The 144179-nt window shown below is 38.8% G+C and overlaps 1 protein-coding gene and 1 non-coding gene across 2 annotated transcripts; one reads left to right on the top strand and one right to left on the bottom strand.

Annotated features, from left to right (window-relative positions):
• The first annotated feature begins 47227 nt into the window (after nucleotides 1–47227).
• On the top strand, nucleotides 47228–114666 carry UFL1 (UFM1 specific ligase 1). The gene is made up of 19 exons (XM_068985014.1): nucleotides 47228–47335; nucleotides 48500–48645; nucleotides 50003–50031; nucleotides 63153–63250; nucleotides 63773–63887; nucleotides 66077–66207; nucleotides 91506–91564; nucleotides 93565–93711; nucleotides 95378–95553; nucleotides 96883–97062; nucleotides 98773–98893; nucleotides 101139–101255; nucleotides 104264–104381; nucleotides 105456–105622; nucleotides 105704–105834; nucleotides 111096–111176; nucleotides 111490–111575; nucleotides 112071–112251; nucleotides 112888–114666. Exons 1-19 carry the CDS (start codon nucleotides 47259–47261, stop codon nucleotides 113104–113106), a joined length of 2379 nt encoding a protein of 792 aa, XP_068841115.1. The 5' UTR covers nucleotides 47228–47258; the 3' UTR covers nucleotides 113107–114666.
• Nucleotides 114667–136821: 22155 nt separating this feature from the next.
• On the bottom strand, nucleotides 136822–136893 carry TRNAW-CCA (transfer RNA tryptophan (anticodon CCA)). Its single transcript has one exon. It is a non-coding gene; the product is annotated as a tRNA-Trp (tRNA).
• Between the last annotated feature and the right edge of the window lie 7286 nt (nucleotides 136894–144179).

Genomic DNA, 144179 nt, shown 5'->3' with positions numbered 1-144179 from the left:
TTATGAAGGGGATTCCTCAGCACGTTTTTCCCATGGCTTTTTTCCTCCCATCCTTCAGCTTCTCTCTCCTGGAACTTGGGCCTGGCCAAAATCCTTGGTGCCTGGCTTCAGGATCTAATGAAGCTCAGGCTCTGATGTCTTATCAGAGCAAAAATTCAGTTAGAGACACAGTGATAGGTAAGAGGTGGATTTGTTTTGATTCAGAGAGAAGCACCACTCCACAGGGTATGGGCAGTCACAGCTGGGTGAATTCATATGCTAATGAGTGAGAGGATCATCCCAAATCATTGGGGAACCACCCACTCCTCTGTCTTTTGAGAGTGCCTTGGAAGTGTCCTGCCACCTCTGGATGTGTCATTTAGCTTGAAGATTGGGGATCAAGGTTTAGTTGAATTTGCCTTGTCATCTTGGACATATTTGCTTTTATTTGGTTTATGTTATGCCTTTGCACTTTGTCATTCTGTCAGAAGCTGTGCCCTGCCCCCTTCCTTCCTGTTTCATGCTCTTTTCCTGAGCCCCATCCAGGCCCACAATGTTGCCTCTACAATCTTCTGGAGGGACAACCAGGAAATAGCTGGCCCTTGGGAGGGAAATGCTGTATAATATCCAATCCCTCTAGATATTCAGGCCTTCATCTTCCATGTTTCCTACAACCTGTGCAACATCAGCATCTGTCAGTGAATCCACTAGGGCAGGAGACAGGCACCAAATGCCTGCTAGAAGTCCATGTGTTAGCATCCCTTTAAAGGCAACTGGGCTTCCAGGGATAATGTTTGCCACTTTGGGAATTAGCCCTGCAGGCCGTTTGGGCCCAAACCCTTACTACCCTTCTCCAAAAGTTACAAACATACCCCCAGATCAAATCTCCACTCTACTTTTATGGAACATCTGGTCTGTTGCCTCTTATCAATTTGTTCTTAAGTCACTTACTAACTCCTACAAACAGGACCCTGCCCCCTTGAAGGACAACATCACTCCACCCAGCCTATTATTAAAATACTCTTAATGCCACTATAGGACCAGATAACCCAGTCCTTTGTCATTACTTCTGTTCTAACCTAAAGTGAGTCTATGACAATCAAATGTTTACCATTGAAAACACCCTGAACTGCTCTTATGGAGGACTAAGGGAGGAAATCAGCAGTTACAGGATAAGGCTTAAGGCTGCTTCACCAGGTTTCCAGTCTCAGGGCCCAGGCTTGGGTTGCTTTACATCATGATATCTATTCCTATATGTGGTGAACGAACTGGCAATAAATTAAAATTACAACCCCTTAATCCTACCCAGCGCTGGTCACACTGGAGACCTTGGGGACAACCAACTCCAGCCTGGGGGTACCAGGAGGTTGACCTGCCTCGACCTGCCTAGGGATCCAGGCCACGGGAGGTTGTCACGCCTCAGCCTGCTCAGGGATCTGCCAGTCCGGGGGTCCCAGGAGGTCAACCTGCCTTGTCCTGCCTAGAGATCTGGTCCTCAAAAGGTTGTCACGCCTCAACCTTATTGGGGATCCACCACTCCAGGGTCCCAGGAGGTCGACACTCCTCACCCTGCCCAGGGACCCAATTCTTAGGGGGTCGACTTGCCTCGACCTGCTTGGGGATTCAATCTCCAGGAGGCTGTCACGCCTCAGCTTGCCTGGGGATCTGCACCCTGACCCAGGGATGCCTGGCTCTCAGGTTGCTGCAGGATTGCGTAGGATAAGTTTCAAAAAGACTCACCCCTAAGGAAGTCCACCCATGGAAATAGAAGGAAGCCTATTACTTCTGGGACTGTGCCTAGTCTCAGCAATATCTCAGGAGACCAATGAGAACCCCATTGCCTTTCTGGAAAAGCTAAAAGAGGCCCTCTAAAACTTTACAATCTGGACTTAGACTCTTATGAGGGACAGGTGATTTTAAAGGACAAATTCCTGTCCCAATATGTATCAGATATCAGGATAAATTTACAACAGCTACAGTAGCAGGACTCTGCCGTCTCTTTAGATGAGATGGTCCAGACAGCCACCAATACCTTTTATAACAGAGAATAGGAGAGGGAGGCCAAGGCCCAGGAAAAGGGAAAAAGGAAAGAGATAAGGCATGCTCAGATGCTGGCCGCCCTCCAGGGAAGCCCTATAGCAAACCCCGAGTCCTTGAAGGACAAGGCACCAGGCAAGTGCCTAATCTATAGATAGGTGGGGCATTGGGCCAAAGAGTGTCCAAGTCATGACATGTCTCCTAAAATGGCTTGCTACAAATGCCATCAATTGGGACACTGGGTGACACTCTGCCCTTGCAACCCAAGAGCCTCAAGGTCAAGTGCAAAGCCTTCCCTCATGATGGTTCAACAGGACTTAAGTGGCCCACTCCAGCCAGCCCACATGTCACAGATAACCATCACAGGGCTGGAGCCAAAAGTGCAAATGGATGTGGCAGGTAGGTCCGAGAATTTCTTGGTTGACACAGGGGTTACTTACTCTTCCTGACTTCCTACCCCACAGCCTTTCCTCCCAAACTTAAACCATTTTGGCTGGTACAGGAAAAACAATTACAAATGATTCATCCAAGCACTACTTCATTGCTGGGATGAACAAACATTTTCCCACAAGTTTCTGGTGGTCCCTGAGTATCCAACTCCCTTATTGGGAAGATATCTTACCTGCCTTTGAAATCTTACAGTTATTGCAATCCTGATAAAAGATGCCTTAAAACTCTCTCTTAGGGGCAAACTATTTTTATCAGCCACCAAGTGAAACAACTCCTGAAATGGGGGAAGCCATTTATGGATGTCTGATCAAAGAATCCTAAGATATCAAGTAGTGCTGATGGAAAATCCAGGCCTCACTATATCCCCTTGTGAGGTTCTTAACTCTGCCACCCTTCTGTCTACCCCCAAGGGCCCTCTCGCTTTTCTGGACAAAACCCTGAGAGGGATTGTCAGAAGATCCTCTGACCAATCCTCAGGAAATCTGGTACACTGATGGAAGCAGCTTTGTCTTGGATGGAAAAAGAAGAGCCAGATATGCAGTAGTCTGTAATTTTGAGACCATAGAGGCTAAACCTTTGCCACCAGGTACTTCAGCCCAGTTAGCTGAGCTCATAGCCCTGATTCAAGCTTTAGAGCTGGGAAAAGGAAAAAGAGTGGCCATTTATACTGACTCCAAATATGCCTTTCTGGTGCTACATGCACATGCTGCTATTTGGAAAGAAAGAGGCCACTTGAACACCTGAGGGTCCCTAATCAAATAAGGTGATCAAATCCTTAGGCTCTTGGAGGCAGTCCATCTGCCTGCCAATGTTTCAATCTCCCACTGTAAAGGACACCAAAAAGGGAGCACAGAAGTGGCACGAGGGAACCAAGCAGATGATTAGGCAGCTAAGAGAGCAGCATTACAGAACAATGACCTAATAGGGGTTGCCACTTTAGTTCCACAGACTAATTTGCTAGAAACTCCTTCATATGCCAAAAGTGAGACTCTTAGAGCTAAGAGTGAGGGCTTTCAAGACGATCATATGGAGTGGTTCCAAAAGGAGGGACTTCTTTTTATGCCTGGGAACTTCCAATGGATATTGGTTAACTCCTTACATGCCACCACTCATTTAGGGGAAAAGACCCTCCAAAGATGCTAGAAAGGTCTTTCAGAGGAACAGGCGTCCAAACGACTATAAGGCAACTGTTCTCCTCTTGTCCCACTTGCCAATTAAACAGCCCCCAAGGAGCTCGAAGACCCCAGCTGGCCCAGCCTGTACAATGACATGGAGAGGACAGGCAGATGGACTTCACACAGATGCCAGTTTCTCAAGGGCATAAATACCTATTAGTCATGATAGATACATTCACAGGGTGGATTGAAGGCTTTCCCACCTGGATTGAGAAGGCTGAGGAGGTGGTAAAAAAAAAAAACTGCTCTATGAAATCATTCCTAGATTTGGTCTGCCTGGGTTTTACAAAATAACAATGGGACATCATTTGTTTCTAAGGTCACCCAAAAGGGGTCTCTAAAGCATTGCACGTTACTTATTATCTCCATTGTGCCTGGAGGCCTCAATCTTCAGGAAAAGTAGAAAGAGCCAACCAATTCTTAAAATCAGCGATAAATAAGATTACCCAGGAGACCTCCCTGGAATAAAAGGAGGCTTTGCCAATAGCTCTCCTCCGCACCCATATTGCCCCTAAGCAACAGGTTGGTCTTGGTCCTTATGAGATGCTATATGGGAGACCTTTTGTTTATGTCAGTGACCTCTTCCTAGATCCAGAGGCTCAGACCCTCCGGTCTTATACCATGGCCACTGGATAATTCCAACAGGATATACACTTGTGGGGTGTCAACCAGGACCCAAAAGATTCTGAAGAGTCACCACTATATGCTCCAGGGATTCAAGTCCTAGTTAAAGTCTGGAAAGATGGGTCTCCAAGGCTCAAATCCAGCCGACATGGTAGGGCCCCTACCCTGTAATACTTTCTACCTCCATAGCAGTCAAGGTACCAGGACACAACTCCCAGATTCACTACTCACGAGTCAAGTCATGGAAGAAAACAGAAGAGAACACTCGATACACCTGTGAGCCCCTGGGAATCTCAGATACCTATTCAGAACTACCAATGAGTGCCATTCTTATGAACAACCCCAAAATTAAGTTTCTGGAGATAAGATTTCTCAGGATATCTCTAAAGAGCCAACACAGCTTGGCTGGGGTAGTACTCCAAAAAAAACAGGAGATAGATCTCCTGATCCCTGAGCAAGGAAGGACTTGAGCCATCTTGAATGAGACATGTTTTTCTGGGTAAATACCTCATGACCCAGATAATCATGATGATGTGATCACTAATCTAGAGCCAGACATCTTGGAATGTGAAGTCAAGTGGGCCTTAGAAAGCATCACTATGAACAAAGCTAGTGGAGGTGATGGAATTCCAGTTGAGCTGTTTCAAATCCTGAAAGATGATGCTGTGAAAATGGCAGCAGCTAAAAGACAAAGAAGGGAAAAGCCCACAAAAATAGAACAAAGGAAGGTCCAAGGACCTGAGTGAGGACCTCAGATAAAACAGACATCCCTCCTGGTTAGCCCAATTTCCATAGATAGGCTCACTGGGAGGAAAAAAATATAAAAAGAGGAGCCAAAATTGAGCCAGGGGCTTCTCTTCTCTTCACATTTTTTTGAGTCTGCTCACCCTCATCCCTCGAGGCTCGATTTTCCTTTACTTTCTAAATAAAACTGAGCTGTAACACGGAGCTGTAACACTGGCCCGTCCAACAATGGTCCATCTGTCACGTCAAATTTTTGTTGTGATGAGACAGAACCGAGGATATTACACACTCCCCCAACAACTGGAAAAGGTCAGTTTTCATTCCAGTACCAAAGAAAGGTAATGCCAAAAATGCTCAAACTCGCTCACAATTGTATTCATCTCACAGGCCAGTTAAGTAGTGCTCAAAATTCTCCAAGCTAGGCTTCAACAGTACATGAATCATGAACTTTCAGATGTTCAAGATGGTTTTAGAAAAGGCAGAGGAACCAAAGATCAAATTGCCAACATCCATTGGATCATTGAAAAAGCAAGAGAGCTCCAAAACAACATCTACTTCTGCTTTATTGACTATGCCAAAGCCTTTGACTTTGTGGATCACAACAAATTGTGGAAAATTCTCAAAGAGATTGGAATAGCAGACCACCTAACCTGCCTCTTGAGAAATCTGTATGGGGGTAGGAAGCAACAGTTAGAACTGGACATGGAACAGACTGGTTCCAACTCAGGAAGAGAGTATGTCAAGACTGTATACTGTCTCCCTGCTAACTGAACTTCTATGCAGAGTATATCATGAGAAACGCTGAACTGGATGAAGCACAGCTGGAATCAAGATTGCCAGGAGAAATATCAATAGCCTTAGAGGTGCAGATGCCACTACCCTTATGACAGAAAGTGAAGAAGAATTAAAGAGCTTCTTGATGAAAGTGAAATAGAAGAGTGAAAAATTTGGCTTAACGCTCAACATTCAGAAAACTAAGATCATGGCATCTGGTCCCATCAGTTCAGTTCAGTTCAGTCGATCAGTCATGTCCGACTCTGTGACCCCATGAATCACAGCACGCCAGGCCTCCCTGTCCATCACCAACTCCCGGAGTTCACTCAGATTCATGTCCATCGAGTCAGTGATGCCATCCAGCCATCTCATCCTCTGTCGTCCCCTTCTCCTCTTGGCCCCAATCCCTCCCAGCATCAAAGCCTTTTCCAATGAGTCAACTCTTTGCATGAGGTGGACAAAGTACTGGAGTTTCAGCTTTAGCATCATTCCTTCCAAAAAAAATCTCAGGGTTAATCTCCTTCAGAATGGACTGGTTGGACCTCCTTGCAGTCCAAGGGACTCTCAAGAGTCTTCTCCAACACCACAGGTCAAAAGCATCAATTCTTCAGCACTCAGCTTTCTTCACAGTCCAACTCTCACATCCATACATGACTACTGGAAAAACCGTAGCCTTGACTAGACCAACCTTAGTCGGCAAAGTCATGTCTCTGCTTTTGAATATACTATCTAGGTTGGTCAGAACTTTTCATCCACGGAGTAAGCGTCTTTTAATTTCATGGCTGCAGTCACCATCTGCAGTGATTTTGAAGCCCCCAAAAATAAAGTCTGACACTGTTTCCAATGTTTCCCCATCTACTTCCCATGAAGTGATGGGACCGGATGCCATGATCTTCATTTTCTGAACATTGAGCTTTAAGCCAACTTTTTCGCTTTCCTCTTTCACTTTCATCAAGAGGCTTTTGAGTTCCTCTTCACTTTCTGCCATAAGGGTGGTGTCATCTGCATATCTGAGGTTAGTGATATTTCTTCTGGCAATCTTGATTCCAGCTTGTGTTTCCTCCAGTCCAGTGTTTCTCATGATGTACTCTGCATAGAAGTTAAATAAGCAGGGTGACAATATACAGCCTTGACGTACTCCTTTTCCTATTTGGAACCAGTCTGTTGTTCCATGTCCAGTTCTAACTGTTGCTTCCTGACCTGCATACAGATTTCTCAAGAGGCAGGTCAGGTGGTCTGGTATTCCCATCTCTTTCAGAATTTCCCACAGTTTATTGTGATCCACACAGTCAAAGGCTTTGGCATAGTCAATAAAGCAGAAATAGATATTTTTCTGCAACTCTCCTGCTTTTTCCATGATCCAGCGCATGTTGGCAATTTGATCTCTGGTTCCTCTGCCTTTTCTAAAGCCAGCTTGAACATCAGGAAGTTCACAGTTCACATATTGCTGAAGCGTGGCTTGGAGAATTTTGAGCATTACTTTACTAGCGTGTGAGATGAGTGCAATTGTGCAGTAGTTTGAGCATTCTTTGGCATTGCCTTTCTTTGGGATTGGAAAGAAAACTGACCTTTTCCAGTCCTTGGCCACTGCTGAGTTTTGGGGAACAGTCAAACAGTGACAGACTTTATGGGGGGAGGAGACTCCAAAATCACTGAAGATGGTGACTGAAGCCATGATATTAAACGACACTTGCTCCTTGGAAGAAAAGTTATGACCAACCTAGACAGCATATTAAAAAGCAGAGACATTACTTTGCCCACAAAGGTCTGTCTAGTCAAAGCTATGATTTTTCCAGTAGTCAGGTATGGACGTGAGAGTTGGACTGTGAAGAAAGCAGAGCGCCAAAGAATTGATGCTTTTGACCTGTGGTTTTGGAGAAGACTCTTGAGAGTCCCTTGGACTGCAAGGAGATCCAACCAGTCCATCCTACAGGAAATCAATCCTGAATATTCATTGGAACTACTGATGCTGAAACTGAAACTCCAATACTTTTGCCACCTGATGCAAAGAACTCACTCATTTGAAAAGACACTGATGCTGGGAAAGATTGAAGGTTGGAGCAGAGGGACAACAGAGGATGAGATGATTGAATGGCATCACCGACTCAATGGAGATGAGTTTGAGTGGACTCCAGGAGTTGATGATGGACAAGAAAGCCTGGTGTGTTGCAGTCCATTGGGTTACAAAGAGTCAGACACAACTGATCGACTGAACTGACTGACTGACTGACTGATACAAATTTAAAAAGATGTTTCTCTTAAAATTCTGTGTTGCTGTGATGACACCTATTTCCACCTGAACTTAACTGTTCTCAAAGGTTGATCTAAACAATGCCTTTTTCTTATGGAAATGTTTTCCTTCAGTTATGTTAATTGGAATATGTATTTACTGCAGACTCTGTCTTTCTTCAAATAGGTTCTGCTTAAAGACTCAGAATTGATAAGGGCTCAACAAACCTGTATGTTTTACTTACACGTTGTTCTCCTAATCTATGTTAATGAATCTATACACTTACATGGAAACCTGCCTTTCTTGAAGATTCGTGTCAATGGTTTTATGGCCTGGTGTGACTCACCTGTTGCCAATATTATCTCAAAATGCATGTTGTGGGTGAGGGGCCTGGTGCCACTGAGTTTTGGGACATCTCCTTTTTCTAATTAATAGCTTGCTGATAGGTATATAACATGGCTAAATGTTAGCAGGGGGGCACTCTTTCTGCCCCCTTCTGATGTCTATGTCATAATTTTTCTCTATCTCTTTTATTCTTTAATAAAACTTCATTGCACAATAGTTCTGAGCATTCAAGCCTCATCACTGGCCTCAGATTGAATTCTTCTCCTCCGACAGCCAAGAATCCTGGTGTATTTCATGGCTCAGCAACAACATTTCAGTAGGACATCTCTAAAGCATTGAGAGATGCAGATGAAAGTCAACATGTGAATATTTGCATATTCATCTTTCACATTTATAGGTGGGAAGCTTTCATTTCATGGAAATTAAAATTTTATTCATGTGAAATCTCAGAACAAGAAGAGGATGGATTACAGAATAAGCCATTTTATCTCTGAATGGCTACTCTCTTACTCTCATACTCTGAATGGCTATTAAATAGTTAAGAATATTTATCTTAGAATTATCTATGGTGGTAATGGCCTGGCCAAGAACATGTCCAGATTCTAAGATGCTGGATACTTTTTGCAAGAGAATTTTCCCTGATTTCTTTTAATGTTTCTGCTAAAGCAATGTAAGAGCAGAAAGTAATTAAAAAATCATGTCTTAGAAATGACTAAACTTTGCATATAAAATTATCTTGATGCACACCATTCATTCATCTAAGGTCAGTAATTCTAACCATCTACAGTGTTTCCAAATAATATTAGGTTTGTAGAATTCTGGATAATAGTAAATGATCTCTTCATTCACCAAATTCTAGTAACCTCATGTGATTCAAAACAATATGTAAATGCTAAAAATTAAAAGAAATCAGATTTGAATGCATTCCTAGAATTTTCATTCATAACTGTATGATAAATCATATCTAGTCTACTGATTACCAAATTTTTCCATGAAATGCTCTAACATGTAGTGTGATCCTATCATCACACTGCAAAGTCCTATCTGTACTGCTCCCAGGACTTCATTTGATAGATAGAGCTTCCTTGATATACCAGGATGATATATACAAGATAGAGTAGAATTCATAGAAAATTTCATTGACTAAGATGCCCATTAGCATTATGGAAGCAGGTGATACAATATCACAAGGAAAGCTGAAAAGAATAAACTTTTCTCTAAAATTTTTTTACATTAAAATATCTTCTTAAATTCTCTTCCAGTCTGGCCTCTAACTCCACTTCCAATATTTCATAGTAAACAAATTTAGCCACTATCATAAAAGAGTTTTTGATACTTCTTTTTTAAGAGTTCCATCTGATGTGCTTATCTGGCAGGGTACCATATTGCCAATTAACACTATAAAGTTTCCAGGTTTATGCAGATGTTCTAGATATTTTGGTACCTGAATTACATAAATCTTTCACAGCAAATATGATAAAAATGTGTTCCCACTTCATCACAAAGGTGATTGAAATAAGCCTGAAGTCAAAATGAAATACAGAATGAAAGTCTCTATGGAGGCATTAATAATTTATATTTATTTTTTAAAAAAGATTGTTTTTATGGATAGCTTCTATCTCCCATGAACAAAGGAGAGTTAATGAAGATGCACCAATGAAGACTTTAAAATTCCAAGCCCTTTCTCCTAGGGACCCAGTGCAGTTCATCCTAAAGGAGTTCTCGGCTGTTAGAGGATACAACTATATGATTACTAGTAGATCATAACTGAGGTCACATACGTTTTCTCAACCAAAAATTAACAGATACTCAACAATGTGTAATATTCTCATTGAAACAGTTCCACAATTAATATTAGCATTCCCTTATTGGCTTATCAAAGGTAGAGTATTGGTCGGGAAGGTCCCCTGGAGAAGGACATGGCAACCCCACTCCAGTATTCCTGCCTGGAGAATCCCATGGACGGAGGAGCCTGGTGGGCTATATATATAGTCCATGGGGTCACAGAGAGTCGGTCGTGACTGAGTGACTTCAATATATTCCAATAATATATCGTAAGTGTATTTACTCTTTTCCACAGACAACTTTGCTTTATTCAACTCCTCCTCTGAGTATACTGAGGGCAAAATAAAAGGAATCTTCTCCCCTCCTGTCCTTGGAACTCTTCACACTCAGATTAATCTGTTTTCATGAATTATGCCTGCCATGTGTCTTTTCCCCTCAAACATAACCACTGGCTTCCTGGTGGAAGCTGAAGCAACCTATCCCACCTTCTGTGCCTCTTATAGGTTTTGTCCAGCCTGCATTTCCTGCCTTAGAGCCTGGTGCGTGGCCACTCAAAGTCTCTCTTATAGTTGGGCTTGTCTGGCCTTTCAAGCACAACATGTGAGTCACTGTGCACAGTATTGTTCCCCAATTTTCTTCACTTGGAATCAGTTATCATCCTTTTCCCTACCATCTGAACCTTACCCATGATTCTGGGTTCAAAAGTCACATGTTCTCTCTGAAGTTCTTCCTTATTAGCCCATTTCACAGTCCCTATACTTATTAGTGATTTGTACTGTGTTTATTATCTTTGCAAGCCAATTAATATCTATCCTATTCCTTGTATTTTTAATTAACTACTTGAATATTTATATACCTTTCTTCACATAAATTTGATCTTAATAAGAATAGAGACACTCTTTTAACATTGCTTTTGACTAATTGTCCTTCCCCAGTGTATAGTGCATAGCAGGTGTTCAACAAATTCTTAATTCATTAAAAATAAACTCAAAGAGCAGCAAGAAGGATTCATGCTACGTATAAAGCATCCCTTTGCACAGACACCTGCTAAACATTGCTCTAAGTTTCCAAGAGGAATATTATCCCCTGGGTGTCATTAAAAATAGATACATGCTATTTTGTGCTGGATGATATAAAGGAAAGTAATAACTCAGGAAAGAAATAACCAGGGGTGCATTGGCCCCAGTTCTCCTGTTTCATTATTCTTTAGCTATTTCAATGCTTTCCAGGCTGTAAACATCCCAAAGAAAGATAATTTAGTACCTGGATATGTGCTTTCATTTCCAGTGTGCACAGAATGAAGTAAACCAGCAACAATAGGGAGTTCTACTTGTAAAGTTAAGTCTGACAAATCAGTCAAAGCTCTAACATATACAATACAGCAATATCACATTGCATCAGATAATCTTTATGCTATACAACTTCTCCTGAACAACAATAGCAAGCACCTACTACCAGTGCCTTTCTCCGTTTCATCCTTTTAATTCCATCTTTACTGTCATCAACTTTGCCTTTCGATTGGCCCAGTAAACCATTTCAATTTAATGCAATTAAATTAAATGATAAACAAATAAATAATGGATCTTCTATTCAGGATAGTGTGGGTGCTGTGTGTGTGCGAGCATGTGAGTGTGCATTCATGCCTTAACTTGGATTACTGCTCAACTTTAGTTCTTGACCTAGTCTGCACTGTCATCTAGATTGTATTCACATCTCAGTCTGAACTTCATCCTGGCAGAAACAAAGTTGCCAGAACAACAGTTAGAGAATGCATTCCTCCAGCAGAGGAATCAGGGTGACCCTGAGCCTTCTTTGGACTTTATTTGAACTAGGCCTGGAAAGCAAAAGTAGACTGTCCCAAGGAAAGACACCAACAAGGAAGAGGAAGGAGCCAAGTGCTAGCATGTCTTTGGCCTCTGTGAATCTGTGCACACTGCACATCATTCATGATAGCTTATCTACAACTTGACTCAGTTGGAGTTCTGCTGATAGTGGCAATATTGACATTTTTTGGTCAGAATTTAGGGAGATGTAAGACTTTCAATTAATGTCTTATTTACTTCTTTATGTTGATTAGCCTTTGAGACATGTGCTGAATCAGAAACCTAAATAAAGATAATTTTTTTAATGAAAAGAAGATTAATAAAATTATTGATATGGTTGATTGTAATTATACCACTTTACTACTTGGTTTCTATTTGCTCTGGTTTGTTTCTGTGTATTGTTTTTTGATTCTCTGCTCCTTCTTTCTTGCCTTTCTTGGGAGGAAAGAGGGGTTAATCAAATAATTTTTATCATTTTATTTTAACTTATGTATTGACTTCTTAGAACTACCGTTTGTATTATTTGGTTGTGGTTATCCTAGGGATTAATTATCACACTATACTTATACTTAATAGTGTATTAATTAATATAAAATTAGGAATCTTATAAGTGTAAAATTCCATTTAACTATCTCCTCTTTTGTACTATTTTTATTATTTTTTACTTGTATTATAAATGTTTCACAAACCTTAGTCAGTTGTATTATAAAGGAAATGAAAGAAGAAAGAAATTGTCTTTTATATTTATGTATATATTTCCCATTTCTTGTTCTCTTCTCCCCTGCAGTAGATTCAATTTTCATCAGGTGTTATTTCCCTCTGGCCTGAAGGACGTTCTTTAGTATTTCTTGAAAGAACAGACCTGATGATAACTAATTCTGTCAGCTTTCATTTATCTGAAAACATCTATATTTTGCTTTTATTTTAGAAGAATATTTTCACTGGATATAGAACCATAGATGGTAGAGGTATACATATACTATTTCACTACTTTAAAAATGGCATTCTACTGTCCTCAGTCCTCCAATGTTTCCGGTGAGAAAACAGCCACCATTCACATCATTATTCCTGTGTAATGTGTCTTGTTTCTCTGACCACTTCCAAAATTTAAACTTATGTTGGCTTTTCCAAAACCTTGACTATGATGTACCTAATGTTTAGTTCTCTTTGATTTATCCTGTGTAGAGTGTTCTGAGCTTCCTATCTATAAATTTATATTTTTCACTCAATTTGGGTCATTAGTTTTTCAAACATTTCTTCCCCTTCTATATCTTTTTTTGGAATTCATACTAGACATATATTGGATCACTCAGTATTATCCCAGAGGCCACTGAAGATATGATATTTTTCCCAATCTTTGCTTTCCTTCTCATCTTCAGATTGGATCATTTTTATTGACTTGTCTTCTCATTACTGACTTTATTCCGTATCATCCAATATGTTGTTAAGCCAATTTGGTGATTTTTTTTTCATTTCAGAAACTGTACTTTTAAAATCTAAAATTTCTTTTTTGAATAGATTTTCTTTCTTTACTGAGATTTCTCATGTTCACTCTTTATAACCATTGTTTCCTTTGGGTCATTAAACATGTTTATAAAATCAAGTTTAAAGTCGTCATATGCTAATTTGTACACCTGATTTATGTTGGGGGCTTTCCCACTTGATTAAAAGTCACATTCTTCTGCTTTGCATATTTATAGCTTTTATCTCACATCACGTATTATGTTCCATTGTAAAATACTGTAATCTATTTTCGTCACTGGAAGATTGTTGATTTTTGTTCTAGAAGTGAGTTAAATTATTGGATGATCACCTAGAACTTGTGGATGCTTGTTGTAATGATTTTCTAGGGTAGGTAGTTGAAAAACCCTGGGAGTTTATCAAAATCTTAGTTTGAAAGAACTCAGACTCGAAACTCTTTTCTGCTTTGAGAAGCATCTAATATCTCTACTCACTTTTTCATCCTTTCAGCTATTATTTTCTAAGTGGGTTTCTTGGAGTCTCCCTCATACTTACATAGTCCAGAAGTCAGCCAAGTATTTGAATAGAGTTCATCTTCATATTATTGTGTCTCCTTGTCTAGGAATTCCTCTTATAGTGTGTCCTCCCAAATTTTCAGCCACTCTGGGGTCCTTGAACACCAACTTTTAATTTCTCAAGCCAGTGGTATTCTGACTTTCTGCTTAAGTCTAGATGTTCTATATTGCACAGACAGCAGAGAGACTTGTGTAAAAAAAAGGGGGGGGGTCATATAAATGTGAATATCTCCTGCGCATATGAGTGTCTTCTTTTAAGGGTTAAATCCTAAGTCTCTTTGCTTCTAGTTACTATTCAATGCCTTCAAATTATATACACACAGACATACACACACATGTGTTCCAGTTGTTACTATGAAAAGGTCAGTCCAATTGTCTGCAACAACTGAGATTACTCTTCTAACACCCTTGTATGGCTCTCATTACACCTAGAATTGTAACCAGAATTCTAGATATGGCCTTCAATATCCTGCATAATCTGCCCCTGTCTATTTCTTCCACTCCACCTTATCTGCTGTTTTATTTCAGATATTGTATTCCACTGTAAAATAAAACCAGCTCCTCTGTGTTGAATTAAATCAATAAGTAGATTATTAGTTTCATTAAAAGATTCTTGGTAGAGATAAGATTTAGGTCATATGCATTGTACTTTAGAGTTAAGTTTGGTAAGGGCTGTGTTTCAAATATTTAAAACACATTAAAAGTCTGGCTTGAAAAGAAAAGTGAAAATGTTAGTCTCAAATCTGTCCAACCCTTTCTGACCCCATAGACCATAGCTGACCAGGCTCCTCTGTCCATGGGATTCTCCAGCAAGAATACTGGAGTGGGTAGCCATTCCCTTCTCCACGGGATCTTCCTGACTCAGGGATGAAACCCGGGTCTCTTGCGATGCACACAGATACCTGACCATCTGAGCCATGAGGCAAGCCCAAAGTCTGGCTTAAGAAGCTAATAAAAGGATATTGGTTTTCTATTGGAGTTCACTATTTTGATTATGGTTGAGTTGTTTTCAATCTACGTAGTTGTGAATATTCTGTTATACATTTCACAGTTTAAGTCATTCAAGACAGAGCTGACAGACTTCAGGGAAAAAATGGTGAAATATTTTCCATTCCAATTACCTCTAAAAAGTAACACAGTTAGCATCACAGCTGAGACTTTTTTCAAGTCTCTCAGGATATATCACACATCTGGTTCAATGAAAAAAATCTAGATTTCCTGATAACTCTAATTAATTTCCATTCATTTATTCATTCAACAAATATTTTTCATGTTGCTGCTGTATGGTAGGCATATACTAGGCATTGGAAATCCAAAAACTGAATGAGATCAATACAGCCTCTATCCTCATGGAGCTTGATAGCAGATTTCTCAAGTTATCTAGATTTACATATTCTGTATACCATTTGTAAGTTGAAAAAGTAGATAATCAGGCACGTAGGAGTGTTACACAAAATGCACAAAATAGCTCTGGATGAGGACCTGAGGGGATTTCCTGTAAAATAAACCCTATGGGCTTTATGATGTGATGTTTAAACACCCTGATTCTTATTTTTCTCTCACTTCAGATGCTCTGTTTTTATGGTACATCACCACCATTTTGTAAGAAGCAGTTTGTCACATTCATGAACAAAAACTTTACTTCCTTTAAGCATGTTTTCAATGAGTATGCTTCTGTTGATTTTCAGTTACCCCCCACTAGGTGCTTCCTTCTCCTAAGGCAGAAGCTGAAGCAGAGTGCAGAGGAACCGAAGCAGCATGCTGTCCAGGGATTAAACAACTGAGTGATTTGGAAATAGTAGCTTCCTTGAGCTTCCTTGAGTCAAAATAATGAGTCCAAGAGATTTGGGGTAAAAAGTTTCTTGGCCCTGATAATATTTTAGTCAGACTTAAAATATACCTCATTCTAATTAATTCTCACTGTCCTTCAAAATTAACATCACAATGGTATCAAATAACAAAAAGAAAATGTTGGCAACCAACTGGACGTAGCAACTAAGTTAAACAAGGCTCTAGATTACTTGATGTTCTGCATAAACTCCCCCTGAATGGCCCTAAGCAGTTAGCAGCCTCCAGAGGAGGCACACTTGCCAAAGAGCTGTGTGAGATGCCAAGAACACTGGAATCAGATCAAATCGCTGCTTTCTTAGACTCTGGGCACTTCCCAAATTGAACTTTCTCTCCAAACCATTATTGGAGATACTCTTTCTTCTTATAATCTCTGGATTTCACGATTGTTTAATACCGTCAGACCTTGTTTACTTTTTCAGCTTATTTTTTCTCTTATCGTTTAACATCCTTCTAATTTCTCCTTATTTTCTCTTTTGCTTTAGGATCTCCTGAACCAAAGTTTTGTGAGTATGTGTGTGCGTGTGTGTTTCTCTCATGTGGCCTGCTGGGAATGAAATCAGCAAGGATCTCTCATCCATACTTAATTTTCTTCACAGCAGGTGCTGTAGTGCAGCAGGGATTCTGGACAGAAATACAGTAGGGCTTTTGTTGAAGCTGCCATGCTAGTTGCCGGAAGATCAATAAATGATTAGAACACCTAACACAGTGGATGATTCCAGTGGAGCTGAAATGAAGATATTGGAAACCACTTAAAATTCATACACACATTCTATGGCTATCAAGATTTCAAACTTAACATACATAGCACCTAGCCACTTTCTGAATATATTGTTTGAAAGAGATTTAAGATTGATTTTTTTTCTTTATGTTGTGCTAAATACATATTGAGAAAGAGAAAAAAAAATTTTTTAATTGATTTTGGCAATCAATTTAATCAGGTAAAAAGTAAAGAAATTCAGTAAGAGTTCATTTGTCCAGTATTTGTAGATGTAAGGAAATTTTCATGATAGTTTACTTTTTCTAGCATAAAACTTTTAAATTTATAATAATTTATAATATTATATTTATAATATAATATATATAATTATATTTATAATGTAATAATCTTCAACCAAAGACTTCAAAATTCCTATAATAATTTCTTTCTTTCTTAAAATCTAAACACTAAATAGAACTTCATCTTTTTCTTGATACAAGAATCCTAGTTACTCATTTGACTTTGCTCTAAATGTGCCTTTAATTATAATTGTGGTTTACAGCTTCTCCACATTTCCATGGTTGATATGTCACAACATCACGAAATGAGTACATTTCAAATTTCCATGTCCATACTCAGGTTGCACACACTGATCAGCAGCCCTTCTCTTTTCCTTGTTCATCTCTCTCTCTTTCATGCATAATCTGAACTTTTACCTAGTTCCACAGGCTTCCAGTTCCACTACTCACTCTCACCTTCTTTGTCTTCCTATTACTTGAGAAAATTGAACCATGAATCTGTCAAGCACTTGTCCATTTCTAACTCAACATGTCAGCATCAGCTTCCCTTCCTTGGGGGATGAATGGGCCCTCTCCCTTCAACCTCTGCTCTCCATCTCTCTTCCAGTGTACTGGCAGAATTTCTATCAATTATTTCCCCTGACTCTCCCATCTAAAATCTGTTTCTCCTCTTGACCTACAAATAGACTTAAGTCTATTCCACCTTAAAAAAAAAAAAAAAGGCAAAAGAAAAATTCCCATTGATGCTGTACCACATTTCAAACTCCATTGTTGTTCATATTGATTCCTATTTGTGATGATTTACTTCTTGAGTGTTTTATGATTTTGAATTTTAAGCTCAGTTAATTTAAACCTATAATGTGGGGATCTGAGTTAAGTGTGGATCTTTCTAGAGAATAACTTTATTTGTTTCTGCCAGATACCTATGGCCACATTATTTTAGTTTCCAGGATTTAGATTATATAAATCCAACTACAGATTCCACATGAAGTTGTGGTTATATTTAGAAATTGTTAAGAAGCACATTCTTTTTGCCTTACCTAGAATAAGAGCCAAGGACAAACAATTGACCTTGTCACATATCTTTGCTGGTAAGAAGATGTTATTTTCCTACCCTGTCTTTTCACTGAGCACATATCCCTTTGAAGGAATTGACTGTAGGGATCACTTTGCATAAGTGAAAAGTATTGAATCATAAAAACACAAGTCTCCTTGAATCAGGAAATACCTGCTTACAGTCACAAATCTAATATAGACTTACCATGCCAGATTGCTGCTTTTTCTTTTTTGTAAACAATGAGAAGTGTCCTTGTGAACTTTAAAATGTTGTTGCATTATATCCAGTGCATTTGTAGTAGGTGATCTAGCCCTCGATATTGCTGGAAGCAAAAATCCCAAAGTTTCTCTAGCAGTAAAAATGTGAGTTCTGTCTGTCAAGGTAATGTCAAACTGAATCACTGAGATTATGAGGAGCTCCAAAATACCAAGTTTTATTTATCTACAAAATGAAATATTTGTATTAAAACTTATTTTCTGGTAAAAAGCAAAACAATCATCCATGATTCCTCACTATTATATTAATAGATAAATATAAAAATCTACATTGCAACAGCTAACTATGTAAGTTATGTTCAACATTGTTTCCATTTCAAAAGGTGGAGAAAATCAAGCCTTAAAAATTTAAGCAGACTGAAGTCTAACAATTAAGGGATCAATCTAGTATGTAAATCTAGAAAAGCGAAAGTCACTTAGTCGTGTCTGACTCTTTGTGATCACATGGACTGTATAGTCCATGGAATTCTCCAGGCCAGAATACTGGAGTGGGTAGTCTTTCCCTTTTCCTGGGGACATTCCCGACCAAGGGATAGAACCGAAGTCTCCAGCATTGGAGGCAGATTCTTTACCAGCTGAGCCACAAGAGAAGCTCAAGAATACTAGAGTGGGTAGCCTATCGCTTCTCCAGCAGATCCTCCCAACCCAGGAATCAAACCAGGGTCTCCTGCATTGCAGGTGGATTCTTTACTAACTGAGCTATTAGGGAAGCCCATGTAAATCTAGAACTCCCTTACACACACACACACACACACACACACACACACACACACACACACACACACAAACAATAAACAACAGGATTATATCTTCTAGTCATGTCTGACTCTTTGTGACCAGGCTCCTCTGTCCATGGAATTCTCCAAGGCAAGAATACTGGAGTGGGTTGCTATTACCTTCTTCAGAGGATCTTTCCCACACAAGATCAAACCTGGGTCTCCTGCAGTGTAGGCAGATTCCTTACTGTTTGAGCCACCAGGGAAACTCTTTATACCTTCCAAGGACCGCTAATAATGTAATTATTGAGTAGGGACTACAAAATAACTATCTTTAGAATAAAAATAGAAGATGTATAAAAGGAATCTAAAACATACCAGAAGAAGGAGACTCTGTACAAAAATGTTTTAAAAGTAAACGGAACTTATAATAATTCATTTTCAGTAATTCTTAGCAAAGTAAATCAGATCTGCCTTCAAGCTAAGAACTATTAAACTGGCAAAAAAAATTTATTAAATCTGCTGGATTCCATTTGAGAATAAAAGAGGCAGGGATTAATTAAAAGAGCAAGCTCTAGGGGATGAAATAAAAAAGAAGAGTTATGAATTTGAGACCACTTTGATATACATATTTACATCATAAAGACCATCTGAGAGAATCAGGAACTTAGCAGGATTTTGAACAGATCATTGTGCCAAGGGAACAAATATTGGAGTTCACTGCCTGCATAAGACAGGGGTAATGATAAATACCTTGGACACTGGTTTGGAACCACAAAGAAATATAGCCTACAAATATGGTTCTATCATTAAAAGCCAGGCTTTTACGAGAACTGAAGCCCAGATAAGAATCATCTCAAACTTTCATTAAATGAAGATGATCTGAAATTTCTAGCTAACTACCAGAAAAAATATAAGTCCCCTCTGGTGGAAGATGACATTAATATACCCCTAAATTATTTCTGGTCCCATCACTTCATGGGAAATAGATGGGAAACAGTAGAAACAGTGTCAGACTTTATTTTGGGGGGCTCCAAAATCACTGCAGATGATGACTGCAGCCATGAAATTCAAAGACGCTTACTCCTTGGAAGAAAAGTTATGACCAACCTAGATAGTATATTCAAAAGCAGAGACATTACTTTGCCGACTAGGGTCCATCTAGTCAAGGCTATGGGTTTTCCTGTGGTCATGTATGGATGTGAGAGTTGGACTCTGAAGAAAGCTGAGCTCCAAAGAATTGATGCTTTTGAACTGTGGTGTTGGAGAAGACTCTTGAGAGTCCCTTGGACTGCAAGGAGATCCAACCAGTCCATTCTGAAGGAGATCAACCCTGGGATTTCTTTGGAAGGAATGATGCTAAAGCTGAAGCTCCAGTACTTTGGACCCTCATGCGAAGAGTTGACTCATTGGAAAAGACTCTGATGCTGGGAGGGATTGGGGGCAGGAGGAGAAGGGGACGACCCAGGATGGGATGGCAGCATGGCATCACGGACTCGATGGACGTGAGTCTGGGTGAACTCTGGGAGATGGTGATGGACAGGGAGGCCTGGTGTGCTGCGATTCATGGGGTTGCAAAGAGTCGGAATGACTGAGCGACTGAACAGACTGAAGTTATTTCTATTACTTTGCATTAAATGTGTTGCTTACATTAAAAAATAAACAAGATACAGGGAGACAAGGTAGCTTGATCACAACTAAGAGAAAAACGGACGATAGAAACAAACAAAAAATTCAAATAATATATTTTTAGAAAGAGATTTGAATATTTTCAAGGCAATAAAAGACAAGACTTAAAACATGGCAGATAACTAAAAGTTGCATTAAAAAGAATCAAATAAAAATTCTAGAGCTGAAAAAAATTATGACCAAATACTAAGAAATCAATATATAGGGTCATAGTAAATTAGTTACAGATGTAAAAGAATAAGTCACCTGGGAAATATGTCAGAAAATAATGTACAGAATAAATTACATAGAAACAAAAGGAAGGGAAAAAAGAGAAAATTACATAGGAGATTGATAATGAATACCATGAAAAATTTGAAAAGATGTGTAATTGGCAGTTCAGAAGAAGCGGAGAGAAAAATGAGGCTGAAAAATCATTGAAAAGATTATGACTATGAAATTTTCAAAGCTGGCAAAAGAGATCAAGCCACAGATCCAGGTAGCATTAGGAAACCTAGAAGAGATAAACATCAAGAAAGCTATTGAGGAGCTATTAGAAAATTACTAGCATAAACTGTAGTCAAAGATTCAGTACCAAAGTCTCAGTAACTCTCCCGGATTTACTTTGTGGACTCAGTGGCTCCTAAAATTCTTGCTATCATATTTCATGTTATAGGTATTAAAATGTAGGAAGAGGCAAGAGAAACCTCTTCTTCCCAGATTTATCAACTTCAAAGAGCTTTCCCCCAAAGGCAACTATGACATCTCCTTGACCCCTTCATTTGCAATAAATGTGAGGAACTGAAATTTTTTCATCTAGTTACTTTGTTACTCTACTGTAGTTAAGATATAACTTTTAACAAAAGAAGAGAGAATGGATCTTTGGGAAATAATTAGCAATATTTAAATATAGAAGCAGGACAGTCCATTGGTGAACTCTTTCCATCACCCATTTGGAGAGGACCAGGGTGACGGTGGTGCCGGTGGTTGTGAAAAGTGGTTGGATTTCTGCAGATATTTTGAGGATCTGATGGGATTTACTAATGAATAGTTAAAGGCTGTAATAGTTTTACTACTAATAGGTCTTTGAAGAGAGCATTAATGGATCTACTTGATAATGAAGTGATTTGAACCAAGAAAGGAATAGATGAAAGGTGAATCTCAGAGGAAGGAAAATGTTAAACCCCTGAATAATTTAAAGAATAAAAACAGTAGAATAGAGTTTAAAGATCACATAAGGGAAAAATTAAAGTTTTCTAAGGTCTGTTGACTTAAAAAAATAATCACAACCTAGAAGTTGAGAGTTATATTTTACTTGGTAGGAATTTTTAGAACTCCAAGCCCAGGAGATAGAATCTCAAGTGACCCTGGGGGAACTGTTCCAAGGAGGGAAGAACTAGGGGGTGGGGAGAAGTCAGAAGTTTTCGACACAGCAGTCTGAATATAAGAAAATTATTCCTATTTAAGGAAAACCAGATATCTCAAGTTAAGGGATTTAACACTTTTCTATGTATGGGAAGATACTGAAATCATTCCTTTCACATGCATCTCAGCTGTCTGGGGCCAACATTCTGAGATTTGATTTTTCACATCCTTAGTTCCTCTCTCATCACAGGGAGTGGCATTGATTCTTGGCACTGCCAGATCACAGGTATTATTCTCCTTCCTGGTTGCTCTGGAGGACTGGAATTGCTGATGTCTATGATATCCTTGCGGAGAAGGCAATGGCACCCCACTCCAGTACTCTTGCCTGGCAAATCCCATGGATGGGGGAGCCTGGTAGGCTGCAGTCCATGGGGTCGCTAAGAGTTGGACATGACTGAGCGACTTCACTTTCACTTTTCACTTTCATGCATTGGAGAAGGAAATGGCAACCCACTCCAGTGTTCTTGCCTGGAGAATCCCAGGGATGGAGGAGCCTGGTGGGCTGCCATCTCTGGGGTCGCACAGAGTCGGACACGAATGAAGTGACTTAGCAGCAGCATGACATCCTTGAGCAGACACACTGAAACCATAATGATGGTAAACTAGTCAATTTGATCACATGGCCCACAGCCTTGTCTAACTCAATGAAACTAAGGTATGCTGTGTGGGGCCACTCATGATGGGCGGGTCATGGTGGAGAGGTCTGACAGAATGTGGTCCACTGGAGAAGGCAATGGCAAACCACTTCAGCATTCTTGCCTTGAGAACCCTATGAACAGTATGAAAAGGCAAAATGATAGGATACTGAAAGGGGAACTCCCCAGATCGGTAGGTACCCAATATGCTACTGGAGATCAGTGGAGAAATAACTTCAGAAAGAATGAAAGGATGGGGCCAAAGCAAAAACAATACCCAGCTGTGGATGTGTCTGGTGATAGAAGCAGGGTCTGGTGCTGTAAAGAGCAATATTGCATAGGAACCTGGAATGTTAGGTCCATGAATCAAGGCAAATTGGAAGTGGTCAAACAGGAGATGGCAAGAGTGAACGTCGACATTCTAGGAGTCAGCAAACTAAAATGGACTGGAACGGGTGAATTTAACTCAGATGACCATTATATCTACTACTGTGGGCAGGAATCCCTCAGAAGAAATGGAGTAGCCATCATGATCAACAAAAGAGTCCGAAATGCAGTACTTGGATGCAATCCCCAAAACAACAGAATGATCTCTGTTCGTTTCCAAGGCAAACGATTCAATATCACAGTAATCCAAGTCTATGCCCCAACCAGTAATGCTGAAGAAGCTGAAGTTGAACAGTTCTATGAAGACCTCCAAGACCTTTTAGAACTAACACCCAAAAAAGATATCCTTTTCATTATAGGGGGCGGGAATGCAGAAGTAGGAAGTCAAGAAACACCTGGGGTAACAGGTAAATTTGGCCTTGGAGTATGGAATGAAGCAGGGCAATTGCTAATAGAGTTTTGCCAAGAGAACGCTCTGGTCACAGTAAACACCCTCTTCTGATAACACAAGAGAGGACGCTACACATGGACAACACGAGATGGTCAACACCGAAATCAGATTGATTATATTCTTTGCAGACAAAGTTGGAGAAGCTCTATACAGTCAGCAAAAACAAGACCAGGAGCTGACTGTGGCTCAGATCATGAACTCCTTATTGCCAAATTCAGACTTAAATTGAAGAAAGTAGGGGAAACTACTAGACCATTCAGGTATGACCTAAATCAAATCCCTTATGATTATACAGTGGGAGTGAGAAAAAGATGTAAAGGACTAGATCTGATAGACAGAGTGCCTGATGAACTATGGATGGAGCTTCGTGACATTGTATAGGAGACAGGGATCAAGACCATGGCCATGGAAAAGAAATGTAAAAAGCAAATGACTGTCTGGGGAGGCATTACAAATAGCTGTGAAAAGAAGAGAAATGAAAAGCAAAGGAGAAAAGGAAAGATATAAGCATCTGAATGCAGAGTTCCAAAGAATAGCAAGGAGAGATAAGAGCCTTCTTCAGTGATCAGTGCAAAGAAATAGAGGAAAACAACAGAATGGAAAAGACTAGAGAGCTCTTCAAGAAAATTAGAGATACCAAGGGAACATTTCATGCAAAGATGGGCCCGATAAAGGACAGAAATGGTCTGGACCTAACAGAAGCAGAAGATAGTAAGAAGAGGTGGCATGAATACACAGAACTGTACAAAAATCCTGGAATGTGAAGTCAAGTGGGTCTTAGAAAGCATCACTACAAACAAAGCTAGTGGAGGTGATGGAATTCCAGTGGAGCTATTTCAAATCCTGGAAGATGATGTTGTGAAAGTGCTGCCCTCAATATGCCAGCAAATTTGGAAAACTCAACAGTGGCCACAGGACTGGAAAAGGTCAGTTTTCATTCCAGTTTCAAAGAAAGGCAATGCCAAAGAATGCTCAAACTACCGCTCAATTGCATTCATCTCACACGCTAGTAAAGTAATGCTCAAAATTCTCCAAGCCAGGCTTCAGCAATACGTGAACAATGAACTTCCAGATATTCAAGCTGGTTTTAGAAAAGGCAGAGGAACCAGAGATCAAATTGCCAACATGCGCTGGATCATCGAAAAAGCAAGAGAGTTCCAGAAAAACATCGATTTCTCCTTTATTGACTATGCCAAAGCCTTTGACTGTGTGGATCACAATAAACTGTGGGAAATTCTGAAAGAGATGGGAATACCAGACCACCTGACCTGCCTCTTGAGAAATCTGTATGCAGGTCAGGAAGCAACAGTTAGAACTGGACATGGAACAACAGACTGGTTCCAAATAGGAAAAGGAGTACGTCAAGGCTGTATATTGTCACCCTGCTTATTTAACTTATATGTAGAGTACATCGTGAGAAACGCTGGACTGGAGGAAACACAAGCTGGAATCAAGGTTGCCAGGAGAAATATCAATAACCTCAGATATGCAGATGACACCACCCTTATGGCAGAAAGTGAAGAGGAACTAAAAAGCCTCTTGATGAAAGTGAAAGCGGAGAGTGAAACAGTTGGCTTAAAGCTCAACATTCAGAAAACGAAGACATGGCATCTGGTCCCATCACTTCATGGCAAATAGATGAGGAAACAGTGGAAACAGTGTCAGACTTTATTTTTGTGGGCTCCAAAATCACTGCAGATGGTAATTGCAGCCATGAAATTAAAAGATACTTACTCCTTGGAAGGAAAGTTATGACCAACCTAGATAGCATATTGAAAAGCAGAGACATTACTTTGCCAAGAAAGTCCGTCGAGTAAAGGTTATTGTTTTTCCAGTGGTCATGTATGGATGTGAGAGTTGGACTGTGAAGAAAGCTGAGCTCCGAAGAATTGATGCTTTTGAACTGTGGTGTTGGAGAAGACTCTTGAGAGTCCCTTGGACTGCAAGGTGATCCAACCAGTCCATCCTAAAGGAGATGCTAAAGTACTGATGCTGAAGCTGAAACTCCAGTACTTTGGCCACCTCATGGGAAGAGTTGACTCATTGGAAAAGACTTTGATGCTCGGAGGGATTGGAGGCAGGGGGAGAAGGGGAGGACAGAGGATGAGATGGCTGGATGGCATCACCGACTCGACGGACATGGGTTTGAATAAGTTCTGGGAGTTGGTGACGGACTGGGAGGCCTGGCGTGCTGCAGTTCATGGTCACAAAGGGTCGGACACGACTGAGCGACTGAACTGACTGATGACTGAACTGACTGTTGACGGAACTGACTTATGGCATCCTTGTTTATTGATATGGCAGGAAATACTCCATTTCACGGGTCTTTGTAATATTTAAGAGTAGAGCAGATAAAGGTTGATAGAGAAAAAATGAGAGAGAAACCTACTTTGCCAGGATGAACAAGAGTGGGAAGGCTATTTCAGAATGATAAACTGTTTTGTGTAAATCTGTAGAGTCTTCCAGGAATCCTGCAGGTAGTAAGAGAGTGATAATGTGGCACAAGCCTGGATCCCAGCCTGCCTTCCGCTGCAGCTGGGGCTATTATTTGGGAATAGGTGTGTAGGTTTATTTCAGGAGACTTTTAGGAATCTATTTCTTTGACAATGAAGAACCATCTAATGTTTTTAAAGGCACAAGTGGTATGACTTAAGCTATATTTTAATACAATTATGTTTTAAATACAGATATGTTATACAAATGCAAACTGAGATTAATAAAACACCCTGTAGAAGAAAAGGGCAACCCACTCCAGCATCTTGCCTGGGAAATCTCATGGACAGAGGAACCTGGTGGGCTACAGTGCAAGGGTTGCAAAGAGTCAAACACAACTTAGCACACAACTTAGCAACTAAACAACAACAATAAAACATACAAAAACAAACAAAAACATGAATACATATATCCCTCATTGTACAAAAAATGGAATCAACAAAACAGTTCATAACTGTTTTTATAAATATATAAAAATACCTGTAATTATAAAATAATTATATATTTAAACTATACATAAAATATATATATATATAAATCAAGTTGTTGCTCAGCTGCTAAAAATCAAATAAGGTGGATTGCTGGGAGAAATATCAGCAACCTCTGATATGCAAATGATACCACTCTAAATGAAGAGGAACTAAAGATCCTGTTGATGAGGATAAAAGAGGAGAGTGAAAAAGCTGGCTGAAAACTCTATACTCAAAAAACTAAGATCATGGATTCTGGTTCCATCACTTAAAAAATAGATGGGGGAGAAAATGGAAACAGTTTCAGATTTATTTTCTTGGGCTCCAGAATCACTTCAGACAGTGACTGCAGCCATGAAATTCAGACACTTGCTCCTTGGAAGGAAAGCTATGACCAACCTAGACAGTACAGTAAAAAGCAGAGATATCACTTTGCTCACAAAAGTCCATCTAGTCAAAGCTATGGTTTTCCCATTAGTCACATACGGATGTGAAAATTGGAACATGAACATGAAGGCTGAGTGCCGAAAATTGATGGTTTTGAACTGTGGTCTTGGTGAAGACTCTTGAGAGTCCCTCGGACAGCAAGGGGATCAAACCAGTCAATCCTAAAGGAAATTCCTGAATATTCATTGGAAGAACTGCTGCTGAAGCTCCAATATTTGGGTCATCTGCTGTGAAGAGCCAACTTATTGGAAAAGACCCTAATGCTGGGAAAGACTGAGCACAGGAGAAGGGGATGACAAAGGATAAGATGGTTGGATGACATCACCAACTCAATGGACATGAATTTAAGCAACCTTTGGGAGACAGCAAGGGACAGGGAAACCTGGCGTGCTGCAATTCATGGGGTCACAAAGAGTCAGACATGACTGAGCAACTGAAGAACAACAAGGCACCGTGCTGTCTACACTTGTTGAGTGCAAAAATGAATGACTTTGCTCCTAGACTTGGGTAATTGATGAGATAGGTTGCTGGTGGTTGTTAGAATTGGAAAGAAGTGAAGGATGTCAGAGATAAGAGACAACGAATCTTTGGGGTTCGAGAAGTACCAAAGGATGTTTCCTGTGGTTGCTTTTCCTGTACCTCCTATTCCCCTCTCTAACACCCAGGCACATACAGTGTCCTTTTCCATTTTTTGGCTTGTATGTTGTTGAACAAATATTATTAGGAAAAGAAAACATTTTTGAATTTAGAATATTATTTCATACTGTATATTAAAATTAGAGCATGTCTTCTTCACTTAAGATGGCAATATATCAAATTTCTGAAAGCCCATAAATAATTAGTAATACTTTGTGGACTTCTAAACATGTTTCTTTTTCATACTGTTTTTCTCTACCAAATTACCCAAAAGAAAGCTATCATAAACAGAATTGAAATGTGTGAAACCTCCATATGATTATTGTGGTTTTTCATGGTATAGCTATAGAGTTGAATCTCAATTCTGCTGCTAGTGTTAGAATCAGTTTCAAGTAGAACTACTGAATATTTTTCCCTCTGTATCCTAATCTATTCTAGCATGTATCGTTTGCTTGATAGATGAATGTCTCATATTGCAAGGAGCACAGATGTGTCTTTTTCTCAGCTATAATGATGAAAAACTCCAGTAAGCAATTATTTTGTGAATGGATTTTACAGAATGCCAACTCATGCTGCAGAACTAATTCATCCTTCTGTTAACAACAAGCATTCACCCAAATGTTCCCCCACCTGCCACAATAACTGTGATAACAAATAGAAGATTTTAGAAAAACCTTGTATTTACCAAATTCTGAAGCAGAGTTCAATCATAGTAATATTATGGATTTTTATGAAGAAAAATCACTAGATTTTAACATATTGCAGTATATCATAATCTAGAACATTGTAATGTTAACAGTATTTCAAGGAAGCAATCTTGTTAATGAAATTTGCTCCAACCTCAGGGAAAGCAATTGAAAATTTCTAACAACTTTTGAAAAATACACACCTTGAGGAGTTGGATATTTTCTTACCGACCCTTTGTTTACCCTCTAATGTTTTATTTATAACTAAAGACTTAAAGAAGCAAATTAAGAAGCTTTACTGTTGGTATTAAAAGTTTTTTTTTTTTAATTTAAAGAAAACTCAATGTTTTCTATTATATTTGGAGTCCAGTCTAAACTCTGGGTTTTCTACCTAGTTAAAAAATCAGAAAAGTTCTTGAGGTTCATTATTTACAAAATGGAGAGTCTCCAATTACTTTACTGTATCACCACCACCTCCAAGATAATCATTGTATAACCATACTTACTTTTGTACTTCAGGTCTAGAAGGAAAAAATGTTGCCCCTGATATCCAAGCTTAGTCCTCTTTGGTTTTCTGTGGTTACTGTAACAAATTACTGCAAACTTAAATAACAGAAGTTTCCTAGCCTCTTCCAGCTTTGGGCAGCTCCAGATGTTCTTTGACTGGAGGCTCCACTTTATCTTCTGCTCTTCTGGTGTCTGTCTTGAAATTCTTGCTACCTATCTCTTACAAGGATATATGTGATTGCATCTAGGGCCTATTCAGATAATCCAGGTGGGTTTCCCTGGTGACTCAGTGGTACATAATTCACCTGCATTGCAGGAGACAGGTTTGATCCCTGGGTCAGAAAGATTCCCCTGGAGAAGAAAATGTCAACCCACTTCTGTATTCTTGCCTGGGAAATCCCATGGACAGAGGAACCAGGTGGACTATAGTCCATGAGGTCTTAAAAGAGTTGGACATGACTTAGCAACTAAACAACAACAGATAATCCAAAATAAAACTTTCAAGAGCCTTAACTTTACCATTTCTTTTATCATATATTATTAACAGATTTTAGGGAATTAACAGGAATATCTTTTTCAACCTACTATACCATCTATCTGTGTTTTCATCCCACACTTTCCTACCTGTGCTGAGATTTTCTCCCTCTGATTCCCACCCCGCCTCTTGCCTCTTCCTCCCTTCCCCTCATACCTTTGACTCCTCCTTGTCAATGATTTCCTTCCCTCATCATATATTCACAGTCTGTTAGGGCTACCATAATGAAGTATCACAGTTAGGGTGGTTTAAACAACAGAAATTTATTTTCTCACAATTCTGGCAGCTGAAAGTCTGAGATCAAGGGGTTGTTAGGATTGATTTCCTTTGAGACCTGTCTCGTTGGCTTAAAGGCAGCCTCTTCTCTCTCTCCTCATATGGTCTTCACTCTGTAAATTTGTCTCCTAATTTCATCTCCTTAGAAGGACGTCAATCATATTGGATTAAGGACCACTCTAATGACTTCATTTTAGTGTGATAACCTCTTTAAAGACCCTATCTCCAAATACAGTCACATTCTGGTGTGGAGGGGAAGGAGGATTAGGACTTCCACCTATAAATCTGGGGCAAGCACAATTCAGGGCATAACACAAACCATTCTTTCCCACTCTGAAAACAACAGTAGCAACAAAAACTTCCCTTCAAAAGAACTACTCCCTCAAAGTTCCTTCTGTATAAGACATTTACTTCCCATCAAATATCCTGCGCTCCTCTACATTTCCTGCCCCTCTTGCTATAAGCTAGAGCCTTGGGACTAATTTTCAATAGGCAGTATGCAGTTCTAATGGACCAGTAGGGGCTTGTAGTATGAAAATGTGAATATAAAAAAGAAAAGCAATTTCATTTTAGAGTCATGGTCTCATAAGACTGGCAACAAATGGATTATAATGTTCATTTCATAAAAAGTGGTTTCTGTGATAGCCTCAGCTGCATTGTGTTCTCATGCCATCAGCTTTCACCAATGCAGGCTTTAAGAAATAGCTTTATGAAATCCATTCTGACATTTCTGTAGGAAATGTCCAAAAATCATCTCCAAAACATCTCCAAAAATCTCTGCTTCCCCAGAGAGGTCCTTTTTACTTTTGTCAATTATTATCTTGTGTTTGACATATTTGTTTGTTTGATTTGGGTTTTGGTTTTTTGTTTCATTCTTATATTGCTTGAAGTCATATTTAGGATTCAAGTGATACAACTAGAAGATAAGCTCAATAAAGGTAACAATTGGGACTGTCTTAGTCACATTCATGTATCCCTTATGCCTGATCAGTTCAGTTCAGTTCAGTCGCTCAGTTGTGTCTGACTCTTTGCAATCCCATGGACTGCAGCACACCAGGCCTCCCTGTCCATCACCAACTCCTGGAGTTTACCCAAACTCATGTCCATTGAGTCAGTGATGCCATCCAACCATCTCATCCTCTGTTGTCCCCTTCTCCTCCCACCTTCGATCTTTCCCATCATCAGGGTCTTCAAATGAGTCAGCTCTTTGCATCAGGTGGCCAAAGTATTGGAGTTTCAGCTTCAACATCAGTCCTTCCAATGAACACTCAGGACTGATCTCCTTTAGGATAGACTGGTTGGATCTCCTTGCAGTCCAAGGAACTCTCAAAAGTCTTCTCCACTTGAACCACAGTTCAAAAGCATTAATTACTCAGCAGGGTGCTCAATAAACATTTATTAAATAAATGGATGAGCAACTTTACAAGGTTACATGGCCTGAATATCTACATTGTCGTTTTAAATTTTTATTGATTGATTGATTTACCTATTGGCTGTGCTGGGTCTTCATAGCTGCATGGACTTTCTCTAGTTGCAGTGAGCAGAGGCTATTCTCCTGTTGCCATACTCAGGCTTCTCTTTGCTGTGCCTTTTCTTTTTGAAGAGCATGGGCTCTAGGGTGCACAGGCTTCATTAGTCGTGGCTCATAGGTTCAGTAGCTGCAGCTCCCAGACTCTAGAGCACAGGCTCAATAGTCGTAGTGCACAGGCTTAGTAGCTCCACCACACATGGGATCTTCCCAGACCAGGAATTGAACCTGGGTCTCCTGCATGGGCAGGCAGATTCTTCACCACTGAGCCACCAGGGAAACCCTACACTATCATTTTCTCTCCAGATCTCAACTTTCCAGTTTTTCTGGTGTTTCTCTATACCACACTGTTTTTTATTTGAGTGACTGCTAAGTCGTGTCTGACTCTTTGCAACCCTAGGAGCCCATGAGGCTCCTGAGTCCATGGAATTTTCCAGGCAAGAATGCTAAAGTGGCTGGCCATTTCCTACTCCAAGGGATCTTCCTAACCCAGGTATCATACCTGTGTCTCTTGCATCTCCTGCTTTGGCAGGAGGATTCTTTACCACTGAGCCACCTGGAAAGCCCGTTTTTTATTTATCAGTTCAGTTCAGTCGTTCAAGTCATGTCCGACTCTTTGAGACCCTATGGACACTGTGGAAGCACTCCAGGCTTCCTGTACATCATCAACTCCCAGAGCTTGCTCAAACTCATATCCATTCAGTTGGTGATGTCATTCAACCATCTCATCCTCTGTCGTCCCCATCTCCTCCTTCCTTCAGTCATTCTCAGCATTGGCGTCTTATACAGTGAGTCAGTTCTTCACATCAGGTGGCCAAAGTAATGGAGTTTCAGCTTCAGCGTCAGTCCTTCCAATGAACATTCAGGACTGATTTCCTTTAGGATGGACTGGTTGGATCACCTTGCAGTCCAAGGGACTCTCAAGAGTCATCTCCAACACCACAGTTCAGAAGCATCAGCTCTTTGGCACTCAGCTTTCTTTATAGTCCAACTCTCACATCCATACATGACTACCAGAAAAACCATAGCTTTGACTAGACAGAACTTTGTCAGCTAAGTAATGTTTATCTCTGAATCAATAATTTTGAAAATATCTTCAATAAACATTTAATTGAATAAATTTCCTCAATCAACATATATTGTTTCCACAGGCTTGATACTTTTTGCATGGTAAAAAATGACAGAGACAGTCCTACCAAGAGACTTTCAGCATTCATTTTACAACAAGTCAGAAGTCTTCCCAGAATGGGTTAAGGAGTCAGGTCTGAGAACATCAGTCATGAACCTCTGCTGTCCCCAGAATTTTTCAAGGGGGTCTCTGCAAGGTCAAAACTATTTTCAAAATAGTACTAAGACATTATTTGTTTTTTTCACATTTATTTTATCAAGAGTATATAGTGAGGTTTTCCAGAGACTGCATGATGTGTGAATAGCTTAACAAATTGAATTAAGAAACTAGCTACTTTCTATTAACCTTTTAAAAAGACACTAAAAGGGAGGGCACAGTTTGAATAGACCTCTAGGCTAAATGTTTATAGTCTTGTAACCAAAATTTAAACCTGCCTCAATTTCCCTATAATGCTGACTCTGACCTTAAAGGAAACGTTAGCTTTCCTCTTATCAGCATCAACTTACAGCTGCCTAGCCAATCAAGTGAACATATATGCAAACAATTCAAATAATAAATTGCTATTACCCTTAAAAGATTGTAAAGTTCTACTTACCAATCACAATAAGAATCACTGTACTTCCTCATTCATGCTTTGTAAACCTGAGCTATAACTTTGAAAGTCAATCTTTTACCACTCTTAGTTTTGAAGTCTCCTTGTTCTTGTTATTTGTTTCTTAATTAATAAAATATTTGTATCAAGTAAAGTTCTCTGAATTTTCTTTTGACAAACCCAAATGTTATAACAATTAACAAAAATGTGAAACCATACATTCTTCTCAGTATTTCTTTTTGTTCTAGAGACTGATAATTTTACCACAAATATATATGTTAACAGGCATTTGCTGAAGACACTTTCAATGATTATTTTATTTCTTTTTTAATTTTTAACATGATAAATGTTGTTAGATATAACCCATATACAAAAGCTTAAATTATTAAGAACATGAAATATTCCTGAGAGTAAAAAATGAGAATCACTAAGCTAAAAAGGACAATAAAAAATGAAGTTCAGTTCAGTCGCTCAGTCATGTCTGACTCTCTGTGACCCTATGGACTGTAGCACGCCGGGTTTTCCTGTCCATCACCAACTCCTGGAGCTTACTCAAACTCAGGTCCATTGAGTTGATGATGCCATCCAGCCATCTTATCCTCTGTTGTCTCCTTCTCCTCCTACCTTCAATCTTTCCCAGCATCAGGGTCTTTTCAAATGAATCAGTTCTTCGCATCAGGTGGCCAAAGTATTGGAGTTTCAGCTTCAATATCAGTCCTTCCAATGAATATTCAGGACTAATTTCCTTTAGGATGGACTGGTTGGATCCCCTTTAGTCCAAGGAACTCTCAAGAGTCTTCTCCAACACCACAGTTCAAAAGCATCAATTCTTCTGTGCTCAGCTTTCTTTATAGTCCAACTCTCATATCCATACATGACTACTAGAAAAACCAAAGCTTTGACTAGATGGATCTTTGTTGTCTCTGCTTTTTAACATGCATCTAGGTTGGTCATAACTTTTCTTCCAAGGAGCAAACATCTTTTAATTTCATGGCTACAGTCACCATCCACAGTGATTTTGGAGCCCCCAAAAAGAAAGTCTCTCACTGTTTCCATTGTTTCCCCATCTGTTTGCCATGAAGCAATGGGACCAGATGCTATGATCTTCGTTTTCTGAATGTTGAGTTTTAAACCAACTTTTTGACTCTCCTCTTTCACTTTCAAGAGGCTCTTTAGTTCTTAGCTTTCTGCCATAAGGGTGGAATTATCTGCATATCTGAGGTTGTTTCTCCCAGCAATCTTGATTCCAGCTTGTGCTTCATCCAGTCCAGTGTTTCTCATGATGTACTCTGCATAGAAGTTAAATAAGCAGGGTGGCAATATACAGACTTGATGTACTCCTTTCCCAATTTGGAACCTGTCTGTTATTCCATGTCCAGTTCTAACTGTTGCTTCCTGACCTGCATACAGGTTTCTCAGGAATTTCAGGTCAGGTGGTCTAGTATTCTCCTCTCTTTAAGAATTATCCACAGTTTGTTGTGATAAAGAAGGCAGAGCATCAAAGAATAGATGCTTTCAAACTGTGGTGCTGGAGAAGACTCTTGAGAGTCCCTTGAACATCAAGGAGATCAAACCAGTCAATCTTAGAGTAAATCAACCCTGAATACTCTTTGGAAGGGACTTCTCAGGTGGCTCAGTTGTAAAGCATTTGCCTGCAAAGTAGGAGAGTCAGGTTCGGTCCCTTGGTCAGGAAGATCCCCTGAAGAAGGAAATGGCAACCCACTCCAGTATTCTTGCTGAGAAAATCCTATGGACAGAGGAGCCTGGTGGGCTGTATACAGTCCATCGGGTAGCAAAGAGTGGGATATGACTTAGCGACTCAACAGCAACAATTCTTTTGAAGTGCTGATGCTGAAACTGAAGCTCTGATACTTTGGCCACCTGATACAAAGAGCTGACTCACTGGAAAAGACCCTGACGCTGGGAAAGACTGAGGGCAGGAGGAGAAGAGGGAAACAGAGAATGAGATGTTTGGAATGGCATCACCAATTCACTGGACATGAACTTGGGCAAGCTCTGAGGGATGATGAGGCACAGAGAAGCTGGTGTGCTGCAGTCCGTGGGGTTGCAGAGTCGGACATGACTTGACAACTGAGCAACAGCAAAGGTTAAAAACAAAAAAAGGAGCTCCTTCCTCTATGTAGTAGGAACACAAAAACAAAAATAAATGTTTTTTCTTTCCTCCTTTGCACTGCTAGTCCCAGGGAACACCTATGATGTCATGATTGGGCAACATCTTGGAACACACACACACACACACAGAATGCTCAATAGAGTGAGAGGAATATGAGTGATGGCTACACGGATAGACAATATACAGATCTAGAGGTACAGCCCCAGAGTTCATTTTCTCTTTTCACTTCCATCTGACGTTTACTCCAAATCAGAACTGCTGCTACTGCTAAGTCACTTCAGTCGTGTCCGACTCTGTGTGACCCCATAGACGGCAGCCCACCAGGCTACCCCATCCCTGGGATTCTCCAGGCAAGAACACTGGAGTGGGTTGCCATTTCCTTCTCCAATGCATGAAAGTGAAAAGTGTACCTTTCATCAATTCCTGGCTCCTGAGAAATTAGGATTTCTATCTGATTTTCCTGGCAAAATTCCCCAATCAGAGAGATTTCTGACATCCTTGATCAGTGACTGTTACGTTTCTGATACCACTGCCCACAGATCATTTTACATGAGGTTATTTCTCAGAGATATGGCCTAGCTCTGGAATGGCAAATATATTTCATAGCAAGTGCCAACTCTGATATATTGTTAGCGGTTGGCTGGAACATTGCAAAGAAATCTGAGGTATTTCCAGGCTTAGCAAGACAAATGCCATCATTGATTAGTGGTCTGCCCTGAGTCCTAGATGTGTTAGCTTGTATATGTGTGTTTGCTGACCCTATAAAATCTATTAGAATTGCTGTGGACATGACTGAGTAACTTCACTTTCACTTTTCACTTTCATGCATTGAGAAGGAAATGGCAACCCATTCCAGTGTTTTTGCCTGGAGAATCCCAGGGACGGGGGAGCGTGGTGGCTACCATCTATGGGGTCACACAGAGTTGGACATGACTGAAGCGACTTAGCAGCAGCAGCAGCAGTGATCAAACAGCTACAGAGCAAGACAATAAATGTTTAGTACATGAAAAAATTACCCAAAAATATAGATACTATGTTGGATAATAACAGATATCAGTGACAATATCTCCCTCATAAGCACACTCAATTCATTTAAAATATAAGCATATTTTTTAAGATTCAGAATAACAAATTCATTTTAAAAAGCATAAGATTTGCCTTAAAGGGTGTAATTGCATAGCCTGTATATCTATATATCGGACGACATTTTTACCTTTCACATGAACTAGGAAAGATGCCAACTACTCTTGATTATGGCATTTTAGGAACTTGGCCAAACTTACTTTTGGAAGCTATCTCCTCAGAATGAAATTTAGTAAGGTGAATTTTAAAGATGCCAGGTGTGGCTCTTGACAATTCCCAGATGTTGTCACTGCTGCTGCTATAGAGTGGCATCTGCTGCAAGTCCTATTCCTTTACAACATGTCATCTTGTTGGGGTAATTAATAAATAATACATAGAGGAAGAAGGAGGAAACTGAAAGAGGAAGAAGAACAAGAGCGAAAGAAGAAAGAAATCAAGCAATGAAAAATACTGAATGATATCACTTATATGTTGAATCTTAAAAAAAAAATTTTTTTTTAACTCATAGATACAAATACCAGACTAGTAGTTACCAGAGGTAAAGGATTAGGAGTGGATGAAAAAGGTGAATGTTGTCCAAAGATACAAAAAAAGAAGTGAAAGGAGAAGAAAGATGATAATGCTGATGGTGATGACAAGGAGAAGAACAGGGGGAGGAAAAGAAAAAGAAAGACACAAGTTGCTCCTGGAGATCTGGGCCAGCCTAACTTTTCCCTTGCTTGGCAGGAAACACAGATATTAAGTATTTCTTTAGAATGTGTTCCTGTGTCTATTAACTCTACACACGACTGCCTTAGCACTGATACAAGCTGGCGATATATTCTTTTAAATCATATTTTGTTGGTGAAATAGAAGAATTTTCAGCTCCTTGGAGAGCAAAGCTCAAGCACTGACAAGAGCACTAACTTGTTCCTTTACGAATTTGCCTTATTGTCATTTTGCCTGGGAGTTACGCTGTGGAGAAGTGTATACAGGAAAGCAAGTGTTGCCTGGAGCTAAGAAGTCTGGCTCTAAATACAGTATTGTGAAGGAATTGGGAGAAAAGTGAAACCAGAAAAGACTAATATAGAATTTGTTCCCTTGGAAACAAAAGAATGCTTAGTGCTTTTGGAATAAATAGTAGCAGAAAAGGTGTGGCTGTAAAATGAAATTCTGACAATATAATCACAAATAACACTGCTGCCGCTGCTAAGTCACTTCAGTCGTGTTCGACTCTGTGTTACCCCATAGACGGCAGCCCACCAGGCTCCCCCGTCCCTGGGATTCTCCAGGCAAGAACACTGGATTGGGCTGCCATTTCCTTCTCCAATGCAGGAAAGTGAAAAGTGAAAGTGAAGTCGCTCAGTCGTGCCGGACTCTTCACGACCCCGTGGACTGTAGCCTACCAGGCTCCTCCGCCCATGGGATTTTCCAGGCAAGAGTACTGGAGTGGGTTGCCATTGCCTTAGTGAGATATAAATAGGGAGGATAAACATAAAATTGTATAGTTAACAAGGTATTTACATGCATTTGACTCCATAGGTCAAGACTACGATTATATACCAAAGATAAATTGACGGAAACCAGAAGCGATGCTGGTTATTGCTTTACTGATGAGGAAGAAGACATTACTTGGCCGACTAAGGTCCGTCTAGTCAAGGCTATGGTTTTTCCTGTGGTCATGTATGGATGTGAGTTGAGAGTTGGACTGTGAAGAAGGCTGAGCGCGGAAGAATTGATGCTTTTGAACTGTGGTGTTGGAGAAGACTCTTGAGAGCCCCTTGGACTGCAAGGAGATCCAACCAGTCCATTCTGAAGGAGATCAGCCCTGGATTTCTTTGGAAGGAATGATGCTAAAGCTGAAACTCCAGTACTTTGGCCACCTTGTACGAAGAGTTGACTCATTGGAAAAGACTCTGATGCTGGGAGGGATTGGGGGCAGGAGGAGAAGGGGACGACAGAGGATGAGATGGCTGGATGGCATCACGGACTCGATGGACGTGAGTCTGAGTGAACTCCGGGAGTTGGTGATGACAGGGAGGCCTGGCGAGCTGTGATTCATGGGGTTGCAAAGAGTCGGACACGACTGAGCGACTGAAATGAACTGAACTGAACTGAACTGATGAGGATGAAAGGTCACAATGAGCAGAAATTTGCTCCCTTACCTCCCAACAAAACTGACAGATATCAAAAGTGAATTTTAAGCCTTATTTTGGAGCAAGAAGAAAAAGAACAATATGCAAAATAGGACATATTCTAAGAGAAATCATTAAGTAAATGACTTCGTAAGGTTTACATCTTTAAAATGGTGGTTAGTAGAAAATAGTGTGAATTTCTTAAGAGTAAATCTTAAAAAACTTACTCCTCCTCAGATTAATAAATTTGAATTATGAAATTCTATAAACCAGGTGATATTCCATGATCTTCCCCTTAAACAAAAGGACTAGCATGATGTGGTGCTAGTGGTAAAGAATCTACCTGCCAATGCAGATTTAAGAGATGTGAGTTCAATTCCTGGGTCAGGAAGTTTCCCTGGAGGAGAGCATGGCAACCCACTCCAGTATGCTTGCCTGGAGAATCTCAGGACAGAGGAGCCTGGCAAGCTATAGTGCATGGGGTCAAAAAGAGTCAGACATGACTAAAGTAACTTAGAACAGACACATGTGTGGTGTTTAAGACAACTATTGCCATGTTATAGTTATGCTAACTCTCTTTTTAAAAAATATATGAATCACACTATTAGATTTTCCTAAATTTCTTCTGGCTCTAAAATTTTTTAAATCTAAGATCCTATTGTATGAGTGTCACCAGTCATCACAGGTATATATCCTTGATTCGCTCTTAATCAATTTTGTTGTTAAGTTGAAAACTTAATCACTATAGAAGGCAGGTGATGGCAGAAATAACAATGTTGAATGACACAGTTCATTTTTGAACTAATCTCAGCTAATTAGTTGAGCTTAATAATAGTTTGTTCTTCTTGGTATCCCCAGGGTATACCATAAAGTCTGGCATATAGTAGACCTCAAACACTATTTGTTGAAAGAATAAATGAATGAATGGCTCAAAAATAACAAGGTGAAAGTTATAAAATAAAATTAATTTGTTCAGGTACAGAATAGACTGAACTTGGTTTGATAGCAATTTAGATAAATACCAGTCAGATACAGTTCATTACCAGCTCAATTTAAGCCAAGAGTCCAATTAACAGAAGTATAATATCTAGGGAAATTAATCTCACTGTCACTGCTCTAGTCAGACTATGTGTAAAATACTAAATTCCTTCTGGGCATCACTTTCTAAAGCTGACATTGCCAAGCTAGAGTTTAACAAGAGAGGGTAGTCAAGATATTTAGAAATCTGGAGATCTTGTCAGGAGATATAATTGAAGTATCTGAGATGTTTAACTTGGAAAAAGAAAGCAAGAGACACATGCTTTGAATATCTAAAGAGTTGTCATGGGAAAGATATATTAGAGTCATCCTCTGAGCCACCCAAGGAAAGAATATTGAAGTGACAGGGAAACAGATCTTGCTTTAGTATAAAGAAGGAATTTCTAACACTTAGATTTGTCCCAAACAGGATTAATCTGCCCTGCAAAGAAGGGAACACTTCATCATTTTAAGTGTTCAAGCAAAAAGTACATAATCTGCCATGAGCTTATAAAGAAATTATTGCTGTGGATGGGTATTAGCATGGATGATCTGAAGAGCCTTTCCTGCCCTGATACTCTGATTCTATAAGCCCTGAGTGATTCACTGCCTACCTCTTCAACATCATCATAATCTCTATTTTCATTGTCTTTTCTTTTTATTTAATACCCAATTAGTTCTCTTTGTTCTTTTTCCCATTACTCTCATTTGCTCGTGAGATAGTCCTACAATCAAACATTCATTGAAACCTCAGAAGGAAAAAATAAATTGCCTCTTAATAGTCACAACCAGGAATTTCCCCGGCAGGCCTGTGTTTAAGACTCCACTCTTCCAATGCAAGGAGCATGAGTTCTATACCTGGTTGGGGAGCTAAGATCCCACATGGCACACAGCAACCAAAAGAAAAAAAAAATTTTAACCTCTCTGCCCTAAAAGCAAATGGACTTCTTCCACTCGTGACTCATACTAGTTTCCTGAGACATTGATGCTTTCTATGTATAGGATTAAAGTGCCATTTTTGATGGTGGGATTAAGGTAACTCTTAAATCCCAAAGGGATATAAGATAATGTTAGCTATGTAATTAACAATATCTTTGTAATTTCTGTACAGTTCAGTTCAGTTCAGTTCAGTTGCTCAGTTGTGTCCGACTCTTTGCAACCCCATGAATCACAACACGCTAGGCCTCCCTGTCCATTACCATCTCATGGAGTTCACTCAGACTCACGTCCATCAAGTCCATGATGCCATCCAGCCATCTCATCCCCTGTCGTCCCCTTCTCCTCCTGCCCCCAATCCCTGCCAGCATCAGAGTCTTTTCAAATGAGTCAACTCTTCACATGAGGTGGCCAAAGTACTGGAGTTTCAGCTTTAGCATCATTCCTTCCAAAGAAATCCCAGGGTTTATCTCCTTCAGAATGGACTGGTTGGATCTCCTTGCAGTCCAAGGGGCTCTCAAGAGTCTTCTCTAACACCACAGTTCAAAAGCATCAATTCTTCGGTGCTCAGCCTTCTTCATAGTCCAACTCTCACATCCATACATGACCACAGGAAAAACCATAGCCTTGACCAGACGGATCTTAGTCAGCAAAGTAATGTCTCTGCTTTTGAATATACTATCTAGATTGGTTATAACTTTTCTTCCAAGGAGTAAGCGTCTTTTAATCTCATGGCTGCAGACACCATCTGCAGTGATTTTGGAGCCCACAAAAATAAAGTCTCACACTGTTTCCACTGTTTCCCCATCTATTTCCCATGAAGTGAGGGGACCAGATGCCATGATCTTCGTTTTCTGAATGTTGAGCTTTAAGCCAACTTTTTCACTCTCCGCTTTCACTTTCATCAAGAGGCTTTTTAGCTCCTCTTCACTTTCTACCATAAGGGTGGTGTCATCTACATGTCTGAGGTTATTGATATTTCTCCAGGAAATCTTGATTCCAGCTTGTGTTTCTTCCAGTCCAGCATTTCTCATGATGTACTCTGCATAGAAGTTAAATAAGCAGGATGACAATATACAGCCTTGACGTACTCCTTTTCCTATTTGGAACCAGTCTGTTGTTCCATGTCCAGTTCTAACTGTTGCTTCCTGACCTGCATACAGATTTCTCAAGAGGCAGGTCAGGTGGTCTGGTATTCCCATCTCTTTTAGAATTTCCCACAGTTTATTGTGATCCTCACAGTCAAAGGCTTTGGCATAGTCAATAAAGCAGAAATCGATGTTTTTCTGGAACTCTCTTGCTTTTTCCATGATCCAGCGCATGTTGGCAATTTGATCTCTGGTTCCTCTGCCTTTTCTAAAACCAGCTTGAACATCAGGGAGTTCACAGTTCACGTATTGCTGAAGCCTGGCTTGGAGAATTTTGAGCATTACTTTACTAGCATGTGAGATGAGTGCAATTGTGCGGTAGTTTGAGCATTCTTTGGCATTGCCTTTCTTTGGGATTGGAATGAAAACTGACCTTTTCCAGTCCTGTGGCCACTGCTGAGTTTTCCAAATTTGCTGGCATATTGAGTGCAGCACTTTTACAGCATCATCTTTCAGGATTTGAAATAGCTCAACTGGAATTCCATCACCTCCACTAGCTTTGTTCGTAGTGATGCTTTCTAAGGCCCACTTGACTTCACTTTCCAAGATGTCTGGCTCTAGATTAGTGATCACATCATCATGATTATCTGGGTCATGAAGATCTTTTTTGTACAGTTCTTCCATGTATTCCTGCCACCTCTTCTTAATATCTTCTGCTTCTGTTAGGTCCAGACCATTTCTGTCCTTTATCGAGCCCATCTTTGCATGAAATGTTCCCTTGGTATCTCTAATTTTCTTGAAGAGATCTCTAGTCTTTCCCATTCTGTTGTTTTCCTCTATTTCTTTGCATTGATCATTGAGGAAGGCTTTCTTATCTCTTCTTGCTATTCTTTGGAACTCTGCATTCAGATGCTTATATCTTTCCTTTTTTCCTTTGCTCTTCACCTCTCTTCTTTTCACAGTTATTTGTAAGGCCTCCCCAGACAGCCATTTTGCTTTTTTGCATTTCTTTTCCATGGGGATGGTCTTGATCCCTGTCTCCTGTACAATGTCACGAACCTCATTCCATAGTTCATCAGGCACTCTATCTATCAGATCTAGACCCTTAAATCTATTTCTCACTTCCACTGTATAATCATAAGGGATTTGATTTAGGTCATACCTGAATGGTCTAGTGGTTTTCCCTACTTTCTTCAATTTAAGTCTGAATTTGGTAATAAGGAGCCACAGTCAGCTCCTGGTCTTGTTTTTGTTGACTGTATAGAGCTTCTCCCTCTTTGGCTGCAAAGAATATAATCAATGTGATTTTGGTGTTGACCATCTGGTGATGTCCATGTGTAGAGTCTTCTCTTGTTTGTTGGAAGAGGGTGTTTTTTATGGCCAGTGCATTTTCTTGGCAAAACTCTATTAGTCTTTGCCCTGCTTCATTCCCCATTCCAAGGCCAAATTTGCCTGTTACTCCAGGTGTTTCTTGACCTCCTACTTTTGCATTCCAGTCCCCTATAATGAAAAGGGGGACTGTACAGTAACAAATTGTAAATACTGACTTGCCTGAAAATACCCATTTTGCCATTGTTTTGTTTCATTTTCCTAGTTGAGTTGGAGAAAGTTTATCTTGGAGGAACTTTACAGGATCACATCCCCTGCCATCTCAGTGAAGCCAACAACCCACATTACAAATGTTAGAATATCTACTTAACCTTAGATGAATCTAAGGATGGTGCCACAACCACATACTAGTGTAGTTGAAAAGGCCTTGAGTCCTTTACACATAATGAACATGTCATAATCTGACTTAGGTTTGTAGACACAAACTGTTAGAAAATATTCTAGAGAATTGAAATGCTGTTTTTCAAATCTACACAAGCTTGTTCTTAAAAGGAATCTCTCATCTCTTATTCAGTAGCCGACTTGTGCTATTTGCCATTATCCTATCAGGGAATCTATCAGATGTTGGCCAACACTGAACTGTTTACCATTCAAATTTTTATCCTTCATTCAAAATGACTGAAATTATAGTTATGATATGTGGCTGCTAACTGGAGGTGGTTGCTTTGAATCTCATGATCTCGGAGTCTGAACAAATGTGTGCCCTTATCGATGGTCTAAACCAGAGCCATCCAATAGAACTTTTGGTGAGGGTAAAATTGGTTTTCTGTACTGTCCCATAAGATACCCATGAGCCACATGTGGCTATTGAGCAGTTGAAAGGTATCTATTGTGACTAAACAACTAATATTAAATGATACATGTATTTTTAAAGACTACTTTTAGAGCAGTTTTAACTTCACAGCAAAACTGTGAGGAAGATGCAGAGACTTCCCATATACCCCATTCCCCACACATACATAACCTCTCCATTATCAATATCCCCCACCAGTGTGGTACATTTGCTATTAATACAATCGATATCCTTACATTTATTTACACATCAAAACTACCCAAAAGCCCATAGTTACATAATGGCTCATTCTTGATGTTGCACATTCAATTTATGTGAACAAATGTGTAATGACAAGTGTCTCTCATTATAGTATCATATAGAGTACTTTCATTGTCTTAAAAAAGCCTCTCTGTTCCACCTGTTCATCCCTCTCCCCTTCCCAAATGCTGCCAACCATTGATTTTTTACAATCTCCATAGTTTTGCTTTTTCCATAATGTCATGAAGTTGGAATTATACAGTATGTAGGCTTTTCAGATTGGCTTCCTTTACTTAGTAATATGCATTTAAGTTTTCAGCATGTCTTTTCATGACTTCATAGCTCATTTCATTTTAGCATTGAATAATATTCCATTGTCTGTATGTACCACAGTTCATTTATCCATTCACTCTTTGAAAGAAATATTAGTTGTTTCCAAGTTTGGGCAATTACAAACAAAGATGCTATAAACATCTGTGTGCAGGTTTTATGTAGACATAATTTTTCAATTCCTTTGAGTGAAATCCAAGGAGTGTGATTGCTAAATCATATGTTAAGAGCATGTTTAGCTTTGTAAGAAAGTGCCAAACTGTCTCCAAGACAGCCGCACTATTTTGCATTATCATCCATGAATGAGGATTCTGTTTCTCCACATCCTATCCAGCATATGGTGTTGTCAGCATTCCAGATTTTAACCATTCTGATAGGTGTGCAGTGGCATCTCATTGGTTAAATTTGTATTTCTTTGATGACATATGATACAGAGCATCTTTTCATATGCTGCTTTGTCATCTGTATATCTACTTTGGTGAGTTATCTGTTAAAGTTTTTGGTTCATTTTTCTTTTTTTTTTTTATTGTTGAATGTCACGACTTTTTTATATCTTTTGAAAAACAGTTCTTTATCAGATGTGTCTTTTGCAAATATCTACTACCATGCTGTGGCTTGTCTTCTGTTCTCTTGACATGGACTTTTGCAGACCAATTTTTAATTTTAATGAAGTCCAGCTTATCAATGATTTATTTTATCTGTTGTGCCTTTGTTGTTGTATCTAAAAGTTACTGACATTCTAGAAGTCATCTAAATTTCCTCCCATTATTTCCTAGGTGTTCCATAGCTGCATTCTTCATTTAGGTCTGTGATCTATTTTCAGTTAACTTATATGATGAGTGTAAGGTCTATGTCTAGATTATTCTTTTCTTTCTTGCATGTGAAAGTCTAGTTGTTTCTGTACCATTTATTTAAAACACTATCTTTGCTCCATTGTGTTGATTTTGTTCCTTTGTCAAAGATTATTTGACTATATTTATGTGGGTTTATTTTTGGACTCTCTATTCTGTTTCATTGATATATTCGTCTATTCTTTCACCAATACCACACTGTCTTGATTACTGTAGCATTATAATTAGTCTTAAATTCAGGCAGGGTTGGTCCTTCAACTTTGTTCTTCTTCAACACCATGTTGGCAATTCTGGGTCTTTTGATTCTCCATATAAACTTTAGAAAGAGCTTGTTGATATCCACAAAATAAATTACCCAGATTTTCATTGGGATTGTACTCAATCTACAGATCAAGTCTGGAAGAATTTGCATCTTGATAATATTGACTGTTCCTACCCATGAATATTGACTCTCTCTCCCCCTTTACTTAGTTTTTATCTGATTTCATTCATTAGATTTTATAGTTTTACTCATGTAGATCTTATACATATTTTGTTAGATTTATACCTAAGTATTTCATTTGGGGGGTTGTTACTGAAAACATTATGTTTTCAATCTCAACTTGTTTGTTTCTGATATAATCTTCAGTTCAGTTCAGTTCAGTCACTCAGTCATGTCCGACTCTTTGTGACCTCATGAATCGCAGCACACCAGGCCTCCCTGTCATCACCAACTCCCGGAGTTCACTCAGACTCACATCCATCGAGTCAGTGATGCCATCCAACCATCTCATCCTCTGTCCTCCCCTTCTCCTCCTGCCCCCAATCCATCCCAGCATCAAGCATTTTCCAATGAGTCAACTCTTCGCATGAGGTGGACAAAGTACTGGAGCTTCAGCTTTAGCATCATTCCTTCCAAAGAAATCCCAGGGCTGATCTCCTTCAGAATGGACTGGTTGGATCTCCTTGCAGTCAGTCCAAGGGACTCTCAAGAGTCTTCTCCAACACCACAGTTCAAAAGCATCAATTCTTCGGTGCTCAGCTTTCTTCACAGTCCAACTCTCACATCCATACATGACCACAGGAAAAACCATAGCCTTGACTAGACGGACTCTTGTTGGCAAAGTAATGTCTCTGCTTTTCAACATGCTACCTAGGTTGGTCATAACTTTTCTTCCAAGGAGTAAGCATCTTTTAATTTCATGGCTGCAATCACCATCTGCAGTGATTTTGGAGCCCCAAAAAATAAAGTCTGACACTGTTTCCACTGTTTCCCCATCTATTTCCCATGACGTGATGGGACCAGATGCCATGATCTTCGTTTTCTGAATGTTGAGCTTTAAGCCAACTTTTTCACCCTCCACTTTCACTTTCATCAAGAGGCTTTTTAGTTCCTCTTCACTTTCTGCCATAAGGGTGGTGTCATCTGCATATCTGAGGTTATTGATATTTTTCCTGGCAATCTTGATTTCAGCTTGTGCTTCTTCCAGCCCAATTTTAATTAAATAGCTTCTATCTATTAAATATCTATTAAATATCTACCTAGTGACTATCCTTTTAGGCAGCACAAGCTGTCCCTACAAATTACAGTTTTGAATTGAGCACCGAATAATTGATTGTTTGAACTGTGGTGTTGGAGAAGACTCTTGAGAGTTTTTGAGAGTCCCCTTGAGAGGATTGCAAGGAGATCAAATCAGTCAATTCTAAAGGAAATCTGTCCTGAATATTCATCGGAATGACTGATGCTGAAGTTGAAGCTCCAATACTTTGGCCAACTTATGTAAAGAACTGACTCATTGGAAAAGACCCTGATGCTGGGAAAGATTGAAGGCAAGAGGAGAATGGGACAGCAGAGGATGAGATGGTTGGATGGCATCACCGACTGGATGGACATGAGTTTCAGTAAGCTCTGGGAGCTGGGAAGGATAGGGAAGTCTGGCATTCTGCAGTCCGTGGAGTCATAGAGTCAGACACGGCTGAGCTACTGACCTAAAAATATTATTGGGTTAGTCAAAACCTTCTTTCAGGTTTTCCCGTAAGATGTTAAGGGAAAATCCAAAGGAACTCTGTGACCCATAGCATGATTCCCTACGCAAATCGAACTGCCCTACGTTAACAGAGAAGAGATAATGATAACTGCAGGTTGGGGCACAACCCTCAAATAAATCAAATAGAGGGCAGGGAAGGAAAAAAAACAAGAGTGGTTAACTTGATTATCACCGCGCCAAAATATTAGGAATAATGCAAACAAAGACTTGAAGTAACACTTTATCAACTTGGCTTTCTGGCAGACGAGTACAGAGACGAGGCCTGGCTCTCCGCAGCCGCGCAAGGATCTCACAGCCCAGGACAAACCTCCGACGCGGGGAGGGCGGGGCTGCGGCTTTTCTGGCCCCGCCCCCTCCGGCGCAAGTCGCGCACGTCCCGTAGCTGCGTCGCGGAGAGTCTGTTGTCCCTCCGCGCGGCCCGTTCCGCCTCGGCTCCAGCGGCCTTTGGGCTGACGTGTCTGTGGTTCGTCGGCGGCTGGGCGAATAGGGCCGAGATGGCGGACGCCTGGGAAGAGATTAGGCGTTTGGCGGCAGACTTTCAGCGGGCGCAGTTCGCAGAGGCCACGCAAAGGTGCCTGACCCTCCCTCTCCGTTTGTGGAGTCCTAAATAGCCTCGGGTGGCCACTCCGGGATCAGAGGCTGCAAACCCCAGGCCCTGAACCCCGGACCTTCCCATCCCCTATCAGCGTTCCCGCCCCCTCCCTTCCTGCCAGAGGCTGGAGTGCGGTTTCCGAAATAGTTCTCGATGGGGAAGACCTAGAACATTCCTTCCCACTCCCTTCAAGCCCCAGCCAGGTGCAGGCGAGGCCACCCCACCTCGACGGCTGGGGCGGGTGACACTCCTAAGACTATCCCTCTGATCCTTGCTTAACTGTTATCAAGTCCTTGAAGCTTCATTGCCTATTATACACTTCCTGACTTAGAGCTTGAAAGGAGAGGCTAACCCCAAGGTACAGTATTTTGCAAATACTATGTTGACTCCGTAAACATTTTGCCTTCTTGTTCACCAGTGTAGGTATGGTAGGCCAGAGCCTTACTTCCATCTGTCATTTTTAGGGACTCCAGTCACTTGACGTTTTGGGGGGTGTGTCCTGAAAAAGCCCCCTAAATTGGCTTTACACCTTTATGGAACACATATAATGCTAATAGAACCCTTTTTTATCTGTTGGCTGCTTCTTGCCTTGTTCCTTCTGGAGCTAAAGACTTTAATCCTCTGATGCTGTGTTTTGTATCACTGCTAGCAAACGAGGACACTTAAGTGTTTGTGTAACTATCAGTTGCAAATTATGGTTGCCATGGCCTAGCCAGGTGTCCTGCTTACAAAGCTTATAGATAGGAGTGAGACAACTGTGCATTTAATAAAATAAATTTTTTTTTAACTGAAGCGAAAGTGAAAATTGAACCAAAAGTAGGACGTGTTTTTTCTTCTACTTGAATTACATGTCCTTACTTTTCTATTCAGATTTGAAGATTAGAAGCATGCGTGAAAGAGCAAACTCGAAATCTACAGTAGATTTGTAACAATGAACTACATAATTTAAGTTAATGTAAACCTATTTATGCCCTAGAATTTTAAAAAATGTATTGAATTAGTATTACACGAAAAAAGATACAGATGCTGTAATATAGAACCTAATGACTGTCCAAACCTTTTCAAAACCCATTGTCATACATCTCCATAAACATATTGAGCACTGGATGTAACATTCATTTTTAAAACTTTTGTTTCCCTCAGATTGTCAGAGCGAAACTGCATTGAGATTGTGAATAAATTGATTGCTCAGAAACAGCTAGAAGTAGTTCACACACTTGATGGAAAGGAATATATTACTCCAGCCCAAATTAGTAAAGAAATGAGAGATGAGCTACATGTTCGAGGTGGTAAGTAATTCCTTAGTTTTTTCTTCTTGTTCTTCGGAAAGGGGCCTGGGCATCACCTTTCAAATGATAAATCATAAATGATTTGGAGGTTATAGGATACCCTTCTCAATTGTTAATATGATAATCAGCCTTAATACTTTAAAACAGATTTTGGTGAACATTATATAATTTAAATGAAGTCAAATATTGTCACTTTACAAAATCGCATTTTTTATTTTGAGTTATGTGTTCTGTTTGTGAATTAGCTGTTTCTTTTCACAGTTCTTGAATTTATTGGGTGACTCGGGTGGACTTAGCTGTCTGTTATCAGGTGATAATTATGAAAAGGGAACAGAGCTTTTAAATTACAGATCATTGAAAAGCAAGACTGCAGTACCATGTCTTTTTTAAATTTTGTTTGCAAATTACAAAATAATTTAGTATGGTGTTATATCAGATTGTAGGAAAAGCTACTACAAACACAAAGTTTTTGTTTCCATTGCCTTTTTGAAATATGAAGAAATTACTGAGCAAATTTAAATACTGTTTGATTAAAATAGATGCATCTGTGAAAACAACTTGTTAGATGTTATTAGATATACCCTAGGTGTTTGTTTTTTATCTTAGTGCATAGTCCTAATAAAATACTAGTTATAATTTGAAATGCTTAACAGATATTCTTTAGCTAATAAATGATAACCTACCAGTTTCAAATAATTGAAAATAATTTATCTGAATTTTGTTGTTAATAATGTCTTTGGTCACAGTAGATAAATTGTGAAGGGATGAAAATAACCCTCATTGGTCTGCCCAACTCAGTATCAGCTGATGCTGGTTATTGGTTTGATAGGACAAATGGAACTTTGAAAACAAGCTCTCCTCTATATTTTAGCCATGGATATTTATTATGCTAATAATTTATCTTTGAAGACGTTAATTACTGTGGCCCTGTTGGTAAAGAATCCACCTGCAATGCAGGACACCCTGGTTTGATCCCTGGGTCAGGAAGATCCGCTGGAGAAGGGAACAGTTTCCCACTCCAGTATTCTTGGGCTTCCCTGGTAGCTCAGATGGTAAAGAATCCGCCTGCAATGCAGAAGACCTGGGTTCAAGCCCTCCCTTGGGAGAAACAGCTACCCACTCCAGTATTCTGGCCTGGAGAGTTCCATGGACAGAGAAGTCTGGTAGGCTACAGTCTGGCGGGTCACAAAGAGTCGGTCACAACTGAGCGACTCTCACTTTTCACTTTCATTGTGTGCATTGCAGAAAGATTTATGTTTTGGATCTTGAAATGTCCAAAACATGAATCTGTTGGAATTTGCAGTTTGGGGCTGGTATGTACTTACTGATAACTTAAATGAATGTCTTTTCTTTAAAGGTCGAGTAAACATCGTTGATCTGCAACAGGTAAATTTCAGCTTTATAACAGTTTTTACTTTGATTTCTCAACTTTTTATGTTACTAATTTTTTCAATGCCTTAAGTAGCCACTTGATATTGGTATCATATTGTGTTTGTGAAGAAATAATTATATGACAATCACTGATACATTTAATCAGTTTAACAAGTTTTTCTTTCTCAGTTGACTTGCTTACACTTTATTCTTTACAAAATAAACTCATAGTCACCATTTTATGTAATTATAGAGTTTATGTAATTTTGAGAGAAAAATCACTAGTTTCATGGTGACTTGTTTTTAGTATGTGGAAGTTAAACCTAGAAGATATTTTTAGAAAATACAAGTGTATGTGTCATCAGTAAGGGTTTTGTTGTTGTTCAGTGTCCAACCTCTGAACAATTCTTTGCTACCTTGTGGACTGCAGCATGACAGGCCTCCCTGTCCCTTACCATCTCCTGAAGTTCACCCAAGTTCATGTCCGTTGAATCGATGATGCCATCCAACTGTCTCATACTCTTCTGCCCTTTCTCCTTTTGCCTCAGTCTCTCTCATCATCAGGGTCTTTTCTAATGAGTCAGCTCTTCGCATCACGTGGCCAAAGTATTGGAGGTTTAGCTTCAGCATCAGTCCTTCCAAAGAATTTTCAGGGTTGATTTCCCTTAGGCTTAACTGGTTGGATCTCCTTGCTGTCCAAGGGACTCTCAGGAGTCTTCTCCAACACCACAATTCAAAAGCATCAGTGCTTCGGCATTCAGCCTTCTTTTCCAACTCTTAACATCTGTACATGACTACTGAAAAGACCATAGCTTTGAGTATGCAGACCTTTGTCACTGTATAGGTTTGTCATAGCCTTCCTTCCAAGAAGCAAACATCTTCTAATTTCATGGCTGCAGTCACCATCTGCAGTGATTTTGGAGCCCAGGAAGAAAAAAATCTGTCACTGCTTCTACTTTTTCTCCTTCTATTTGCCAGGAAGGAATGGGACCGGATGTTATGACCTTAGTTTTCTTTAATGTTGAGTTTTAAGTCAGCTTTTTCACTCTCCTCCTTCACCCTCATCAAGAGGCTCTTTAGTTCCTCTTTACTTTCTGCCATTAGAGTAATATTATCTGCATATCTGAGGTTGTTGATAATTTCTCCTGGGAGTCTTGATTCCATTTTGTAACTCATCCTGCTCAGCATTTCGCTGATGTACTTTGCATACAGTTAAATAAACAGGCTGACATATACAGCCTTGTTATACTCCTTTCCCAGTTTTGAACCAGTCAGTTGTTCCATACAAGATTCTAACTGTTGACTTTGGCCACATACAGGTTTCTCAGGAGACAGGTAAGATGGTCTAGTAGTCCTATCTCTTTAAGAATTTTCCACAGTTCGTTGTGATCCACACAGTCAAAGGCTTCTGTGTAGTCAATGAAACAGGTAGATGTTTTTCTGGAATTCCCTTGCTTTCTCTATGATTCAGTGAATGTTGGCAATTTGATCTCTGGTTCCTCTGCCTTTTCTAAACTCATCTTGGACATCTGGAAGTTCTTGATTCAAATACGGCTGAAGCGTACCTTGAAGGATTTTGAGCGTAACCTTACTAGCTCAAGGAAGTAAGCGCAATTGTCTGATAGTTTGAACATTCTTTAGCACTGCCTTTCTTTGGAATTTGAATGAAAACTGACCTTTTCCAGTCTTATGGCCACTGCTGGGTTTTCCAAATTGCTGACATATTGAGTGCAGCACTTTAACACCATCATCTTTTAGTATTTTAAATAGCTTATCTGAAATTCTGTCACTTCCACTATTTTTTTTGGTAGTAATGTTTGCTAAGGCCTACTTGACTTCACACTCTAGGATGTCTGACTCTAGGTGAGTGACCACACCATAGTGATTATCTGTGTCATCAAGACCTTTTTTGTACAGTTCTTCTGTGTATGCTTGCCACTAATCTCTTCTGCTTCTGTTAATTCTTTATCGTTTCTGCCCTTTATCATGCCCATCCTTGCATGAAATACTCCTTTGATGTCTGCAATTATCTTGGAGATATCTAATCCTTCCTATTCTGTTGTTTTCTTCTGTTTCTTTGCATTGTTCATTGAAGGCCTTCTTATCTCTCTTTGCTATTCTCTGGAACTCTGCATTCAGTTGGATATATCTTTCCCTTTCTCCACTGCTTTTCACATCTCTTTCCTCAGTTACTTGTAATGTTTCCTCAGACAGCCACTTTGCCTTCTTGCATTTCTTTTTCTTTCAGATAGTTTTGGTCATTACCTCCTGTACAGTGTTATAAAGCTCTGTCCATAGTTCTTCAGGCATTCTGTCTACCAAATATAAGCCCTAGAATCTATTCATCACCTTTACTGAATAATCATAGGGGATTTGATTAAGGTCGTACCTGAATGGCCTAGTGGTTTCCCCTACTTTCTTTTAGTTCAAACCTGAATTTTGCTGTAAGAAGCTGATGATCTGAGCCTCAGTCAGCTTCAGGTCTTGTTTTTGCAGACTATATAGAGCTTCTCCATCTTTGGCTACAAAGAATGTAATCAGTCTGATTTTGGTATTGATCATATAGTAATGTCCACGTGTAGAGTTGTCTCTTGTGTTGGTGAAAACGGGTGTTTGCTATGACCAGTGAATTCTCTTAGCAAAGCTCTGCTAGTGTTTTCCCTCCTTCATTTTGTATTCCAAGGCCAAATTTGCCTGTTATTCCACGTATTTCTTGACTTCCTACTTTTGCATTCCAGTCCCGTATAATGAAAAGTACATCTTTTTTTGGTGTTAGTTCTAGAAGGTCTTGTAGGTCTTCATAGAATGATTCCACTTCAGCTTCTTTGGCATTACTCGTTGGGGCATAGACTTTGATTACTGTGATATTGGAAACAAACTGAGATCATTCTGTTGTTTTGGAGATTGCACACAAGTACTGCATTTTAGACTCTTGTTGATTATGAGGGCTTTTCCATTTCTTTAGAATTCTTGCCCACAGTGGTGGATATAATGGTCATCTGAATTAAATTTGCCCGTTCCCATCCATGTTAGTTCACTAATTACAAAGATGTTGATGTTCACTCTTGCCATTTCTTGGTTGACCACATATAATTTACCTTCATTCATGGACCTACTTGCCAGGTTCCTATGCAATATTATTCTTTACAGCACTGGACTTTACTTTCACCACCAGACACATCCACAGCTGAGCATTGTTTCTGCTTTGGCCCAGCTGCTTCATTCATTCTGGAGCTATCAGTCTGGGGTAATTGCCCTCTGGTCTACCCCAGTAACATATTGGACACCTTCCAACCTTGGGGACTCATCTTCTGATATTGTATCTTTTTGCCTTTTTCTATTGTTCATGGGGTTCTCACGGCGAGAATACTGGAGTGGTTTGCCACTTCCTCCTCCAGTGGACCACATTTTGTCAGAACTCTCCAACATAACCCATCTGTCTTGGGTGGCCCTGCAGGGCATAGCTCGTAGGTTGATTGAGTTTGACAAGCCCCTTCACCTTGACAAAGCTGTGATCCATTAGGGTGCATCAGTAAGGTACACTACACTATATGCAGGAAACTGGCCATTTTTGAGTAAAAATAGGTTTAATTTCTTATTTTTTCAAAAATTTTTATTTTTTTTCAGGGTATAGTTGATTTATAATTCTTTTTTAGACTCCTTTCCCACATGGGTTATTATTACAGAACACTGGATACTATTCCCTGTGCTATATGGTAGGTCCTTGTTAATTATTTTCTACATAGTAGTGTGTATCAGTTCAGTTCACTCGCTCAGTCATGTCCAGCTCTTTGTGATCCTGTGGACTGCAGCACACCAGGCCTCCCTATCCATCACCAACTCCTGGAGTTTACTAAAACTCATGTCCATTGAGTCAGTGATGCCAACCAACTAAACTATCTCATCCTCTGTCATCCCCTTCTCTTCCTGCCTTCAATCTTTTCCAGTATCAGGGTCTTTTCAAATGAGTCAGCTCTTCTATCAGGGGGCCAAACTATTGGAGTTTCAGCTTCAACATCAGTCCCTCCAGTGAATATTAAGGACTAATTTCCTTTAGGATGGATTAGTTAGATCTCCTTGCAGTCCAAGGGACTCTCAAGAGTCTTCTCCAACACCACAGTTCAACAGCATCAGTTCTTCAGCACTCAGCATTCTTTATACTCCAACTCTCACATGCATACATGACTACTGGAAAAAGCGTAGCCTTGACTAGACAGACCTTTGTTGGCAAAATAATGTCTCTGCTTTTTAATATGCTGTCTAGGTTGGTCATAGCTTTTCTTCCAAGGAGCAAGCGTTTTTTAATTTCATGGCTGCAATCACCATCTGCAGTGATTTTGGAGCCCCTCAAATATAAAGTCTGCTACTGTTTCCACTGTTTCCCCATTTATTTGCCATGAAGTGATGGGACCGGATGCCATGATCTTCGTTTTCTGAATGTTCAGCTTTAAACCAACTTTCTCACTCTCCTCTTTCACTTTCATCAAGAGGCTTTTTAGTTCTTCTTTGCTTTCTGCCATAAAGGTGGTGTCATCTCTATGTCTGAGGTTGTTGATATTTCTCCTGGCAGTTTGATTCCAGCTTGTACTTCATCCAGCCCAGCATTTCTCATGATGTACTCTGCATATAAGTTAAATAAGCAGGGTGACAGTGTACAGCCTTGATGTCCTTTTCCTGTTTGGAGCTGGTCTGTTCTACCATGTCCAGTTCTAACTGTTGCTTCCTGACCTGCATACAGATTTCTCAAGAGGCAGGGCAGGTATTCAGGTATTCCCATCTCTTTCAGAATTTTCCAGTTTATTGTGATCCACACAGTCAAAGGGTTTGGCATAATCAGTAAAGCAGAAATAAATGTTTTTCTAGAACTCCCTTGCTTCTTTGATGATCCAGCAGATGTTGGCAACTTGATTTCTGGTTCCTCAGCATTTTCTAAAACCAGCTTGAACATCTGGAAGTTCACGGTTCATGTATTGTTGAAGCCTGGCTTGGAGAATTTTGAACATTACTTTACTAGCATGTGAGATGAGTGCAATTGTGCGGTAGTTTGAGCATTCTTTAGCATTGCCTTTTTTTGGATTGGGGTGAAAACTGACCTTTTGCAGTCCTGTGGCCACTGCTGAGTTTTCCAAATTTGCTCGCATATAAGCGCAGCACTCTCACAGCATCATCTTTTAGGATTTGAAATAGCTCAACTGGAATTCCATCATCTCCACTAGCTTTATGCATAGTGATGCTTTCTCAGGCCCACTTGACTTCACATTCCAGGATGTCTGGCTCTAGGTTGGTGATCACACCATCGTGATTACCTGGGTCGTGAAGATCGTTTTTGTACGGTTCTTCTGTGTATTCTTGCCACCTCTTCTTATTATCTTATGCTTCTGTTAGGTTCATCCCTGCTGTCCTTTATTGAGCCCATCATTTTCTTGAAGATATCTCTAGTCTTTTCGATTGTATTGTTTTCCTCTCCTTCTTTGCACTGAGCACTGTGGAAAGCTTTCTTATCTCTCCTTGCTATTCTTTGGAACTCTGCATTCAAATGGGTATATCTTTCCTTTTCTCCTTTACTTTTCGCTTCTCTTCTATTTCACTCTCTTTTAATGGCTGAGTAATATTCAACTCTATATATGTACCACATCTTGTATATTTATTCCTTTGTGAGTGGACATTTAGGTTATTTCCATGTCTTACTTGTTGTAAATAGTGCCGCAGTGAACATTGGGGTGAATGTATCTTTTCAAAATACGCTTTCCTCCAGATGTATGCCCAGGAGTGAGATTACTGGACCATGTGGTAATTATATTTTTAGTTTTTTAAGAAACTTCGTACTGTTCACTGTAATGGTTATACCAGTTTTACATTCCCACCAACAGTGTTAGGAGGGTTCCCTTTTCTCCACACGCTGTCCAGTATGTATTGTTTGGAGACCTTCAGATGATGGCTTTTCTGATTGGTGTGAGGTTATAACTGATTGTAGTTTTGATTTGCATTTCTCTAATAATTAGTGATGTTGAGCATATTTTCATGTTTTTTGACCATCTGCATTGTCTAATTCAATGAAACCATGAACCATGCCATGTAGGGCCACCCAAAATGGATGGGTCGTGGTGGAGAGTTCTGACAAAACGTGGTCCACTGGAGAAGGGAATGGCAAACCACTTCAGTATCTTTGCCTTGAGAACCCCATGAACAGTATGAAAAGGCAAAAAGATAGGACACTGAAAGATGAACTCCTCAGGTTGGTAGGTGCCGAATATACTACTGGAAAACAATGGAGAAATAACTGCAGAAAGAATGAAGAGATGGAGCCAAAGCTAAAATAGCACCCAGTTGTGGATGTGACTGGTGCTGGAAGTAAAGACCGATGCTGTAAAGAACAATATTGCATAGGAACCTGGAATGTTAGGTCCATGAATCAAGGTAAATTGAAAGTGGTCAAACAGGAGATGGCAAGCGTGAACATAGACATCTTAGGAATCAGAATGCTCTCTGTTCGTTTCCAAGGCAAACCATTCAATATCATAGTAATCCAAGTCTATGCCCCAACTAGAAATGCTAAATAAGCTGAAGTGGAACGGTTCTGTGAAGACCTACATGACCTTCTAGAACTGACACCAAAAAAGATGTCCTTTTCATTATAGGGGACTGGAATGCAAGAATAGGAAGTCAAGAGATACCTGGAGTAACAGGCAAATTTGGCCTTGGAATACAAAATGAAGCAGGGCAGAGGCTAACAGAGTTTTGCCTAGAGAACGCACTGGTCATATCAAACATCCTCTTCCAGCGACACGAAAGAAGCCTCTACCATGGACATTACCAGATGGTCAATACCAAACTTAGGTTGATTATATTCTTTGCAGCCAAAGATGGAGAAGCTCTATACAGTCAGCAAGAACAAGACTGGGAGCTGACTGTGGCACAGATCATGAATTCTTTATTGCCAAATTCAGACTGAAATGGAAGAAAGTAGGGAAAACGAATAGACCACTCAGGTATGACATAAACCAAATTGCTTAATGATTATACAGTGGAAGTGACAAATAGATTCCAGGGATTAGATCTGATAGAGTGCCTGAAGAACTATGGACAGAGATTCATGACATGGTACAGGAGACAGGGAGCAAGACCATCTCCAAAAAAAGAAATGCAAAAAGGCAAAATGGCTGTGTGACGAGGCCTTTCAAATAGTTGAGAAAAGAAGAGAAGCTAAAGGCAAAGGAGGAAAAAAAAATGATATACCCATTTGAATTCAGAGTTCCAAAGAATAGCAAGGAGTGATAAGAAAGCCTTCCTCAGTGATCAGTGCAAAGAAATAGAGGAAAACAACAGAATGGGAAAGACTAGAGAGCTCTTCAAGAAAATTAGAAATACCAGGGAAACATTTCATGCAAAGATGGCCTCAATAAAGGACAGAAATGGTGTGGACCTAATAGAAGCAGAAGATAGTAAGAAGAGGTGGCAAGAATGCACAGAAGAACTATACGAAAACGATCTTTGTAACCCAGGTAACTATGATGGTGTGATCACTCACTAGAGCCAGACTTCCTGGAATGTGAAGTCAAGTGGGCCTTAGAAAGCATAACTGCAAACAAAGCCAGTGGAGGTGATGGAATTCCAGTTGAACTATTTCAAATCCTAAACAGTGATGCTGTGAAAGTCCTGCACTCAGTGTGTCAGTAATTTTGGAAAACTCAGCAGTGGCCACAGGACTGGAAAAGGTCAGTTTTCATCCCAGTCCCAAAGAAAGCCTATGCTAAAGAATTCAATATACCACACAGTTGCACTCATCTCACACTCTAGGAAGTTACTGCTCAAAATCCTCAAAGCTAGGCTTCAACAGTATGTGAACTGTGAACTTCCAGACGTTCAAGCTGGATTTAGAAAATGCAGAGGAACCAGAAATCAAATTGCCAACATCCACTGGATCATCAGAAAAGCAAGAGAGTTCTTGAAAAACATCTACTTCTGCTTTATTGACTATGCCAAAGCTTTTGACTCTGTGGATCACAACAAACTGGAATATTCTGAAAGATGGGAATACCAGACCACCTGACCTGCCTCCTGAGAAATCTGTATGCAGGTCAAGAAGCAACATTTAGAACTACACATGGTTCCAAATCAGGAAAGGAGTACGTCAAGGCTTTATATTGTCACCCTGCTTATTTAACTTATATGCAGAGAACATCATATGAAATGCTGGGCTGGATGAAGCACAAGCTGGAATCAAGATTGCTGGGAGAAATATCAATAACCTCAGATAAGCAAATGACACCACCCTTATGGCAGAAAGTGAAGAAGAACTAAAGAACTGCTTGATGAAAGTGAAAGAGGAGAGGGAAAAAGTCAGCTTAAAGCTGAACATTCAGAAAACTAAAGTCATGGCATGCAGTCCCAACACTTCATGGCAAATAGATGGGGAAACAGTGGCTGATTTTATTTTAGGGGGCTCCAGAATCACTGCAGATTGTGACTAAGCCATGAAATTAAAAGACTTGGAAGAAAAGGTGTGAGCAACCTAGACATATTAAAAAGTAGAGACATTACTTTGCCAACAAAGGTCCATCTAGTCAAGGCTAACTGTTGCTTCGTGACCTGCATGCAGATTTCTCAAGAGGCAGGTCAGGTGGACTGGTATTCCCATCTGTTAAGAATTTTCCACAGTTTGTTGTGATCCACACAGTCAAAGGCTTTGAAATAGTCAATAAAGCAGAAATAGATGTTTTTCTGGAACTCTCTTGTTTTTTTGATGACCCAACGGATGTGGCAATTTGACCTCTTTCCTATGGGCTCTATGGTAACATTAATGGTGAACTACAAGGGAGACCTTCCCAACCTGATGTGCTGCCAGGGCCCTGGTCCCTGTGGTGAGCCCCTGCCAACCCATGCCTCCACAGGAGACCAACCCTAGCAGGTAATTTTGGTTCAGTCACCTGCTGGGTCACTGCTGCTTTCCTCTGGGTATTGGTGCCTGCAAGATTTTGTTTGTGCCCTTCAAGATTAGAGTCTCTGTTTCCCTCAGTCCTGTGGAAGTCATGCAAACAAATTCCCACTGGCCTTCAAGGCCAGATTTCCTGGGGGTTCCCGTTCCTTTTGTCAGATCCCCAGGCTGGGAAGCCTGGTGTGGGGTTCAGAAGCTTCACAACAATGAGAATACTTCTTTGATATTATTGTTCTCCAGTTTGTGGGTCACCCACCCCACAGAAATGGAATTTTATTTTACAGTGATTGTGCCCCCTCCTACCATCTTGCTGTGGCTTCTTCTTTGTCTTTGGACATGGCGTATCTTATTTGGTGGGTTCTAGCATTCTCCTGTCAATGGTTGATCAACAGCTAGTTGCAGTTCTTGTGGTGTTGCAGGAGGAGATGAGTACACATCCTGCTACTCCGCCATCTTGAACTGAACAGCACTGATCTTAGTTTTTTGAATGTTGAGTTTTAAGCCAGGTTTTTCACTCTCCTCTTTCACTTTCATCAGGAGGCTCTTTAGTACCTCTTCACTTTCTGCCATTAGGGTGATATCATCTGCATATCTGTGGGTGTTGATATTTCCCCCAGAAACATTGATTCCTACTTGTGATTCATCTAGCTCAGCATTTCACATGGTGTGTTCTGCATATAAGTTAAATAAGCAGGATCACTGTATACAACCTTGATGTACTCCTTTCCCAATTTTGAACCAGTCACTTGCTCCATGTAAGGTTCTAACTGTTGACCTGCACACAGGTTTCTCAGGAGGCAGGTAAGGTGGTCTGGTATTCACATCTCTTTCAAGAATTCTCCACAATTTGTTATGATCCACACAGATTAACTTCAGCAATATTATCCAAAGACAAAGACACGTACTGGAGACATACATAAATCCAGACTAACAGAGATCTCACAGTTTCTGCTCAAGGTTTAAAATGCCTCTTTGCATTTTTTTTTTTTAACCTTTGCTTGAAGTTCTACTAATTAATCCAAGGGCAAAGTCCCAGGAAAAGTGGGCTGTGTTTGTATCTCAAGGACATAGTAAGAGTTAACTTCAGGCTTTCTTCTAGGCGTGTTTTCTCTCAAAGTCAGAATTCCAAAGGAAAAAAAGTATTTTAACAAGCTTACTTTCTCTAATTGCCTATACAAAAGAACCAGTTTTGTTGAGAAGTGTCTGTTTTAAGTCTTCCACCTACTTTTTGATTGGCTTGTTTATTTTTCTTAAGTAAGCTGCATGAGTTGCTTTTATATTTTGGAACTTTAACCCTAAGAAAACCATAATTCAAAAAGATACATGTACCCCAGTGTTTATTACAGCACTGTTTACAGTAGCTAGGACATGGAAGCAACCTAGATGTCCATCGACAGATGAACGGATAAAGAAGTTTTGGTACATATTAACAATGAAATGTTACTCAGCCATGAAAAGGAATGCATTTGAGTCAGTTATAGTGAGGTGGATATACCTGTAGCCTGTTATACAGAGTGAAGTACATTATTAATGCATATATGTGGAATCTAGAAAAGTGATACTGATGAACCTGTTTGGAGGGCAGGAATAGAGATGCAGACATAGAGAAAATACTTGTGGACAGAGTTGGGGAAGGAGAGGTGGGACAGATTGAGAGAGAAGCATGAAACATTTTTATGCATTACCATGTGTAAAATAGATAGCTAACAGGAAGTTGCTGTGTAACACAGGGAACCCAAAGTGGTACTCTATGACAGCCTAGAGGGATGGGATGGAGTTGGAGGAGGTTCAAGAGGGAGGGGAACATATGTATGCTTATGACTGATTCATATTGTTGTATGGCAGAAGCCAACACAATATTGTAAAGCAATTATCCTCCAATTAAAAACAAATTTAAGAAAGAACCAATTTTGCAATGTCAAAAGAGTTTTAACCAGTTTTCTCTGGAATCTAAAGAATATTGTGGTTTCACAGTGTCAAAAATTATCTTTTTTTGTATTCATAGTTATATAGCTAAAATTTAGACCAAATCGTGCTTAAACTGACACTAATAAGAGGGGCAGACTGGCTGATAAAATGTTGTCCCAGGGGTACCATCAGTGGTGTTTATAACTGAAAGTGGACAGAAAGAACAAAAAAACTTAGTGTCCTAGGAGCGTTTTCAAGGGGTGTTTCTTTGGGTTTAGGAGATCCTCCCATGTTGTATAACCTGCAACCGAGAACAGCGCTCCTAGAAATGAAGTCCAGCATCCTGGAAACATTACTAGGAGGCACCTGTAAGGGATTCATAACATCCTTTGAATTACCTTTGATCTTTATGCTGATGGGCTTTGGAGCATCCTCTACTCCCTCACTGGTTTCTAACCAGACATCTCTGGTCAGCTTTGGTTCCTTTCAAGGTGCTCTCCCTCCCTGCCTATGGTGGACATTTGAACCAGTGCAAAGCAGTTGCCAAGTTTTCCCTTAAGCCTTTATAGACAACATATCTCCCCTGTGTCCTATAACAAGATTTCCTGTATACTCCTCAGGATTGAGTATTTATAAAATTTATGTTGTGATCTACTGAGAATTGGCCAGACTCACTAGGCTGTCCATAGCAGTGTATGGGTTGCCAAAGCCTGGGGTCAGGGTGAGGGGAGCAGCTGAGAAGTAAAAGGAAAAACTCTTGGAGGAATTGGAGTTGAGAAGCATAATTATTTCAGATGTGTGTAACAAAGATAAGACCTCAGGGAACCTGAGCATTCAGCCTGATGAAGACAGCACTGGCAGTTTAGAAATAAAAAGCAAAAGATCTTTTCCCAGGAGGATGTTGAACATATGTAGTGAAAAACAGGCCCTTCTGTGCAAGATAAGTAGGAAAAAAAGGCACAATCCAAAGGAGAAGCAAGGAAGATAGTGCACGCAGAGATCTCTTGCCATAGTTGAGCGAGACCTGCAAATTACCTTGGCAGCAATCTGAATCATGGCACCAGATGATGTTGCCAAGTGAGAGGACCTTGGTTCTTTTTCTTCTTCAGAGAAAGAATTCCACAAAGAGACATTTTAAAGCAGACACAGAATTTATTGGAAGCACAGTACATGCAAAGAGAACAAAGAAGCAGTCTATTTAAAACAAAGCAGAAATACACACACAGGAAAGAGTGTGGGTGTCCACCCTAATAAGGAGCATCCCAGAGAGGTGATTTAAATCACTTATATGGAAGCAGTTTTTCCTGGGTTTTTTATTTCCTCTGGCCAGTCATCTTTCTTCATTTCCCACCTCAGACTTGACCCGAGATTCTTCCTGATATACTTATGCATCTTTTTGCCAAGATGGATTCTAGCATGGAAGCCTATAGGAGATTGACAGCACCTATTATGGGATAGTGCCCCTCCCTTTTTGACCCCCAAGTCTTTCTACACGTGCAGTCCTAGAGATCCTGACCTCAGGAGTGATAGATGCAGTCATCTTATTTCTTGACTCCAGCAGAGCTCAGCTTCTGCTATTAACTTTATCCTTGAAATGTCTAGGGGAAGCAAAGGTCCAGTTTACTCCACTTGACAATCTCCAGCTGTTCAGCTCAGGGACCCATCTACCTCCTACCTCAGAACCATGAGCCAGGATCTGCTGAGAAACCTCATTCATGACGCTGACAGTGGGTTTGGCTGACTTCTTTGCAAGCCCATGGATCACACCATGGGCTGAGATGTATCAGCAGTCTTGACCCCCTGAGTGCTGGCCTGCAGGGCCTCTCTTGAGTGAGAGAATCAGGGCTGGAATGGTCCTTGGACCAGGAGGCTCCCTATGGGGCATCAGTCCAGCGATTGCTCAGAGGCAGTGGGCAGTTTGGGTCATAGACTCACAGACTCACTGCATGATGTCAGCAGGTCAGGACCTGCTTGTTGCACTGCTTCAGGCGCTCCCTCTTACTCCTGTCTGCCTCCTTGGGGACTAGGTAGGACTCTGGAGGCGAAAAGACCTTTGAAGTTGTGTGATTTTTGTAGTGCAGGTTTTCTTAGCGAGTAAAAGTGTACAGGTTCAGAATTGAAAGTGAATAAGCAATAAGCCCCTAATTGTTTGAGATTTTTTATAATATTTCAAATCAATTTGAAATTCATCTAAGGGGAAGAAAAATTTTTTTTTCAAAGTTCTAAAATATATAATTTCAAATTTAAAAACAATATGAACTTACTACTAATAGAATGTGTACTTGTTTTCCAGGTAATTAATGTGGATCTGACTCATATTGAAAATAGAATTGGTGACATTGTTAAATCAGAAAAACATGTTCAACTAGTATTGGGACAACTGATAGATGAGTAAGTACAATAATTAAGAATACCTTTTTGTGTTTCTTTTTTTGTAAATTTATACTTAAATTTAGAATAACTGTGGCACTACGGCAGTTTTTAGTACTCTTCTAGTACTGATTTTCGTTATTGTACTTAAAAAGTAAGTGCTTACTTGTGTGGAACACTTGGAAATAATATAAACTTTTAATTTTTTCTGTTGTTTTAAAGTAACACAAAACGTAATTTTTATCATTTTTCTTATGTGAGCTTAACTCTGAAAGCAGAATTGTTAAAAAGTCCTAATGAAAATGACTGTAAAATTTTAATTGTTGAAAACAATTTAGCATTTATTTGATTAACCTTCCATTTATTACATTGATAAGAAAAATTTCAAAATATGATTAATGAATGGTGTTTACCTAAACATACCATATTAATTACTTTTGGGGAATGCCTTATTGCAGCAGAAATTAAACATAAAAAGATAGAGGAAAATTATTATTCCTAATTGAGTTTTTCCTTTTTTTTTTTTTTTTAATTTAAACTAAGGAACTATTTGGATCGTTTAGCAGAAGAAGTAAATGATAAATTACAGGAAAGTGGTCAAGTAACCATAGCAGAACTGTGTAAAACCTATGATCTTCCTGGAAACTTTCTGACACAGGTATTTTTTTTCCTTATTGGTATAATTTGTCTTTTCAAGTAAATGCCAAGTTTGAAAGGGTGGGGAAAAACTAGACTTACTATTATTTGTTTTTTTGCAAGCATTTTGACTATTTTCTAGTTTTGACTGTTCTAGCAATATATTTGGGGGATACTTAAACATTGATGGCTCTGATAAGATTGTTTAGAAGTGATTTTAATCTTCCTGAACCCAGAGATACCCTAAACTTAGTAGACTTAAGGTCTTGGTCTGCTTGGATGCAGTAGCAAGTATACCAGAAGTGTACATCTTTATTGAATGCTTCTTTAGCAAGGATATCTTCAGTTCTGATTGCTAGTTATAATTTAAGAAACAGCTGATGAAGATTATAATTTATAAGAGGTGCTACTGGCATCTTGTGTAGTAAAGGTCACAGATGCTGCTGAACATCCTGCAGTGCACAGAGCATCCCTTCCAAATAGAAAATTTTCTTCCGCAAATGTCAATAGTACCAACTTCTTTTGATGTCACTTTTTTTCGTCTAAACTGAGAGCATGATAGGGAGAGGAATTGAAGAATGGTTTATAGTCTCTTAATTTTTGGTACTTGTGTCAATACTCAAATCAGATTATAAGTTAAATTACAATGGTGCCTGAAAATAGAGGCTATTTCCTTGTTTGTTATTTCAGTTTCCTTAAAGTTGTTTAACGTTTTAGAAGTCTGTTTGGAACAGTGGAGGTTAAACAGACCATGATTTGAATTCTGTCTATGACACTGCTTAGTTACTTAGGGTCAGAAAAATTATTTTTATGCCTGTTTGTGCTTCAAGTTACATATCTGAAAATGGGAATAATTGTCTCTCATAGATGTCAGTGAGGTCTCATATACATGGTATATCTGGTGAAATGGCTGGCCTAGAGGAAGTACTCAATAAATGATGGTTTTGTTTATATATTTACTGGAACAAATAAGGGAAAAGCCAAATCATTTTAGGTATACTTTAAGAAAATCCATCTTACAGAAATTACCAAACCATAATTGCATGAGATTAATTTATGATGAAACAGATTTACTCACTCATTTTAAGTGGGTGATTTCTCCTCATTGCATGTAAAATACCATTGAGCATATAGATCTGTTTTACAAAGCATTTCAGGAGACTAAGCTCCTGAGCAAGTATATGTAAATTACAGAAGATAAAATGAGCAAATACATGTAAATCACAGAAGGCAAAAAAAAAAGATATTTTTAGTCAGTTTTACATTAAAATATCAGAACAGATCAAGTGGTTTCTTATTGTGCTGCTGATACATTTTAGAAATATATATGGTTTCTTTTTTCAGTTTTAATTTTTCTCAGTATCATAGGCAGTATTGTAAAAGCTCACTAAGAAGTTGTTTGGGGGACTTCCCTGACAGTCCAGTGGATAAGACTCTGAGCTTCCAATGCTGTGGGCACGGGTTTAATCCTGGCTCACGGAACTAAGATCCTGCATGCCTCATGGGACGGCAAAAAAATAGATCCTTAAAAAAAGTTGTTTGAAAAGCATTTTTCTGTACCATAGAAGTATCAGCCAGGCTGACTCGAGTAGATTTAACTTGTCCTGGAAAGGGAAATACGTCCAAGCTTATTTCATAAACCTGATCCCAGTCATAGTGTAGCTGTGGAGAAATGCCCTCCTCAGGTTACCAAGAAATCAGGTTGTCTGTCAGTATAGATTTATGGACAGAGTTTGTTAATATTTGCATCACAGAGTATAACTTTTCAGGTCTTATATATCTCTAGGTTACAGAATCTTGGGATAATATTTATTTCTCTGTTAGTATTAACAGTTCCATATCGGATCCTCTCCAGGATCCTTGTAAATGTCTTGGTTGTCTGTGTTTCAGGCTGCCTATATCTGGAAAACTGGTTAATCTCTTTTATTTTACCCTATAAATAGGCCTTATTAGCAGGTAGCTGAGTTTTTTAACATATCAGTTATTAGACTCATTCAATTCTTGTTTTCACCATAAGATTATGAAGTTTCCTAGATCCTAAGTCTTCATTTTACTTTATATATCTTGTTAATTCATGCTTGCTGAAATATTTCAATCATAGAATTAATACATCATCAGCATGCAGCATGACTTTAGTAAACTTGTGCAAATGTAAATCTGTAATTTTGTTCTATCATTTTAATAAGAATTTTCATCCATCTTTACCCTCAGGCACTAACTCAGCGATTAGGTAGAATTATTAATGGACACATTGATCTTGATAACAGAGGAGTAATATTTACTGAAGCTTTTGTGTCTAGACATAAAGCACGCATCCGTGGACTGTTCAGTGCTATTACCCGGTAAGCAAGTTTTAAAGTATGTGTGTTTTTACATTTCTTTGATCATTGTTTGCCTTTCTTTTTTTTTTTTTTTCCTTAAATCTTATTCAGGACCCTAGATTATTAAACAGAAGGGGAACTTCCATGAAATAGGAATGGGGATTCCAGACTCTAGAGTGTCCACATTCTCTCCAACCCACATCTCTTTCCTCTACCTTCACCACCCTTAAGATCCCAAATGCACTTCTGCAGAATACTCAGATCGTATATAGTCACTCTGGGATCGTGGAAAGAGCTTGCAGTCAGAAACCCCTGGGTCATAGCTCTATCATATAGTAACCATGTGACCCTGAAGAGGTAAGTTAGTTACCTAACTTCTTTGAGCCTCAGATGGTGCTGGATGACTTTAGAACTCTTTATTAAATAAAATTCTAGTAGTCTAATGAATAACCATTGTACTTTCGAAATCACTTTAACTGAATGTTTGGGGCCTCTGTGACAAACTCCAGCGTGGAATTAAGAAAACCTGCATTCTCAGTTTTCTCTTTTCTCCTGTGTCATTAAATTTATCTCAGTGGTTTTTTTGGTCCCCCAGCATATAAATGTCCAGATTTCTCCATTTTAAAACAATCAAACCTCTCTTAACCCTGGATTCCATTCCATCTACCATCTTGTTTATTCCTTTCCTTAAAGCGAACCATCTCAAATTGATGTCTACAGTTATTGTCTCAGTTTTCTTACCTTCTGTCACTTCTCAGCTTACCCATCTGGCTTCTTCCACTTACACAGCAATGATGTCAGTCTCGTTAAATCTAATGGGTATTTCCTGTCCTTGTTTTACTTGACTTTGTAGCACCATTTAACTCCAATTATATCTTCTTGAAATGTTCTCCTCTCTCTTTTTTTTTTTTTAACACCACACTTTCCTTTCTGCTTAACCTCTTTTGGCTGTGCCTTACAAGTCAGCTTTTCCGGCTCTTCCTCCATTCACTAGTCTTGAAAGTTTTCTTTCAGACCATCTTCTCTTCTCAGTCCTGCACTACCCGCATAGGTGCTTTTACTTTTAAGTTCCAGACACGTACAACTTGTACAGTATCTCCATTAAAGTGTTTTACAAGTGCCTCAAATTCAACGTATTTAAACTAACTCACTGTCTTGAGCTGTCCCACTCCTCATGTCTTCTGAATTCTTCCACTTGTGTTTCCATTATCAGTAAACGCCATCATCAGGTTGGTTTTGCCAGAAACCTGGGAGTCATCCTTTATGCCACCTTTCTCTCACCTCCGTTTCCATAACACATCTTTTGAAGTCATAGTCTGAATATTTATGTAATCTTTACTTCTCTGACATCACTGTTCTCACCAGTTCAGGCCATTTTTTACTGGGACTGTTTTAGTAGCTTTCTAACAAGTCCCTCCTCTTCTGTTCTTACTATGGTTTAGGATGCTCTTTTGCATGAAAGCCACAGTGATTTCCTTTTGTCATTCAGTAAATCAGACACGCTGATTGAATACCTGATACATGCAGGGCCCTAGTAGAACAAAACACTAGAAGGTTAGAAGAGATAGCTCGCAATCTAATGCAATAGTATTCTTTCTCTCTTTTTTTTTAATCTCACACTTATATTAATAGAAAAATTGAGAGAGAACCTTTTTTTCAAATTCTGTTCCATTTGAAAGAAAGTAGCTGACATTATGTCCCATAACCAAAAATACTTTAGTCTGTTTCCTACAAACAAGGGCAGTGTCCTATAAAACTATAATACAAACATCAAAATCAGAAAATTGACCTTGATCCATTACTACCATCCAATCTTTGGATCCCATTTGTGATTTACCAGTTGAATCCTAATAGTATTGTATATAGAAAAATAATCACATATTGCAGTTCAGAATCACATATTGCATGTACTTTTCAAGTCTCCTTGGTCACTTTCAATCTCGAATACCTACCTTACTTTCATGAGAATATTCATTCTTTCCTTTCTGCTACATTTTTCTACTGATAATTCAGGTTATTCATCATTGGCAGGAATATCACAGAAGTGATTATATGTCTTTGTCATTGAACCCTATCAGGTGGCATGCAATTTAGATTTTTCCAATCACTGATGCTACTGTGTTGTGCTCAGTCATGTCCGACTCTTTGCAACCCCATGGTCTGTAGCCTGCCAGGCTTCTCTGTTCATGGGATTCTCCAGGAAGAATACTGGAGTGGGTTGCCATTTCCTTCTCCAGGAATTACTGATGAGGTGCATTGTAACTTCTTAATAAGAATATATATAGATTTCTCATTAAGGTTTTTTGTTTCCCTTTATAATTATTTGTGGGGAGGGCAATTTGAGATCTTGTGAGTTACCCTGTTTGTCATCACATTTTCAATTTATTCATTTATTAAATCACTACAGACTTAAGGCTTTCTATATTATTCTTTGGCTTATAATCCATTGTTATCATTATTTAGATTTTCAAGTTGGCTCTGATTTAGGTTAGTGGAATGCCCTTCAGTCTGGCTTCTTTGTTCTTTTGACATTTCTCAATCTTTCCAACACTTCTTTTCTTTCTGATATGCAAAGAAGTTCCAGGCTCAGGTTATCCTTTGCCTGTTCGACCTTAGAATCAGCCGTTTTAGTAGAGTATTTAGAAACCAAGATCTGAACACTAGATTGTTTATTGCCGTTTGGGTTGTTCCTGCTCCCAAGCCCTCAGCAGACAAGCTAAATGATACACATGGGAAGACAGGGAGGCCTGGTGTCCATGGGATCACAAAGAGCTGGACACAACTGAGTCGCACAACGACAACATACATGTATACCCCTATATATATATTTTCTTTTTTGCATTTTTATTTTTGTGTATCAAAACCATGAGTTCACACTGAGGTAATTAGTTAGAAGAATGAGATATGTAGGTAAACTACATTGCAATTCCAAGTTGAAATAAAAATCCAGCAGCTAAGTTTCATTTGTACTGAAAAAGCTAGAAATTTTGTGCAGTCCAATTAAACTTTTATTGAACATCCACAATAATTTATGCACCCAGTAGTTTTAAGATAAAGTTCTTCAAGGAGCCCTTTGCATGTTTGTAGGAATACATTCAGGTAGAAAGGAACAGAAAATAAAAAACATGAGAAGCTTGTAATAAGATAAACAGAGGAGAGCAAAATTCACAGAGCATGTAATTGGACCTAATTGGTTTGTTGTTGTTGTACAGTTGCCAGGTCGTGTCCAACTCTGCAACCCATGGACTGAAGCACACCAGGCTTCCCTGCCCTTCACCATTTCTTGGAGTTTGCCCAGGTTCATGTCCATCGAATTGGTGATGCCATCCAACTATCTCATCTTCTGTCACCCTCTGCTTCTGCCTTCAGTCTTTCCTAGCATCAGGGTCTTTTCCAATGAGTCAGCAGTTCACATCAGGTTAGCCAGAGTACTGGAGCTTCAGCTTCCACATCAGTCCTTCCAATGAGTATTCAGGGTTGATTTCTTTTAGGGTTGACTAGTTTGATCTCCTTGCTGTCCAAGGGACTCTCAAGAGTCTTCTCTAGCACCACAGTTCAAAAGCATCAATTATTTGGTGCTCAGCTTTCTTTATGGTCCAGCTCTCACATCTATACATGACTACTGGAAAGACAATAGCCTTAACTATACAGACCTTTGTCAGCAAAGGGGTGTCTTTGCTTCTTAATACACTGTCTAGGTTTGTCATAACTTTCCTGCCAAGAAGCATTCCTTTCTTAATTGCATGGCTGCAGTCAACATCCACAGTGATTTTAGAGCCGAGGAAGAGGAAATCTGTAACTACTTCCACCTTTTCCCTTTCTGTTTGCTATGAAGGGATGGAGCCAGATGCCATGATCTTAGTTTTTTTTTAATATTGAATTTTAAGCTGGCTTTTTTGCGGTCTTCTTTAATTCTCATCAAGTGGCTTTTTGCTTCCTCTTTGCTTTCTGCCATTAAAGTGGTATCATCTGCATATCTGAGGTTGTTGATATTTCTCCCAGCAATCTTGTTTCCAGCTTGTAACTCATCCAGCCCAGCATTTCGCATGATGTGGTCTGCATAAAAGTTAAAGAAACAGGGTGATAATAAACAGCCTTGTTGTATGCCTTTCTCAGTTTTGAACTAGGTCAGTTCTAACTATTGCTTCTTGACCCGCCTACAGGTTTCTCAGGAAATAGATAATACGGTCTGGTATTCCCATCTCTTTAAGCATTTTCCAGTTTGTTATGATCCACCAGTCAAAGTCTTTAATGTAGTCAATCAAATAGAGGTAGACATTTTTCTGGAAGTCCCTTGCTTTCTCTGTGATCCAGCAAATGTTGGCAGTTTGATCTCTGGTTCTTCTGCCTTTTCTAAACCCAGTTTGAACATCTATAAGTTCTCAGTTCACATACCACTGAAGGCTAGCTTGAAGGATTTTGAGTATAACCTTACTAACATGGGAGATGAATATAATTGTCCAGTAGTTTGGACATCTTGTAGTATTACCCTTGGGATTTGGGATGAAGATTGAAGTTTTCTAGCCCTGAGGCCGCTGCTGGATATTCCAAATTTGCTGACATACTGAGTGCAGCACTTTAATAGCATCATCGTTTAGGATTTTAAATAGCTCTGCTGGGATTCCGTCATCTCCACTGGCTTTACTGACAGCAGTGCTTCCTAAGGCCTGGTTGACTGCACACTTCCAGAATGTCTGGCTCTGGATGAGTGATGACACCAACGTGGTTATCTGGGTCATTAAGATCTTCTTTGTACAGTTCTTCTGTGTATTCTTGCCACCTCTTCTATATCACTTCTGCTTCTGTTAGGTCCATACAGTTTGTGTCCCTTATTGTGCTCCTCTTTGGATGAAATGTTCCTTTGATATATCCAGTTTTCTAGACGAGCTCTCTAGCCTTTCTATTCTGTTGTTATCCTCTGTTTCTTTGCAGTGTTCATTGAAGAAGGCTTTCTCCTCTGACCTTGCATTCTCTCAAGCTCTGCATTCAGTTGAGTATACCTTTCCCTTTCTCCCTTGCTTTCAATTCTCTTCTTTCCTCAGACAGTCCCTGTGTAAAGCCTGCTCAGACACTTTGCCTTCTTGCATTTCTTTTTCTTTGGGATGGTTTTGCTCACTGCCTGCTGTACAATATTACAAACCTCTTTCCATAGTTCTTCAGGCACTTTATTTACTAGATCTAATCCCTTGAATCTATTCGTCACCTCCACTGTCTAATCATAAGGGATTTGATTTAGGTCGTACCTGATTGGCCTCGTGGTTTTCCCCACTTTCTTTAGTTTAAGCGTGAATTTTGCTATAAGGAGCTGATGACCTGAGGCACAGTCAACTCCAGGTTTTGTTTTTGCTGACTGTACATAGTTTGTCCATCTTTGGCTACAAAGAATGTAATCAGTCTGATTTTGATATTGACCATCTAGTGATGTCCATGTGTAAAGTCGTCTCTTGCTTTGTTGAAAAAGGGTGTTTGCTTTGACCAGTGTTTTCTCTTGGCAGAATTCTGTTAGCCTTTGCCCTGCTTCATTTTGTACACCAAGGCCAAACTTGCCTGTTACTCCAGGTATCTTGACTTCCTACTTTTTGCATTCCAGTCCCCTCTGTTAAATAGGACATATTCTTTTGGTGTTAATTCTAGGAGGTCTTGTAGGTCTTCGTATAACTGATCAACTTGAGCTTCTTCCACATCCGTTGGGGCATAGACTTGGATTACTCTGATGTTGAATGGCTTGTCTTGGAAATGAACCAAGATCATTCTGTCACTTTTGAGATTGCACCCAAGTATATTGCATTTTAGACTCTTCTGTTGATTTTGAGGACTGCTTCATTTCTTCTATGGAATTCTTGCCCACAGTAGTAGATATATGGTCATCTTAATTCATACATTCCCATCCATTTTAGTTCACTGATTCCTAAGATGTCAGTGTTTTCTCTTGCCATCTCCTGCTTGACCACATCCAATATACCTTGATTTGTGGACCTAACATTCCAGGTCCCTATGTAATTCTTTTCTTAATAGTATTGGATTTTACTTTCATCACCAGATACATCCACAACCAAGCATCACTGCTGCTTTGGACCAGCCACATCATTGTTTCTGGAGCTATTATTAGTAGTTGTCCTCTGCTCTTCTCTGGTAGCTTTTGGAACACCATCCAACCTGTGGGCCTCGTCTTTCGGTGTCATATCTTTTTGCCTTTTTATACAGTTCATTGGGTTCTCATGGCAAGAATCCTGGAGTAGTTTGCCATTCCTTCCTCCAGTGTACCATGTTTTGTTAGAACTCTCCACTTTACCCATCTGTGTTTGTGGCCCTACATGGCATGGCTCATAGCTTCCCTGAGTCTGACATGCCCCTTCACCACCACAAGTGATCCATGAAGGGGCTAATTGGTTTCAGGAACTGTAGATAATTTAGCTGAATATTTTAGGTAAAATAATAAAACCAAATTGGCCTATATAGCAATTTGGTAAAAATAATAATTTAATCAAAAATCCCCATACAGAGGTTTTAAATATTAAGTCATATTTTGATTTAATATTTTCTGCTCTCCTAGGTCTGTTATATGGAAAAATTATAACGTCTTGAATAGTCAACAAGAGAAGGTCAAGTAGTTTGAATAACTTAAAAGTCTTTTAGTCATATTTTTGTTGTTCAGTTGCTCAGTCATGTCCCACTCTTTGTGACCCCATGGTCTGCAGCATGCTAGGCTTCCCTGTCCTTCATATTTCCCAGAGTTTGTTCAAACCCATGTCCATTTAATTGGTGATGCCACCCAACCATCTCATCCTTCTTCTCCTGTCCTCAATCTTTCCCACCGTCAGGGCCTTTTCCAATGAGTCAGCTGTTTGCAAAGTGTTGGAACTTCAGCATCAGTCCTTCCAATGAATAGTTAGGGTAGAATTCTTTCAGGATTGACTGGTTTGATCTCCTTGCTGTCCAAGGGACTCTGAAGAGTCTTCTCTAGCACAATTCAAAAGCATCAGTTCTTCAGCACTCAGTCATCTTGATGGTCAGACTTCCATATCCATACATGACTTCTAGAAAAACCATAGATTTGACTAGATGGACCTTTTTTGGGAAAGTGATATCTCTGCTTTATAATATACTGTTTAGATTTGTCATAGCTTTTCTTCCAAGAAGCAAGCGTCTTTTAATTTCATGGCTGCAGTCACTGTCCACAGTGATTTTAGAACCCAAAAATATAATATCTGCCATTGTTTCCATTTTTTCCCCATGATGTGATGGGACCAGACACCATGATCTTAGTATTTTTAATGTTGAGTTTTAAGCCAGCTTCCTTGCTCTCCTCTTTCACCCTCATCAAGAAACTTTTTAGTTCCTCTTTGTTGTCTGCCTTTAGAGTAGTGTCATCTGCATATCTGAAGTTATTGATATTTCTCCCAGCAATGTTGATTCCAGCTTGTGCTTCATTTAGCCCAGCATTTTGCATGATGTACTCTGCATATAATTTAAATAAGCAGGGGACAGTTTACAGCCTTGATGTGCTCCTTTCCCAATTTTGAACCAGTCCATTTTTCCATGTTCAGTTCTGTTACTTCTTGACCTGCATACAGGTTTCTCAGGAGGCAGGTAAGATGGTCTGATATTCCCATCTCTTTAAAATTTTCCATTTTGTTGTGATCTACATAGTCAAGATTTTAGCGTTGTCAGTGAAGCAGATGTTGATGTTTTTCTGGATTCCCTTCACTTTTCTATAGTCCAGTGGTGGTTTGCAATTTGACCTCTGGTTCCTCTGCCTTTTCTAAATCCAGCTTGAACATCTGGAAGTTCTTGGTTCACATACTGTTGAAGCCTCACTTGAAGGATTTTGAGCATTACCTTGATAGCATGTGAAAGTGCAATTGTGTGGTAGTTTGAACATTCTTTGGCATTACCTTTCTTTGGGATTGGAATGAAAACTGACCTTTTCCAGTCCTGTGGCCACTGCTGAGTTTTCCAAATTTGCTGGCATATTGAGTGCAGCACTTTCACAGCATCATCTTTTAGGATTTGAAATAGCTCAACTGGAATTCCATCACCTCCACTAGCTTTGCTCATAGTGATGCTTCGTAAGGACAACTTAACTTCACAATCCAGGATGTCTGGCTCTAGGTGAGTGATCACACCATCATAGTTATCTGGGTCATGAAGATCTTTTTTCTATCTTCTGTGTATTCTTGCCACCTCTTCTTAATATCTTCTGCTTCTGTTAGGTCCATATCATTTCTGTCCTTTATTGAGCCCATCTTTGCATGAAATGTTCCCTTGGTATCTCTGATTTTCTTGAAGAGATCTCTAGTCTTTCCCATTCTATTATTTTCCTCTATTTCTTTGCACTGATCACTGAGGAAGGCTTTCTTATCTCTCCATGCTATTCTTTGGAACTCTGCATTCAGATGGATATATCTTTCATTTCTCCTATGTCTTTTGCTTCTCTTCTTTTCTTAGCTATTTGTAAGGCCTCCTCAAACAACCATTTTGCCTTTTGCATTTCTTCTTCTTGGGGATGGTTTTGTCACCATCTCTTGTACAGTGTTATGAACCTCTGTCTACACTGTTTCAGGCACTCTATCAGATCTAATCCCTTGAATCTGTTATCTCTACTGTACAATCCTAGGGAATTTGGTTTAAGTCATACCTGAGGGCCTAATGGTTTTCCCTACTTTTTTCTATTTAAGTCTGAATTTTGCAATAAGGAGTTCAGGATCTGAGTCACGGTCAGCTCCTGGTCTTGCTTTTGTTGAGAGTATACAGATTCTCCATCTGCAGCTGCAAAGAATATTATTAACCTGATTTCAGTATGTGACATCTGATGATCCATGTGTAGAGTCATCTCTTGTGTTGTTGGAAGAGGGTGTTTGCTATGACCAGTGCATTCTTTTGGCAAAACTGTTAGCATTTGCCATGCTTCATTTTGTACTCCCAAGGCCAAACTTGCCTGTTACTCCAGGTTATCCCTTGACTTCCTACTTTTGCATTCTAATACCCCGTTACGAAAAGGACATCTATTTTTGATGTTAGTTCTAGAAGGTCTTGTAGGTCTTCACAGAACCATTCTTCATCTTCTTCAGCATTAGTGGTTGGGGCATAGACTTGAATTACTATGATGTTGAATGGTTTGCCTTGGAAACAAACGGAGATCATGCTGTCGTATTTGTGATTGCACCCTTGTACTGTATTTCAGACTTTTGTTGACTATGAGGCCTACTCTATTTCTTCCAAGGATTCTTGCCCACAGTAATAAATATAATGGTAATCTGAATTAAATTCTCCCATTTCCGTCCATTTTAGTTCACTGATTCCTAAAATGTCGATGTTCACTCTTGCCATCTCCTGTTTGACCACTTCCAATTTACCCTGATTCATGGACCTAACATTCTAGGTTCCTACACAATAAGTACTGTTCCTTACAGCTTTGGACTTTATTTCACCACCAAATACAACCACAACTGGGCATCATTTCCACGTTAACTCAGCTTCTTCATTCTTTCTGGAGCATTTCCCCGCTCTTCTCCAGTAGCATATTGAGCTGGGTAGTTCATCTTTCAGTGTCATATCGGTTTGCCTTTTCATGCTGTTCATGGGGTTCTCGAGGCCAAAATGCTGAAGTAGTTTGCCAGTCCCTCCTCTAGTGGACTGCGTTTTGTCAGGACTCTCCACCATGACCCGTCCATTTTGGGTGGCCCTACATGGCATGACTCACAGTTTTATTGAGTTACACAGGCCTGTGATCTGTGTGATCATATGGTTAGCTTTCTGTAATTGTGGTTTTCATTCTCTCTGCCCACTCATGGGTGAGAATAAGAGGCTAGTGCAAGCTTCCTGTTGGGAGAAACTGGCTGTGGGGAAAACTCCGTTTCACTTTGGTGGGCAGGGCCATGCTCAGTAAATGTTTAATCCAATTATCTGCTAATGGTTGAGACTGTGTTCCCTCCCTGTAGTTTGGCCTGAGGTGGCCCAGTCCTGGAGTCTTGTGGTCTCTGTGGAAGGGGTATAGTCTCTGTTAGGCCTAATGACAACCTCCTCCAAGAGGATTTACGCCAACAAGCTGCACCTCCTAGGACTGCTGGCAACAGTGTCCCTGTCCCCGTGGCAGGTCACTGCTGACCCATGCCTCTCCAGTAAATCCTCAAACACTGAGGCAGGTCTGGCTCAGTCTCATGTGGTGGTTACTGCTCCTTTCTTTCCCTGGATCCCAGTGAGCACAGGGTTTTGTTTGTGCCCTGCAAGAGTCTCTAGCTAGTGCATAAGAACAAAAATACAGACTAAACCTAAACCAGAGAACTGGTATAATTGGCTTAAAATAAATAGGGAAGAAAAGAATTGGAGTCAGAAAAAAATCTGGATTTATTTTTTAATGATTTACTTAAATTATAATTATTGTAAAAGAAAAGCATTCACAAGAATCTATCCAAAAGAAATTAAAGCATATCTCTACACAAAGACATGAAAGCAAATCTTCATAGCAGCATTAGTCATAATAGCCCCAAACTGGAAATAATCCAAGTGTCCATCAACTGATAATGGATACAAACAACAAAATGTGGTATATCCATATACCAAAATACTCTTTAGCAATAAAAAGGAATGAATGCTGATCTCTGCTTTATTATTCATGAACCTCAACAACATGCTAAGTAAGGAAGCCAGGTGGCTCAGAGGTTAAAGCATCTGTCCCCAGTACAGGAGACCCAGGTTCGATCCCTGGGTCGGGAAGATCCCCTGGAGAAGGAAATGGTAACCCACTCCAGTATTCTTGCCTGGAGAATCCCATGGATGGAGAAGCCTGGTAGGCTACAGTCCATGGGGTCGCAAAGAGTCAGACATGACTGAGCGACTTCACTCACTCACTCGAAGCCAGACGCATGAGACACATATTGACTCCATTTATGAGAAATCTCTAAAAAGGCACATTTGTAGAGGCAGAAATCCAATCTGTAGTTCTCTGGGTTACAAGTGGTAACAGGAATTAACTGCAGACATCTAGGAAGAAACTTTTGGGGTGAGGGAAACCTTCTAAAACTGGATTGTGGTGTTGGTTGCTCAGCTCTATTAATTTATTGAGGTCATTGAATTCTATATTTAGAATTGGTCAGATTTATATTTAAGTTTTATATATCTCATTCAAGCTGCTTTTAAAAATACATGCAGTCGTTACAGAAAATATTGATAAACAAAAGAGATTAATTAAAGTGGATCTCTCCCAGGCAAATTCCTTAACTGGAATACAGCATTCCAGTTTCCTTTCAGTTTGTGTTTGATCTCATTTTTCTTCAAAAATACAATCATATAAGATTCAGTGACTTCCCAGGTGAGGACAGTCTCTCAGACAGAATAAAATAAACAAAAATATATTAATATATAATAAGGGGCAAGGCAGATAGTCAAGATCGCTAAGTTCAGTAGCTCAGTCATGTCCAACTCTTTGTGACCCCATGAACCACAGCACGCCAGGCCTCTCTCTCCGTCACCAACTGCCAGAGTCTACCTAAACCCATGTCCATTGAGTCAGTGATGCCATCCAACCAGCTCATCTTCTGTTGTCCTCTTCTCCTCCTGCCCTTAATCTTTCCCAGCATCAGGGTCTTTTCAAATGAGTCAGCTCTTCGCATCAGGTGGCCAAAGTATTGGAGTTTCAGCTTCAGCATCAGTCCTTCTAATGAACACCCAGGATCAAAATCACTAAATCTGAAGTTAAATTTTGGTTGGAAAGGAAACTGATCCTGGAATTGGAAGACAGATCAATTACCTGGTATTTCAGTAGCATAATTCTGCTTAAGGATATAAAGTTTGGTGCAGTTTCTTTTTTTAAGTTAATTTACAGTATTTTGTTCATTTTTCATGTAAAGCAAGTAATTCAGGTGTACATATATATGTATATATTTTTCATGTTCTTTTCCATTATAGTTTACTACAGGGTATTGAATATAGTTCCCTATGCTATACAGTAGAACCGTATTTATCCATTGTAATTAGTGTCCCCTAATCGAGAACTCCTAATTTATCCCTCTCCTACCCCTTTTCTCCTTTGTAACCATCAGTTTGTTTTCTGTGTCTGAGTCTGTTTCTGTTTTTTAAATAAGAGCATTTGTATCGTATTTTAGATTTCACATCCAAATGATACTATATGATATCTGTCTTTCTGTGTTAGACTTAACTTCACTTAGTATGATAATCTTTAGGTCTATCCATATTGCTGCAAATGGCATTATTTTATCCTTTTTTTTTTGGCTGGGTAGTAATCCATTGTATATATGTAAAAGCAGAGACGTTACTTTGCTGACTAAGGTCTGTCTAGTCAAGGCTATGATTTTTCCTGTGGTCCTGTATGGATGTGAGAGTTGGACTGTGAAGAAGGCTGAGCACCGAAGAATTGATGCTTTTGAACTGTGGTGTTGGAGAAGACTCTTGAGAGCCCCTTGGACTACAAGGAGATCCAACCACTCCATTCTGAAGGAGATCAGCCCTGGGATTTCTTTGGAGGGAATGATGCTAAAGCTGAAACTCCAGTACTTTGGCCACCTGATGTGAAGAGTTGACTCATTGGAAAAGACTGTGATGCTGGGAGGGATTGGGGGCAGGAGGAGAAGGGGATGACAGAGGATGAGATGGCTGGATGGCATCACTGACTCAATGGACATGAATCTGAGTGAACTCTGGGAGTTGATGATGGACAGGGAGGCCTGGTATGCTGCGATTCATGGGGTTGCAAAGAGTCGAACACGACTGAGCGACTGAACTGATAAGTACCACATCTTTATCCATTCCTCTGTTTATGGACGCTTAGGTTGCTTCATGTCTTACCTGTTGTAAATAGTGCTGCTTTGATCATTGGGTGCATACATCTTTTTGAATCATAGTTTTGACCGGTTTATATACCCAGAAGCAGGATTGCTGGATCATATGGCAACTTTAGTTTCTTAAGGAGCCTCCATACTGTTTTCCATAGTGGCTTTACCAATTTACATTCCCATCAACAGTGTAGGAGGGTTCCCTTTTCTCCATATCCTCTCCAGTATTTATTATTTGATGATGGCTATTCTGACCCATATGAGGGTGATACCTTATTGAAGTTTTAATTTGCGTTTCTCTAGTTACATTGAGTATCTTTTCATGTGCTTGTTGGCCGTCTGTATGTCTTTTTTGGAGAAATGTCTATTTGGGTCTTCTGCACATTTTTTGATTGGGTTTTTGGTTTTTTTAATTGAGATATGTAAGCTGTTTGTATATTTTGGAAATTAATCCCTTGTTGGTCACATTGTTTGCAGATATTTTCTCCCAATATGTAGGCTGTCCTTTCATTTTGTTTATGGTTTTCTTTGCTGTGTAAAAACTTATAAGTTTGAATAGGTCCCATTTGTTTATTTTTGCTTTTATTTCTGTTGCCTTAGGAGGCTGACCTAAGAAAACATTGCTGCAGTTTATGTCAGGTAATATTTTGCCTGGCTTGTCTTCTAGACATTTTATGGTGTCATGTCCTACGTTTAAGTCTTTAAGCCATTTTGAGTTTTTTTGTGTGTGTATGGTGTGAGGGACTGTTCTGATTTCATAGATTTATATACGGCTCTCCAGCTTTCCAAATACCACTTCCTGAAGAGACTCTTCTCTGTGTATATTCTGGCCTCATTTGTCAAAGATAAATTGACCATGGGTGGTGGGTTTATTCTAAGCTCTCTCTGTATTTTGTTTTGGGGGGCTTTTTTTTGCCATATGGCCTGCAGGATATTAATTCCCCAGTCAGGGATTGAACCTGTGCCATCAGCAGTGGAAATTGAGAGTCCTAACCACTGGACGACCATGGAATTCCTTGGTCTCTCTTTTCTGTTCCATTGTTCTAGATGTCTGTTTTTTTGCCAATATCATACTGTTTTGATTACTATAGCTTTAAAATATTATCTGAAGTCTGGGAGGGTTGAGCTTCCTGCTTTTGTTCTTTTTCCTCAGGATTGCTTTGGCAATTCTGGGTCTTTTATGGTTTCATGTACATTTTAGGATTTTTCTGGTCCTGTGAAAAATGTCATGAGTAATTTGATACAGATCACATTAAATCTGTAGATTTCTTTGGATACTGTGGACATTTTAGCAATATGAATTCTTCCAGTCCAAAAGCATGAGATATCTTTCCATTTGTTTGCATCATCTTCAGTTTCCTTTGTTAATGTTTTGTACTTCTGAGCATGTAAGTCTTTCACCTCTTTGATGAGGTTTATTCCTGAGTATTTTTTGATGCAATTTTAAAAAGGATTGCTTTTTCACTTTCTGTTTCTGACACCTTTCATTATTAGTATAAAGAAATGCAACAGATTTCTATATGTTAATCTTTTATCATGCTACCTTGCTTAATTCATTTATCAGTTTTAGTAGTTTTTGTGTAGACTCTTTTGTTGTTGTTCAGTCACTAAGTCATGTCTGACTGTTTGTAGCCAGACATGGAGTGCTGCATGCCAGGTTCCCCTGTCCTTCAGTATCTCCTGGAATTTGCCCAAATTCATGTCCATTGAGTTGGTGATGCTATCCAATCATCTCATCCTCTGCTGCCCCTACCTCCTTTTGCCGTCATTCTTTGCCAGCATCAAGATCTTTTCCATGAGTGGCCTCTTTGCATCAGGAGGCCAAAGTATTAGAGGTTTAGCTTCAGCAACAGTCCTTCCAATTAATATTCAGAGTTTCTTACCCTTAGGATTGATTGGTTTGATCTCCTTGCTGTCCAAGGGATTTGCAAGAGTCTGCTGCATTCAATATGCCAGCAAATTTAGAAAACTCAGCAGTGGCCACAAGATTGGAAAAGGTCAGTTTTCATTCCAATCCCAAAGGCAATGCCAAAGAATGCTCAAACTACCGCACAGTTGAACTCATCTCACACGCTAGTAAAGTAATGCTCAAAATTCTCCAAGCCAGGCTTCAGCAATATGTGAACCGTGAACTTCCAGATGTTCAAGCTGGTTTTAGAAAAAGCAAAGGAACCAGAGACCAAATTGCCAACATCCGCTGGATCATCGAAAAAGCAAGAGAGTTCAAGAAAAACAGCTATTTCTGCTTTATTGACTGTGCCAAAGCCTTTGACTGTGTGGATCACAATAAACTGTGGAAAATTCTGAAAGAGATGGGAATACCAGACCACCTGACCGGCCTCTTGAGAATCCTATATGCAGGTCAGGAAGCAATAGTTAGAACTGGACATGGAACAACAGACTGGTTCCAAATAGGAAAAGGAGTATGTCAAGGCTATATATTGTCACCCTGCTTATTTAACTTCTATGCAGAGTACATCATGAGAAACGCTGGGCTGGAAGAAGCACAAGCTGAAATCAAGATTGCCAGGAAAAATATCAATAACCTCAGATATGCAGATGACACCACCCTTATGGCAGAAAGGGAAGAGGAACTAAAAAGCCTGTTGATGAAAGTGAAAGAGGAGAGTGAAGAAGTTGGCTTAAAGCTCAACATTCAGAAAACGAAGATCATGGCATCTCGTCCCATCACTTCATGGCAAATAGATGGGGAAACAGTGTCAGACTTTATTTTTGGGGGTTCCAAAATCACTGCAGATGGTGACGGCAGCCATGAAATTAAAAGACGCTTACTCCTTGGAAGAAAAGTTATGACCAACCTAGGTAGCATATTGAAAAGCAGAGATATCACTTTGCCAACAAAGATCCATCTAGTCAAGGCTATGGTTTTTCCAGTAGTCATGTATGGATGTGAGAGTTGGACTATGAAGAAAGCTGAGCACCAAAGAATTGATGCTTTTGAACCATGATGTTGGAGAAGACTCTTGAGAGTCCCTTGGACTGCAAGGAGATCCAACCAGTCCATTCTGAAGGAGATCAACCCTGGGATTTCTTTGGAGGGAATGATGCTGAAGCTGAAACTCTAGTACTTTGGCCACCTGACGCGAAGCGTTGACTCATTGGAAAAGACTCTGATGCTGGGAGGGATTGGGGGCAGGAGGAGAAGGGGACGACAGAGGATGAGATGGCTGGATGGCATCACTGACTTGATGGACATGAGTCTGAGTGAACTCCGGGAGTTGGTGATGGACAGGGAGGCCTGGCGTGCTGCTGTTCATGGGGTCGCAAAGAGTCGGACACGACTGAGCGACTGAACTGAACTGACTATCCAGCAGCATAATTAATAAGCATCAGTTCTTCAGTGCTCAGCCTTCTTTATGATCCAACTCTCAAGTCCACGTATGATTACTGGAAATAATAGCTTTGACTATACAGACCTTTGTCGGCAAAGAGATGTCTCTACTTTTTAATATGCTTTCTAGGTTTGTCATAACTTTCCTTCCAAGGAGCAAGCATCTTTGAATTTCATGGCTGCAGTGCTTGTCTGCAGTGATTTTGGAGCCCAAGAAAAGAAAATCTGTCACCATTTCGACTCTTCTAGCTTCTATTTGCCATGAAATGATGGGGCCAGATGCCATGATCTTAATTTCTGAATGTTGAGTGTTAAGCCAGCTTTTTCACTCTCTTCTTTCACCCTCAGCAAGAAGGTCTTTAGTTCCTCTTCACTTTCTGCCATTAAAGTGGTGTCATCTACATATCTGAGGTTGTTGATATTTCTCCCAGCAGTCTGGATTCCAGCTTGTAATTCATTCAGTCCACCATTTCACATGATATACTCAGCATAGATATTAAATAAGCAGGGTGACAATATACAGTCTTGTCATACTCCTTTCCCAATTTGGAACCAGTCCATTATTCCATGTCCAGTTCTAACTATTGCTTCTTGACCTGCATACAGGTTTCTCAGGAGACAATGAAAGTGGTCTTGTGTTTCCATCTTTTTAAGAGTTTTCCATAGTTTGTTGGATCCACACACTCAAAAGTCTTTAGTGTAGTCAGTGAAGCAGAAGTATATGTCTTTGTGGAATTCTCCTGCTTTTTCTATAATCCAACGAATGTTGGCGAGAGATCTCTGGTTCCTTTACGTATTCTGAAACCAGCTTGTACATCTGGAAATTCTTGGTTCACGTAACTGCTAAAGCCTAGCATGCAGCATAAGCTTGCACAATTGTACAGTACTTTGAACAGTCTCTGTCATTGCCCCTCTTTGGAATTGGAATGAAAACTGACCTTTTCCAGTCCTGTGACCACTGCTGAGTTTTCCAATTTTGCTGACATACGGAGTGCAGTATTTAACAACATCATCTTTTAGGAATTTTAAATAGATCAGCTGGAATTCCATCACCTCCACTAGCTTTGTTCATAGTAGTGCTTGCTAAGGCCCACTTGACTTCACACTCCAGAATATCTTGCTCTAAGTGAGTGACCACACCATTGTGGTTATCCATGTCATTGAGACTTTTCTGTATAATTCTTCTGTGTATTCTTGCTATCTTTTCTTAATCTTTTCTGCTTCTCTTAGGTCCTTACCATTTCTGTCCTTTATCATGCCCATCTTTGCATGAAATGGTCCCTTAATATGTCCAGTTTTCTTGAAGAGATCTCTAGTCTTTCCCGTTCTGTTGTTTTCCTCTGTTTCTTTTCATTATTCACTTAAGGCCGTCTTGTCTCTCCGTGCTCTTCTCTGAAACTCCACATTCAGTTGGGTATATCTTTCCCTTTCTCCCTTGCCTTTAGCTTCTTTCCTCAGATTTTGTAAAGCCTACTCAAAACCATTCTGCCTTCTTGCATTTCTTTTTCTTTGGGATGGTTTTGGTCACCGCTTCCTGTAAAATGTTATGAGCCTCCATCTGTAGTTCTTTTGGCACTCTGTCTATCAGATGTAATCCCTTGAAACTATTCACCTCCACTGTATAATCATAAGGTATATGATTTAGGTCATACCTGGCGTAGTGGTTTTCCCTACTTTCTTCAGTGTAAGCCTGAATTTTTCAATAAGGAGCTCATGATCTGAGCTACAGTCAGCTCCCAGTCTTGTTTTTACTGTCTGTATGGAGTTTCTCCCATCTTTGGCTGCAAAGAATATTGACCATCTGGTGATGTCCATGCATAGAATGATCTCTTGGAATCTTTTGAGTTTTTTATGTATGGTATCATGTCATCTGCTTATAATGAAAATTTTACCTCTTCCCTTCTATTTTGGATACCCTTTATTGCTTTTTCATGTCTGATTCCTGCAGCTAGGACTTCTGATACTCTGTTGAACGGAAGTGGTCAGAGTGGGCATGCTTGTCTTGTTCCAAAATTTTATTAGAAAGGTTTTCAGCTTTTCACCATTGAGTATTAACTTACCTGTGGATTTCTCATACATAGCTTTTATTATTTTCAGATATGTTCTTCTTACTCACTTTGTAAGAATTTTTTTCATGAATGGTTGTTGATATATGGTATCATGTCATCTGCTTATAATGAAAGTTTGTCAGATGCTTTTCTGCATCTGTTGAGATCATGTGGTTTTGTCTATTCTTTTCTTTATATGGGTTATCACATTCATTTGCATATGTTGAACCATTCTTGTGAACTTGGGATAGATTCCACTTGGTCATGGTGAATGGTCTTTTTTTCTGTGTTGTTTGATGCAGTTTGCTAATATGTTGTTGATATTTTTTCCATCTATATTCATCAAACATACTGACCTGTAAATTTCTTTTTTTTGATGGTGTGTTTAGTTTTAGTATCAGGATGATTGTGGCTTTATAGAATGTCTTTGGGAATGTTTCCTCCCCTTCAGTCTTTTGGAAGATTTTGAGGAGGATCAGTATAATTCTTTGTATGGTTGGTAGAATTTGCCTGTGAAGCCATCAAGTTCTAGACTTTTGTTGTAGAAAGCTTTTAAATTAAAGATTCTACTTTACTTCTAGGGATAGGTCTGGTCAAATTATGTAGTTCTTCTTGATTCAGTTTTGGTGGGCTGTATATTTCTAGAAACTTGTCCATTTTTTCTGGATTGTCTAACTTGATGGCATGTAATTGCTCATAGTATTCTCTTATAACAGATATTGTATATTTCTATGATATTGGTTGTTATTTCATCTCTTTCATTTCTTATTTTATTTGGTTCTCTCTTTTTCTTGTTGGTGAGCCTGGCTAGAGGTCTGCTAATTTTGTTTACCCTTTCAAAGAACCAACTCTTGGTTTTATTGATTTTCTTTTTCTATTTTTTTTAAATTGCAGTATAGTTAATTTACAGTGTTGTGTTTCAGGTGTACGACAAAGTGATTCAGTTATATATGTATATGTGTGTGTATATATTCCTTTTCAGATTCTTTTCCCTTATAGATTATTACAAAATATTGAGTACAACTCCCTATGCTATACAGTGGTTCAGTTCAGTACAGTCACTCAGGCGTGTCTGACTCTTTGCAAACCCATGAACCACAGCATGCCAGGCCTCCCTGTCCATCACCAACTCCTGGAGGTTACCCAAACTCATCTCCATTGAATTGGTGATGCCATCCAAACATCTCATCCTCTGTTGTCCCCTTCTTCTCCCACCCTCAATCTTTCCCAGCATCAGGGTCTTTTCAAATGAGACAGTTCTTCACATCAGGTGGCCAAAATATTGGAGTTTCAGCTTTAACATCAGTCCTTCCAGTGAACACCCGGGACCGATCTTTAGGATGGACCGGTTGGATCTCCTTGCAGTCTAAGGCACTCTCAAGAGTCTTCTCCAACACCACAGTTCAAAAGCATCAATTCTTCAGCACTCAGCTTTCTTTATAGTCCAGTTCTCACATCCATATATGACTACTAGAAAAACCATAACCTTTACTAGACAGACCTTTGTTGGTAAAGTAATATCTCTGCTTTATAATATGCTGTCTAGGTTAGTCATCTTTTTTCTTCCAAGGAGTAAGCATCTTTTCATGGCTGCCAGTCACCATCTGCAGTGATTTTGGAGCCCAAGAAATAAAAGTCTGACACTATTTCTACGTTTCCCCATCTGTTTGCCATGAAGTAATGGGACCAGATGCCATGGTCTTCATTATCTGAATGTTGAGCTTTAAGCCAACTTTTTCACTCTCCACTTTCACTTTCGTCTAGAGGCTCTTTAGTTTTTCTTCACTTTCTGCCATAAGGGTGGTGTTATCTGCATATCTGAGGTTATTGATATTTCTCCTGCCAGTCTTGATTCCAGCTTGTACTTCCCCCAGTCCAGCGTTTCTCTTGATGTACTCTTCATATAAGTTAAATAAGCAGGGTGACAATATACAGCCTTGATATAGTCTTTTTCCTATTTGGAACCAGTCTGTTGTTCCATGTCCAGTTCTAACTGTTGCTTCCTGACCTGGATACGGGTTTCTTCTGGAACTCTGGAAGTTCTTCTGGTTCACCCAGAAGTATTCCCATCTCTTTCAGAATTTTCCACACAGTCAAAGGCTTTGGCATAGTCAATAAAGCAGAAATACATGTTTTTCTGGAACTTTCATGCTTTTTCAGTGATCCAGCACATGTTGGCAATTTGATCTCTGGTTCCTCTGCCTTTTCTAATACCAGCTTAAACATCTGGAAGTTTATGGTTCACAAGCCCAGCCTGGGTGGCGGTTTAATCACTGAGTTGTATCCAACTCTTGTGACACCATGGACTGTAGGCCGCCAGGTTCCTCTGTCCATGGGATTTTCCACTAGAGTGGGTTGCCATTTCCATCTCCAGGGGATCTTCCCCACCCAGGAATTGAACCAAGGTCTCCCAGATTGCAGGCAGATTTTTTACCAACTGAACTACCAGGTAAGCCCTATATATAGTAGTATATATGTATTAATCCCAAGATTTTCATTTATCCCTCCCCTGTTTCTCCCCCCATTTTCCCTTTGGGTAACTAAATTTATTTTCTATGCCTGTGGGTCTGTTTCTGTTTTGTAAGTAAGTTTATTCATATCATTTTCTAAAATTTCACATATAAGCAATATCGTATGCTATTTGGCTTACTTCTGTTAGTATGATAGTCTCTACCTCCATTCATGTTTCTGCAGAAAACAGCATTTTCCTTATGGCTGAGTAATACCTCACTGTGTGTGGGGGGAGGTGTATCACATCTTTTTTATCCAGTCATCTGTCACTAAACATTTAGGTTGCTAAATGGACATTAGGTTGCTGTGCTGCAATGAATATTGGGATGCATGTTTTTTTCAAATTATAGTTTTGTCTAGCTGGATGCTCAGGAGTGCAGTTACAGGATCACATGGTAGCTCTGTTTTTAGTTTTTTAAGGAACCTCCGTATTGTTCTCCATAGTCCCTGTACAGATTCACATTCTTACCAACAGTGTAGGAGGGGTCCTTCTTCTCTACACCTTCTCCAGCATTTATTTGTAGACTTCGATGATGGTCATTCTGACTGATATTAGGTGATACCTCATTGTAATTTTGATTTGCAGTTCTGTAATAATTAACAATGTTGAACATTATTTCATGTGCCTATTGGCCATCTGTATGTCTTTTATGGAATGTATGTCTTAAGTATTCTGCCCATTTTTTCATTGGATTATTTCTGGTTTTTTTTAACTATTTTATTTATCTTTCTCTGAGCTTCATTATTTCCTTCCTTCTGTTCGTTGTAGGTTTTATTTTTCCTTCTTTTTCTAGTTTTTTTTAGGTGTTAGGTTGTTTAATTCAGATTTTTCTTGTTTTTGGAGGACAACCTGTATCATTATTGCTTTTGCTGCATCCCAGAGATTGTGTATGGTTGTGCTTTCATTGTCAGTTATCCCGAGGTATTTTCAGCATTCCTCTTTGATTTTATCATGACCCATTATTTTTTTAGTAGCATATTGTATAGTCTCCACTAATAGTTATTTTTCCTCTTGTTTCTGTTTCTGTGGTCGATTTCTAGTTTCATACTGTTGTGGTCAAAAAAGATACTTGAAATAATTTCTGCCCTCTTCAATTTGTTGAGGTTTGTTTTATAGCCTCATCTGTGTTCACTCCTTGAGAATGTTCCATGTGCACTCGGAAGCTATGTGTATTCTTGGATCTTTTTAATGTAGTGTCCTGAAAATATCAATTAAATCTGTTTTAGTGTGTCATTGATTTTCTGTCTGGAAGATCTCTCCATTGATGTGAATATGGTGCTAAAAAGTTTCCTACTATTATTGTATTCCCATCAATTTCTCCCTTTATGTCTGTTAGTATTTGTTTTATGTATTCAGATGCTCCTATGTTGGGTGTATATGTTAACAAGTGTAATATCCTCTTGTACTGATCCTTTCATCATTATATAGTGTCCTAGTTTATCTTTTTTTATGGTCTCTATTTCAAAGTTTATTTTTCCTCAAATGAGTATTGCTAGCCTCTCTTTCTTGCCACTGCTATTTGCATGATATACTTTTATCCATCCCCTCACTTTAATCCCTATGTGTCATTTGCCCCCTAAAATGGATCTTTTGTAGGCAGCATATTGTAGGCCCTTTTTTTTTTTTTTTCCATCCAATCTGCCACTCTTTGACTCTGGATTGGAGCATTTAGTCTATTGACCTTTAAGGTAATTATTGGTATATATTTCCATTTTAAACCTTGTTTTCCAGTTGTTTTGTATTTCTTAATGGTTCCTTTTTCTTTTTGTCTTTCCTTTTGTGGTTTGATGGTTTTCGTTTATATTATGCTTTTGTTCTCTTTTGGGTTTTGTGAATCTATTGTGTGTTTTTGATTTATGATTACCCTATTTTTCAGATGTTTTAATACATTCCAAACCGTTGCTTCAAACTGGTAATCATATAGGCTCAAACATATTCTTAAAAAATCTATATTTTACTACTCTTTTCCCCCATATTTTATGATTTTGATGTCCTCTTTCACACATGTTATCCTGTTGCTGGTCATTGTAGTTATTGTCACTTTCTTTCACAATATTTTTTTAATCTATGTAGTGGCCTATGTAAGTGATTTACTTTCCAGCTGTGATTTTTTTTCCCCCTACAGATTCTTCCTTCTTTTCTATTTAGAGAAGACCTTTCAATATTTCTGTTAGGATAGGTTTAGTATTGCTGTATGTTTTTTAAGTTTTTGCTTGTCTGAGAAATTCTTTATCTCTCCTATTTTAAATGACAGTATTGCTGGTAGAGTTTGCTAAGTTGTAGGTTTCCCTTTCAAGACATCAAATGTCACTTTCTTCCGGCATGAAACCTTTTTGTAGAGAAATCAGTTGATAGGCTTAAGTGGGTTCCCTTTGTAACTCTGTTTTTACTTTTGCTGCCTAGAAACCTTTCTCTAACTTTGCTATTTTAATTATAATATGTCTTATTGTGGGTTTGTTTAGGTTCATCTTTTTTGGGAGGGAGCTTCTGTGCTTCCTTTACCTGGATATCTGTTTCCTTAGATTTGGGAGATTTTCAGCCATAATTTCTTCCAGTGTTTTCAATCCCCTTTTCTCTTCTCCTGAGATCCTGTTATGCACAGATTGGCACACTTTATATTATCCCATAGGTCTCATATATTGCTTTCATTTTTTTTCATTTTGTGTTTTTGTCTGCTGCTCTTATTGGGTGATTTTCATTATTCTACCTTCCAGATCATTTATTCATTTTCTGTATCATTCAGTTTGCTATTTATTGCCTTTAACTTGGCTTTAATTTCAGCAAATGAGTTTTCTAGTTTTTCTTGATTCCTCTTTATAGTTACTTGTTACAGAGATCTGCATTTCTGTTGATAACCTTTCTTAATTCTTCAGTAGTTTTATTACCTCCTTTTTGAACTCAGGGTCTAGTAGACTGGAGAAGTTTGTTTCTTTATTTTTTTTCTTACAGGGGAATTGTCCTGATCTTTTAATTTTACTTACGTTTTTCTGACTCTGTTAATTTAGGAGAAATAGCTATCTACTGTTGTCTTACAGAACTGATTTTATGTAGGAGCATCCCTGGGTAGCCTGCATGAATCTAATATTTGATGCGAGGGCTCTTTTTAGTACAGGTGCTTGTCAAGTCTTTTCTCAGTATGTGCTGGCCATTATCCCCTTGATGGGGGTGTGACTGGTATTGTGACCAGAGCTTCCAGTGGATATTGAGCCAGGGCCTCTTCTTTGCTCTGTGGTTCTCAGAGCCCTGTTAGGAATAGAGCTGCTCCCCAGTTGTTGGAGTAGAAGTCCCCAAATCCATTCCAAAGCTGTAGTATGAGAAGGACAGGACTGCAGTGTTCCCACAGTGGGAGAAAGCACTGAGTAATTCCTCCACTGAAGTTGTCCACTGGGAGTGCATTCTGTGGTGTTGCCTCTCCGTCATCATGTGGGCTCATAAAGTGCCTTTAACCCCTTCTCAACCATGAGAATGCAGGACATTGGCCTGGGTTACCCTCAAGCACTGTGCTCACAAAACCACTAGCACAGATCTCCAGGCTCAGGTCCCCTGCAGTTAGGCACCTAAGCTGTCATGGTCACACACCTGGCCCTGCCAGGAGAGCTACAGACCCCAGTCCCACCTATATATATGCATGCCCCCAAAGCTTGCAACTGTTCATGCCAGACCTGCCCCAGCCACAGGAGCACCAGTAATCTGCTTGTATGTCCAACAGGTACTGAGCTTGCAAAACCACCAGCATGGCGTAAATCTGTAGATTGATCAGCTGCTGAGACAGCTCAGATTTCAGCCCCACCTCCAAATGTGGGCATCACTCCAGCTCTTGCATCCTCCCAGAGTTCATAAAGGAAGAGCCACACTACTGTGAGCACACTACTGTGGGGCCCTGCCCTTCCCTTCTCTCGAGGGTTACTGTATTAACAATGGGGCTTCTACAGCAGATTCAGGGTCAATCCTGTGTACACCTCCGAAGCACACTCCACCTCCTTCAGGCTGTTTCTGCACACCCAACCCCTGTCCTCTCCCCAGGTCTGTCCCCTGGACCCCAAGTTTCAGCACCCAGCCCACGATGTCCACTAGCAGACGTGTGTCCTTGGCTGGGGATTGCAGCGAGGTGGACAGGACCATTAGTGCCAATCTCTCTCTGTTCTGCCTGTGGCAGACCAGTTATTGCACACTCCTCTGAGTCTCTGAAGCTCTCTTTCCGTCCTGGTTGACATTTCAGCCAGTGAAAGGGGTTCCCAGGGTGAAGGAACCTTTGCTCTTTCACAGGTCCTTTCTGAGGACATAGATCCTGTCCCAACTCCTTTTTCTCTTCCTACCCAGTTTTTTGGTGATCTTTCTTGCAACTTCCATTGAATGAGGTCTGTCAGCTTTCAAAAGGTATTCTATGAGAATTACTCCACATGTAGATGCATTTTTGATGTATTTATGGGAGGAGATGAACTCCACATCTTTCTTTTCCACCGTCTTGATCTCTGATACAATTTTTGCCTTCATTTTTTTTCTTCTAAATTAATTTATGTTTTTCATAAGCTAATCATCCTAGTTTATTTAATTCCTAACTCTGTGCAACTCTATAATCAGTAAAAAAGTTTTTGTTTTGTTTCCTCTACATAAAGGCCTACAGCAGTGAATTCTTTGATTTCAAGATATGGATTTCAGGAGCAGCTTCTTTACTGTGAGTTTGATTTAAATTGCATTTCACTTAATTAGCTTTTGAATAGACTAAATATAAAACTTAACTAATTATTTTTACCTCTTTTAATCATAAAACTTATTAAAATATTTCTAGTTGCTAAGTTTCTCTATACTATTTTTCATGTATGAGTCTTATCTGTTATATCCACCATTTAGTATTAGGTACCTCAAGAGGAATGGAATTTTTAAAGAAATTGTGTATATGTATAAAATACTCTGTTGTGTGTATACATATATAGAGAGATTTAAAATTTTAGGATTAAGAATAATTTTCACTTTGTTTCTTATCAATTTTTACTACATTTTTTTATGAAAATAAGTGTGTGGGGGCTTCCTTGGTGCCTCAGATGGTAAAGAATCTGCCTGTAATACAGGAGACCTGGGTTTGATCCTTGGATCAGGAGGATCCTCTGGAGTAGGAAATAGCAACCCACTCCAGTATTCTTGCCTGGAAAATGCCATGGACAGAGGAGCTGGTGGGCTATCATCCATGGGGTGTTTGGCTAAAAGAATTATACAAAATGCTTATAGCATTAAAAGTATACTCTTAGCATTTAAAAAATACAGTGATTCTCTAAAATAATATTGGTCCATTGCCTATTTTGTGTGTGAAACTTTTTTTTTCCAAACTTTAAACTTTTTATTTTGTATTGGTGTATAGCTGATTAACAGTATGGTAGTTTATATGTGTATATATATGGCTGAGTTCTTTCGCTATTCATTTGTGAAACTCTTAAGAGGTTTTGAAGGGTGTTTTTTTTTTTTTCCTAAGCTTGGCTGGAATAATTTTTTAAAGCAGTGGCCTAATTTTTCAACTCAGGTATCTATGCAAATATAAGAATTAAAATAAGTAATAGAAAAGAAATTCAAATTCAGAACCAAAAGTTTTAATTTTTATTCACTACCAAAAGTTTAATTTTTATTCAGTATGTTTTTCAGAATGTGGAGATAAATTTTTTAAGACAAATTTAAAATTAAAAATATGATGTATTTTGGAATCTGCTTAATTGGGTTTGGTGGAATTTCATTATAATATAAACTTCTTTAAGTAATAACTGATAACTTGATAATTTTGGTCTGAATTTAGCTTGGATTTGTGTTGTACAGTCACACAAAATTTTAAATTATATGTTTGAAATCTAGACCTTTCTGATGTATTCTGATTTACTCAGTAATGAAATTCTGAAATTCATTTTTAAACTAATTTTTATTTCTGTTATAGGCTAAATTCCTGAATCATTTTGTCCCAGACATCTTTTGAATGCTCTTGTTAGTACACTTAGAAATAACTCCTTCCTATCTGCTTTATCTTTTTTTTAGGGGATTGATATTTAAAACAACAAAGTATGTAGTTAAATGTTACAGTTTAAATAAAAAGCATAAATTTGGTGTCAATGGCAGCACCAGTAGGTGGCAGAGTTGAAGTTTACGCTCTCTGGGTCCACACCCATCCTCTTAACCATGCATTATACTTCTGTTATAGGTAGGGTTTAAATGTGTTGCTTCAGTTTAAACAGTGGAAGTATAATAATTTATAAAGATTTTCATGGCTTCATTTTACACTGTTGATCCTAATAGGATCCAGGTGTCTTGATTTTCTAAATATGAGAATATTGAACTTGGTTATACCAGTGATTGTGTATTATCTATTCTGAAAGTGTATAGTCGTCTACTTTTAATCATGAGATAGATAATGGAATGTTTTTCCAAAATAACTCAGACTAAACAGTTCAACATTAATGTTAATTAGTTTGAATTACAGTTCAGCATCTTTATCTAGTTGGCACATTTTCCTGAATTTATGACATGAGTATTCTCATAAATGGCAGGAAAGTTTTGTCTAAAATATAATGTCTTAATTTAGTGTGCAACTTGAATTTTAAATTGCTTTTTTTAAGGATAATAAATAAATAGTGAAATTGTAAAGTGTTTTTGAGATTTTTATCTGCTCTGTTTCTACTTGTTTGTTTTTCTTTTAAGCTGTTCTTGAAGAACTTGTTAATAATGGACGCTTACGAGGCACTGTGGTTGGTGGGAGACAGGATAAGGCAGTGTTTATCCCTGACATTTACTCCAGAACACAGAGTACTTGGGTGGATTCTTTTCTCAGGCAGAATGGCTATCTGGGTAATTTTTTTTTTTTCTTTAAACAAAAAATCATTTCTAATGTTAAACACATTCTTAGAAAGACTGCATTAATCCTGGTAGTGAGTACACATGTACTTTACTGTTGGCCAGCAGACTAGAGTGGTTCTCTTTGAATATGAAAGTAGTCACATTGAAGGTTTTTGTGTCATGCAACTGAGTTTAATTCAATAGTCACTGAACAGTTGTAATGTAGAAAGGCCAAAGCTGGTATTGATTGTTACCAGCCTTCCAGTAATGTGATACTATATATCAGATACTTCCAGTTCTTTTTAATTCATAAAAAGTAATTGTTTTTATAACTTAATGAAGTTGCCTGGCTTACATAATCTTAGAAATAGTTTATTGGCTATCAGTTTTATCATTTTTATTAGTTACCCAGTATTTCAGAAACATTGAAGTTATGCTCAATTCTCTTTCTGAGGTTCCATCATTTGGATGAAATACATTGATTGAATTTAATCATTAAAACAAGTAGTGCTGTGTGTGTGAATTAGACATTCAGTCATGTCTGACTCTTTGCTACCCCATGCACTGTAGACGACCAGGCTTCTCCTGGTCCATGGAATTCTCCAGGCAAGAATACTGGAGTGGGTTGCCATTCCCTTCTCCAGGGGAATCTTCCCGACCCAGAGATCAAATCCAGGTCTCCTGCATGGCAGGCAGATTCTTAACTGCCTGAGCCACTAGAGAAACCCAAGAGATAAGTTACCTAAAAATAAGTAAACCTATAAGTCATTAGCGTTCAGTTTAAATGTATGCTAGAATGTGTACTGGTTTGACTTACATTTTCTTGACTTTCTATAATGTGCCTTTGCAGCCAAGAACTTGAATTAAAATTTTGTTGTAATTAATTTTCTTAAATATTATTACTTGTGGACAAAGAGAGGTTGGTAGCTATCTCCAGTAATGTTAATGGCTGCAAATTTAAGTTTTAAATATTTTACTTTTTATATACTAGTTCTTTTACTAGTATAAATTAGACTACAGACTTGCTATCATCAGTTGTCTGATAAAACATTTGAAAAATAAATTCCATTCCTTTAGCTAACTGTGATAAGCAAAATTTCAATTTTTGTTTCTCTGATCATTACGTTCCTTTTCCTCAGTTCTAATTTTATTGCCCTTTTTTCTTTTGTCCTCATGCTTCCCTTCGACTCCTCAGTTGGAGAGTAAAAGACAAAGCAGGATTAATGAAATACTTGAACCAATTTATCTACAAATATGTTCAGTAATAAAAATTTGGGAGTGTAACATAGGGCCCCAGTGGCTCAGCAGTAAAGAATCTGCCTGCAGTGCAGGAGATGCAGCAGGAGCCAAGGGTTTGATCCCTGGGTTGGGAAGATGCCCTGGAGAACGAAATGGCAACCCTCTCCAGTATTCTTGCTTGAAAAATTCCATGGACAGAGAAGCCTGATGGGCACACTACAGTCCATGGGGTCTCAAAGAGTCAGACACAACTGAGCACGCGTGCAAACATGGCACAAGGTAACATAACCAGGAAGGAGGCTGTGATATGTTTTATTCTTGAAAAATTCTATTAAAATACAGTGCATTCCCAAAGAATAGATTTTGATAGAACTTAACATTTACTAAGAATTCTAAGAGTGATTAACAATTCTATTCCAATCTTGTAATGCATTTCTAGAATTTGATGCTTTGTCCAGACTTGGAATCCCAGATGCTATGAGCTACATAAGGAAAAGATATAAGACTACACAACTCTTGTTTTTGAAAGCAGCTTGTGTTGGCCAAGGACTTGTGGATCAGGTGGAAGCATCAGTAGAGGAAGCCATCAGCTCTGGAACATGGGTTGATATTGCAGTACGTTTTATCTTTTTCTTGTTAATTTTCCTTTAAGCCCAGAACAGCTGGTATTTCACTAGTATATGACCATTTTAAGAATTAGGATACAGCTCTCAAAAGAGGAATACTTTCATGGTTGAGGGAGGGAGAGGGATATTAATGAAAATGATAATTTCAGGTAGTAGAAAGAGCTAAGAAGAAATGTATTTTGGAGGCAAGGATATCAAGAATTGAAGTTACATTGTGAGTTTATGAGAGGAACGAGGCGTGACTTGTAGATTTAGGGCCTGATCAATGAAATGAAAAGTGGGTCCATGGTTAAGATGGGGGAACAGTGGGGAAGAGAAGATGGGAGCTGGGTTCTGGACACACCTGGAGGCACAAACCAAGTTGTTTTGAACAGGACATGTTTTCAGGTATGAGTTGAGGTAGGTTAGGGAAGCAGTAGGATATGTGATTTCAGAGTTCAGAGTGGTGATAAAATTAGAAATATAATTTGAGAGGTTGTTCAGCATATCAGTTCAGTTCAGTCGCTCAGTCGTGTCCGACTCTTTGTGACCCCATGAATTGCAGCACGCCAGGTCTCCCTGTCCATCACCAACTCCCGGAGTTCACTCAGACTCACGTCCATCGAGTCAGTGATGCCATCCAGCCATCTCATCCTCTGTCGTCCCCTTCTCCTCCTGCCCCCAATCCCTCCCAGCATCAGAGTCTTTTCCAATGAGTCAGCTCTTCGCATGAGGTGGCCAAAGTACTGGAGTTTCAGCTTTGGCATCATTCCTTACAAAGAAATCCCAGGGCTGATCTCCTTCAGAATGGGCTGGTTGGATCTCCTTGCAATCCTAGGGACTCTCAAGAGTCTTCTCCAACACCACAGTTCAAAAGCATCAATTCTTCAGCGCTCAGCCTTCTTCACAGTCCAACTCTCACATCCATATATGACCACAGGAAAAACCATAGCCTTGACTAGATGGACCTTTGTTGGCAAAGTAATGTCTCTTTTTTTAATATGCTATCTAGGTTGATCATAACTTTCCTTCCAAGGAGTATGCGTCTTAATTTCATGGCTGCAGTCACCATCTGCAGTGATTTTGGAGCCCAAAAAAATAAAGTCTGACACTGTTTCCACTGTTTCCCCATCTATTTCCCATGAAGTGATGGGACCAGATGCCATGATCTTCGTTTTCTGAATGTTGAGCTTTAAGCCAACTTTTTCACTCTCCTCTATAGATGGTTCCAAAACCACTGAACTTAATGAGATCACTTAGGGAGGGCATATATATAACAAATGGTTGATCTGTATTATATTGCATTTATACTTTGTTTTCATTTTGTTTGTAATTCTAGCCTCTGCTACCCAGTTCCTTATCAGTTGAAGATGCTGCAATATTGCTTCAACATGTAATGAGAGCACTCAGCAAACAGGTTTCAGCTGTAGTCTTTAGCGATACTATTGTAGTCAGTGAAAAATTTATAAATGATTGTACAGATCTGTTCAGTGAACTGATGCACCAGAAAGCTGAAAAGGTATGCCAGATTTCCTTTCACCTACTGATTTAACAGTATTTTCACATTATAGTCATCTGATGACTTTTGAAAATAAGGTAAGCAGTATACCCCAAACTGAACACTGTTTCATACATTATTTTCCTTCAGTGTATCATTCCTTTTTATTTCCTCTCCCTGATTTGTTTTTCTCCTCCTTCATTCCCATCAGAATATAGAAGTTAGAACATAGGAAGCTGATTTTATAAATCAAAATCTTATCAATGAAATTATACACTTATCACCTGAGAGTATTTGTCCAACATTAAAATCTGTAACAATGATACCGGTGGATTATATGCATAATATAGAGTATATCTATTTATCAATACACATTATATTTACTGTGTCTAGCAGAACCTCATAATTTTACCTATTTAGTAGTTACCAGCCAGATAACTTACTGAGGAAAGAAATTGTTAGTATCCAAATTGATTAGTTCCTCAGAGCAACTACTGTGGAAGTGTTTAGAAGCAGAGGTCATACCGTGTCTGCTTTAATGACTGCTGAATTCATGTTTCTGGTTAACAGCACCCCCATAATAAAGCCTGCTCACAAATAGGTAGAAAAAGCCCATTTATTATCTCAGACTGTTAATTCATGAGGGCCTATTAAGTATATAATTTGTGTTTATCTATATTGCTTTTAAGCTCCTTAATAGTCTTAAAAATGACACAACTTTTCTCTATTTGGCCTGCAAACCAGCAGAGAGGAGTATAAAGTACACTGGACTGATATCTGTAAACCTGAGTTCTAATTTCAGCTTGTTTACCCTGTAGGTGTTTGACTAATAGACCTCTAGTTCCCCCATCTTCAAAGAAAAGGATGATGCCTATTCTTATAAGGATAAATGTGAATTAAGGAATGATGTAAATAAAATGTCTGATACATGTTAGCTACCAGTTAGTAAATGACTACATTATTATTTTCATTGTGACCTTTTACTAAACTGCAGTTTAACACTATCTTTTTTCTTGTTTTCCTCCCTCCAACCACAAAAATAAATTTAGGGGGAAAAAAAATTCCTTTGTTTGAACTGTCATTTCAAATAAAATGACCCTCAAACAAAGTGATATAACATTTCATTGAAAAACTGAAAAGGAAATATTTTCAACAAGAAAATGTTTTTCATTACAGATTTAGAACCATTTTCTGAACTTTGAAATAGTTCATTGTTTCTAACATAAATTTATAAAAAAGCAGAGATCAAGAATGAGTCCAGAGTGGGGAAAAGTTTACATGACTAAGTATGCAACTCATATGTGATCATTATTGTGGGAGTGGAGATTCCATTATCTTTCTAGTCATCTCGGATATCCAAGTGGTACTGGACCATGGGAATCTTGAAAAGAGAGGGAGAAAGGGTCACCTGTTAGGCAGTGGCAAAATTAGCCAATAACATTTAAAGAGGATTACATCCAGTACTGTGTGGCCAGTTAGTTGTTACGTGATCAGGCATAGGATTTCTCATTACCTGGTGATAAATACAAAAAGTCAAGGACAACAAGGAAGGAGATTGATTTGGGGCAAGGACTAACAATCTGAGTGGCAGCTGAGACAAAGCTCTATAATTCTTAGCAGTGAAACCAAACAAAAAACAATTAGGATATGAGTGTATAAACAAGTTTTATTTTATGCATTTTGTAATATTTTGTATTTTTGCCTACAAAAAATAAGTATATTTTATTTCAGGAAATGAAAAACAATCCTGTTCATTTAATCACTGAAGAAGATCTGAAACAAATCTCCATTTTAGAAAGCATTAATACAAGTAAAAAGGATAAAAAAGATGAACGAAGGAGGAAAGCAATAGGTAACAAATTATTAATAACATGGAAGATTCAAGATGAGTTTTTTATTCATTGCAGTGAACTTTGTATTGATCAGACCTTTAGGAAGGCCTTTTGTTTAATTCACCTGCTGATATTAACCACATCTTTTGCTAATGAATTGATAACAAAAATGAAAATATTGATGGTTACTCTTTCATTTTGTGAGAATTAAGCTAATTTCATGATCTCCTGTTCCCGTTGCTCTTTAATGTTCCAGCCCTAGTAGCTTTCTTTTTTCTTTCTTGATTCTCAGACTTTGCAAGTTCATGTTCACTTCTACCTGGAATGGTCTCATGAATTCAAGTAACTGTTTCCTTCTTATCAAGAGCTCCCCTTGAAATGTCAGTTCCTTACAGAGGCCTCCCCAACCACTACCAAGAATAGTAGACAACACTGTCAGTCTCCATATATTATTCTCCTAGTTTTTTACATCACTTTGATCACTGTGATGTCTTTTATCATTTTGGAATCTTCTCCATCTCATTTATTGTTGTTTCCCTAATACTTAGAGCACTCCTTGGCATATTTTAAGTGCTCCATAAGTATTTATTGAGTGAATGAATTTCCTGAGGGCCTGTTTTTATGTATTCTTTTAATTTAGAATCACTGGAAATTATCCTAGGTATCACTGGTATACTAGTAACTTGCATTGGGAAATTAACATGCATTTTCCATACTTTTTGTAGTATGAAAAATTTTATTTGTGCTATATCAAGGTTAAAGAAATTAGATATTCAATGTATTTAATCAATAAATACAGCTATACTGAACATGCATTATAAAAACTTTATTTGCTGTGGAAGTTCACTACTTCAAGATTATTTTTCTCTTCAAAATCTTTTTATACAGAATCAGTAATGGTATTTTGAAATTTCTCTATTCTAGGAAAACTATATGGTAAATTACTGTAATCACAATTTTCATAGCAATGCATATTTTGTTAATTGAAGATTTAAATCCACTTAATCAGTTGGTTGTACTTATATCAGTATAACTAGTCTGTTTTATATCCTTAAAAATTCAGGGTCATCTGGTGTTTTGTTCTGATACTGCTGTTATAATAGTTTAATTACAGTTCATGGAATAATGTCAAACATATTTACCATAAGAAACTTATTACCAAATGTAAAAAACACATTCACTTTAAACTTTTATTTTGAAAGTTGTGTTTTTCTATCATAAAAGCAATAGAACTTATAGAGTATGATGAAATCTAGGTGGCTCAGCTGATAAAGAATCTTCTTGCAATGTGGGAGACATGGGTTCGATCCCTGGGTTGGGAAGATCCCCTGGAGAAGGAAACGGCTACCCACTCCAGTATTCTGGCCTGGAGAATTCCATGGACTGTATAGTCCATGGGGCTGCAAAGAATCTGACACGACTGTGTGACTTTCAGTTCACTTTAAGGGAATTCTACTTAGAGTTTAGAAAAAAAATCTTTGTTTATATATATATATCATTCTATTTTAAAAATGAATCTTTTATGAAGAAATATGTTTTCAATATTTTTCAATGTTATAATCCCATTATTATTTTATTTTGTTGAATAGATATTTTAAATGTAGATATATAATAGAGAAATAACTCTAATTTATTGATAGTGTCTTAGTCTGTTTCTTGGTTTGTATTTTTTTAGTCTTTATTTAGCCAGTAGGTGATTGATATTTTTCCACTTAACCAATTTATGGTCAGTATTTATTGAGCACCTGTTATCTGTCCAGCATTGCCTTAACCCCGAGGATGAGAACATTAGTGAGAGAGGCTCCCTACTGTCAAGAAGTTCATTCTTTTTTAGGATGGTGGGAGAGTCAGCATGTCTCCTGCAAACCTGGGGAATAATCTTTCAGTCAAGAAGACAAAACCAGATTTGTGAGGTACTGGAATAGGGGCTGTTAGTGAGGCTGTGGTAACAGAGATAAGCAACTTAGCGTACTTTTGAGGAAGATAGAAGGAAGGTAAAGGGATAGGTTTGGCCAGGAAAAAGTCAAAGCTTCAGAAAATAGATGTTATTAGAGAGAGACTGCATTTAGAGTAGATAGGCTATCTAAGTGAGTTGCTTAATTAAAATATTTCCTTATTATTTATTAATTTTTATTGTTTGAATTTTAAAAATATTTTAATAAACCACAACATTAAAAAGTGGCTAAAAGTTAAGTTTATTTGGCAATATAGTGTCATTATTTCTAAAAACAGTATTAGGTAATACTAATGTCATTTTCCCACCAGAGGGCAGTGGAAGTGTGAGAGGAGGAGGTGGCAGCAATGCCAGAGAGTACAAAATTAAAAAAACCAAGAAGAAAGGAAGAAAAGATGATGATAGTGACGATGAGTCATCTCACACAGGTGTGTAGCTCATTTCACTTCTCCTTTGTATGTGTGTGATTTTTTTTTTTAACTTACTTTCTTAAGATGCATACAGTGAGGTGTCTGTGATTATGCAGGAAGTCCTTGCTTTGCAGAGTTTCAGTGGGCACAATTTCACAATTAAATAACACCAGTACCCCAACAATGCAGCTCATATTTCAGTTACCAGGCTAGTGTACTAACTGAGTGATTGCATAAGGTACAGACTTTGCTGCCGGCTCCTTAGTCCACAGACCACATAAATAACAGATGTGCATCGTGATCCGTGACAGTCACATCGCTTATTTCCAGGTTTGTCAGAGACTGGTCACTGTGTGTCTCTTACCTTGCTTTATGCACTGAAAACACAGCATGTAGTTGTGTTACCTCCTTGTCCCCCAGCAATAAATCCATGTGACATTTTACAAAAATGGATAATCAAAAGAGGAAATTGGCCAACAAAGATGAATGTGTGGCAAAGGAAAGTGATAACACTGGAAATATGAATCAAGAATAAGTGGAGTTGTACAAGAAATACCTGACTGTGGGAATGTTGAAGTTGCCTCTGTTCAAGAAACTTTAACTGTGCAGAGGAGCTTGGTAAAGGCACACTTGACGTAAATAAGCGAAATGATTATGACAAAAAGGATAAAGATGTCTTCAAGGCGTGAAGGAAATGGCAACCCACTCTGGTGTTCTTGCCTGGAGAATCCCAGGGATGGGGGAGCCTGGTGGGCTGCCGTCTCTGGAGTCGCACAGAGTTGGACACGACTGAAGCAACTTAGCAGCAGCAGCAGCAGCAGCAGGGCGTGAAATTGACAAAAAAGCTTCACCTTAAAGGAATTCTCATAAGTGTTTCACAGTGTTGAGAGGGCAAAGAATAAAATGTTGGAAGCTGATTGAGAGTTATAAAGGGAATATGACAGCTTGCTCAGGCCTAGAAAAGATGCTTGCTCTGTAATTTAAGTTACAGGATGAAAAGAAGGTAAGCAGTGTTCAAATTATTATTGATTAGCTTTTTACAAAGAAAACATTTTCATTCTCAGTGTTTCTGATGCACTAAATTACAGTGTACTAAATTAGAATTATTAGTCTTATTTTCCATTTCCATATACATTCATAACCAGCAATAAAAACTTTGAATGTTTTCACAAACATTTTTAAAAGGTTACAGAACAATCATAAAATTTCCCATTGTTTATTAGAAACATTTTACAGTTACAGCTTGCATAGATTTTTATGGTCTCCCAGCTTCCATGCAAAGCAAATTAGAACATTTTATGAAAAGTGACTCTGCAAATTTAAGTTAAAAATAATTTTATTCATGTTTAATTTTTATGGTAATACCTAATTGGTTGGTTGCTTCTATCTAAGCAGGGGAACTAGATATATGCATCTTTCTTTATCTAGACTTTAGTTAGTATTTGGTATGGTTAAGTTAGCAAGACATACCTTACTTTGCTTTTCTAAATGTATGATTTTTTTATGTTTGTTTTAAAAATTAATGAAACTATGATACCTCCCCTTCTCCTTTTCCCCAGCACAAAGAGAAACTTGAAATGGTGATTTGAGATTTTTTTTTGTACCTCTTCCACAGAATTTATTGGCTTGGGAAATATAAATATCAAGTGACAAGACTTCAGATGTTAATACACCACTACTTATAATAGAACAATTGCTTAAGATCCATCTAAAGTATTCTAAAATAAGTCAGAATAGGTACTGTTCTCAACATACATAAAGCAGTATTAATTAACAGAAAATTATCTTAGAAACTGTGAACTCAACCCTTATTTTTCATTAGCATTCAAACTATTCTGTGTGAGTTCCTCAGAGGTTAAACAAGGAGTTAGTGAAGGGGCATTTAAGAAAATACTTCTCTAAAATCTATAGTCTTAAGTAACTGAGGCATTGTGATACTCCTTTTGTGTATAGTTTAGTAGGAGGGGAGCTATAAAAGAATTTTTTTTAAAAAAAGGCAGTTTCGGTGCTTTTGAAAAATTGTTTTGCTGTAATCTCAGAAATGGGGGATGCAGTTTGATTCTCAACTAAAATACATGCTCAACTCTAAAAGATTACTGGAAGGAAACAATACAGTTTAATAACTAGTCAAATACCTACAGGAAGCAGACAGAAGTCACATACTATTTGATGTCAGAGAGCAGGAATGAATAGCAGAACTCGGGGGAAAAAAAAGGATAGTACTTTCCTATCATCTATTCTAAAGCTACAAGTAGTAGCTGTACTTAGATCTTGATGCATACTGAAAATTGATTTTTGAGCTATTCTGTTATCTCTAAGGTTTTATTTTAGAGGCAGTAACCTAATTTAGCTGGCAATAATCACTTTTTTATACTTTAACAATTAATTATGGAAATATTGTTAGCTTTCTTTGCAACCCATACTTTTCCAAGTAAGTGAGTAGGCATGACATTTCCTCAGTTAACAATTATTTCCATTACATACAAATTTTCCTTGGCATAGAATTATTTTCGTGAGAGCAAAAATAATTATGGCTGTAAAAGTGTAGGTTTTTTCATCCATGCCTGTTCAAAAAGACAGTTTTTAGCTTCATTCTACTAGAATTGTGGTTCACTTGATTATAAGGATGACTTGATTTTTAGTAAATATCTATAAAGAAGGACAGTCTGCTCCATATCCATTGTTCAACAAAAAATTATCCTAAGATTTTAACAATCCACTTGATTGTTTTGATTTCCAGATATTTGCATCATCCAAATTAGATTAGGGGAAGAATCATCGTTACTATTTTTGATTGACATGTAGAAAACAAATTAAAATGTTATTACTTGAAATGCCACTATATTTTCTATTTTAACAGTGTTTTCATTGCTTATTTCTATTTGACATGGGCAATTTTGGTGACAAAAGTTAACATTAGAGACTTTATGATCAGCAATGAATAAATTACTATCTTATTAAATACATTATTTGCTTGTAGGTTGCTTATTTTTGTTGTTTTTTCCTGTGGCTCATTTTTATTACAGGAAAGAAGAAACCAGAGATTACTTTTATGTTCCAGGATGAGATTGAGGATTTTTTAAGAAAACACTTACAAGATGCCCCTGAGGAGTTTATTTCTGAGCTTGCAGAGTATTTAATAAAGCAAGTATATGTTTTTGGTTTTATGGTAGAAATTTAGTGAGTTATTAAAATTTTCACAGCCTCTTTGAAAACATATAATATTGGTGTTTTCAAAACTTCAAATTTAACAGTCACTGAATTCCAGATTTTGTTTGCTTATAGAAGTAGTTCAACAAATATTTAAGTGTGCTGGGCAAGGCAGTGCCAAAAATACAGGGCAGGAATGTGTAGGCAGTCTCTTCTCCTCTCTTCCAGTCCTAGTTGGAAGAAAAACAACATTGCATGAAAAGTAACATCTACAATGAAAAGATTATTCTCTGTCAAACAGAAGATAAACAGTGCACTTTTAGAGAGAAAATAAAGTAACAAACTGCCCTCAGAGAGAATAAATTTAGACAGCACTACCTTGTAAATGAGCCAGGCTAAATTTATTTTTATACAGAAATAAATTATATATAATGACTATCCCTAACTACCATGAAGTTTTCCCACAAGTTAGTCTGTGTGTATAAGCTTCTCTAAATGCAATCCAGGAGCCCAGTGTATCTAACTTTTTGAATATAGAAATAGAGCTTTTGTAGTCAATTCTTAAAAATTTTAAATGAATGCTCTTGTGCATAAATGTTACATTGTTATATTTTTCATATATGAAAAGTTGAAATAGTTACTATTAACTATTTGCCACTACATTTTAAAAGTCTGTTCTGTGTTTAGCATAAGGATTTTTTAAAATATGGATCTTTTTATAGTACTTTAGAAATTGAGAGTTTAAGTTATAACTTATTATTCCTGAGGATGGGAAACATTTATAATCTGCTGTATTTATAGTCTGCTCTGAACTGAATTTGAACTGAAGCTTTTGTTAAAACCATTTTTCTTGTTGTCTTTAGTGCAATAAATTTGATTATAACTTCAAATTAATTATTCCCAATTTTAATTTCTGGAATTAGAGGAAAAATTCTTGAACCATTCTCCAAATCTTATTTTTTTTAAGATAGAGATCTTTTTAAAGCCTTATTTCCATAGAAGCAAAATTTCTTATCTACATAAACCCAGTGCATTTTAATGAACTAAATATATTTATCTTATTCATAGACCTTTAAATAAAACTTACCTCGAGGTGGTACATTCAGTTTACATGTCTTCAACTTCTTCGGCCTCTGGAACTGGTAGAAAGCGCACGATCAAGGACTTGCAAGAAGAGGTTTCAAACCTTTACAATAATATTCGATTATTTGAAAAAGGGATGAAGTTCTTTACAGGTATTGTACTTAATAGTGTGTTTTCATTGATTCTCAGTTGTTCTCGGACATTTGTTTTAATAAAGCATCTTTATTTTCCAGATGATACCCAGGGTGCTCTTACCAAACACTTGCTGAAAACAGTGTGTACTGATATCACTAATCTCATTTTCAACTTCTTAGCTTCGGACTTAATGATGGCAGTAGATGATCCTGCAACCATTACCAGTGAAGTAAGTTAGTGTTTTTCTTGCCACTCTTGATGTGTTTTGCTTTGAAGTCCAGGCACATTTTTTCTCACATCCTAAAAGGAAAATGAAATTCAGGAAGGAGTTTTTAGAAATCTGTCAGATTTTTAGTTCAGGTTTAGTACACTGTATATACAGTTGCTACCAGGACTGGAAATATAACCAGTCTATTAACAGTAATAATAAAAGGAAATACTAGTCATTGCAAAGGAAATACTAGTCATTGTGTCTGAAAATGCCTGTAATAAATATGATAACATGCGTGCTTGGCCGTCTACTTCCTGTTAGCGTATAGAAAGTAACAGAATATTACCTCTTTTAAAAAAGATAAATATGCTATTGGGCTTCCCAGGTGGCACAGTAGCAAAGACTCCATCCAGGATACACAGGTTCAATCCCATGGACAGAGAAGCATGGTGGTCTACATGCAGTCCAGTTCAATTCAGTTCAGTCACTTCCAACTCTTTGTGAACCCATAAATCGCAGCATACCAGGCCTTCCTGTCCATCACCAACTCCCAGAATTTACTCAAACTCATGTCCATCAAGTCAGTGATGCCATCCAACCATCTCATCCTCTGTCATCTCCTTCTCCTCCTGCCCTCAATCCCTCCCAGCATCAGGGTCTTTTCCAGTGAGTCAACTCTTTGCATGAGGTGGCCAAAATATTGGAGTTTCAGCATCAGTCCTTCCAATGAACACCCAGGGCTGATCTCCTTTAAAATGGACTGGTTGGATCTCCTTGCAGTCCAAGGGACTCTCAAGAGTCTTCTCAAACACCACAGTTCAAAAGCATCAATTCTTCAGAGCTCAGCTTTCTTCGCAGTCCAACTCTCACATCCATACATGACTACTGAAAAAACCATAGCCTTGACTAGACGGACCTTTGTCAGCAAAGTAATGTCTCTGCTTTTCAATATGCTGTCTAGGTTGGTCATAACTTTCCTTCCAAGGAGTAAGCGTCTTTTAATTTCATGGCTGCAGTCACCATCTGCAGTGATTTTGGAGCCCCCAAAAATAAAGTCTTGACACTGTTTCCCCATCTATTTCCCATGAAGTGAAGGGACCAGATGCCATGATCTTCGTTTTCTAAATGTTGAGCTTTAAGCCAACTTTTTCACTCTCCTCTCACTTTAATCAAGAGGCTTTTTAGTTCCTCTTCACTTTCTGCCATAAGGGTGGTGTTATCTGCATATCTGAGGTTATTGATATTTCTCCCAGCAATCTTGATTCCAGCTTGTGCTTCATCCAGCCCAGCATTTCTCATGATGTACTCTGCATATAAGTTAAATAAGCAGGGTGACAATATACAGCCTTGACGTACTCCTTTTCCTATTTGGAACCAGACTGTTGTTCCATGTCCAGTTCTAACAGTTGCTTCCTGACCTGCATATAGGTTTCTCAAGAGGCAGGTCAGGTGGTCTGGTATTCCCATCTCTTTCAGAATTTTCCACAGTTTCTTGTGATCCACAGAGTCAAGGCTTTGGCATAGTCAATAAAGCAGAAATAGATGTTTTTCTCTTGCTTTTTCAATGACCCAGTGGATGTCGGCAATTTGATCTCTAGTCCCTCTGCATATTCTAAAAACCAGCTTGAACATCTGGAAGTTCACAGTTCATGTATTGCTGAAGCCTGGCTTGGAGAATTTTGAGCATTCCTTTACTAGCATGTGAGATGAGTGCAATTGTGTGGTAGTCTGAGCATTCTTTGGCATTGCCTTTCTTTGGGATTGGAATGAAAACTGACCTTTTCCAGTCCTGTGGCCACTGCTGAGTTTTCCAAATTTGCTGGCATATTGAGTGAGTGCAGCACTTCCACAGCATCGTCTTTCAGGATTTGAAATAGCTTGACTGGAATTCCATCACCTCCACTAGCTATGTTCATAGTGATGCTTTCTAAGACACACTTGACTTCACATTCCAGGATGTCTGGCTCTAGGTGAGTGATCACACCATCATGATTATCTGAGTCGTGAAGATCTTTTTTGTACAGTTCTTCTGTGTATTCTTGCCACATCCTCTTAATATCTTCTGCTTCTGTTTGTTAGGTCCATACCATTTCTGTCCTTTATCGAGCCCATCTTTGCATGAAATGTTCCCTTGGTATCTCTAATATTCTTGAAGAGCTCTCTAGTCTTTCCCATTCTGTTGTTTTCCTCTATTTCTTTGCATTGATCACTGAGGAAGGCTTTCTTAGCTCTCCATGTAATCCTTTGGAACTCTGCATTCAGATGTTTATATCTTTCCTTTTCTCCTTTGCTTTTCGCTTCTCTTCTTTTCACAGGTATTTGTAAGGCCTCCTCAGACAGCCATTTTGCTTTTTTGCATTTCTTTTTCTTGGGGATGGTCTTGATCCTTATCTCCTGTTCAATGTCACGAACCTCCGTCCGTAGTTCATCAGCCACTCTGTCTATCAGATCTAGTCCCTTAAATCTATTTCTCACTTCTACTGTATAATCATAAGTGATTTGATTTAGGTCATACCTGAATGGTCTAGTGGTTTTTTCTACTTTCTTCAATTTAAGTCTGAATTTGGCCCATGCAGTCCAGGGGGCCACAAAGAGCTGTACTTGACTAAGCATGCATACACAAATAAGCTCTGTAGTGTACAAAATCTTCTTTTAAGCTCATCAGATGACCTAGATTGGATTTAATTTCACCAGATAACCTTTCAGAGAATGAAGGTGACTATCCAAAGAGGTAGAATAGATAGGGAGAAGAGGTGTCTGTCACAGACTAGAAGTAAAGCAGCTGAAATTTTAACAAGTCCTTAGAGGTCTAGGCTAGCACAACACTTTAGAATCCCATGAGACAGCCAGAACAAGGTGGGGAGAGGGTGAAGAGTAATGGTGTTTAGTTATTTTGAAATCAGGTTTTATTTCCTCCTAATTGTTGCTGTGTCAGACCCCTCTTTCCTGTTGAGTTGCACATCCCTTATCAGAGTTCTGACCAGATTCTACAACTTTGCAGTTATTTTCATTTCATGACACTGTATCATTTATTTAGACTGACTCCAGTTCATTTTCTTAAGTTCTAATCTCAAATTCAAAGCTCCTCTCTTCCCTTTTTGCAGTGTAAGGTGGAGCTATGGCTCCCATTTGCCTAGAGGAAGAAAAGTATGTTCTGCCCCATCCTCCTCTCCTTCCACACTCTGAAGTGAAGTGAAGTCGCTCAGTCATGTCCGACTCTTTGTGACCCTATGGACTGTAGCCTACCAGGCTCCTCCCTCCATGGGATTCTCCATGTGAGAGTACTGGAGTGGGTTGCCATTTCCTTCTCCAGGGTATCTTCCCAACCCAGAGATCGAACCCGGGTCTCCTGCATTCCAGGCAGACGCTTTAACCTCTGAGCCACCCTAGATCCACTTAAAGTTGGAGATTAGAAAGAATGAAAGAGACAAAAGTGCCTTTATGAGACTGACTGCATATCACTGGCATCGATCCAGTTCAAACTAAATCAGCCTCATGCCTGTGGCCTCTCCTGATGTGACATTTGTCACGTAAGTGAGATAGGCAGTTTGGGGGAAATGTTATCATCATGCAACTCCTCCTCATATCAAGGACTCTCCCTAAACCTCCAAACAGAGCTCCATTTATCTCTTCCTCCTACCCTAGAAAGGCACTGTGTCCCTTCCATTCTTCAGCTCGAATAGTGAGTGCCAGCTATGTGGACTGTTTCATGTACCTGCCTGCATGCCAACCTCCACTGTGGGAAACACATGGGTTCTGTCCCATGCCCTTCAAGGGCCACAGGAAGATTGGTATAACATGGAGGGCAGGAGTCAGTAGGTTGTCCAGTCTTCCAAGACACTGTAATTCTAGAGCCTGCTGCCCACACCATTCCAGTAAGACCTCCTCTAGAACTTTTGCACTAGGAGGAGCCATAAGACTGTCCACAAATGCCACCAAACTTTACGAAGCACATCTGGGGCAGAGTGCAGTAAAGTTCCACACACAAGACAGTGTAGCATCCATCTATCCATGGCTCAAGTCCCCTCACTTATAGATACGCTTAATCTTTATGAGTGGGGCTCCCTCATCTGGCCTTAGGGAAGAATACTCTTCCCACCACAATAGAAAAGATAAGGAGCAGCCTCTTACCCCAAATTCTCTTTTTCTTGCAAGATGAACGGTGGTATGTGCTCATTCACTCACAAGCTCTCTGATCCTCCTCTTTTACTGCAGGAGCAAATGGGATGAATGCGGGCTGCATCTAGCCTCTTTGGCTGGCTGTTGACTAGTGTTCTGATGTTAAAGTATTTTAGTGTATTTTATCCCAGGTTTGCAGTCTGAAATTTAAGAACAAGAATAACACACATATATTAACTGAACTTATATTCAGTTCAGTTCAGTCACTCAGTCGTGTCTGACTTTGTGACCCCATGGACTGCAGCACACCAGGCCTCCCTGTCCATCACCAACTCCCAGAGTTTGCTCAAACTCATGTCCATCAAGTCAGTGATGCCATGCAACCATCTCATCCTCTGTCATCCACTTCTCCTCCTGCCTTCAGTCTTTCCCAGCATCAGGGTCTTTTCAAATGAGTCAACTCTTCGCATCAGGTGGCCAGAGTACTGGAGTTTCATCTTCAACATCAGTCCTTCCAATGAACATTCAGGACTGATTTCCTTTAGGATGGACTGGTTGGATCTCCTTGCAGTCCAAGGGACTCAAGAGTCTTCTCCAACACCACAATTCAAAAGCATCAATTCTTCAGAGCTCAGCTTTCTTCACAGTCCAACTCTCACATCCATACATGACCAGTGGAAAAACCATAGCCTTGACTAGACGGACCTTTGTTGGCAAAGTAATGTCTCTGCTTTTTAATATGCTGTCTAGGTTGGTTATAACTTTTCTTCCAAGGAGTAAGCGTCTTTTTATTTCATGGCTGTAGTCACCATCTGCAGTGACTTTGGAGCCCCACAAAATAAAGTCTGACACTGTTTCCACTGTTTCCCCATCTATTTCCCATGAAGTGATGGGACCAAATGCCATAATCTTTATTTTCTGAATGTTGAGCCTTAAGCCAACTTTTTCACTCTTTCACTTTCATCAAGAGGCTTTTTAGTTCTTCTTTGCTTTCTGCCATAAGGGTGGTGTCATCTGCATATCTGAAGTTATTGATATTTCTCCCAGCAATCTTGATTCCAGCTTGTGCTTCATCCAGCCCAGCGTTTCTCATGATATACTCTGTAGCTTTGACATGTAGTGCATATACAATCTCAAAGGATTTTTTTTTTTCCCTATAGGTAAGAAAAAAAATTCTAAGTAAATTATCAGAAGAAACAAAAGTGCCTCTCACAAAACTCCACAACTCTCTGAATGAAAAGGTAAATAAAGCTTTACTGTATTTAGATATTTGAGCTAGAATTTGTGATCTTTGAATAGATTTTTATCAAAATAACTGAAAACTAAATTTTAAACTATTAATTTACACTCAGGACATCCCTTTTGAGGGTGAAGAGAGAAACGAAGCTGGGGACACTTTACTGTCTAGTCCTAAATCACAGTTTCAAACTTAATGACAAAATGACCTTTTTAAAAATTGTATTTGGGGCATAAAATTATAAAACAGTATTAAATGACTGCTTTTCTTTAGGCGACTGTTTATAAAAGTAAATAATGGTTTAAACACCTTTCCAGAGCATAGAAGACTTTCTTGCTTGTCTGGATTCTGCAGCAGAAGCTTGTGATATTATGTTGAAGAAGGGAGACAAAAAAAGAGAAAGGTAACACTGAATTAATGTCTGAAATTGGAGTCTGTCTGAATCCTGCAAAGAGAACTGTTGTATCTAAATGGCTGTAGACCTTCAAACATAGTCAGTCTTCATATCCTTAAGTGTCCCTCTCTGACCCAATGGAATAAGGTATCAGAGTTCTTAATCCCATAGCTGATGAAGCCTAGGAATTAATAATTCTTATTAGCCTTAAGACCTTCTTTATAGGAAGCCTTATTTAAACCAGTGCACTTCTGTTTGATACCCAACAATTCAAAATAAAAAGCATACTTTGAGAATCTCTGATGTATAGTTTTTCTATCTATATAGTTTTTCTATCATTTTTTAGCATATTAATTTATCAGTGCTGTTCAGAACTGTGTCTGTTGCATAAACGGTCCCTTAAATTGTTTGAAACCTAAAAATGAATACAGAAGGCAAGAACTGAAATTGGTGAGAACTTGTTAGAATATGATAACATGCTTGTGTTACTTTCTTTTTGTTTAGGCAGGTACTGTTTCAGCATCGACAAGCACTGGTTGAACAGCTAAAAGTCACAGAAGACCCTGCTCTTATCCTGCATCTCACGTCGGTTCTGTTGTTTCAATTCTCAACCCATAGCATGCTCCATGCACCTGGAAGATGTGTCCCCCAGATCATTGCTTTTCTGAATAGTAAAATTCCAGAGGTATTATATTTTCAGTGTACTTGAAACTTTTAGATTCTGAATATTTTGAGTGTATTAACATCATGTTTCTGCTTCCTAGAGTGGGAACAGTGAAGGAGGAGATTGATTTTTAAAACTCAGTCTAAAAAAAAAAAAAAAAAAAATAGTCTAGTTCAAGAATGTTTCAGGATCCTTTAAGATCTACAGTAAAGAATATTCTGAATTTAGAAATTAAGCTTTTGGAAGTGATACAATAATGCTCAGTCTTCCATTTCAGTTTATGCAGGTTTAACCTGTCCTTCAAGGATCAGCTCAAAAAGTCCTACCCAACACACATTCTTCTGAGGGACTTCTCAGCTAGAAGTAAACTGGCTTCTTTGAATTTTTATGTCACTTTATCTTTGGTGATAGAACCCAGCTCAGTAAATTTACATTAAAATTATCTGTATTCATGTTTTATCTCCCCCAAACTAACCTCCTTGAGAGCAAGGAACCTCCTTGAGAGCAAGGACCTTGCTAGATTCAGCCTTCTACTTCTGTGACCAGTAATTTGTAAAGATGAAGACCTGCAGTGTATAATGGTTGAATAAATCTTACTTTGTCCCACAGAAAATTAAATCATGTTCGTTAACTTTCCTCTCCTTTCTCTTTTCACAGGATCAACATACTCTTTTAGTAAAGTATCAAGGTTTGGTTGTAAAGCATTTAGTCAGTCAAAATAAGAAGACTGGGCAGGGAGAAGATCCCTTGAGTGATGAATTAGACAAAGAACAAGAGGATATCATCAATACAACTCGTAAAGAACTTCAGGAGCTTTCCTCGTCCATTAAAGACCTTGTTCTCAAATCGAGGAAGTCATCAGTGACAGAAGAGTGATGATTTTAATTTACTTAATGTTGTCATACAGTAAATATTTTTCCCCCAAAGTTAAAGGTGAGTGGTTACCAAAAAAAAACCTCATTTCACAGTCCAGAATCCCCTCAATAGCACCTCCCACACCCACAGTTCAGTTAAAACAGTAGCATTGTATTCATTGTAAGTTTTAAAAAAATGTAAGTTTTTGTAAATTGGGCTCTCCATGGAAGGTTTCTTTTTCACATTATTCTAAAAACTATACATTTCAAGTTTATTTTCTTCATATAAGCTGAATGAAAAATAAATTTTCTGATATCTTTTATCTCTAGGAAAGGACTCATTTGTTGTGTTACTAGATTTCAGGTGACATATGTAAATATAATTTACATAGAAACTCAAAATGTGGTCAGTGTTTTTTAAAGAAAGGAAAAACCTTTGGTATCAAAATGAAAACAGTGTATTTTTCTTTAAAATTAATAGAGAATGCTTCAAACCTAAAATACAGAAGTTTGCCAGCTATTGTTTTTGTTTTATTACTAAGTCCTTGCTCTTATTCCTGGCAGATAGAGGGCCTCTCATTTCCCCCACAAGAGTGAACTTCTCTGTGTCTGGGGGCTTCAGGGATGTGTTTACAGATATAGAAGAATACCTGAGAGCCTCATGCATTTCTGTGCTCTATTGTAAAATAAGATGCTAACAAGAGTGAGAGGAAAAGTGTAATTTACTACTTACAGGTGTTAAATCACATTTACTAAAAATGTACTACAAATAGTTTTCTGTAACCCAGTTTGCATTTCTGAATTTCATTTTTCATATCAGTAGACACTGTCACCTAATACTTTGTTGTAGGGGATCTATAATGCATTTAAATCATTGGAACTTTTTTCAAAAATAGAAACTTAAGAAATAGGTATTCTTAATTTGTAAAGATTAGCAATTAAAAGACAAATAATTCCTTGGAGTAATAATTTTAATCAAATGAGTTTTAAGCAACAACTTACTGTATATAAAAAAGGAATTTAACTATTTAAAATAGTAAATTAAATCTCAAATATTTAAAAAAATACTATTTTATATTATTCCTTATATGGCATTTAAGATGATGTTTGAATACAAAGATTAGTCTACCTCTACCCTAAATCTAGACAAAGTATTTAACACTGATTGAAAGAAGTTAATATAATTTGCTAAGCAATGTCAAAGTTGATAGGAATATTACAAATTTTAAAGTATTTTCCATTGGTAATTTTCTATTAATGTATTTTCATAAGGGCAAAGGAAGAAAATGACAAATTTTCTGTGACCACAAACTCCACTTAGTCATGTTCATTCAGCTTCCAGAACATACCCAACCTAATTTTTTATTCAGTGCTTGTTTAAGGATCTTATTACTTAGGTTTCAAGAGATACCAAAGTAATCCACATTTAAGTCAAAGTATCAGACAATGAAACAAAAAGCCATTCTTACTTTGTTGCATTACACATTCATTAAATTATTTTCTTTTATCAAAATGGTTATTTTTCCACAGTAAATAAGTTTTTATTATTTTTGTAAATAAAATTACTTAGCTGATTTTATATGTAAAAATCTAATTTCATTAATAAAAAATGTTTACTGTGCTCTTAATGGGCAGATTTAAGAATGTTATTTAGAATAAAGTTCTCTTTCTATTAAATTTTATGTACTTTGAATCTATTAATTACTAGGATTGATGTATATGTGTATTTACATTTTAAAATTATTATTCTGAATATTTTTAGAGGATTTTATTATGTTTGTACACAAAAATAGTTCCATAGTCCTCTGTGTCTTTCATTCCTTGCAAGTTTGCCATTCATGAACCATTTCACCTTAATAAATCATTTTCAGTTACCTGGATTTCAGCAAATGTATAGCTAAACTTTTATCTGCTGTTAGTACTTCTTACTGTTGCACATAATGGCAGGGATATTTGAATAATATGCTCAAGTATTTATATATGTTCTATCTCCAGACCATTTGTTTTTGAATAGTCAAAGGAAACTCATTTCTGACCATCAAAAAGAGTCAGTGAACAGTGGCATATCTTAACCAAAAATCAGTGTATTTCCCAAAAAGACCTTAACACAAAATTAGAAAAATAAATGTAGAAGTGGCTTAGCCTGAATGTAGACCCATCTTGAACTTTTTGGAGAATGTACTTTACTTTAAGTCAGACCATGAAGCACCAAGGGTGAAGTCAAAGTGCAGCTGTAATTTGAAGTAGTGTGTCTGTAGAGTGAAAAGAAACAGTTCATTCCTTCCTCAGAAATGCCACTTGACCCACAGCCAAATGGGATTTTTTTTCTATCAAGAACTAACTTCTGTGAGTTAAGTAGGGGTGGGGACAATGGAAGTTTCACTGTCTTTGACTAATACCAATGAAGCTTTGACCCCAGTGTACACAGTATATAAGGAAAATGAAAGAAACAGATTTATAAATTCTGGCATGTAGATTTTCCACAAAATCTGAGACCACTATTAAAGTTATGGCTATTAAAACAGCCTACAGATTCACTCAAGTTGTTCCCCTCTGAAGGCCACACTACACAAACAGGAGAATAAATAGAACCCAGGACTCCACAGCATTGGAAGAAAAAGAAATAAAAGGAGTTCAAACTGGAAAAGAAGTAAAACTGTGCCTATTTGCAGATGACATGATACTATACATCGAAAATCCTGAGGATACTACCAGAAAACTACTAGGGCTCACCAATGAATTCAGTCAAGTTGCAGGATACAAAATAAATATACAGACATCCATTACATTTCTATACACTAACAGTGAAATTTTAGAAATAAGGAAACCCATATAAAGAAGAATAGGATACCTAGAAATAAACTTAACTGCAAAAGACCTGTACACAGAAAACTCAGATGCTGATTAAAAAAAAACTGAAGCCCACACAAACAGATGGAAAGACATTACCATGTGCTTGGATTAAAAGAATCAATATTGTTAAACTAACCATACTACTCAAGGCATTTTACAGATTCAGTGTAATCCCTATCAGATTACCAATTGTATTTTTCACAGAACTGGAACAAAAAAATTGTTAATTGTATGTCAACACAAAAGACTTCAAATAGCCAAAACAGTTTTGAGAAAGAGCTGGAAGAATCCTGCTCCCTGACTTAAGAATATGATACTGACACAAAAACAGACACACAGATCAGTGAAACAGAATCGAATCTAGAAATAAGCCCATGTGTTTAAGGTCAATTATCTACAGAAAAAGAAGGAAAAAATATACAGTGGAAAAAAGACAGTCTCCTCCATAAGTGGACAGCTGCATGTAAAAGAATGAAATTACAATGTTCTCTAACACCATATTTAAAAAGTGACTCAATAGAGTTAAAGACCTAAATGTAAGACTGGATACTATAAAATTTAGAGAGGAAAACATACAGAAAACTCCTTTACATAAATGGTAACTTTTTTGATCTATCTCCTAGAGTAATGTAAAGAAAAACAGAAGTTTTAAAATGGGACCTAGTTAAACCTAAGAGCATTGCACAGCAAGAGAAACCACAAAGAAAATGGAAAGACAACCCTCAAAAGGTAGAATGTTTTTACAAATGATGTGACTGATAAGGAATTCATTTCCAAAATATACAAAGAGCTCATACAACTCAATAACAAAAAGGCAATTAAAAAAATGGGCAATACATCTAAATAGACATTTCTCCAAAGAAAACATAGTCAATGGGTATTTGAAAAGATGCTCAATATCATAATTATTAGAAAAATGCAAATCAAAACTACAATGAGGTGTATCACCATACACTGGTCAGAATGGCCAACAAAAAGTTTATAAACAATGCTCAAGAGGGTATGGAGAAAAAGAAAACCACCTACACTGTGGGGATATAAATTGGTGCAGCCACTATTGAGCACAGTATGGAGGTTTCTTAAATACTAAAGATGGAGTTGCCATATGATCTAGCAATCCACTCCTGGGCACATACCCTGAAGAGACAAAAACTCTAATGTGAAAGGATACATGCACCCCAGCGTTCACAACAGCACTACTTAACAGTAGCCAGGACATAAAAGAAGCCTGTAAGTGTCCATCAAAAGATAACACGGAAAGAGACGATGGGGCATATATATTATACATAAAGAGATATATAGTATATTGGGCTTCCCTTGTGGCTCAGCTGGTAAAGAATCCACCTGCAATGCGGGAGACCTGGGTTCGATCCCTGGGTCGGGAAGATCCCCTGGAGAAAGGAAAGGCTACCCACTCCAATATTCTGGCCTGGAGAATTCCATGGCCTGTGTAGTCCATGGGGTTGCAAAGAGTCAGACACGACTGAGCAACTTTCACTTTTCCTATAGTGTATTACTCAGCCATTAAAAAAGAGTGAAATAATGCCATTTGCAACAACACGGATGGACCTAGAGTTTCATACTAATTGAATCAAGTCAGACAGACACGGTATCACATAGAATCTAGAAAATGCATGTGTACTATGTCATGTCAGTCATGTCTGACTCTGTGAACCTATGGACTGTAGCCCTCTAGGCTCCCCTGTCCATGGGATACTCCAGGCATGAATACTGAAATGTGTTGCCATTTCCTCCAGGGGATCTTCCCAACCCAGGGATCAAACCCGAGTCTCATGTCTCCTGAATTGGCAGTTGGGTTCTTTACCACTAGCACCACCCGGGAAGCCCATATAAGTGAACTTATTTACAAAACAGAAATAGACTCACAGACATAGAAAACAAACTCATGGTTACCAGAGGGGATAGCAGTGGGTAGAGGGGAGATAAGTTAGGAATTTCAGATAAAATAGAAATAAGGACCTACTGTATAGCACAGGAAACTATTCAATATCTGATAATAACCAACAATGGGGGGAAATCTGAAAAATATATATGTATATATTTGTGTGTGCATGTGTTTTAGTGTTAGTCGCTCAGTTGTGTCCAACTATTTGTGACCCCATGGACTGTCAGGCTTCTCTGCCCATGAGATTTTCCAGGCAAGGATACTGGAGTGGGTTGCCTTTTCCTTCTCCAGGGGATCTTCCTGACCCAGGGATCGAACCCGGGTTTCTTGCATTGTAGGCAGATTCTGTACCATCTGAGCCACCAGGGAAATATCTGTGTGTGTATGTGTACACACATAATATGTATGTGTGTATATATATACATATATATAGCATTAAAAAGTCACTGCTATATATCTGAAACATGGTAAATCAACTATAAATAAATTTTTTTTTAAAAAAATCGAACCCAGGTCAGACTCTTTCCAAATCGTTAAGAAAGCAAGCCTGACTTTTGGATCTTCAAAAACTGTTTAATCCATTTACATCACACACAAAAGGAAGGAACGACTACATTAAACAGGTATTAAATTTTTTAAAGTTCCCAATGTTGTGTTTTATCTGTGTTACCAGGCTTGTCTCTATTTGCACCTCTGTTCCTCTTCAACAATTAGTAGTAAGACTTAACCTGGATGTATGTTTGAAGAGCAGGAAGGAAGGGATTATACTGGGGTGTGATGGAGGAAAGGGAGGACATGGTGAGTTTCAATCCTTGGCTCAATAATCTCCTGGATCCTGTAAGACAACGAAGTACAAAGAATAATAATACAAATCTTAAAAATGTGTCTTGCTTTCAAGGTGATGGCAAGAATCAACAGTTACAGTTCAATACAGTGTTTGGAGAGCAGCAAGCAGAGGATGTAATGGGAGAAGAAAGTCAAACTGTATTGCACTGCAGGGAGGGGAACTGAACCAGCTGGAGGTGACTCTTGAGAAAAGTAGGACTAGCCTGGTAAGGGCATTTCTGGGCAGAGAAAAGGGGATTCCAGACTACTAAGATAATATGAAGCAAGAAATTTTGGAATTCCTAAAGTATGAGAAATATGAAAAATGATTTGGGAAGTAGTGTAAGATGAAGCTGGAGAGACTAGAGGAGGAGGAATCACAAAATGGCTTACATGCTAAGCTGAGAAGTTAGCCATTCTCCTAAAAGCAAGAGGTTGCCTTTAAAGATGAACCAGGGAAGTGAGGTGATTGTCTTTTAAAAGGATCATGCATTCTGAAAGGCAGTTTGACAGTTTGCCAAAATCCTTTAAAATGTATGTATTATTTGTGAGATCAATGTCTCCTGAGAAGTAAAATGTGAACTTAAAAACGTGTACAAATCTTTTCCCCCCGGCCTCTGATAGAAGAGAAATGTGGATGATACATCTCTCAAGGAAAGGAGGCAGTCTTCCACCAAAGAAAAGTCCTTTCTCTGACTAGTCAAGCTAAGACAAAATCCCCACAGGTTTTCTCCTTTGTCTATTATTCATTATAAAGAAGAAAAAACCATTTTAGCAAATTGTTTTCCTACTAAACTGTCTTACTAGTAAAGTGCAGCCTTAATTAAATGTTTAAGTTTAAATTAATGAACTTAGAGTGTTCTATTTTTTTTCTTCTCTCTTTCCCACCAGAATCTAAGTCTTGTGAGTCATAAATTATAAATGCTGAGGCAAAGTTTTGATGTTGAAGAAAACAGATCATAGAGAAACAAAGAGGAAGTGTTATTCCATCACATACTTCATTATGTTGCAGCCATTATTTGCAGCCACTTCAAAAATATTTGATTTGGAAAATCACAGTATATTAAGTAAAAAAGATAAATGCAGTGTGGTTTTGGTTTTCTTATTAAACATATTTAACTATAGCTGTGTAAGTATTTGCATGAAAATTCATAAACATTTCCTTGTATAGCTACATGTATGCATACAGAATATTTCAAAGATATTTGAGTGATGAATTATGACTGTCTCTTGGATTGCAAGTCATTTTAAACAATGTTTTTCATTATTTCAGACTTTCTGCAAGAAGCGTGTATTTTATAATTCAATAAACATATCTTTAAATATTGTTTTATAGTGATACAAAGAAATTATAGAAGGGGACTAGACTGAGGCAGACGCCAAATGTTTTATGACTGATAACAACAATCCAAGTGAGAAATGTGAGGGCCAGAATGCAGGGATAATGACAAATCTAGGAAATATTTAACAAAGTAGAACCACCAGAAGTTGAGGATGGGGATGGTGGAGACTAACTGAGGAAAGTGAGAAGTCCAAGGTACGATGGGTTAGGTGACGGTGCCATGTCCTGAGACAGGAAATGCGGCAGACCTCATCTGTACAGTGGGAGGTGGGGAACAGATAAAGGTGTTTGTTTGGGATGCCTATGGACCTCTGTGCAAAGACAGTGAAGAGACCACAGGATACAGGCCTAGAACCTTAGAGAGCAATACCAGCTGAGAATACAGGTTTAGCAGTCATAATATATTGCTAATTGTTTTCATGAGAAAATCCATGGAGAGGGTAGAGAAGCATTCTGAACTGAGAATGAAATTCTAGGGAAGAGTGAGGTGAATAAAGGGAAAGGAGGTTGAAGATGCTAAGCCCAAGGAGAAAATTAGGAGAGAATGACTTAGTGAAACCAAGGAAAGAGAGTTTCAAAAAGAAATGGACATGGCAGAGATGAGAAATTTCAGGTAAGATCAAAGACAGTTACTCTTTAGAGTGTTAACTAAGATATTTTATGAGCTTAATGGAGCTATGTGGAGTAGTTTGAGAATGGAGCAGGAGGATCTTAGGTTGGATGCGTGAATGAAGATTACCCTCTCAGGAAAACACGGGGGCAATAAAGAGGGTTCCATAACTACATGGGGACATAGGCGACTTTATAACTCCTGGACTCTACTTCCTCACCTTTAAAAGGAGAAAATTAATGCCGGTCTATCCGTGGCATCATGAGAATTAAAAGCTATTACTAATAATAGATTTTATGTTAGATTGAATTTTTATAATAGTTTGAATGTTCTTTTTTCCTTTCACTGAATCAATTTGTTGCTGCTCATCACAATGTTTTCATTTTTATAATAACTTTATCATCAAAGTCAGGTGAATAACAAGGCACTGAGTTGATTGCTTTTATATATTTCCCTAGCTCAGGTTTTTTGATTGTATGTAACTGAGTTTGACCTCAGAAAACACTAACATATTTCTTTGGCACCTGGAACAAGGACAGGTCAAGTTTGGTCTGGGAATAGATGGAGTTAAAGCAGAACATTTCCTTCCTCACCCACCTTTACAAACAGAGAGATTAAAAGTAAATGTCACCTGCTTTATAGATAAATAGACCCACTGAGAATTCCTGTTGTAGATTAGTTCAGTATTCAAACATTTCTTTAGATCCATCTCCTGAAACATCTGGCCACTTTTTAAGTTTTGACTTCAGATTTCAAAAGGCGGAGTCTGTGCTTAAGTGAAGTCATACAGCCATGGGCGTGACGTAACAATTGTTGCCAGCTCAAAGGGGAAGAGGCAGCAGCAGGGAATGCCAGGTCCACAGTACAGGTGCAAGAAGCAGGTAACTACTTAGAGTTATCCGAGTCAAGTCTAAGGTTCAAAGTTCACCAGTTTCCCAGGAAGGCAGTGATAGAGGCCACACCCCACGATTCATCTCTCCAGCTACGAAAAACGCTACAGGTGAGAACATCGGGCCTCATCTCTTTCCAGCTATTTCAACAGAAAATCTCTGTAGTTTGTCCATTTCTAACCTATAAGAAGATCTGATTTTAGCTCAGTTGGTAAAATACCCGCCTGCAATGCAGGAGACTCCAGTTTGATTCCTGAGATGAGAAGAACTCCTGGAGAATGGATAGGCTATCCACTCCAGTATTTTGGGGCTTCCCTGGTGGTTCAGACAGTAAAAAATCTGCCTGCAATGCAGGAGACCTGGGTTCGATCCCTGGGTTGGGAATATCCTCTGAAGGAGCGCATGGCAACCCACTCCAGTATTCTTGCCTGGAGAGAATACCTATGGACAGAGGAGCCTGCCAGGCTACAGTCCATGGGGTCGAAGAGTCGGCCATGACTGAGCAACTAAGCACAGCACACAGCAACCCATAAGAAGGATTCTGTCACTGAAATAACAGCAACAACAACACAGACACAAAAAAGAAACAGGAAATACATCATCCTTTATAGAAAAAAATTTTTAATTTAAATATACCCTCAATTTAGACTATGCAGTGGGAATTTCTTGAGTGTATGTGAATGTCTGTATGTACACTTTATATTTTAAACTTTCTGGAGATTATCTAGACGTTTCATGTACTAAATTCTGGCAGGATTTCCCTTTAAGGATGTCCTGCAGAGAATTTGCTACTCATAATTTTAAGTAAAAATTGACAAGTGCTTTTTCAGCCCAGTAGGAGTCAGCTATGTACATGTCACAAGACTTGGAGGAAACCCACACACCCTCCTATTTTCTTCCACAAAGTTAAAAAGGCTGCAGTTGGGAGGGACCCTCAGATAGTTTTGGTTGCCCATTCTGTACCTCTTGGAGGTAACATATGAGTGTGTAAATCATCGTATATTCTCCTTTCATCCCGTTTAAACTGTTGGAAGAAGAGGCTTTAAAAAAAAGTAAGTTTTGTTTTCTTCTTAATGTTGTCTTTGCATTTCTAATTTTTTTTTTAAGTGTGGGAGATTCTTATAAACTTTCTCATTGCTACTTAAAGGAAACTTTGTGGTGACTTGGTTTTACTTGGCAAGCAAGATATATCTTGAAGTTTCTTAGAAACTTTTTAAAAGGCATTTGAGCCAGCAGTTATCAAACTTTATATGCTGAGCTTTTCAGATTTCTCAATTTGATGCCATGTGTATAAAGGCAACATAGTAGCCAAATAACTCTCGAGTTTTCTCCTGAGTTCTGAAAATTGTCTGTAATTGGAGATACAGCTTCATTGTATTCATAAAAAAGGGAATGACTTGATTCTGGGGTTTTAATTGGCTTAATTTATTTGAATGACTAACTTTATCACTAAGGATATTTTATGGCTGGATTTATATATCCAGAGCACAATTTAAAGTCATTTACAGATTTTGAGTTAGTGAGATTCCTGCTATTAAAAAAAAAGAAAAACTGCCTATTTTTCACAAGCAGGCATAAAGACAATTCCTAATCTTAGGCTTTCTAAGATTGAATTAAAATGTCTGTGTGTCTGACCCACGTGTAATATGCTAAATGAATCTAAAGCATCGCTTCTTGAAACTGAGATAGTATCATGAAAGCAGAAGTATGGTTCCCATATGTGTTTATACTTTTTCCCTCTCTAATCAGATTCTTTTTGGTGTCTGTCATCCATTTGAAAACCAAATGCAACACCTCAACTTGTCAATTTGGGTTTTGGAAATGTGGGAACCAAAAAGAATCATTAATAAAATGTGTAATTCTTATAAATAAAATGTAACAAGTCATTTTAGCTGTCATTTCACATTCACAATATTATCATGTATAGGTTCTAGGGTTTTTATTAGCAACATATATGGGTTAAAATTTAGCACAAACAATTGCAGATATACACATTGCACAGGATATTTCTTAACATATTTGTTATGATCTGTGCCTAAAGCCATACTCCAAACTGCTTGGTGGGAAAGGTAAACTCTGACATCTGTTTTCTACACTTGTTCTATTTATTCCCATGTGTTGTCATTAGTTGCCAATTCTGGGACTGTCCTACCTAAACAAGAGCAGCAGATTTGTGCTTTAATGTAACATCACCTCACTGACAAATCTACCTCTTATTTTTATTATATTTGCCAACAACATTCTGAGTAAAGTTGGATTAATTTGGGTTCCTTAAGCGAGGCTAGCAACTTTCTACTATAATATTGAAGATAAATTTTTTTCTAGAACATGCTGCATAAGCTTAGATTTGTTTTTTCACATTTTCAATCTAGGAAATGACCTCTTTAGAATTGGAAACCAAATACTTGGGTTCACATGGAAAGTTCTGAATCAGATGTCAGTTAAACAACCTTACATTTCCATGTTCTTGTAATTCTCTTTATCCTTTCTGATTGTCATCATTTTTCTTGGTTACCTTTTGGCCCCCTGGAAGGAACTGTGAATAGGAGGGGAAGGAGAAAGAGGATGCAGGACTCCCTCCTACCATAACAGCTCGAATCCCTCCAAAATTATCAGCTTGAGCACTATCTCCACATTAGACTTGGGATCACAGATTCTCTTAACAATCTGAGAATCAACGGACATGTCTCAGAAGGAAAAAGGCACATTGTATATAGATTTTTTTCCCTTAACAGTTCTGGGGTTGATATACTCTTGAAACCTGTTCTTGAATATTCTTGAGGTGTCCTGATTAGGAACTACTATTCTCTACAAAACCTGGAGTTGGTGGGTTTATGCAATCTTTAAACGGATTAAGGTGGAAGTATGTCTGTCTCTCTCAATTTACCCAAGGACAGGTAAGGTTAAGGCAAAGATTTTAGCTGAAGATGACATTTAAGGGTTAATTTTTGAAGCAGATACATAATCCATAGTCATACTTGTTCTGGATAGCATGTCTACTGATATAAAAGTGGAAGATTCAAATATCATAAGTTTCTTCTGTGGAGACGAAGGCTTAGAATGGAAAGATGATAGGACTAAGCCTCTAGAGACCCCAGAATGTGGAACAGGTGACTGAAGCGGGGCCTCCCTATTCTCTGGCCATTCTCCCAAATCCCCATACCGACCTATTGGTAGATTGGGGCATAAAAGGAAAGATCTAAACCAGTGCCCATTATCTCATCTCCTCTACTTCAGGGATCCCGAACTTTAATCTCTCCTTCTTTATTGGCTCCTCTCTTCAGCATTTAAGCATATTCAAATCCCCCATCTTGAAAAGCTTCTGCTTCATTACCAGGCTTTTCCAGTTTACCCTCATTCCTAAGCTTTATAGATCAATATTCTGAAAGTATTGTCTGCACTGTAAAGAATCCCCACTTTCTTAGCCCTCACTTCTCAATCTATTGCTGTCTGGCTTTGATCCTCATCAGTTTTCCCCAGCTCTCACTGAGGTGATCAATCACTAGTGTATTGCTAAATCCAGCAGAAATTTCTTTCTTATTCTCTTTGTGCTGTTTCAGAACCATTTTACCTTAGTCTCCACTTTTCCCATCTTGAAACACTCTTTACCCAGAGCTTCCATGATGTCCAACTGCTAGTATTTCTCCCACCTCTAAGACCACTAAGCTCAGTCAGTTTCACAGATTCCTCTTCCTCTTCCCTATATCCTAGACTGCTTTTCTCTTTCTGAGCAATGTCACAGCTTCAGTTACAGTCTACTCTATATTCTTAGGAGTCCGAAATCTTTATGTCCAGCTAAGATATCTTTCCTGAGCAACAAACCTCTATGTCTGATTGTCTGCTGAATATAGGACTTCCCAGAGCAGGTATAGACCTTAGTGAATACAATGGAGTAAGTGGAGGGACACGAAGGGCAAGCCAGGTAGAAATTTTGACCTATAATTTGCCCTGGGATCCTTTTCAAAATGTCCAAGGAATTTATGTGGTTTCCCCGCACTCACTCTTCGGACCTGACTGAATAGCTCTCCTTGACTTTCCCACAGTCCTCTCAAGTCTCATTTTAATCTAAAAGTAAACTCATCAACCACCTCTCATACTTTCCACCCTGCTTCCCCTAAGTATCCTCGTACAGAAAATGACACCATGATACAACCAGTTGCTCAAGCCAGAAACTGGAGGTGAACTACTCCACCTCCCCCTCAATTTATATACCCAAAGAATCTCCAAATTCTGTTCACACTACCTCATCCACTCACCAGCTTCCCCTTTGTCACTGCCATAACCCTATTTCAGGCTGCCATCCTCCTTTATTTGGTGAACAGTAGTCCTTTCATGGGTCTCCCTGCCTCCAGAATTGCCTTCTTTGGCTTCACTCCCCATACTGAAGCCAGAGTCATTGACGTGAAACTATTGGTCTAAAAATAGATTTATTTTGACTATCTCTTACTTCAAGCCTTTTCCTGACTCTCCACTGGCCTTAGGATAATGTCCAGATTCCTTCTCAAAGTTAAAGAGAAGTCGCAGAGTTCAGTGGGTTATAGCAGAAGTCCCCAAACTTTAAAGTGCTCAGGAACCACCTTGTTAAAATGTATATTCTGATTCTGTAGGTCTGGGTTGGTGCCTCAGTTGTTGCATTTTTAACAAGTTCCCGAGTGCTGCTGATAATACTGGTTCATGGACCATACATTTCATGCTAGATTGGCTGGAGCTCAAATCTCTGTTGTATTTCTCACTAAATCTGATAACTTAGAAGAGTCACTTAGTGCGCACACGTGTGTGTGTGTGAGTGTGTGTTAATGTCCTTTCATATGAAATGAAGATCATGACAGTATAACACTTTCTTAGGTTTAAAATGAGGAATAAATGTATTAAAATTACAACAGTGTCTGGCACAGAATAAGTATTAAGCACAAGTTATTTTTCTTACTAGTTAAGACTCTGAATTGGAGAAGGAAATGGCAACCCACTACAGTATTCTGGCCTGGAAAATCCCATGGACAGAGGAATCTGGAGGGCTACAGTTCATGGAGTTGCAAAGAATTGGCCACGACTGAGCAACAGCCCTGAGTGCAAGACCTTGAATAATTTAGCCTCTATCAGTTCAGTTCAGTCACTCAGTCATGTCCAACTCTTTGCAACCGCATGAATTGCAGCATGCCAGGCCTCCCTGTCCATCACAAACTCCCAGAGTTCACTCAAACTCATGTCCATCAAGTCGGTGATACCATCCAAATATCTCATCCTCTGTCGTCCCCTTCTCCTGCCCCCAATCCCTCTCAGCATCAGAGTCTTTTACAATGAGTCAACTGTTCACATGAGGTGGCCAAAGTACTGGAGTTTCAGATTCAGCATCATTCCTTCCAAAGAACACCCAGGGCTGATCTCCTTCAGAATGGACTGGTTGGAACTCCTTGCAGTCCAAGGGACTCTCAAGAGTCTTCTCAAACACCATAGTTCAAAAGCATCAATTCTTCAATGCTCAGCTTTATTCACAGTCCAACTCTCACATGACTACTGGAAAAACCATAGCCTTGACTAGACGGACCTTTGTCAGCAAAGTAATGTCTCTGTTTTTGAATATGCTATCTAGGTTGGTCATAACTTTCCTTCCAAGGAGTAAGCGTCTTTTAATTTCGTTGCTGCAATCACCATCTGCAGAGATTTTGGAGCCCCAAAAAATAAAGTCTGGCACTATTTCCACTGTTTCCCCATCGGGACCAGATGCCATGATCTTCATTTTCTGAATATTGAGCTTTAAGCCAACTGTTTCACTCTCCACTTTCACTTTCATCAAGAGGCTTTTGAGTTCCTCTTCACTTTCTGCCATAAGGGTGGTGTTATCTGTATATCTGAGGTTATGGGTATTTCTCCTGGCAATCTTGATTCCAGCTTGTGCTTCCTCCAGCCCAGCATTTCTCATGATGTACTCTGCATATAAGTTAAATAAGCAGGGTGACAATATACAGCCAGAACGTACTCCTTTTCCTATTTGGAACCAGTCTGTTGTTCCATGTCCAGTTCTAACTGTTGCTTCCTGACCTGCATACAGGTTTCTCAACAGGCAGGTCAGGTGGTCTGGTATTCCCATCTCTTTCAGAATTTTCCAGTTTATTGTGATCCACACAGGCAAAGGCTTTGGCATAGTCAATAAAGTAGAAATAGATGTTTTTCTGGAACTCTCTTGCTTTTTTTATGATCCAGTGGATGTCGGCAATTTGATCTCTGGTTCCTCTGCATTTTCTAAAACCAGCTTGAACATCTGGAAGTTCATGGTTCACGTATCGCTGAAGCCGGGCTTGGAAAATTTTGAGCATTACTTTACTAGCATGTGAGATGAGTGCAATTGTGCGGTAGTTTGAGCATTCTTTGGCATTGCCTTTCTTTTGGATTGGAATGAAAACTGACCTTTTCCAGTCCTGTGGCCACTGTTGAGTTTTCCAAATTTGCTGGCATGTTGAGTGCAGCACTTTCACAGCATCATCTTTCAAGATTTGAAATAGCTCAACTGGAATTCCATCACCTCCACTAGCTTTGTTCGTAGTGATGCTTTCTAAGGCCCACTTGACTTCACATTCCAGGATGTCTGGCTCTAGGTGAGTGATCACACCATTATGATTATCTGGGTCATGAAGATCTTTTTTGTACAGCAGTTCTGTGTATTCTTGCCATCTCTTCTTAATATCTTCTGCTTCTGTTAGGTCCATACCATTTCTGTCCTTTATCGAGCCCATCTTTGCATGAAATGTTCCCTTGGTATCCCTAATATTCTTGAAGAGCTCTCTAGTCTTTCCCATTCTGTTGTTTTCCTCTATTTCTTTGCATTGATCGCTGAGGAAGGCTTTCTTATCTCACTTTCCTATTCTCTGGAACTCTGCATTCAGATGCTTATATCTTTCCTTTTCGCTTCTCTTCTTTTCACAGCTATTTGTAAGGCCCCTCCAGACACCCATTTTGCTTTTTTACATTTCTTTTCCATGGGGATGGTCTTGATCCCTGTCTCCTGTACAATGTCATGAACCTCCGTCCATAGTTCATCAGGCACTCTATCTATCAGATCTAGGCCCTTATATCTCTTTCTCACATCCACTGTATAATCATAAGGGATTTGATTTAGGTCATACCTGAATGGTCTAGTGGTTTTCCCTACTTTCTTCAATTTCAGTCTGAATTTGGCAATAAGGAGTTCATGATCTGAGCCACAGTGAGCTCCTGGTCTTGTTTTTGCTGACTGTATAGAGATTCTCCATCTTTTGCTGCAAAGAACATTATCAATCTGATTTTGGTGTTGACCATCCAGTGATGTCCATGTGTAGAGTCTTCTCTTGTGTTGTTGGAAGAGGGTGTTTGCTATGACCAGTGCATTTTCTTGGCAAAACTCTATTAGCCTTTGTCCTGCTTCATTCCATACTCCAAGGCCAATTTTGCCTGTTACTCCAGGTGTTTCTTGACTTCCTACTTTTGCATTCCAGTCCCCTATAATTTTTGAAAAGGACATCTTTTTTGGGTGTTAGTTCTAAAAGGTCTTGTAGGCTTCATAGAACCATTCAACTTCAGCTTCTTCAGCATTACTAGTTGGGGCATAGACTTGGATTACTGTGATATTGAACGGTTTGCCTTGGAAACAAACAGATCATTCTGTCATTTTTGAGACTGCATCCAAGTACTGCATTTCAGACTCTTTTGTTGACCATGATGGCTCCTCCGTTTCTTCTAAGGGATTCCTGCCCGCAGTAGTAGATATAATGGTCATCTGAGTTAAATTCACCCATTCCAGTCCATTTTAGTTCACTGATTCCTAGAATGTCGATGTTCACTTTTGCCATCTCCTGTTTGACCACTTCCAATTTGCCTTGATTCATGGACCTAACATTCCAGGTTCCTATGCAATATTGCTCTTTACAGCATCGGACCTTGCTTCTATCACCAGTCACATCCACAACTTGGTATTGTTTTTGCTTTGGCCCCATCCCTTCATTCTTTCTGGAGCTTTTTCTGCACTGATCTCCAGGAGCATGTTGAGCACCTACTGACCTGGGGAGTTCCTCTTTCAGTATCCTATCATTTGGCCTCCATAGTCTTCTCCAAAACAGTTTTTACTATTGCACTGATGGGCACACCTAGGCATGCACATGTGTGCACACACACACACACACACACACACACAAACACACACACACATAACACACTCTACTTCTCAGTCACAGCACATGACCTTCTGCAAAGTAGGAATTGAGCAAATGCCTCTTTTCTGCCAGGCCTCCATGGGCACTTCTCCACAGAGCTCTCTGCCCACAGACCTAACTCACCTTAGTCGTATTCAGGTGCTCCTTTCTCTGAAAGAACTTACAGACCACCCTCTACCCAAATCTATGTTTGGTACCACTTCTGCATATTCTCAAACTGCCAATGTACCCTCTTGGGTTCACATTATAGTCTCATTTATTTATCATCTATAAGACTGTATGCTCCATTAGAGCAAGGGACTATGGCAGTTATTGCTGACTTTCTAGCATTTACACACTGTTGCAAGTTTCAGATGATCAGTAAGAAAGAATGCATTTTATTGACACAATCCAAAGACCATAAAATGAGACATGGAGACAGGGAACAAAGATTTAAGATCTGATGTAATAGAATGAGCTTCTCTACAAATGCTGCCTCTAGGTTGCACTGTTAACCCACTGGAAACAGGGGAAAAAAGTTTTAAATTCATTAAATAAATTTGCAAGGCTAAAAAGTCAGTGCAAGAGTGATAGTGTGATATAGAGGAAAGAGTCAAAGCTTTGAAGTCTGGTCCATGTTGAGTCCTCTGTGAACTTGAGCAAATTAGTTTGCCTCACTTCCTTAAATGGAATAAAAACACCCATCTTGTAGAATTTTGTTATAGAATAATGCTACCAGTAGTCATTTTTACTTTTATATCTTCTCAAATTCTGCTTATACAATTCTGCTGCTACTGTACCTTAAGAGTTTCCTTTGCTTATTTATTTTGCCAGAGAATTATCAATGGACCTTGAGTTTTATTTTGCAGTAGACCATTTGGACGTATCAGGTTCTCCCTTCTCAGTATTTAAGAATACACTTTAGGTTTTATTTTCAATTTAATTGCAATGATAACATGCACTGAAGATGATGGGGAAATTGGCTTCTGAGATTCTTGCTTTCCAGCTTGATTTTGTTCTCTTTAAAGATCTTTTATATTTAATGATTCTTGCTGTTCCTAAGACAATTTAAGTAAAATGCCATTATCATGCAATTCCTAATACTTTCTAAATGTCTGTTAATAGCTGTCCTGGTCAAGGTATCAAACTATTCATCATTTTCCTGACAGAATCAAAAAGTCATGTTCATTCCTTCATATATTCACTCATTCATTCAAGTAGATAAAGTCAGTATAGTATTAATATCTATAAAAATATTGGTCAAGGTGTTCAATTTTTCTTATATCATGAATCTCTCCACTGTGCTGATAACCATTTCATGGGTGAACAAGGAGATGCCTATGATAAAATTTGACCAAGGCTTCTCAGTATAGAACAATGCTTTGACTTTATGTAAAAATTTTTTCTTCACACTAAATTCAACATTTCTTTAGCAGTTCACAGATATAATTTGCATGCAGGGAGGAAAAAATGCATCTGACACCAAGCTATCATCTCACCTAAATGAAGGAAGGTGTAAAAATTATTTCTGGCCTTGTAATTAAATTCATTCTATTAATTTGATGCCTTGAACATTTCTACACTTACACCATTACAGAAGATTCTAATCACTGAGAGTTTTTTTTTTAAACTGTATTACTGCAATCTAATTTTGTTCAATATTTTTCCTTATTTTCAAAGTGATATATTACACATTGTACAGTTTTTAAAGTAATGAACAGTAAAAACTCTTTCTAAAAATCTATAACTTTAATCAATAATTTTAACATTTTAGCATATTTTCTTCTAAACTTGTTTTCTACTCTTCAAAAATATTTATGTGGTCAAGATGACACTGATTATTTAATTCCTACTTTTTTCCCACTTAGAGCAGTATTAGGAGAATTTTGCCATGTCATTAAGTAATTTTCCAAACACCATATTAATAATTTCTAATGTTATTTCAAGTCATTTAGTAAATAATTTTATATTTTTTAAGCAGTGTGCAGAAGTTCTTTTCTAACCCTAGTTAAGCATAATTTAATAAACACTCAACAAAATATAACTAAAAAACACGAAAATGTATTTTATGTTTTCTGTAAATGGAAAAGACAATAAATATTTTAGATTTCAAAAACTATTCAACTCTGCAGTGAAAGTTCAAAAGTAGCCACAGACTGTAAATGAAAGAGACTGTGTTTCAATAAAACTTTATAGACACTGAAAATTGAATGTCATAAATTTCACGTAGCAAAAAATGTATCCTTGTTTTGATTTTCTTTGATCACTTAAAAATGTAAAAGCTATGCTTAGGCCTCAAGCTATGCAAACACAGATTGTGGCTGGATTTTTGTTCTTGAGATGCAGTTGGCAACCTCCACTCAGCAGCCTAGTTCCAAGAACCTTGGCTTCACCAAGTTTGAAAAAGTTCCATGAACACAGAAATGTGAATATATTCTTAAGGAGAGGTAAATAACTTTTATTAGGTGCTAAGAAATTCTTTTTTTTAATTTAAATTTATTTATTTTAATTGGAGGCTAATTACTTTACAATATTGTATTGGTTTTGCCATACATCAACATAAATCTGCCATGGGTATACACATGTTCCCCATTTTGAGCCCCCCTCCCACCTCCATCCCTGTACAATCCCTCTAGGACATCCCAGTGCACCAGCTCCGAGCATCCTGTATCCTGCATGGAACCTGGACTGGCGATTCATTTCTTATATGATATTTTACGTGTTTCAATGCCATTCTCCAAAATCATCCCACCCTCTCCCTCTCCCAGAGTCCAAAAGACTGTTCTATACATCTGTGTCTCTTTTGCTGTCTCACATACAGGGTTATCATTACCATCTTTCTAAATTCCATATATATGTGTTAGTATACTGTATTGGTGTTTTTCTTTCTGGCTTACTTCACTCTGTATAATAGGCTCCAGTTTCATCCACCTCATTAGAACTGAATCAAATGTATTCTTTTTAATGGCTGAGTAATACTCCATTGTGTATATGTACCACAGCTTTCTTATCCATTCTTTTGCCAATGGACATCTAGGTTGTTTCCATGTCCTGGCTATTATAAACAGTGCTGCGATGAACATTGGGGTACACGTGTCTCTTTCAATTCTGGTTTTTTCAGTGTGTATGTCCAGCAGTGGGATTGCTGGGTCATAAGGCCGTTCTATTTCCAGTTTTTTAAGGAATCTCCACACTGTTCTCCATAGTGGCTGTACTAGTTTGCATTCCCACCAACAGTGTAAGAGGGTTCCCTTTTCTCCACACCCTCTCCAGCATTTATTGCTTATAGACTTTTGGATCACAGTCATTCTGACTGGGGTGAAATGATATCTCATTGTGGTTTTGATTTGCATTTCTCTGATAATGAGTGATGCTGAGCATCTTTCCATGTGTTTTTAGCCATCTGTATGTCTTCTCTGGAGAAATGTCTGTTTAGATCTTTGGCCCATTTTTTGATTGGGTCGTTTATTTTTCTGGAATTGAGCTGCAGGAGTTGCTTGTATGTTTTTGAGAATAATTCTTTGTCAGTTGCTTCATTTGCTATTATTTTCTCCCATTCTGAAGGCTGCCTTTTCACCTTGCTTATAGTTTCCTTTGTTGTGCACAAGCTTTTAATTTTAATTAGGTCCTATTTGTTTATTTTTGCTTTTATAAGATATTCTTAAGCTAAAACCGTCTAAGAATTACTGTTCTAGATAATAGACCCGAAAGCACTTTGTAAACCACATGTGTGTGTTAGTCACTCAGTCGTGTCCTACTGTTTGTGACCCTGTGGACTGTAGCCTGCCAGGTTCCTCTGTCCGTGGAATTTCCCAGGCAAGAATACTGGAGTGGGTTGCCATTCCCTTCTCCAGGAGATCTTCCCAACCCAGGGATCAAACCTGGGTCTCCCCTATTGTGGACAGATTCTTTACTGTCTGAGCCACCAGGGAAGCCCTTGTAAACCATAAATCATTAAAATACCTATTACTACTTTGAGAAGGAAATGCTACCCCACTCCAGTACTCTTGCCTGGAGAATCCCATGGATGGAGGAGCCTGGTAGGCTGCAGTCCATGGTGTCGCTGAGGGTCGGACAGGACTGAGCGACTTCACTTTCATGCATTGGAGAGGGAAATGGCAACCCACTCCAGTGTTCTTGCCTGGAGAATCCCAGGGACGGGGGAGCCTGGTGGGCTGCCGTCTATGGGGTCGCACAGAGTCGGACATGACTGAAGTGACTTAGCATAGCATAGCATAGCATTAGTACTTTTCTTATGATACTTTTCACTCAGATACCAAGTGATCTGAAAAAAATTGATTAACGAAAATAAATGTAGGTAATTATCAGAATTCTATCTGAAAAACTGATACTCAAAATTCAAAAATCTTATGAACTGTAATCTAAAGAGGGACTAGATTACAAGTTAAATTACTAAAGACATTTAAAATATAATCAATGGTTATTCTGATCAAGGTAATTAAAATATTTATTTGTTGTTTGTTTTTTGACTGAGCCAAGAGCTTAGAAATAACACTATTCATTTCTTCACTTTGTTTTTGTTAAGTTTTAAACTACAAAGTTAAAATAATCAGAGAATCCTAATTTACCATTCTGATTAATAAAAACTAGCCTGTGTATGGAGAAGGCAATGGCAACCCACCCCAGTACTCTTGCCTGGACAATCCCATGGAACAAGGAGGCTGGTGGGCTACAGTTCATAGAGTCGCTAGGAGTCGGATGCGACTGAGTGACTTCACTTTTACGCATTGGAGAGGGAAATGGCAACCCACTCCAGTGTTCTTGCCTGGAGAATCCCAGAAATGGGGGAGCCTGGTGGGCTGCCGTCTATGGGGTCTCACAGGGTTGGACACGACTGAAGTGACTTAGCAGCAGCAGCAGCAGCAGCAAAGAACTCGGACTTAGTGCTCCTTCCTGTTGCCAGGTGGCTGCAGTGGGCTCCCTCCAGGAGAGCAGAGTTTAGGCCTATGCCTTGGCAAATCTCACTGGAGGGAAGTGGGAAACACTTGAGTGGGGTCCTTTGGCCAGTTGCTTCTCAGTTAAGAGACCTCCCAGGTAGAACAGAATTAGCAAGTGAAGGGACAAACATTTCACCTCCAAAACTTTCCAAAGACAAATTCCTTTACATGGCCAGTTTAGAAGTCTGAGAGAAATGAGAGATTCTTTAATATGATTTTTAATTCAAAAAATATTCCTGCTTCTTTGTATAAATGTAAGCTCTGCTGGAATAGAGCTATTCAAAAAACCGTAAAGGATGATGCTATTAAAGTGTTGCACTCAATATGTCAGTAAATCTAGAAGACCCAGCAGTGCCCACAGGACTGGAAAAGGTCAATCCTCATCCCAATTCCCAAGAAGGATAGTACTAAAGAATGTTCAAACCATAGGACAGTTGTACTCATCTCCCATGCTAGTAAGGTCATGCTTAAAATCTTGCATGCTCGGCTTCAGCATTACTCAAACCAAGAACTTCTAGATGTCCAAGTTAGGTTTAGAAAAGGAAGGGGAATCAAATTGCCAACATTCCCTGGATCACAGAGAAAGAAAGGGAATTTTAGAAAAACATCTACTTCTGTTCCATCTACTACACTAAAGCCTTTGACTGCGTGGATCATAACAAACCATGGAAAGCTCTTAAAGAGACAGGAATACTAGACCATCTTATCTGTCTCCTGAGAAAGCTGAGGCAGGTCAAGAAGCAAGTCAGAATGCTGTATGGAAAAACTGATTGGCGCAGGATTGAGAAAGGAGTATAACAGGGCTGTCTGCTGTCATTCTGCTTATACCTATATGCTAAGCACATCATGAGAAATGTTGGGCAGGATGAGTTACAAGTGGAACGAAGATAGGTGCAAGAAACATCAACAACCTCGGATATGTGGATGATACCACTCTAATGGCAGAAAGTGAAGAGGAACTAAAGAGCCTCTTGATGAGGGTGAAGGAGGAGAGTGAAAGAGCTGGCTTAAAACTAAATGTTAAAAAACTAAGATCATGTTATCTGGCCCCATTACTTCAAGGCAAATGGAAAAAGAAAAGGTGAAAGTAGTGACAGATATCCTCTTCTTGGGCTCCAAAATCACTGTGGGTGGTGACTGTAGCCATGAAATCAGAAGACGATTGCTTCTTGGCAGGAAAGTTATGACAAACCCAGACAGTGTGGTGAAAAGCAGAGACATTACTCTGCTGACAAAGGTCCATATAGTCAAGGCTGTCGTCTTCCCAATGGTTATGTATTGGTGTGAGAGCTGGACTGAAAGAAGGCTGACAGCCAAAGAATTTATACCTTCAAACTGTGGTATTGAGAAGACTCCTGAGAGTCCCTTGGACTGCAAGGAGATCGAGCCAATCAATCTTAAGGGAAATCAACTCTGAATACTCTTTGCAAGGACTGATGCTGAAGCTGAAGCGCCAGTACTTTGGTCACCTGATGCCAACAGCTGACTCACTGGAAAAGTCCCTGATACTGGGAAAGATTGAGGGCAGAAGGAGAACAGGGCACTAGAGGTTGAGATGACTGGATGGCATCACTGATGCAATGAACATGAACTTGGGCAAACTTCGGGAGACGGTGAGGGACAGGGAGGCCTGGCTTACTGCAGTCCATGGGGTTGCAAAGAGTCGAACACAACTTGGCGACTAAACAACAGTAACAACTGTAATTTTAGTTTAGTATAAATTTAAGTCATCAATGTAAACTGTTGAAATGCCAAATAAGAGAGATTTTCAGTTGATGTTATACGTCCCAGGCCTGCTTAACAGAATGGTTTTCAGCCAAGCAAGAAGAGAGCAGTAGGCTAAAATTATTCATAGCAACGTGTAGTTGAGTTTTGAAAGTTCTGACGTATAACAGTAAGTGACCTTTCACCTATCCAGGTATGGACCACCCTCCAAGTGTGGTCCCTCTAGCAGCTGTAGCAATGATCTCTAGCCTAGTCCACACCCCCACATACTGCTTCCCACACAGCTGTGTGGAGTCCTTGCTGCTTTTCCCCACCTTTACTTAGAAAGTGAAAGTGAAAGTGAAGTCGCTCAGTCGTGTCCGACTCTTTGCAACCCCATGAACTGTAGCCTACCAGGCTTCTCCATCCATGGGATTCTCCAGGCAAGAATACTGGAGTGGGTTACCATTTCCTTCTCCAGGGGATCTTCCCAACCCAGGGATCAAACCTGGGTCTCCTGCATTGGAGGCAGACGCTTTAACCTCTGAGCCACCAGGGAAGCCCACCTTTACTTAGAGACTTGCTTTTATTCCACCTTCAAGCTACAGATCTAAACACGCACATGGGTTCCCAATTGTGTCTGACTCTTTGCAACCCCATGGACTGTAGCTTGCCAGGCTCCTCTGTCCATTGGATTCTCCAGGCCAGAATACTGAAATGGGTTGTCATTTCCTCCTCCAGGGAGTTTTCTCTACCCAGGGATGGAACCTGCATCTCCTGCATTGGAAGGCGGATTCTTTACCACTGAGTTACAGCTCTGGATGAAGCTTTACCTGACATTTTCTAGAAATCTCCTAAAATTTCCAGGGCATCCTGTGCCTACATCCAAGTTTTTATGTCCAGATGCCCTCTCCTTTCTCCTCTCACTCCCTCTCATCCACAATATTTAGTGAGTGACCAGCACGTGTTGATAATATGCTAGACATGAGCCAGTTTGGGGCCAACATAGCATCTGTCCTGCCTGAAGCTCCCTTTTGAGCAGGAAGGACGATTAACTAGGGCTATGGTGCACAGTGTGTGCTGACATACGGAGAGCTGTGGAGTTTTAGAGCCAGGACTCTGGTCTGGTGGCAGAGTGATGGAGTAAGGTGCTTATTTGTAAGTCTCTCCCATGCCAGAGTAGAAGTTTTTCACAAGGAGAGACCCAGGTTTACCTTCACTGCCAAGCACTATGTTAGGTACTCAAGAGCTCTTTGTGAAAACTACAGAAATGAAGTTCACCGTGTTCAGAGAACCGTTTGATGTTGTTGGGTTTAAAACTGAAGAAACCAGGTCAACGCAGATGCCAGATTTTGAAAGGTCTGAAACGCTATGCTGAAGAACTTAGACCAGGAATAGGTCACAGAAAGCAATGTTATTCAAAGACAGTCATTTAAAGACTCTGTATCAGTCCGATTTCTAAAGTAGGAGAGGAGTGGCAGTTTGACCCTAAATAGTTTTCCTATGGCCAAAGCTTCAACTTTCTTCCTGCATTCATTCAACAGATACTTAGGCCAGGCTCTCTTTCAGGTGCCAGGGACACAGGCCTGAACAAGGCAGAGGGCTCTGCTACTGCTAGTGTGACAGGTTGGCAGGCCTTAAAAATTCGCACATTGAGTGAGCTCTGGGGTGAAAATGAAAATAACACTAAATCGTAACCAGTACTTGTCAACTAATACTGTGAACGTTTGGTTTCCAAAGGAATGACAACAGATTTTCCCCTTTGCTTTATACACAGAATTAGCATAAACAACCTGAGATCCACACATTGTATTGCCAAAGCTGTAACCCACAAGTGCTGAGTGAAGGCCATGAATACTTTGGGTCCAATCATTTTCCTTTGACAGATACCAAGAACTGACTCTGGTTAAATCTCTGAGACTGAGAACAGATAAAAATTAGAGCTGATTTTAAAGATTACCCTGTAACTATTTCAGTGGCCACCCACTCCATCACCAACAAATTTGAAACTCTCAAGAGAGTAGCTTGTAATTATTGATTAGTGTTATCAACAAAGTACAGGATATAACCCTGCCTTGTATTTTTTTAAATCACATTCTGGGTAGGAGGATTATTTTGCTTCAGGCATAAATACTAGGAAAACTAGTTAGCCTTAATCTCCACCCCTTCTCCAACCCAAATCCAAACTCCCTCTTCCTAGCATATAAACTCACACAGACATACACACAAACACACACACCACACATGCACACACATCATTACCTCAATTTTTTAGGTGAGGATGCGGAAGATAAAGCTTTTCTTCCCAACTGCACAGTTAATCAGTAATAACTATAACAAAGGGCTTCTCTGGTAGCTCAGAAGAGTCTGCCTGCAGTGTGGGAGATCTGGTTTGATCCCTGGGTTGCGAAGAGCCCCTGGAGGAGGGCATGGCAACCCACTCCAGTATTCTTGCCTGGGGAAATCCCATGGACAGATGAACCTGACTGGCTATAGTCCATGGGGATGCAAAGAGTCAGACACGCTGAGCAACTAACACACACAACTATAGCAAAAACCAATAGAAACTGAATTGTCTCGAATGTTGGGGGGAACATGTACTTGCTTTTGAGGCTAATGACATGGTTTTGTACAGCTAGTGGCAGCTTGCCTTCAGGCATGTAATGATTGCCTCTCTTCATGCATGTGAGGCTGTAACCTGGACACTGTGAAAAGGCAGAGTGCTGGGTACAGATAGTGCCAGCACTAAAGAGCCTCTTGATGAAAGTGAAAGAGGAAAGTGAAAAAGCTGGCTTAAAACTAAACATTCAGAAAACTGAGATCATGGCATCTGGTCCCACCACTTCATGGCAAATAGATGGGGAAACAGTGGAAACAGTGACAGACTTTATTTTCTTGGGCTCTAAAATCATTGCAGATGGTGACTGCAGTGATGAAATTAAAAGACACTTGCTCCTTAGAAAAAAAGCTATGACAAACCTGGACAGCATATTAAAAAGCAGAGATATTACTTTACCAAAAATGTTTCATCTACTCAAAGCTATAGTTTTTCCAGTAGTCACGTATAGATGTGAGTTGGACTATAAAGAAAGCTGAGTTCCAAAGAATTGATGTTTCGAACTGTGGTGTTGAAGAAGACTCTTGAGAGTCCTTGGTCTGCAAGGAGATCAAACCAGTCAATCCTAAAGGAAATCAGTCCTGAATATTCATTAGAAGGACTGATGCTAACGTTCCAATACTTTGGCCACCTGATGCTAAGATCTGACTCATTGGAAAAGACCCTGATGCTGGGAAAGATTGAAGGCAGGAGAAAGGGATGACGGAGGATGAGATGGTTGGATGGCATCATCGATTCAATGGACATGAGTTTGAGCAAGCTCCGAGAGTTGGTGATGGACAGGGAAGCCTAGGGTGCTGCAGTCCATGGGGTTGCAACGAGTTGGACGTGACTGAGCGACTGAACGGAAGTGAACTTCACCTCTTCCCTTTTTTAAAAAATCACAGTGGTAACCAAAGCTGTCATTTCATAACAAAGTTTTGCCTGTATTTGTATGAAAACAGTGATAGCAAATGGCTTCTATAAGGAGCCTGGAGATCTGAATTCTGGATGAAGTTTTTTCAGTGACCACTCTGTAAGCTTAAAAAAAGTTAATTTGCCTTCCTGGACTTCAGTTTTTCTCACATGATAGACGAGAGGAATAAACTAGAGAATTTCAAAAATCCCTCTCAGCTCCTAGATCTAGTGATACTGTGAAAATGGGCTGAGATCAGAAGTATTTTTTAAAGAGAACGAAAAATATCAAAATGACTGCAGCACTAGATGCTTTCTCTCTAAATATCTTATTGTATCTATAGGGGATTCCTTTCTCCAAGTTTCTCTATAATTCTTCTACGTCTCCACATCTTCCTTCCTTCTTTCTCTATCTTTCCTCATCCTGTAATGACTGAGATTTAATTATTTTAGTAAACTATTGAAGTAAGGAGTGGTTGGTTGTACAACTAATATATTGGAAAGTGGAAGTCAATTCTTTCTCTTTCCTTTAGAGAAATGAGATCATGCAGAGCAAAGTTGAGAAACTAATTGTGTGAAATTACCAAAACAGTGGTACATGCAAGACTCTTTAAAATGGGTCACTAAACTGGCATTAAATTTCGGCTGATTTTAAAGAAAATTTCATTTCTATTTAACAATTTGGTCCTAAAGTTCAATCTTTACTAACTAGTAATCTAGTCTGAAAAGAAGTTTTATTAAAATTCGTCTTGACTAGCAATGTGGGTATTTCCTTCTAAGTATTTACAAAATTTTATTTGGAAGATATATTCCATTTTTCTGGAAAAAATACTAGATCTATAAACATCCTCTTTGGATTTTAGTTTCTATCCCTGTAAAATAAGGAGTTAAAATTGATCTATCGCTTCTAGTCCTTATGTTCTATCATCAAGAACAAGTGACTTAAGTTTAGTCTTTTAAGATTTCATTTAGTTTTTAAAATAGGTCATTTGGTACAAAATTCAAAAGGTACAAAAGACTATATACAAGCAGAAAATAAATCTCACTACCTTCCCAGTCTCTTCATCACTGTTTTGAGTTTCTTCAAGAGTGACTAGGTATTTTTTTTTTTTGGCTGATTTAGTTATTATTTTTTCTCTCATTTTTTAAAAAATTATTATTATTTTTTTACTTTACAATATTGTATTGGTTTTGCCACACATCAACATGAATCCACCATGGGTGTACACGTGTTCCCAATCCCGTACCCCCCACTCACCTCCCCACCAGGTATTTTTAAGTTAAGTGTTGATTAATGAGAAGGTAAGCTTTTTTTGATCAGTACCAAATGTTATAGCACTATTAGGACAACAAACTATATATATTCTTCAAATTTTCTACCATTAATTCCTATATATTTCAGCAAGGTTTATTTTTCCATAACTCATAATTGTTTTAAGGTATTTTGATATATATTATCTAATTTGCTTCAAAGAACCATCTATGGGTGTGATTTACAATATTCTACCTCATAAGGCAAAACACAAATGTCAAATTTTTCTGCCATATATGTATTTAGATGCTTCCAAAATGCCAAATGGAATGATCAGAGTAGTTTTATAAACTGGTTCTTTGACTTGTCCGAGCAAAAGTCATGAAAATGATCAACTGAGAGTTAAGAATTTCGAGAATGAGTGGAAATTGTGTTCCTATGAAGAGGGGCACTTATGCCTTATGGTCAGCCCTCAGTGGCAGACTGCTGGGATTGCCACCCTCTCCCCTGGTCTGTGAAGGACCAAGGAGAATCCCTACTAGAAGTTCACAGGGGTATAAAGGCTGCAGTGACTATTACTGTTGAAAACAGAATAAAAAGGTCCAAAGAGACATCTATTCCAAACCTGTATCCATCTATTAAACTGCTGGTAGACTTGAAAAGACATTTGCTACCCTCTGATTTGCCTACCAGTTCAGAGAAAAAGAAAGAGTATCTGGTGTCTCCTCCCTAGAATTTAAGGGAAGATAGTTTATACCTGGCATGCTTCTAGTCACTAGAGATTCATAAGGATGCCTTCCAACAGAATATTCAAGACGGGTGGTACTTCAGCTTATTTTCTTGATCTTGAGTCATCATCACTTTCAGTAAAAAATGACTAAGTTTTATCTGAGACATTTTAAAAGGCCATTCAGTAAGTGCTGGACACTTCCAGGCTCCATGTGGAGCACAGAAATGAGTAAGATACAAAGTTAAGTGGGTCTTTGGAAGCATTACTAAGAACAAAACTAGTGAAGGTGATGGAATTCCAGCTGAGCTAATCGAAATCGTAAAAGATGATGCTGATAAACTGCTGCACTCAATATGCCAGCAAATCTGGAAAACTCAGCAGTGGCCACAGGAAAGGATCAGTGTTCATTTCAATCCCAAAGAAGGGCAATGCCAAAGAATGTTCAAACTACTGTACGATTGTGCCTCATTTCACATGCTAGCAAGGTTATGCTCAAAGTCCTTCAAGCTAGCCTTCAGCAGTACATGAATTGAGAACTTCCAGATGTACAAGCTGTGCCTAGAAAAGGCAGAGGAACCAGAAATCAAATTGTTGACATTCACTGGATTATAGAGAAAGCAAGGGAATTCCACAGAAACATCTAATTCTACTTTATTTACTATGCTAAAGCCTTTGACTGTGTGAATCACAACAAACTGTGGGAAATTCTTAAAAAGATGGGAATGCCAGACCATCTCACCTGCCTCCTGAGAAATCTGTGTGCAAGTTGAGAAGCAACAGTCAGAACCAGCCATGGAACAACAGACTGGTTCCAAATTGGAAAAAGAGTACCTCAGGGTGTGTACGGTCACCTGCTTATTTAACTTATATGCGGAGTACATCATGTGAAATGCCAGGCTGCATGAACCACTAAGCTGGAATCAAGACTGCCGGGAGAAATATCAACAACTTCAGATATGCCACCCTAGTGGCAGAAAGTGAAGAGGAAGTAAAGAGCCTCTTGATGAAGGTGAAAGAGGAAAGTGAAATAGTTGGTTTAAAACTCAATATTCAAAAAAACTAAGATCATGCATCTGGTCCCATCACTTCATGGCAAATACAAGAGGAAAAAGTGAAAACAGTAACATATTTTCTTTTCTTTGGCTCCAAAATCATTGTGGACAGTACTGTAGCCATGAAATTCAAAGACATTTGCTCCTTGGAAGGAAAGCTATGACAAACCTAGACAGCATATTTAAAAGCAGAGACATCACATTGCCAACAAAGGTCCATCTAATCAAAGCTATGGTTTTTCCAGTAGTCATGTACGGATGTGAGAGTTGGACCATAAAGAAGGCTGAGCTTCTTTGATGCTTTCAAATTGTGATGCTACAGAAGACTCTTGAGAGTCCCTTGGACTGCAAGAAGATAAAACCAGTCCATTCTAAAGGAAATCAACCCTGAATATTCATTGGAAGGACTGATGTTGAAGCTCCAATACTTTGGCCCCTGACGTGAAGAGCCGACTCATTGAAAAAGACCTCAGTGCTGGGAAAGAGTGAAAGCAAAAGGAGAAAGGGGCAGCAGGAGATGAGATGGTTAGATAACATCACCAACTCAATGGGCAGGAATTTGAGCAGACCCTGGGAGATTGTGAGGGACAGGGAAACCTGGCGTGCTGCGGTCCATGGGGTTGCAGAGTCAGATACGACTTAGTGACTGAACAACAACAAAGATACAGTGGTTGCCCTCGGTGAGCCTATGTTATGGTCATAAGGAGTACAATAACCTCCTCCTGCTCCATAACTTATAACAGAAGTTAGAATATAAACATTTTCTAAAAGAAACACAAAGGGCCTTCATTGAACATACTGTAATACAACTTGTAAAAGAAACTCGTGTACTTTATATATACATTAGAATATAAATTCATATATCTTAAAATGCAAAAATGTCTGCAGCTTTAAGTTAATACTTGAAATAGAACTTGTTGAAAGAGTCTATTTCAGAAGGCCCAGAAAAGAGGCCCTTTTCCATCATTATGTTTTATGAATTAGAAGAAGGTCATAAACCAAAAGAATCTATAATACACATTAATGCCAGGATACATAAAAACCAGTATATTATATGATTAGACTTATTCTTAGGAAAGAACTGTGTGATTGATTGTGAACTCTTATTTAGTGCCCTTAGTTAAATGACTGCAAGTTCTTCCCAATTTGTTTAACTGGAGTTGTCATTTTAAGCCATTTTTCGACTTAGAAAACTATTTTATAGGGTCTATTAAACAAAGGATACATTTATCATTTTATATTGGCCACCTTCCAAATAAAGCATACTCTTCACTACGCTGGAGAGTTTCTAATGTTATTT

Source organism: Capricornis sumatraensis, chromosome 13 (assembly GCF_032405125.1).
Source record: "Capricornis sumatraensis isolate serow.1 chromosome 13, serow.2, whole genome shotgun sequence".
NCBI lineage: Eukaryota > Metazoa > Chordata > Mammalia > Artiodactyla > Bovidae > Capricornis > Capricornis sumatraensis.
This window is presented reverse-complemented; position numbering and strand designations above follow the sequence as displayed.

Coding starts and splice junctions, on each gene's coding strand:
- UFL1 (XM_068985014.1), top strand. CDS start 47,259: ATGGCGGACGCCTGGGAAGAGATTAGGCGTTTGGCGGCAGACTTTCAG. Junction 63,888..66,076: donor CTGGAAACTTTCTGACACAG/GTATTTTTTTTC, acceptor CTTTACCCTCAG/GCACTAACTCAGCGATTAGG. Junction 101,256..104,263: donor CGATGAGTCATCTCACACAG/GTGTGTAGCTCA, acceptor TTTTTATTACAG/GAAAGAAGAAACCAGAGATT.